Source organism: Vicia villosa, unplaced genomic scaffold, assembly GCF_029867415.1.
Source record: "Vicia villosa cultivar HV-30 ecotype Madison, WI unplaced genomic scaffold, Vvil1.0 ctg.002328F_1_1, whole genome shotgun sequence".
Classification (NCBI taxonomy): Eukaryota; Viridiplantae; Streptophyta; class Magnoliopsida; order Fabales; family Fabaceae; genus Vicia; species Vicia villosa.
This window is the reverse complement of record NW_026705898.1, coordinates 35,080-179,258: the sequence shown is the minus strand read 5'-3', so window position 1 is coordinate 179,258 and position 144,179 is coordinate 35,080. Positions and strand designations below refer to the sequence as shown.

The 144,179-nt window shown below is 32.5% G+C and overlaps 2 protein-coding genes and 1 pseudogene across 2 annotated transcripts; 1 reads left to right on the top strand and 2 right to left on the bottom strand.

The window, feature by feature from the left end:
• Positions 1-1,375: 1,375 nt before the first annotated feature.
• LOC131638587 (uncharacterized) lies at positions 1,376-9,918 on the top strand. Its single transcript, XM_058909153.1, has 3 exons — positions 1,376-1,686; positions 9,167-9,478; positions 9,603-9,918. Exons 1-3 carry the CDS (start codon positions 1,538-1,540, stop codon positions 9,670-9,672), a joined length of 531 nt encoding a protein of 176 aa, XP_058765136.1. The 5' UTR covers positions 1,376-1,537; the 3' UTR covers positions 9,673-9,918.
• Positions 9,919-56,910: 46,992 nt separating this feature from the next.
• On the bottom strand, positions 56,911-61,612 carry LOC131638586 (zinc finger CCCH domain-containing protein 53-like). The gene is made up of 10 exons (XM_058909152.1): positions 61,270-61,612; positions 59,897-60,991; positions 59,615-59,794; positions 59,319-59,498; positions 59,140-59,228; positions 58,700-58,948; positions 58,450-58,606; positions 58,004-58,216; positions 57,757-57,842; positions 56,911-57,552 (listed from the first exon to the last, which is right to left on the bottom strand). The coding sequence occupies exons 2-9, from the start codon at positions 60,832-60,834 to the stop codon at positions 57,779-57,781; spliced, it is 2,070 nt and encodes a 689-aa protein (XP_058765135.1). The 5' UTR covers positions 60,835-60,991; positions 61,270-61,612; the 3' UTR covers positions 56,911-57,552; positions 57,757-57,778.
• A 14,040-nt stretch (positions 61,613-75,652) lies between these two features.
• On the bottom strand, positions 75,653-126,216 carry LOC131638574 (protein FAR1-RELATED SEQUENCE 5-like; annotated as a pseudogene).
• Between the last annotated feature and the right edge of the window lie 17,963 nt (positions 126,217-144,179).

Here is a 144,179-nt window from a genome sequence, read left to right as displayed (position 1 = left end):
GTGAAAAGGGCCTCCAGTTATATATTTCACTGCTAATTTAGACTTAAATAGGGCCTCTTAAAAAAATTTCACGATTCAACTGAAGATAATATCAACTTCTGACACAGGGCCTCTCAAAAGTTTGAGACGGCTCTGTCAACAAGTCACCTCCCTATAAAAAAGAAGAGTAAACTACTTATCCAAAATGACTATTTCCCCGTCTACAATCATCTGGTCGAGACATACATGAGTTCGAGAAATGGGACTGGTGAGTAAAAAAGTTCAAATTTTAGAGTGCATTTTTAAATCCCTCTCTGGATACAAAGAACCTTTTCTATAAAGACTTAAACAATTATTTACAAAGAAAAAGATTTTCTTCACGTATGTTGGTAAGGCCGTCCTTGGTCTTTTAATAATCATCTTGAGATTCCTTTAAAGCCTTCTCAAACTCTTTAGTCTTATTTTGGGCAACTTCCAAGGACCAATTCACCTCAATCAATGCCTCGTCCTTATCAACTACCACTTGAACTAGTCGATTTACCTTTTTAGGCAAAGATCCAGAATACCCCAGGGGTTCTAAGGCATTTTCGATGGCAAGGAAAGAGTAAAAAATGTCTTGAACCTCCTTTAAGCACATGTCCCTCTCAGGGGTAAGGCCGCCATCCTTTTTCTTCAACCTCACCTCCCCTTCACATTTCAGTTACAAACAAATCCCTTTATAAAAGAGAGAAAAACAGAATTTTCTGGTAACTACACTTCCATTTGAAATTTCATTATTCATTTCATACGCTAACTTAAATGTGGGAGTGCTAACCTTTCCGGTTAGCTTCATCCACCATATTGAAACTAAAACTCTGGTGCGATAGAATATCCATATCATTTCGTTCGATCAACATCTTGTTCTCACGCAAAAAACCATTTTTAACACAAAATAGATTTCCTAGCATTCCAAACAATCCAACTAATTGCTATTCAAAACACATAATTGATAGCCTTCTTGAATTTGTTATTGAGCAAGTGGCCGAAAATCAATTGATGGCTTGATACTAGATCTGCTTCATATAGTTCTTATAGTCCAAGGCAATCATTAAATAGATGAATTGCATTCTCATAGAAAGAATGCATAAATATTTTAATAAGCCACACATGCAACAAACAATTTATGGGTGGTAAATACAACTTTAAAATTCACTAATTATGTGTTAAACAAGTAATCGCGTCAACATTTTCTTTTTTGATACAGAGTTTTGTTAAGACTGAATACCCAGATTTAAAAAAATAAATATTTTCTTCTTCGAAATCCATTTATTAAAATAAAAAAATTATAAATTTTATTTAAATCTTATTTAAATTTAGATGTTTGATGTGTCACAAATTTTTTTGGCGTAATTAAAAAAACTCTGATAATTAAAGAAAAAACAAAAATAACTCTTCACGGCTCTGCAATTGGGACAAAACCCAAGGAACTCACGCCTACTGTCTCGTCGACGTTACCGGCAAAGACCGCCGCCTAAACACCACCGGAGCATCTTCTCCGGCGGAAAAGAAAGAACAAGAAATGTCACTGGTCGATTACGCTTCCTCCTCAGACGAAGAAGACGATGTTCCGAAACCCACTGAAGAACAACGAAAGGAAAAAGAAGAACCCCAACCCCAACGCCATTCACCGCAACCTCTACCTCAACCTCAACCTCGTCCACAGACTCTGTAATTTCTTTATCATACTTTTTTTTTTCTTTCACCTTGATGAGTTGCATTAGGTCATGTTCTAATTTTCGTTTTTTAGGTTTTAATTTAATACTAAAGTGCAAGTTTTTGGCGAGTTAGTTTTAGGTTATTACTTAAATTCTAGTGTTGAATTTTCACTTTAAAGAATTTGAATGGATAGAAATGATAATTTGTTGCTATTATCTGAATAATGTTTATCACTTGAAAGGTTAAAATTGGTAGAAAGTAAAAAGTTTTATAGGAGAAGATAATGTTTGATTTCATAGACTTGAAAACGATTCGAAGTTACTAAGTTTGATGCTGGAAAGAATGGCTTATTGGTCATTATTATTATTTTATAGAAATATTGTTAGGAGAGGAGGAATTTGTTAGTAGTGGGTATCAATGTTGGACTTCCTACATAATACTCGTTCAATGTCCCAACCCTAAACCCTAAACCCTGGGTTACTCATTCGGGATATGGGCAATTGGATTTGGTTATGGTTAGCTTTATGGTTTAATTGGACTTTTAGTAGAGAAAAAGGACGGGGAAGGGAGCTTGGTCAACTTTAAAATTCCATATTTGAAACATTATGCAGGAAATATGAGGTGCAAGGGCAATCAATAGTATATAAGATAGGGATAGGGTTCAAGGGTCGATCCTGACAATTGAGAGTTGGGAAGGGGGGAGTTTGAGAGGTAAGGTAGGAGGAAAGGAAGGGGGAATGATTTTGGAGAGCTTTGATAGTGTATGGAACTTTTTCATAGCTTGCAGTTTGCTAGCCCACGCAAACTCATCAATCTGACATTAAAATTCTGCACGTGTTTGCCTATGGTTTCTTCCAAGGGTCTGTCTTTGATGGCTATTTGCACTTGCAGTATTGGAGATCCCTTTAGAAATCTATTAAGAGAGGAAGTTGTGTAGCATGTATTGGGAGGAAGATGATAGAATATCATTTTAGTGGTTTCGGCACGTTTGGATAAGACCTGTAGCTGCTTAATAGAAGATTAAACCAAAAGGTAGTTCCAGTGTTTAATAGTTAGCGGTATAGAGGGAATAACGAAAACCATAGACCAGATCCTTAAAAGGAGTTAGATTCAAATAATTTGTCATTAGACATGATTTACAATAAAAGGAAAGTAAGACAAATCTTAGGTCGGGCCATTAAGAAGGATTTAGATGCAAACAGTTTGTCATTAGACATTATTTTCTGTAGGACATTATGACATTGTTTGATCATCTAGGTAACCGACCCAACCTATTTGGAAAGGCTTTTCGTGGTAATTGTTGTATTTCCATGATGTTATGAAAGAATTGCTTCAAATATTGAGTGACAAAGTCACATATGATGTTATGGGCCTTGAAGATATACTTACTCATTAGCAAGCTAGGCCTAAAGTGTGGAGGGTCTATGTGAGGAGGAATAAGGAACACAAGAAAATGGGTGAGGTGGCAGTGAGAAAGGGAGTGTGTCAGAGTGTGTAAATTTATTCGGTTATAAGGGAGTAATGGAGAGTGTGGGTCGCTATCATATCAAAATTGTATTTCTGTCGAACAGAAAGTTATACTTTCTCCCCCGGAGCTTTTGTTATGTGGGCATTAGGAATTTCTCCCCTTCTGCAGTTACTATCTTTCTCAACAATAAACAATTGTCGATCTTCATTATTATCCTCTAAAGTCTGTTATTTGTCATTGTTGTTTCTGGTTTCTAATAGAGTGCATGACCTTCAAAATATGGTAACAATTAGTTATTGAATATTAGGCATATCTTAGCATTGTTTGTCCTTGTTGATGGTATTTTTGTCAGCCCATGTGGTTTTTTTTATTTTATTTTTTATGTGGTGGCTGGATGTGATTTAGGATGCTTTATATTGCAATTTAGGATTCTGGTATTTTCCTCTAGGCCATGCGTCCTAGTCTTTTTTGGTACAATTTTTGTTTGATAGGGTGCTATGTTCTCGATGCTTGTTAGTTCGGTTGAACTGACAAGCCGATGTGGCGAGGTTTGATGCTTTTCACTGTTTTCAGCCACTTTTGTTGTTGTCTGTTGTAGTCTTGTTGTTTGGCAGCTGTTCTATCTCTTCTGTTTACAGTTTTGGATTAAGTTTATACTTTATATCATATGTTTGCCAAAGGTGATTTTGTCAGTAAAATTGGCTTCATGCCTTTCTCATTAGTATTTCTTGTATAAATAGAGTTTACAGGGCTATACAAGTAATTACACTAAATAATTACATTTAACCTAATTCCTATTCACATCCCCCCTCAAATTGATGCTGCTTGTCAATGAGCATCAATTTGCTAACAAGAAACTGATGACGCGGACGCGGAACAGCCTTGGTAAGAATATCAGCAACCTGCAACTGAGTACTGACATGAGGAAGTGATATTATTCGGTCATCATACGCGTCACGGATGGAGTGACAATCAACTTCGATATGTTTGGTGCGTTCATGAAAAACAGGATTCGCAACGATTTGGATGGCACTTGTATTGTCGGCATAAAGTGAAGTTGGCTCTATTTGAGGGAATCCAAGTTCAGCCAAAAGACCACGAAGCCAAATTATTTCAGAACAAGCAGCAGACATGGCACGATACTCAGATTCAGTAGAAGATTTAGAGACTCTCGCTTGTTTCTTACTTTTCCATGAGATCAATGAAGAGCCAAGAAACATGCACCAACCAGTGACAGATCGTCGAGTATCAGGACACCTTGCCCAATCAGCATCACTATAAGCACTCAATTTAGGAGCAACTCCAGTAGGAAAGAATACACCACGATGAGAGCTTCCCTTCAAGTAACGAATTATACGACGAACCGCAGCCAAGTGAAGATGGCGAGGAGAATGCATGAATTGACTTACTTGTTGAACAGCAAAAGCTATGTCAGGGCGAGTAATAGTCAAGTAGTTTAGGCTACCCACGAGTTGTCGATACAATAAGGGATCAGGCAAAAGATCACCATCATCACGATGATATTTAACATTAACCTCAAGAGGAGTATCTACTGGATTAGCTGATTCGAGACCGGCCATAGAAATCAAATCTGTAGCATACTTGTGTTGATGGAGAAAGATGCCCTTGGATGTAGAGTGAACCTCAAGACCAAGAAAATAATGTAGATTACCCAGATCTTTCATGTGAAAGGAAGCTTGTAATTGTTGCTTAAGTCGTTGAATGGACGCATGATCAGAACCAGTAATAACCATATCATCAACATACAAAAGAAGCAGAACAATACCCGTAGATGTGCTATGAATAAATAAAGAGGAATCATACTGACTCTGAGTAAAGGAGAACCCAAGTAGAGTGGAGCGGAATTTCTCATACCATGCTCTGGGTGCTTGTTTCAGACCATATAAGGAGCGCTTAAGCTTGCAAACACCCTTGGATGAAGAGAACAAACCTTGAGGAGGTGTCATATAGATATCTTCAGTCAGGTCACCATGAAGAAAAGCATTCTTCACATCCATTTGATGAAGAGGCCATCCATTAGAAGCAGCTATAGATATTATGGTGCGGACAGTTGTCATTTTGGCAACCGGTGCAAATGTCTCATCATAATCAATTCCATATTCCTGCTTGTTTCCTAAGGCAACCAAGCGAGCCTTGAAACGGTTGAGGGACCCATCAGAATTCAATTTCACAGAATACACCCATTTGCAGCCAATGGGTTTGACATTAGGAGGACAAGAGACAATATCCCATGTGAAGTTCTCTTGAAGAGCCTGAAGTTCCTCATTCATTGCTTTTATCCAACGCACATCTTTGACAGCCTGTGAATAACAAGTAGGAATAGATATGCTAGAGAGTGTAGCAATCAGAGAAGTATGTGAGGAATCATACCTGTCTGGTGAATATCTATCTGGTGCTCGAGATATTCGACCAGAACGCCGTGGTTCAACCGGTACAGGATCAGGTGGAGGTTCAGCGTCGGGTAGGGGTGTGGGAACCTGCTTCCTGTGTTTTCTAACATATACATGACCTGGTTTATAACGTTCTATAGATTGAGGCATAATAGAAAATTTAGGAAGACTAACAATATCATTCATGGCAGGAGAAACACAAGGAAACATAAACAGATTATCAAAAAATGTCACATTCCTAGAAATGCGAAAACGATGGTTAGTGACATCATAACACACAAATCCCTTATGAGAGTGACTATATCCCATAAATGCACATTGAACGGACTGTGCTCCAAGCTTATGTCTTTCAAAAGGAGGTAAGTGAACAAAACACACACAACCAAAAGTATGTAAAGCATTATAATCAGGATGAATTTTAAAAAGACGAAAGAAAGGAGAATCAAGATCAATAACCGTAGACGGAAGACGATTGATCAAGAAGACAGCTGTGGAAAGAGCCTCCACCCAAAATCGGGATGGTACAGATGCTTGGAGAAGCAAGGTGCGTGTTACATCAAGCAAGTGACGATTCTTACGTTCTGCCATACCATTTTGTTGAGGGGTATTAGGACAAGATCGTTGAGACAAGATGCCTTTTTGTTGAAGGTATTCCTGAAACTTATGAGACATATACTCACCACCAGAGTCGGAGCGAAAAATTTTAACACTTGCTTGAAATTGAGTTTCAACATATGTCAAAAATTTCTTAAACATAGAAAACACTTCAGATTTAGATCGAAGGAAATATATCCAAACAAAACGACTATAATCATCAATAAATGTGACAAAATATTTATAGTGAGAATGCGAAACTACAGGAGACATGCCCCATACATCACTATGAATCATTTCAAAACAAGTGGAAGCACGGTGAGCACCAGACGGAAAAGGAAGTGTTTTACTCTTCGCCAATTTGCAAACAGAACATGAAATAGAGGCATTAGAAACATTTTTATTTCCCAAGAAACCATTTTTAAATAAATGGGACAAAACAACAGAGTTTGGATGACCTAATTTTCTATGCCAATCCTCATAAGAATTCAAAACATTATTACAATCAAGAGATATATGATTAGAAATAAACTGGAGTGGAAACAGTCTTCCCACTTTAGGCCCCTTCGCGATCACCTTCCCCGACACCTGCTCCTGCACAAGACAACCAACACGAGAAAAATTAACATTACAATTGTTATCCACCAATTGACCAACCGACAATAAGTTGGAAGCAAGTCCGGGTGATACAAGCACGTCACGAAAGTTAGAGTTTATGTCCCCAACATCAGTGATAGAGAGTTTATTACCATCAGCAATTTGAATTTGCTGATTACCGTTATAAGAATGTAAATTGTGCAAGTATTTAGAGGAGCCCGTCATGTGGTTGGATGCACCAGAATCAAGAAACCACGGTTGAGAAACATTAGAAGACTTACCCTGAATTCCCAAGGCTGAAAGAGCAGAAAGTACCATTTGTTGAATCATTTCAGGTTGTAGAACTCCACCACTAGATGCACCAGTACTGAGAGGACCAACTGGAGAGTTGGTAGTGGCATGGAATGCCTGGGCTGGACGTTGTGCTGGTCGGGGTGGACGCGTGCGACATTCAGAGATGATATGACCCTGTTGTTTGCAATAGTTGCAAAACTTCTTACTGCAGCTGCGAGCAAGATGTCCAAATTGTTTGCAAGAAAAACATTGAACTTGTCGCATATCACGACCCTTTCCTCTACTCTGAGCAGCATATGCAATTGCCACAGGTTCGGAACTGACAGCATCATGAGACATGGTTCCTTGAGTAAGCAGACGTTGTTCTTCCCTGAAAAGTTCACCAACACAAGTATCCAAAGAAGGAACGGGATTCCTATTTAGCAAAGCACCTCTGACAACCTCAAATTCAGGACGGAGTTTCATGAGAAATTGATCTCTCCTACTTGTGTTGTAAACCTCTTGAACAGCCGCGAGAGAGGTTTTGGGAACATTAGCATGTATAATGGTAGAGTGTTCTGTCCAGAGATTTAAGAAACCAGAATAGTATTCTTGAATAGACAAATCACCTTGTTTGTAGTTGGCTATGTCTAGCTCCAGTTGAAAACGTTTTGCCGAATTATCCTGGTTGTAAATGCGTTTCAAATAATTCCACATTTCTTGAGCAGTTGAAAAAGAGCGCAAATTATTGATCATAAGAGGATCAATACTGTTGAGAATCCATGTGATGATTTGAGCATCTTTAGTTTCCCACGCATCTAAAACAGTTTTCTCCGTCGGTACCTTAGAAACATCATCTAGATGACTCCATAATCCCTTTCCTTTAACATACATCTTGAATTGAAATTCCCATGCTGAATAATTCTTGCCCGTAAAACGGACACAAAAATTCTTTTCATTTTCCATAGCCATGAGACAGTTAATCTTTTACTCTAAAGAATAGAAAAAAATCACTGTAGCAAATAAGTTTTGTGAAACCCCAAGACTATCTTCACTCCACGGTACAGTAAGCCTTTTGAAATAGGTACAATGAAATGATCAACACTTGAATAGCATCAATCTAGTAATCACAAACACAAACAGTGAAGCGATAAAAAAACAAACCACGGCCAGTTGTGAAACCAAAACAAAACCACGAGCAATCGAACAAAGAAAATTCACCGAGAGCAGCGATCACCAAACCGAGTCGCCGAAGATGCCAGAATAGGATCGCTGATAATAGCAAAACTGATTTGCCGAGAATATCGAGACTGAATCGTAAATCACCGAACAATTAACGACGGCAACCGAAAACTTTCGATTGATAAAAGAAACGATTTTGAGACAAAGGGAACGAGGAAAACGATTTCGAGAGCGACCTAGTGAGGTGTCGCTGTTCAGCCAGAAAAAAATTCACAGGTTTGATCGAAACCTTCTGATACCATGTCAGTAAAATTGGCTTCATGCCTTTCTCATTAGTATTTCTTGTATAAATAGAGTTTACAGGGCTATACAAGTAATTACACTAAATAATTACATTTAACCTAATTCTTATTCACAGATTTTGGTAAGTCATTCATTTCTTGGTGAGCTCTGTTTCTATGGGAGACTTTGTGTTTTTCTTGTGTTGCTAGTTTTGTCTTTCTGATTTTGAGTAATGTATTGAAGGCTTTAAACCAATGGTAGAGACTGTTATGTAATTTCGGTGTTGACTTGTGTCGAAGGGTCGTGCTCTTATGTTCTCCACACTAGCGGTTGAATCTGATGCAGATTGCAATTGCTTCTTGACCATTGATAGATTCTAGATTAGCTGGTAGTTGTTTTTTTTTATTCCAAAAAAACAATGAGGTACACGTGCCGATCCAATGATCCAGGCTATCCAAGTGACAAAATGACTACAAACATCTAAATGACTAAAAACAATGAAATTTAACTAACGGGTAAAATTATCTAATGAAACGGAAACCATGTAAGATGTATTTTAACCATAAAAGGTCATCATACTTGTATCAAATCAAAATCACTATAACATAAACTATAGTATCATGAAAACATTTTTTTTATCAACATTGTATTCTGTTCTCAGTATTTGTGTACTTTCAACTTGCAGGACAAAATCTGGATCTTCAACTAACCAGAAGCTAGAAAACAGACCACATTCATCTTCCCCTACAGTTGAGAAACTTCCTGATGCTTCACTTCTTTTGAATTCACCCGCCATCTCATTGAATCTGATGAATGCTAGTGACCACTCCTCTCGAGTTGCTGCAGCTCAAGCCGAAAATGCTTCACGTAAGAGAGACTCTAATGGAAAGACCTCTTCTGCCATTCGCAGTAAAGTTCCTAGAGGAAACCCGCCTCATTCAAAGAATATACCAGAAACGGCTGGTGGTTTGTTGGTTCCACCTCAGCTCAGTGGAAGGTTAGTATCACCGTGTTGACAGATAGCTATTTGCATTCTGATTTATTTTGCATCTGAAATGGCTATTGTGTTTTATTTTCTGAAATACATAATATTAATGGATTTCCGAATTTTTATTTTTCAGGAAAAATGTTGTTACTGAAGACATAAGCAAGCTATTTGTCCGAAAACACCAAGAACATCCACCTGCTTAGAAGTTTACAAACTGAAATCAATTCTGCGTGAAAAACTTACACCTAAAGATGCAGCAGAACTTCACTCGTTGAAGATGCTTGCTTTTGTAGAACGTGTACTGGCATACACAATCTTTGAAGTTTGAAGTTTGTTTATATCCTTATGTTTATACATCAGTGTAGTTGATAATACTATTTTGTTAACTTCCAGCTTAGGAATGTAAAAGAAAAAGTGGTAGAAACCCTTTTGGGGTGATTTACTTTGCACTTTTGCAGCATCATTTAAGATTTGCAGGTATGATTTATGGTGTGTTTGGAGCCACAATGAGCTCCAATGCACAATGTGTTTGAACTTTGAAGTGAAAAATTGGAGTTTCTGGTTCAAAGCAAGATGGATGATGTGGAATCACACTTAGAATTCTGGAGAATGCTATTGATGACATTTCCTTGTACATGTTTAAAGTTTCGTAACACTTTTGTGTTTTTGGGAAAAAAAATTTATCACTTTGGTAAAACTGGAAACTAAGAAGTTTATGATATACTAACAAATGAAAAAAAGCTATTAATAGAAATTTGTTGTTTCCTTTGCTCTCTTCATTTTCAAGTCATCTCTATACCATTGAATTAAATGCTAGATGTTATTCCAATGTTGAATTTGTTTCACAAATGCATGGAAGTTGGAAGTTTGGCAAGTATATAATATTGGATTTGCAATTATTTCTAAATTTAAAGCATCACTAAAAGCATGTAAAATTAAAATTGAAAGATAAATGCTTTGTGCTAATTTGGTTATGCAAAGCTATACTTGTATGGGTTGATAATAAAAAAGAGATTTAATTTAACATTGTTAACACAATCATAGAGGGTGGCTTTATTTTATAATCAACTATTTTAACACAATCATAAGGGTGGCTTTATTTTAGGTTTTTTCTTTACCCACCTCCTTATGGGGGTCACCCCAGCGAAAACTCCACTTTACCCTGCTTCGGAAATGCATTTTCGAAATATTTTTTTTCTAAATTTTTCCAAATTTCGGAAGTGCAGTTCCGAAAAAATCTCAAAAATTGGGATTTTGATTAATTCGGAGATGCATCTCCGAAAAAACAAAAAAAAAAATTAAAAATCCCAAAAATTAAAAATTTTGGGATATTAATTAATTCACATATCATAAATTTGATATAATTTATGAGTAATGAATAATAATAATTATATATTTTGATATAATTTATGAGTTATGAATAATAATAATAATTATTATATATTTCTATTCTGATTCATATTTTAAAATTTAAAATAATTTTAATTAAAAAAATTAAAATAATTTCATCTACAAAATGAGTTATAATTTTATATTTATATATTTATAATAATTATTATATATTTATATATTTACAAAAAAATTTAAAAAAATGAGTGTTTTAATTTATATATTTATATATTTATATAATAATAATTATTATTATATATTTATAAAGATTATTATATATTTATATATTTATATAATAATAATTATTATTATATATTTATAAAGATTATTATATATTTATATATTTATATAATAATTATTATATATTAATTATAAATATAATTATATATTTATATATTAATTATAAATATATTTATATAATAATTATAAAAATTAAAAAAATTAGTGTTTTAATTTATAATAATTATTATATATTTATGTAATAATTATTATATATTTATATATTTCACTTACAAAATTAATAATTATTATTATATATTTATATATTTCTATTCTGATTCATAATTAAAAATGAGTTATAATTTTTTATTTAGTTAAAAAAAAATTAAAAAAAGATTTTGTCTTAATTTTATTTAATGAATAAATTTTATATTTATATATAATTCAAAATTTACTTATAAAATTAAAATGTTTTTGATTTATATAAGTTAGTAAAATAATTTTTAACTTTAAAATTGTTTAGGAAATTTTAATTCACCTTGATTTTATTGATTCAGATTCATTTTATTGATTCACCTTGATTTTATACCTATTAATTGTATTGATTCACCTTGATTTTAATTTTTTAATAATTATTGAATTCTTTCGGAAGTGTATATCCGAAACATTTCCAAGACCAATTTGGTCTTGGAATATTTCGGATATGCATCTCCGAAGACACCCCTCTCCCCTCCCAAAAAGGGGTGTTTTCGAAAATGCATCTCTGAAAACCCAAAAAAGGGGTATTTTCGGAAATGCATCCCCGAAAACACCTTTTTTTCGTGTTTTCGGAAGTGCATTTCCGAAATAAGATAAATTTTTTTAAAAAAAAAAATATTTCGAAAATGCATTTCCAAAGTTAGGTGTATTTTAGATTTTTACCGGAGGTGACCAAGAAAGTAGAGAGGTAGGTAAAGAAATTTCCTTATTTTATAATCAACTACTGGCACTCTATATCAAGTTTCATGATGACATTAAAAAATGAATGAAGACAAATGTCTTTTAATTTTCTAAGAAGTTTCTCTTCTCTTCATGCGCCTTAAGAATTGTTTCCCTATCCTGGAAAAAACCAAAACTAGTGAAGTGTATTTTTTGATGCACTTCAAATACACTAAATTTACGTGTAAGTGAATTTCACGTTTATTTTATAAAAAAAATAGTTCGGAAATATACTCAGCAATTATTTTTATGGTCATTCTGTTATAGATAATGTTTGATCAGCAATAAAGTACTCGATAATACATCCAAGATTCATAGTGATTTCAGGTCAAGGAGTGGTATACACCATTATCTCCATAAGAATAACTTATGACACTTGCATAACATTCTATGTTTAATTTCCATAGTGGGTCAATATATTATAAATATTACTCATAATTTTCATGCATATGTGAAGACTTGATAATTCTTTATCAATGATCAATGAGATGTGATAATCGGTTTATACACATAACTAGCGTGATACCCGTGCGTCCGCATGGGTACCCGTTGTGGCCGTGTTATTTTGTTCAATATAGATATTATTCTAGAGGTAAATGTCATAAAACCAGATGTATAAAATATAAAAATTTCTTTTTAATAGGTTGGGGCAAAGTTTGGGATATTTTCATGAATAAAAATTATTTTCCCGTTAATATTCAATATTTCGATCATTAACTTCATGTTCCCGTAAATATTTAATATGTTTATCAGTAATTCATGTTCTCGTTAATATTGAATATTTTATTCAGTAACTTCATGTTCCTGTTAATATTCAATATTTTGATCAATATCTTCATGTTCCCGCTAATATTCATTATTTTGATCAGTAACTTCGTATTCCCGTTAATGTTCCAAACTTGTTCCCGTTAATATTCATTATTTTTATCAGTAACTTCATGTTCCCGTTAATATTCTTTATTTTGATCAGTAACTCCGTGTTCCCGTTAATATTCATTATTTTGATCAATAACTTCATGTTTCCGTTAATATTCCAAATTTGTTGCCGTTAATATTGAAAATTTTTATCAGTAACTTCATATTCCGTTTATATTTAAAACAATTATCACCAACTTCGTGTTCTCGTTAATATTCAATATTTTGTTAATAACTCCGTGTTCCCGTTAATATTTATTATTTTGATCAATAACTTTGTGTTCCCGTTAATATTCAAATTTTGGATCAGTAACTTAATGTTTCCGATTATATTAAAAATTTTGATAAGTAACTTTGTCTTCCGTTAATATTCAATATTTTAATCAATAACTCCGTGCTCCCGTTAATATTCAATATTTTAAATATTAACGGGATATTCGTGCATTCGCACGGGGACCAGTGTGATACGCTCATTTGTTTTAATATTCAATATTTTGATTAGTAACTTCATGTTCCCGTTAATGTTCAATATTTCGATCAGTAGCTTCATCCGTTAATATTCAATATTTTGATCAGTAATACATGTTCTCGTTAATATTCAATATTTTATTCAGTAACTTCATGTTCCCGTTAATATTCAATATTTTGATTAATAACTTCATGTTCTTGCTTATTTTGTTCAATATTATATTTTTTTAAAAAGAAATCGATGTAATTATTATTATGATACAATTCGTTCAGCAAAGATACATAATAAAATTAAAAATGAAATTGGTAAAGAATATAATAATAAAGTGTTATTTTATTAATATGCAATAAAAATTGGAAAGATCAATAAAGAATATACAATATCGATTGTCCAATGCAATATAAAATTAGTCACATTTACTTTCAACGTATTAACATTGCTTCCCGTTAATATTTAATATTTTAATTGATAACTCCATGTTCCCGTTAATGTTCAATAGTTTGATCAATAACTTCATGCTTCCGTTAATATACAATATTTTTACCGATAACTTCATGTTTCCGCTAATATTAATATTTTGATTACTAACATCATATTCCTGTTAATATTCAATATTTTTATCAGTAACTTCATGTTCCCGTTATTAGTAAATTCATGTTTCCGTTATTATTCAATATTTTGATCAGTAACTTCATGTTCCCGTTATTAGTAAATTCATGTTCCCGTTATTATTCAATATTTTGATCAGTAACTTCATGTTTCCGTTATTATTCTCAGTATTTTTATGATTAATGATAATAAAATAATTAAAAATATTTCATATTATTATATAATTTTGATATTATTTAATTCATACATTATTTATGTATTTATTATAGATCACAATACTATACTTTATAATCATATCAAAAACTAAACGAAACAAAACAACACTATACTTTATACTCGTCACTAAACAACACTAATAAAAAACATAAGGTAAGTTGTATATGAGTTGAATAGTATTGTAGAGAAATAACTATTTACTAAAAATAAATATTTACTATAATTGTTTAAAATTAATTGAGTAATTTAATATTTTTGAAAATTGAAGATAATATTAATTCAATTTGTATATTTAGAAGATTAAAAATATATTTAATTCTATAATTTAATGTTATTAATTGATAAATGTTTTTTTTAAAGAATTATGCCAATTAGTTAATATGATTGATTAGAATTAATTATGTAAAACAACAATTGATTAAAATTAATATGATTGACTTTTCCTTTCCTCAAAATGAAATATTTATTAAAAAATATGAGGTATAACTTGATTGACTTTTAAACTTGATTTTCATTGCCAAAAAATTAAGTGGGGGTAAAAAGTCGGTGTTATGTCTAAAAAAGGGCGGGGAGAATTAAATAAATAAGTATTTATGACTCTTAATATATCATATTTATATAGTTTAAATAATATAATATAAATACATATTAAAAAATATAAAATAAAAATTAGATTAATATTTATGATAATTAATTTAAATAATTGTAACTAATTTTTTTATAACTAATACGTTAATTTTTTATTTTATAACTAATATGGTTATTTTAAAAAAAAACCAGAGTATACATAAATAAGCATTATATAGAAGTTGAAATGTTAGCTGAATAACAAAACACGTGCCTATAAGTTTTTTTTTATATAAATAATATCTGGATCACTATTTTTATAAAAACATTTGTTCCCCGTTTATAAAAATAACATTGTCTATATTTAGTTTTTTATATAAAATCATTTTTTATATAATGTTTTATAATTTATTTTTAATTGAATGTAACATTTAATATTTTTAAAATATAAAAATGAAATATATCGTAGATATTAGAAAATATTAAAAAATAAAAAATTTATTATTATTTAAAAATAAAAAGAATAAAAAAGGAAACAAATCAAATGCTGATTATATTATTGTTTCGTCGATTTTGTTATCTAATAATACTATTACATTAACAAAATGCTAAATATAGACAAATTAATAGACCTATATATAAATTAGTTTTTAGTATAAAAATAAATCTTATAACTATTAAATAATACACATAAAAATTAAAATTTTATAATTAGTTGTTCATCAAAATATAACACATCATAGCAAGTTATTTGCAATCTTATCTCCATCCACTCATAAAAATATGTTGTGTCTCCCCTTCATTGGTCCGTCCAAGATTTCATTGTATCTTTGCTCTATCGGATATCCTCACCATGACAATTTTAATATTTTTCTCGTATTTAGATAAGTAGTACATATTTATTAAATCATTATTTCAATGACATAGATTTCAATAGTAACATTTTTTTCATATTTAGATCAATAATAAACATTACATTCTATTTTTCTTTTATTTTAATCATTATTATATTTTTTTATTATATTTTTTTCCTTAAGTTATTGTAATATATATTTACTTAATTTATTTTAAATATTTTTGAAAAATCAAATTTATAAATATTTATCCATTTTAGACTTTAATGTAGCAATAATAATTATTTTACAAATAGAATTCTCAACTCAACAGAAACAAATAATTATATTTTATGTCTATCTTCTTTATAATTTAAATGACTTGAATAATAACATAAAAGTAATACCTCTTTTTCCTTTTATTTTTCTTATTTTCACTTTTCTTATTTTTGATTTGGATTTTGTAGAGAATATTTTTTATTTTATTTATTTAAAGTCCAATATAATTTATTTAGGTTAAAATTTTTATAAATAAATATTTTGAAATTAATTAAATATATAGTTTATTAATGATCAAATCGTGATTATGCTCTCTTTTTGATCTTTAACATATATAGAAATAATAAAACAAATCAAAATTCATTAGATATAATGGATTAAATTTTATTTATTCTTTTACTCTTAGTTTGTTTTTTCTTCTTTAAATTCTATTAAAAAAATATATCAACAAAAACAGACCCAAAATCACCGCAATTCGAGAAGAACGGGAATTACCGTTCAACAGTAAAGTTGAAAAGAGACTTATAGTTCCAGAATAACCGGAAGAACAGTTCAAAAGTAAAATTGGAAAGACCATATTTATAAAAGTGGAATCATTTCTAAGGTAGAAAACCAACGGAACCGTTCAACAATAAGATCAAAACAACATAAAAAATGAAAATGAAAACTCATTAAAACCAAAACAGTAACAAACAAACCACGTCAATGAAACACATACAATCATCACATTTATCACTGTATAATTTATCTATTCTCTTTTCAACCTATTACAAAAATTAATTGCACTCTGATTACAAAAATTGTACTTACATTTGTATTAACTTCTACTTCTTACGTACTCGTACTCTACCATTGTACTTACAAAAATGGCAGAAATCAAATAAAACTAATGATTTGAAAACACTGATGGCAGTTTTTCCCTTGTTCAGATGAGTTTTGATGAAAACCCTATCAAAGTACATAAATGTAGAAAATCAAACCAATATGTCAGTTGGTTTGTTCTGATGTTGCTTGATCTCATTCCACCATTGTATCTAAATAACCTAAGACCAAAATAATAGAATATAAGAAAAAAAACTCATCAAATCATCTCAAAATGCTCCCTCTTGTTCGAAACAACCTTCCATTTGTGTTGCACTCAAACAGAAACTTTCCAAAGTTCTTTGCTATCGTTGATGTCATAGATTTTCGCCAATGGTCTCGCCATATCTTACAGCCAGTTAGCACAAGCAGCAAAGTAAAAATGGTCTGATACTACAAAAAAGTGGAAGCCACAAATGATATAAATAACACAATCATTATGTATAATGTAGCAGTTACAAACTCTTCATTACATAACTGATGCAGAAGGTGAATGGACAGAAGAATATAAAGTCCTCATTATGTTAATTATGTAACACATAATTATGCAGAATGGAAGATGCATGGACAGAACCACACAAATGCTAATTATGTAACACATCCATAGTGGAAGATGGAAGAACATAACTTCATAAATGAACAGTCCACGTGGCGCATCCATAAGCAACATTTCCTACTCTCAGAATAAGCCACTTGGCAGCATGAGAGGAACTCTTCAAAAAGATAAAGTTTTCTTATATTATAGATAGTCTTTATGTTTTAATGTGATCACACTTTAAAATAAATCTCGATTACGAATATTTCAAGATTAATGGGATCTCATGGTTAAGTCACAGTTAATGTTTCAATAAAAATATTAGTTATTGCAAGAACTTTATTATTTTAGAAAAACAAACGTAACAAATAAATTTCTTTTATTATTAATAAATAATTCGATACAAGGATAGAATTCTAATAAAATTATTTACTTCTAGAACTCACGCCAACAATTTCTCACTAGCACTTGACTCAATCAGACATACACCTAATATCCATAGGTCTAGTATGGAAATCATGCTTTTGTTGCGCGAGAGGCTTTGTTAGTAGGTCAACGACATTGTCAAGGTTGGTACTCTACATATCTTCACATCTCCTCTATCTAATATCTCTAGAACGAGGTAATATCACCTAAGTATCTGTTTGGGTCATTGGGAAGATCCAGACTCCTTAACTTATGCGATGACACCATTATTATCACAATATAGATTAATGAGATCCATAATGCTAGGGATTATGCCAAGTTCACCAATGAACTTCTTGATCCAAACAACTTCCTTTGTTACATTTGAGACAACAATATACTCTACCTTGGTTTTAGAAACAACAAATGTATCTTGCTTTGAACTTTCCAGCTCACAACGCCACCATTTAAGCAAAATACATAACCAAATGGCGATCTAAAATCATCCTTATCTATTTGAAAGCTAGCATCAGTGCATCGAATTACAACGAGCTCTTCCTAACCTCCATATATCAAGAATGAGTCCTTAGTTCTTCTCAAGCACTTAAGGAATTTTTTACAACAACCCAATGAGTATCGTTTGGATTAGACTAATAACCACTCATTACCCTTAAAGCATACAAGACATTTGGTCGAGTACATAACATATGACATACATGATAGATCTTATTACAGATGCATATGAAATCTTATTCATGTGATACATTTCTTCCTTAGTTGAAGGGATTATGTTTTTGACACACACAAGCCATGTTGTATATGTATGAATCATTTCTTAGAATCATGTATATTAAAATGTCTCAACATTTTTTCTATATATGTATTCGGACTTAGGGCAAGCAATTTTTGTAATCTACCTCTGGAGATCCTAATTTATAAAATATAGACTGATTCACGTAAATCTTTTATAGAAGCATTTATGTTTCACTTGAACTGATATTAAGACTTGTGAAAGTTTATGCCACTACGAACACAAGTCTGTGTTATTTAAAAAATTATAATTTTGATGCTAAAAGTTTAATAAAAAACTTAAATTTTCAATTGATTTAAAATTTGTCTTTAACAATTCTGGGGTGTTATCAAAGTGACAATAACAAGTCATGATGTCATTTAATGCAACACATCTTCACATTATACAGAGGTAATTGAAGGAGAAATGCGATATTTTTTATATATAAAATTATAAATTGTCAATCACATGCCACACAATTTTAAGATTTAATGAAAAACAATTTGATTAATTTTTGTGTGTTAAGAAATAGCCAGTATGAAATGTCAATTCTAACATAAATATCTCTGTCATGCCCCACTTTTTGATAAATAAAATCTCCATGAGTGATAAGTGACAAGTCATTTCTATTTCTCATAATCTCCCTAAAGATAAATCTAGTGAGTCCAAATCTAAAGACTCTTATTTTTCAACAAAAACATTCTTCATTTCCACAATCAAACAGACAGAGACAAAATGTTTTTGAAAATTTTACCAAAAGCATGATAAGTACTCTTAAAAAAAGTGATTCTGTAAAATTACACAACATGAATATACCAACTATACTTGCACTACTTGTCACAAACAAACAAAAAAAACTATATGATATTTAGTTTTTTAAAAATCAGACCCAACTGCATAACTAAACTGGGTTAAATCGGATAACTCGATTGAATAGACCGTCGTTATGACAAAATTATATAGATATAAAACCAGTCGAACCGGATGATTCAGTCTCTACAAAATATAACTAACACTTAAATTTTTTGAAAATATTATATCACAAGTTCATAATTTAAATTCAAATTTTAAACATTGGATAATAAAATAGTACAAAATTACAATGTATAATTGCAAACAAAGTTTAATTGCAATATAATATAATTGAATAATTTATAACAAAATAATTTGATTGTCTACTAAATTTATTTTCAAGAAAGAAAAAATTGTTTCAATATTGGAATCTCCTTCTTCAATAGCAAAATCATCACTAACAAAACCAACTGGATATGCAATATTTTTTTAATTTTATTTTTTTATTTCTTTTATTTTATTTTATTTTATTTATTTTAATTTTTATGTTAATTTTTTATTAAAATAATTAAAATGACGTCGTTTTAATTTTTTTAAATAAAAAAATAAGAAAATGCATTTAAATCATCGGTTCAAAAAAATTGTCGTTTTTTTCGGTTTTCCAAGTTTACACTGGTTTTGACCGGTTCGCACCGATTCAAAGTCATTTCTGATCCAACTATTGAACCAGATCGATTACCTGACCGGTTTCCGATTCGATCGGTTCGATCAGTCAGTCCGGTCCGATTTTTAAAAGACGCACTACTTGAATTCACATGCAATCAAAATATCTTTATAAATTCCTTCACACAATTTTTGTACATCACCACTTTATTATACTAATACTATTTCTATTCTACAAACAAATCAAAATCATCTTATTCCACCTCAAGAACACATGCCAAAAACTATACAAGTGGGATGAAAAAACAAAATTGTCTTATCATCAAATGAATAACATGGTTATCTATTTGATCCACAAAATCTAGACTTTTGAATCCAAAGAAAATAACACATGCTAAAGAAAAGGGATAATTTCAGGAAAAATAAAATGATATAACTAAAAAAACATGTTATTTTACCATTTTTTTTTCAAAAACTCTATTTATAATTACATGTAAATTATGAGATTTTATCCGCATTTCATAAATTCCGATAAAATTATAAAGTCTTAACGAAAGAAAATAACTTACTTATAAAAATCTGATAAAAGACTAAAAAAATGTGATGAATTACACCTTTTTGTGAAAGATCCAAAAAATAATAAATGGTTTTATAATTTTGATGCTAGAAGGTTAATACATATAAAAAATATTTTTAATTAATTTAAAATTTGTCTTACCGATTGTGTTATCAAAGTGACGACACATCTTCAGATTTTTTTAGAGCTAATTCAAGTAGAAATGTGATAATTTTTTTATATAAAATTATAAACTGTCAAAACTCACTTCACAATTTTAAGATTAAATGACAAATGATTAGATTAATTTTTTTATTTGAATAAATAGCTGATATGTATAATCTATCCTAACATAATTATCTTTGTCAAACCCCACTTTTTAATAGACAAAATCCCCCATGATTAAGAATTGACTAGTCATCTCTATATTTCATAATCTCACTAACTTTTCTACTTATAAAGATAAATCTAGGTAAGACTCTTATCATTTAACAAAAACTTATTCCTCAATTCCACAATCAAACAATGATTAATAATTTGAAATTTTTACCAAAAAGCATGATAATTACTCTAAAAAAAGGTGATTTAATACAATCAAAATATTTTATAAATTCCTTCACACAATTTTTTTTACATCAACACTTTATAAAACTGTTTTTTTTATTTCATGTAATTTTTTTTCTCATTGGATTGGACCACTACCTCAAGACCACAATCTATAAAAAGGCAAAAACTATACAAGTGACATGAGAAAACAAAATTGTCTTAGTCAAAACAACAACAAGGTTATCTATTTGATCCACAAAATCTAGCTCATGAGCTTCCAAAAATCTAAACAGTCTAGGGGTCATATACTCATTCACAGTCACCACAACTAAAGAAACAATATTTTAATAATATAAGAATACCTAGTATCCTCTAAAAAAAAACATATTATTTATTTGAATTTAGAGTTATATATCTTTTTGGTTCCTATAAATATATCAAATTTTGACTTTTAGTCTCTATAAAAAAATAATGTTTTAGTTCTTATAAAATTGGTTTTGAATGACGTTTTAGTCCTTTTAGAAGGATAAAACTACATGCATAACTAATTTTATAGAAATTAAAACTACTTTTTTTAGGGATAAATAACTGTTACCCCCTGCCATTAGGGCGAGTTTTGATTTACGCCCCCTTAAAAAGATTGAGATCCCCCATCGTAACTCCCAAATTCCATTTGCAGACTCCCTTTGTCACTATTTCGCTGACTGTGTCCTACGTAGTTTTTTTAAAATATTTTTTATTTATTTTATTTCTGGTAATATCCCAAGTGGTTTTTTTATATTTTTTATTTATTTTAATTATGATTTGGCAAATTATTTATTATTATTTTAAGTTTGTAAAATTTAATAAGTTATTTTTTCCCAAAATTTTGCCAGTAGTGGGTATCGATACCCATTGCTTGCAAAATTTTAGGAAAAAAACAACTTATTAAATTTTACAAACTTATTATAATAATAAATAATTTTCCAAATCATAATTAAAATCAATAAAAAATAAAAAAAAAACCACCTGGGATATTACCAGAAATATAATAAATAAAAAATATTTTAAAAAAGCCACGTAGGACACAGTCAACAAAATAGTGACAAAGGGGGTTCTGCAAATGGAATCTGGGAGTTACGAGGGGGAATCTCAATTTTTTTTAAGGGGGCGTAAATCAAAACTCGACCTAATGGCAGGGGTAACAGTTATTTATCCCATTTCTTTATAAGGACTAAAATTCAAAATTGGTAATTTTGTAGAAACCAAAACATATTTAACCCTTAAATTTACACCTCAAACCAACATATTAAAACTAAATGTCACAATTGTTTTATTTTAAGTAGTCTCATTCCCACACAATCACTCAAATAATAACCATCGACCATCTTCTTCAAGGTGTTAGGGCCTGCAACTATTTGTCTTATCTAAAAGAGAAACCCCTTCGCACTTATTATCGGTCTTCTCTCCAATCGTAATGTTCTTAATACAAATACCATGAGCATTTGTGACAACAATATCCTTTTTGGAGAATTGTTTTTCGAGGCCTTCTTGTCTTTTTTAGAAGTATTTATTTTATAACTTGTTCCAACCATATTGTTAAAGTGATTCATAAAGTTAATAGAGGAAGGAGAAAGGGTATAGAAAGGACAAAGGTTGGAGAAAGATTTTTTAGGTGCGGAAACGGAAGATCGCAAAAATGGTCCTTTTGAATATTTATAAACAAAAGATATTGCTAATTTCTTCTCTTTTTTCACACTATAGTCGGTGATACAGGGCCTCATAAACAACGATGGTATCAGACTTCTCACGAATGAAATCACCTAAGGTGTGTTTGGAGTAATGATCAACACAGACAAAGACATATCTCTTTCTTCCAAGAGTCTCAACTTGCATGGGTGCCATGAGATCCATATGAAGTAACTCAAGCACACGTGTAGTGGTAAGATGCTGAACATTCTTATGTGTCATCTTAGTTTGCTTTTCTACCTAACAGTCACCGCATATTTAACCTTCTTCCATCTTGAGATCATGTGTACCAATAATAGCCTTTTTAGAAATAATATTTCTCATACTTCTAATATTTGAGTGTCATGGCTTAGTTTCTTAAGTTTTGTAAATTAAATAGATTGAGGTCGATTCTTATCAGAAGGTGCCCACGTGTAGCAGTGGTCTTTAGATATGGATCTCTTTATCTTTTGAGTATGTTGTTTATCTATGACAGTGCATTCAACACTCTTGAATATTATTCCTTTAATACCATCACCAAACATACTAGATATTTTGAAATAAGGTTTCATGTCTTTTAGATAGTTTTCACCTGTCATGTGTTTAAAGCAAGCACTATCAAAGTACCAGTCTTCACGAAATTAGACTTTAAGGGAGGTACAAGCAATATGAACCAAAATTTTAGACATGGCACATCAGAGTTGTTTAGGAATTAGATTAGACTTTACATTCCATTGAGGATATAGCTGTTTGTGATGCGGCTGTGTACCATACAATTTATGGCAGTAAGGCCAAATGTGACCACGTCGACCACAATAATGACATGCCTAAGTGGGTATGATAAAAGCATTAGTATATTAGTAATAATGTTTGGTAGGTTTTTGCGTCATTTTACCAGACATCTTGAATTCTGCTTTATGGATAAGAGAAACAAACATAATCTTTGGGTTGGATAACTCTCTATTTTATCCAATTCCCTTAATGTCCTTTGATGGTTTTTCCATTCCTAAAATGTGATCAAGATTCTCAGCTCCTAAATTCATCATGCAAATAGATTTGTCATTCCATCATGTTCAGAATTAAGATGTTCAACTTCTTTCTTTAACTAAAAAATAGTGAGCATGAGATGCGTTTTATTTTGAGGTAGGGCTTCAATCCTTTTTTTCTTCTTTTCAAAAACTAGTGACTCTTTATTCCATTTAAGATATAGAGTCTTATAAACTTTAGCAAGAGCATTTACAGATAGATCATCATCTCTGACATTCTCATTATTACCTGGGAAAGCATTATCACTAAGTAACTCAAAATTGGAACAAAGAAAATGAGTATGATCTGAGAAGGTAGCATTGTACCTTTTCTTTGCTTCCTTATATAATTTAGACATTCCACTCAAATGTATTCAAATCCTTCACACTCTCGGCATTGAATCATTTTACATTTGATGAAGTCTTGTCTTTCACCATCTTTTCCTTGTTGCTGAAGGTTACCATCTTTTGAATTATGACTTTGATTGTCTTTAACATTAGTAGTTAGTAGATACATTATTCTCAAATATTTTATAAGGTCTTATCATGATAGTATTAAAGTTATCAACAAGCATGGAAATATATTCAATTATATTTTCAGCAACTTCATGGTCTACTTGGTCTTCAGAGTCAACATTATCCTCTTTGAATGCTGCCCTTACTCTTTTTCTCAGATTTTTCATGAATGGACAACTTAGAGGTGACCAAAGAACCAACCAGTTTATTAAATTTCATCATGGAGACATTATGCACTTCCTTATTGGTTGTAACCTTCATGTTAAACCTCTTTGACAAAGATCTTTGAATTTTTCTCATAAGCTTCTCATCTGACATCTTTTCACCAAGAGCAAAAGAATTATTAACAATGTTACGAAGGAAAACATTGAATTTAGAAATAGTTTCATCCTCGTGTATCTTCAAAATTTCAAATTTTGTGATAAGGAGATGAAGTCTTGACATATGAACTTTAGATAAACCCTCGTGAGCAGATTCAAGAGTTTCCAAAACATCTTTAGCAATAGTGCAAGTGTTAATGGTCCAGAAAATATTTTTTTTGATATTGAAAACCTGACTCCATACACAAGAATGGGTGAATTGTGGAGGTTTTTAAAATGATATTTTAAAATAAAATAATTTTTTAAATCAGAATTTGGAACCATTTTCTATAAAAAAAATGGTATGTAGCGAAACTAAAGGAAGAAAGATAACACTAGAGATTTATAGAAGTTAGGTCTTAATGAAGAGATCTACTCCTCTCCCCAAAGGTTAAGCCCATGAACCCCGTTATACAAGGAAAATGAAGTTTCAAGCTAACTTCCAACCAAACAAGGAACAGAGGAATGAAGTAGTTAGTCTTTACTTCAAAAAATGAACAAAGCTTTGAGTTGTTAGTCTCTAAGACAAACTGAGATTTTGCACAGGATGGTCTCAAACTAAGTTATAGTTTTTAGTTGTCTATCCTCAAAAATGAACCTAGGTTTTACACAGGCTGTTCATGAACCGAACAAATAATTTTTCCAAACTGATCTCGAACCTATTGAGCTTATACACAAGCTAAACACAGAAACCGAGTTAGATTTTTCCAGGTCTTGTCTTGAACTGATAAAGCTTTTGACCAGGTTGAGCTCAAGAACCCTAATGAATAATTTTCTCTAGTTTTTCTTCACGGGCCTAAAAGGAGATTTTTTCTTCAATGGTAGAGCTCACGAATCAAACACAGACTTACACTAATCCCCAAAAGAGATTTTACACTAGCTTAGCTCTATACCAAAATAACTACTTCCTAAGAAAGAATGATTTACTCAAGAAGAAAAATAATTCTTGGTAAATTTAAAATAATACCCTTCACCCAAAACATTTTCCTCACTAAACTCAAGAATCCTCTCAAAGCAGTATGGCGAAAGATGTGAGATAAAAAGAAATATTTTTAGAATGATTGAGAGAAAGATAAAAAAGTAAGACATTCATTTTTTCCAGATGTTTTGAAATTAAGGGGAGGCCCTTTATTTATAGGTCAAGGATGTTTCATTTTAGGAAATAATCCATAGGCAGAATAAATGACCTAATCGACTAGGTACATGCAATAATCTATTATTGCTTCCCAAATTGGAAGGTTTTGATAGAGAGTCATAACCATTCATTAAGACAATGTCATAATCGATTATGGACTTGATTCTCCTTCGTCTAATCGATTAGGTTTTTTTTTTTAATTAATTAGACAATTCAAAAACCTGTCCTAATCAATTTGATAGTTTCCAAATCATTCGGCTAGGTTCAAAAAGCATTTTTGATGGTTTTAATTGAAAAAGAGAGGCTTCACAAATGTTTTTAAGTGCGTGTTTATGTTTTATCCATAATACTTTCAAAAATGCCCTTGTGTCTTTACAATACCTTGGTCACTCAAACAGACATGAGCATGTGAGCTTTCACAATTTCTCTCTTTCACACTCTAAAGCTTCAAGTCCTTTTGTCGAATATTCCAATCATATAAGAACTTCACATGAATCTTCATGTGGATGAGGCTTGAGGTATCTTCAAGCCACATAGAGTTTTAAATATATCCATGGTATTCAAAAAACCTCATTTTTTAGCTTGATTCGGAGGAATAATATGATCAACCATCTTGTGCATATTTGACCGCTTAAGATAACTTCAGCCATTCCTTAACTTAATACATTGTTAACATTAGGTGTTGTCATCATCAAAACCATGAAATCATCAGGGATAGACAGATCTTTCATATTTATGAGCTTTGATTATTTCTTAATTTCACCTGGAAGCACATAGTTCTATATTCTCTACCTTTTTGATGATTGACAATGTATCTCTCAAGGAGGTGGTAAAAGAAAAGAAAGGTGCATAAAATTTGGAGTGGTTAAACCTCCCTCATATGAGTAGAGAGTATTTTCTACTCCCCTAAGAGTATATTTCTCCTCCTTTGTCATGATTAAAAAGGTTGATAAAGAGACAAGACATATTTTTAAATATACGAACATATTGTTCACATAGTCAAACATATTACTAAGAAGGGAAAAACATTTTATTAATTCAAAAACACTGGATTTCAAATTACATAAATCAGGAAAGACGTAAATTTAAACACAATTAAAGACTGTAGTGTTATATTTGTGAGAGTTCTAAATAAGGACGGTATCTTCGACCTCGCCTAAAAGTGATGTCGCCTGGGAGGTATTCTCACAGAACATAGGGGCTCACCCTTGGAACTAATGGTGTGTATAGTTTCGTTGGTCATAGAAGAGGGAGCCCCCCATGATTTCCTGAAGAGTAGATGGTCAAGAACTTCCCTCGATCATGAAGGAGCAGTTGCCGCCCCTTAGTGTTCCCTAACCTTAGGCCCGAGAAGCCTTTAAAAATATCTCTCCCCTAATGGGAGAAATGATATATATTAACTACTACAGGTCACGCCATACGCACCATTATCCTAAAGCATCACGCTACACACAGAGTCTCTCACCTCACAACAAGTCATATAAACAACCATAAAATACTATTGTACAAGGCTTCTCGCCACGATGGGTAATCCATCACCACCATACAACTTAATGTACCTATTAAGGCCTTTGAGCATCCATGGCCTTTGCAAGGGTGACATGATGATGACAATCGTCATTACATGACTCTTACGAGTAATTTTGGATGAAATCAAAGGAAATAATGAGAAAAGTTATACGATAGCGTGAAGAAGAAAACACAAATCTATCAAGAGGAAGAAAAAGGGAATTAGTGTATTATTCAATAAATCGGGAAGAAATGAGAATTTTTAAGCACAATTTAAGTCATGACTTTTGTCTAGTAATTTGATCATATATGGAGTTTCGTAACTCGGATTGAGACGAGGAATTTTGCAAAAGAAAATTAAAATGGTGATTTAGCCACAGGAAAAAATGTGTATATGCTAATCATGAACGCACCCGCGTTTCGCTATCATTATGCAAAAGGACAAAGAGGTTCCTAACTCCAAGGTTTAAGCCTACTATCCCAAAATTATCATCCCCTGACACAAGCCAAGTTACAACCCTAAAAGTCCTCAAATATGTGTGTTTAAATATGATTAGAAGGATTTTGCAGATAACTTACAAATTCATTAATTTTTTTACTCTTGTATGTTGATTGAGTGAACACCCTTGCAATTGAGTGCATAATGGTGAATAGAGGGATAGGTTGAGTTTTGGGACTAGAAGAACTAATCTGAGTTGATTGGATCAAAACAGGAAACTGATGTCTCGATCAAAAAAAGTAAGTTACATTCATTTGGTAAGGTTTGTGATTTATTTCTGACAAAGTTTCAGTGCACATATAGGTTACTTGAGGACAAGCAATAACTCAAGTTTGGGGTTGTGATGACAATCGTCATTACTTGATTTTTACAAGTGATTTAGGATGGAATCGAAGGAATAATGAGAAAAACTCATATCAAAGTGTTAATAAGTGATCAAAATCTATCAAGAGGAAGAAATAGGGACTTAGTGAATTATTGAAGAAATCATGAAGAAATTGCGAAGAAACGAGCATTTTCGGCTCAATTTAAGTCATGACATATGTCAAGTAATATGATCATATATGGAGTTTCATAACTCGAATCGAAACGGGTTTTATTGCAAAAGAAAGCTAAAAAGCATATCTAGCCACTAGAAAAAATGCGCCCATGCTACACCAGAACGCGCCCGCATTTCACCATTATTATGCAGTGCATCCGTATTGCTACTTTGCGCGGCCAAATAGGGACTTATTTTCTGACACGCAAAATTTATATTTAAAGGGTTGTTTGGCTAATTTTCAAGGGTGATAAATTATGGAGAGAGAACAGTGGAATATTGATAAGTGTCAAATTGTAGTTATTTTTGTATATAGTTTTAAGGCACTTATCGTTTCTTTTTCCTCAACTTATGCGTGAATGCGCACGTTTTAGTTATATGTACATATTGTGTATAATTTGTGTTTTTGATTCATTTATGTACCATTTGGTAGTTTTCTATTCATTTTGTAGGTATTGATGCGTATTTGGAGCATGAGCAATAAAGTGTCAAAGACACCGCTTCAAACGCGCGATTTTGAGCGATTCATCGGCGGATAAGGCTCAAAATAAGGATGATGAAAATCATAAATTTGGTTTCCATTTATTCATTATTAGATAGATCATGTAATAAGCTTTCCAACGCTTCGGACCGGGCGCAAAATAAAATTTCATCTTTCTATTGAGGGCGCTAAGCGGGATTAGCGTACTAAGCGCGGTCTGGGCATTTTGGAAAGTAATTAAATAGGGAAAATCACATTTTTAGGTTATGTTTTGGGGTTTTGTTTGCTCCCAATCCATAAACCATCATTTTGGGATATATTAGCTTAGAGAATAACTATGGAGCTTGCATTTTGTTGATCGGAGGTGGATTGATCATCGATCGGAGCTGACAAACCGGGAGGTTTTTGGTTCATTTCTTTTCTTCTTCTTCTTTGTGTATTCTCTATTTGTTGGATCTTTTATATGTATTTACTTTGAACTCGTGTATATTTTTCGCCCATGGCCTTATATAAAGCTTGCTTTACAAATCTTTGTTGATTGTTGTCTTAGATTTTTGCTCTGTGCTAGGAATTTGGGTTGATGTAGAGATAAACTTCTTGAATCCTTATCTAGGATGATTATCTGATAGTTTTTGAACTCTAGATATAGATTTAGAGCTAATAATCTATGTGGGTGTCGAAGCTTAATGCTTTCGTGTTGGTTGTGTCGGTTGAGAGATCGTCGATATAATTGATATGGATGTCTGCTGTGTTGTTGAGGTTGACTGAGAGATCGTCGCCGAGATGATATAGTAGTTATCTCTACTTTGGGTTAGAAAAGACTTAGGGTGTGAGCGATGTTGGGTGACATTGACGAGTATTGTAGGTTGAGTGTAATTGATCGATAAGTTTAAGTTTGTGATAAGTAGATTGTATGCAATACTTGATAAGTCTTATCTTTCCGAAGAATGAATTCATTTTTTGTTAATATTTGCTTTTCCGTTTTCATATTTCAATTCATTCAAACTTAAGCTCGAATCCGTAGAAACCGTTGAACGACATTCTAACGACCATCTCTGTGGACACGATAATTCCCGGATAAATATTTCCAAAACTTTTGTTGCCTTCCCTATACAGCACCAACAAATATTGTAGTGATTTTAGAGTTTTTGGAGGCCATTGAAACCATTGAAGCGCTTTTTCTTCAAGGATTTTTCATGTTCATCGAATCTACACTACTCGTATTGATTAATTTCAAATGAGCAGCTATATTCCTCTTAGGTTAGGTTTTATTTGATGATGATATTGTTTTTACTTGATTGGGACATATGATTGAATGGTGTTAATATAATTGATTTGAATCTTTGTTATTATCCAGTTTGATTGCATTCATTGCTTATTATTTGTTACGACATTCAATTCGATATTGATAATAGTGACTACTGACCCTATGGCTATTTATCTAACATACTTTAACTGCAAAATTTGCTAATTGACTAGGAATGGTATAATTAGGATTTGTAACTTAGGGATTAACGACCTTTGTTGTCTAGTCTGACGTTACAATTGGCTAGAGGGATCAGGGAATTAACACTTAAGTTAGTGAGCTACACGCCAAGGTATTGGATGTAATGGTCGGGTTAATCTGTCATGTAACTCTATATTCACACCATCTCTGTTAATTCGTGTTTCATCAATTAAGTAAAAATAGGAGATTCTGACAATAAAATCTGGCCGCCTTTTTCATAATTGCTCTAAAAGCTTTTTCTTTTGTTTTCAACAAAAACAGCCTGAAAAACCCTTTTGTTTACTCTTTTTAATTACATTGCACAATGTACCTTGTTTTAAGTTCGTAATCCCTGTGGAGATGGATTTATTTTTACTACTTCAATAACAACACTAGTGAACGTGCTAGTAAATTATCCATCACATGCAAAATTTATACTTTTTTTTGCCAGTATAGTGGCGCCCACCGTGTGACTCTGGTAAAAATAACATGGATCACGCCTTCTTTATCACTTCTGAAGCTAGTGAGGAAAATCATGCACCAATTTGATGCCAACCGTCACAAGAAGATGCCCATAACCAGCTTCTTCAACATACGACAAGGCCCGTCAAAATCGTTAAAGGACTACCTCACCTAGTTTAACAAAGCCACCATCAGGGTCATCTCCCTAAATTAATAAATATTTTTTGGGGCATTCCAAAATAGACTTAAGGATGGACATTTCAATGAGTATCTCACCCAGAATTCGGCTCATTCATTGGCGAAGGTGGTCACAGAGGATAATGTTACATAAAGGGCAAAGAGAGCAACACGAACATGTGCCCAGCGCTGAAGGAACGTATCCCAGCACCGAAGGCTCGCACCACTAGAGGAAAAGTCATTACACATCCCCCTTCAAAGACAAGACCGCATTCAAAATGGTGGCCAAGAAGATGGAGAATTTCACGCTGAACACCCTTCGAGAACATATTTGGCGAGAGGTCATTCACTTATACAAGATCCCTATGTTTCCCGCTCCAAAGGAGGATGTAATGGGTTCCGAATTAGGAAGATGGTGCAAGTTCCATAGAGTAAAAGGTCACCATACTGAAGATTGTTACTAGCTCAAGAAAGAGATCGAAAGACTAAGATAGGAGGGACACCTTAATAAATATTTAAAGGGGTTAGACAAGCCCAACTCACGAGGGAGAGATGATGTAGGAAGCCCCATGCCTAAAAAAGTGAAGGATTTGCTGGAGGTGGGAAAACCATATCCTCCTGTAGAAGGTACACTCGTCAAATGCTGAATACAGAAGAATTTCTCAACATCAAAGGAAAAGGAGAGACCCAAGGGAAAAAAGCAACCATCACCTTCTCCGAGAAGGATGTGGCTGGAATTCAACCTTACAATGATGACCATGTGGTCATAACCCTTAGAGGTGACGAATGAGAGATCAAGAGAGTTTTTATAGATCAAGGGAGTTCGGCATACATTCTGTATTGTGAAATGTTAGAAAGAATTCGCCTCGACCCAAAGGACTTAAAGCCCTTCAAAGGTTCTCTAGTTGGATTCACTATGGAGAAAGTACAAGTAAAAGGATATATCACACTAAAGATCACTTTTTGAGAGCAGGACACAGCCAAAGAGATAAAGGTCAGGTACTTGGTTATTGACGCGCTTTCTTTTTACAACGTGATTATATGACGACCAACATTTAACCAGTTGGGTGCCACTTTGTCCAATTTGTATTTATCTATGAAATACCCTCTCCCCAATGGGCGAGTAACAGTTATTCAGAGAGATCCAGAGATATCTTGGAAATGTTAAGTAGAGAGCTTCAAGCTGAAAAAGGGGTTGAGCCCTAGGCGTGAAGACTGGGAAGGTGGGCTCAAGAATAAACCTACCATGAGGAACCTACCAAGGCGAGGAGGTTCCCCATCCAACTAGTGAGGCTATCGAAGATTGAAGGCCCATAAGGATCTCCCTATGTAGCCACCTGAGTAGCCGTCGTTTATTTGTTTTCTTTACCACTATTTGGTTATTTCGTTGCTGAGTTTTATAAGCGAGTATTACATCTCTGGAAATTGTAAGAACAATTTATTTCATGAGGTGAATTATTTTCCCTCTGCACTTTCATAGGGCGGGGTTTTTAATGAGGCACCTCCTTTTATTATCTTAGCAAACTTGTGTTTACTGGTTATTACCATTTGTAGGAAATCCACGAGCTGGAGAAAAGATTGCCCATAGAGGTGATCCAAATGCAAGATCTCTATGTGAGATCCTTATCGTCCATTGAGATAATCAAAATGTTGGATCTCTGTGTAAGATCCTTTCAATCCATAGAGACGTTCAATACGCGAGATCTCCATGTGGCGTACTTGTCGCCCATAGAGGCGATCAAGATGCTAGATATCTATGTGAGACCCATGCCGCCCATTAAGGTGATCAAAATGCTATATCTTTGGGTGAGATCCTTGCTGCCCGTTGAGGTTATCAATCGTTGGATCTCCATGTGAGATCCTTGTTGTCCATTAAGGCGATCAAAATGTTGGATATTTATGTGAGATCTTTGTCGCCCATTGAGGCGATCAATACGTTGGATCTCCATGTAAGGTCTTCGCCATCAGCAGAGGCGATCAATATGTTGGATCTTTATGTAAGATCCTTTCCTCCCATTGAGGCAATCAATACGATGGATCTCTATGTGAGGTCCTTGTCACGCACAAAGGATATCAAAATGATGGATCTCTATGTGAGATACTGGATGCCTACAGAGGCGATGAAATTGTTGGATCTCTATGTGAGATCGTTATCGCCCATATAGGAGATCAATATGCTAGATCTCTATGTGAGATCCTTGTCGCCCATAGAGGCGATCAATATGATGGATCTCTATGTGAGGTCCTTGCCGCTCACAGAGGCTATAAAAATGCTAGATCTCTATGTGAGATCTTGGACGCCCATAAAGGAAATCCAAATGTTGGATCTCTATATGATATCCAAGCAAACCACATAGGTAATCAATATGCTGGATCCCAATGTGAGATCCTTTCCGCCCATAGAAGTAAACAAAATGCTAGATCCATAAACAAGATCCTGTCGTCCACGGGGGATCATTACGTCCTGAAATACATATATAGGGCTATACCGATGGCATTAAGCAAGGAAAAACCCAATCAATATTACAAAAAGTAGCTTGTTACAAAAAAGATCAAAACACAATGAACTATTCGTCGTCCACTAGTTGACCACCCCGAACCACTTAAAATGGATCAATTGGGCTTAAGTCTAAATTGGGATAAATGAGGGAGACTTGTCCCCTTGCCCTATCAAATTGAGTGTCAGAGCTTTCCACAACTTCAGCCTTGAGTAGAAAAACTCTCTCCTCAAGGGTGTCGAGAGTCCTCTTAAGCCATTTCTCCAAACGCCCAGCCTCCTTGAATTGGGCGAGAGCTTATTTGGCCATTTGTTTCTCCCTCCATAATTTCACCGCCTTCCCACCTTCATGAGTGCACTTGTTTGTATGTTTCACCTTGGATTGTAATCCTTGGATAGTGCAAGAATGATTTTCCCTATAACTTTTCCCCACTAAAAGGCATCTCAAAAGTTAGACTTTTAATAAATTGGATAGCCTAGTGGAGAACATGGAGACGAGCAACTGATCGTCATCAGGAAAATTCTCCGGGAAGCAAAAGTGGCAATCACAAAACTCCACAATATTAAAGGAACAATTATTCCACAAAGCGAGTTCTAGAGGAACATATTCATCCCCGTCTTCTCCTCACCTTCTTCCACCTCACGGATAACTGACAGCCTAGAGGGGCAGGCCCTCCCTTTATCACGGAATCTGGGGAAGACGAGCCTGGCCAGTTGTTGCATTTAAGATATTAGACCTAATTTTCCTTGTTCTTTCCGGCACGCACATTGTATACTTTCTTGATTTTTGAAACATTTTAAGGTCTTTTCAGTTTCAAAGTTGAAAGTGTGTTTTTTGGCACCTGTTAGCTGGGAATTTCGACGGTTGAAGTGATTTGAAGATTGTTGAAAAGAGAAGTTATTTCGAAGGAACATTGCAAAATTAAGATTTTGAAGTTTATTCTAAATATAAAGTTTTTGAAGGTTTTTATCTTGCTAAGTGGTATCGAAGAGAATTCTTCTCGAAATACATATAAAGACTTAGAATATTTTTGGAGCATTTGAGAAAGATGTCTTCGATGTCACATTGGTTAGTTTAGCGCCTCAAAAGGAAGAAGATTCAAATTCAAATAATCAGTCTTATCCGAAAAGGACGCGTAGAAGACTTAGAGATCGAGGAGCATGCAAACAGCGAACGTGGCGTTTCGTAAGGAAAAGGCCGTTATGGTCGAAATAGTATAAATTAGAATCTTAGCGTTGGGATTTGGTGTGTTCAAATCTGTACAAATACTCAATAATACTCAAAGTACCAACATATATCAAGAAACGAGTTCTAAGTAATGTACGTATGATTCACCACCATTTAATTCAATTACCAGTTTTATCAATTTTGCCTTTATCAAAGTCCTTTAAATTCCTTTTCCTTTTTGAGTTGAAGTCTTTACTTTCCTGTTGTTACCCTAGGATTTCGACTTACCAATAATTGGGCAACTGGGGCTTAAAATTGGTAATTGGGCCTCAATTTGGTAAAAAGGCCCTAAATTGGTAATTGGGCCTCAATCAAATATCTACATTGCCATTTGGGTCGAAGCGGTTCGACTAAGGAATGCTTAGTAGTCGAAGCTGTTCGACTAGGAAGATTATCAGAGGCTTCAGCATTCGACCAAAAGTATGCGAAGACTTAAGAATTTTGCTGCAGAAACTGAAGTGGAAGTCGAGAGGTTTCAAAAGTTAAGAGGCAGTTTCAAGCAGTTTTCTGGCAGTTCTCACAGGACGCGTGGAGGTCTCACAATTGAAGGTCTTGCATGTCGAAGACACGTGTTGACTGATAACCAGTCGACCGTTAGTAGTAGTTATTTTATTTTTACTATTTAAGTAAGTTCCATAGGAATAGTTAAGGGTCCGCATTTTCTACATAAACACAAGTAAACTCAAATCTCTGCGCAATAATGAGTAACGAGTGCAACTTTGGAATGTACGTATGCATACCAGTTTAATTAATGCAATCATTTTACATTACATTTCATCTTTCAGTGCACATTTACTGCCTTTTTTATTGCTTTGATTTACTTTAAAGCCTTCAGTGTTTACTTTTACTTTAAAGTCACTATTTGCATTTAATACAAACCAGATACACATAATATAATAAAATAAAGCAATTAGTCCTGGAGTATTCTAGTTGACTCCGCAAAAGTAACCTTTAAAAATGAAACTAGCGCTTGTTTACCATTTTTCTGGGTAAACAAATTGGCACGCCCAGTGGGACCCGTCAATTGCTGTTTGTTTTATATTTGTTAGTATAATAGTTATGTATGATATTAAGAAGTGGTCGGAAATTAACTAACATGGCTGAAGTTAATACAAATAATTCTGATCTTTCTGGAAATCAAGGAGGTGTTCTAACCGGAGCAACACCACAAAATGCCGCAGATTCGTCCCCAGTTGGAACAACAAATACTGGTGGATCGACGGCAGCAATATTGGTATCATCACCAACAAATGTACGGTCACCGTTTAATCCATTACGACCGCCGTTTTAGGGAATGCTACCTCCACCAGGTTTTAACCCTCAGTTTGGAATGCCCACGTCTATGATGCAAGGTTTGCACACAAATCCTTCATTATATTCTGACAGCATGATGGCTACAAGCACATAAAATCCAGGGGGTCGACCTATAGGCATAGGAAATAATCACCAGACTTTGCCATCTTTAAGTACTACGTCAATGTTGTCAATTCGACAACAAATGGACGAAAGTAATCATGAAATGGTGAATGCCCTTACTCAACAAATGGGAACTGTTTTTACTCCCATGATAAATAACACGAATCAAAGTTATGAAATATTGGCTGGACAAATGGCCAGAATTGCAGATTTCTTTGGAGCGCCCCCACAACCAAACCTTTCGACTGCTCAAGGGTCGAATGTGAGAGGGGTCGAACCTATAGGACACGGAGATCAAATTGAGCAAGAGATCCCTAGAATAGTACAAAGGCATCAAGATGCTGACCAGGTTCTTAGGAACATCCAGCAAGATGTCAATGTTGGACACAATAATATCTCTAATGTAGTTGAACAAATTTTAGTTCAGAATGAAATAAATGTAGGTTTGCATAGACCAAATTTCGTTTCCCCGTTGTCAGAATATGTAAGGCAAACAGAATTGCCTAGGGGTTGGAAAGTTCCAAAATTCACTAAATTTGCTGGCGAGACTGGCGAGCTGACGGTCGAGCATATTGCTAGGTTCCAGACAGAGGCTAGAGAAATAGCAAACAATGAAAATCTAAAGATGAAGTATTTTCCAAGTTCTTTAACAAAAAATGCATTTACTTGGTTCACGACTTTATCTCCCCAATCTTTGTTCTCATGGAACCAATTGGAACGATTGTTTCATGAACAATTTTATATGGGACAGTCGAAAATTAGTTTGAAAGAATTAGCTGGAGTTAGGCCAAAGGGTACAGAACCACTCGATGATTATCTAAACCATTTTAGGTTACTGAAAGCTAGATATTTTACACAAATTCCTGAACATGAGTTAGTCGAAATGGCCGCAGGTGGGTTAGATTATTCTATAAGGAAGAAATTAGACACCCAACATTTGAGAGATATGGCACAACTGGCAGATAGAGTACGCCAGGTCGAAAGGCTAAAAGCTGAAAAAGCCAGAGCTAGTAAATATCATAAGAAAGAAAAAATAGCTTATGTTACTACAAGTGAGTTCGACTCTAATAGCGACAGTGAATACGAAGAGGGAGAGGTCAACGTGGTTGAGTTAAAGCCAGGGCCACCATATATCTGTAAATTGCTCAAGCCCTCAAAAGATAAAAATCTGATTGAAAGAAAAATGAAAATTTTTCTAGTAAAACGTATTCATTTGATATAACAAAATGTGATAAAATATTTGATTTGTTGGTTTCTGATGGACAAATCATAGTACCCCCAGGACTTAAAAATCCTCCTCTTGAACAAAAGAAAAAAAGAGGATTTTGTAAATTTCATAATTTCTTGAGTCATAAAACTTCTCAATGTGTCCTTTTCAGGGATTTGGTGCAAAAAGCTTTGAAAGAAGGAAGGTTACAGTTTGGAGAAAAGACAAAGTCATCAATGCAAGTTGATACTAATCATTTACAAGTCGAAGAGGCTCACTATACTGAGCTTGCTGATGTGATGATGGTCGAGACTACTGATGGTTTCGTTAGAAAGCAAAACGGCGCTACTGATGGCAAAGTTTTGAACATGGTTTATCCTGAACCAAAAGAAAGTCTTTTGAAATTCCTTGAGAGATGCCACAATAACAACTCTCAAGTTGGATTATGCCCAAGGTGTGATGCTGTTTTCAATGTCGATGCTGCAAACAAAGTGAGGTTCGACCCTCGTCGAGGCAAGAATCGTCAATTCATGTATACAGGAGAAAACAGTGGTCGAAGGGTTGGAGAATACAGGAAGATGTTTGAAAAACCAAGGACTTTCCGTCCCAAAACAGATGTCCCTGAAGACAAATGGGTGAAACCCATTAACTTCAGAGGTAAATGCCCAGAATGGCAGATTCAAGGCGATGGAACCAATGCTGAAGGTTCATGGACGGATAGTGGATCTAAAAGAAAGGATTACATATCTCCAAACTACAAAGGAAAGAACCCCATGACTCGAACGCAGTGGAGGCGTTACCAAAGAAGCCACAAGAATGGACAAGAAGGTTCGAAAATGGTGCAGGCAGGATTTTCTCACTATCAGTCAAAACCTTTTCACAGGAAGTTGACTGAGGAGCAGGCTAAAATAGCAAATGAAAGATTAGCTGCTGGGATGATCTTAGGAAAGAAATTGATTAAAGAATTGGTTGATGATGATGCTCCGATCCTCAATACAGAAAAAGAGCCTGAGTATTCTCCACTGTCGGACGAAGAGGTCGATGACAACTTTGATATAGAGTCAGATGAGTTGCTAATCGACTGTGGAATTGTCTCTGTACTTCCAGCGGAGTTCGATAGAGTATCTGAGGTATCTTAGAACGAAGATGATTTTCTTCCTGACGAGAATGTGGAAGAAACACCTGTTTGTTACTATGTAATGGGAAAAGGAGCGGTATAAGAGCAAAAGGCTGTGTTTGAGAGGCCAGGTCGAGGAATGATGTATCATTTGAAGCCCCTATTCATAAGGGCAAAAGTGGATGGAGTGCCTATAAACGAAGTGTTTGTTGATGGTGGGACTGCTGTAAACTTAATGCCCTATTCCTCACATCAGAAAGTAGGAAAGTCTGATAAAGACTTAAGACCCCATAATATGGTACTGTCGAATTGTGAGGGCAAGACAAGTGGAATACTTGGAGTAATTCAAGTAAAACTAGTTGTTGGTTCGTCCGTCAGGTCAACCGTCTTCAAGGTGATCGCATCTCAGGCAAATTTTAAATTGCTCCTGGGTCGGGAATGGATCCATGGTATTGGGGAAGTTCCTTCCACCTTACATCAGCGTGTGGCCATTTGGAGACCAGATGGTATAGTGGAGAATATTGAAGCTGACCAAAGTTATTACAAAACTGAAAGTGGTCGCAGACACTTCGACCAGCATTTGGAAAATGTAGCTCCTTGCTACAAAGCAGAAGATGTATATCCTTCTGATGAAAGTGTGTCTAAGTATCTAAACTTAGATCCAAATTATGGTTTCATTTGGAATAAAGAAGATCCTAATGAACCATTGAACCATGAAAGTCCTCCAGAGCAGAGGACGACAGTCAAAGACGATGACCACTAAGTCAGAATACCTGGCTCGAATAACGACCTATTTGGCCGAAAACAAAGAAAGAGAGGCTTTAGAAGCCGAATTAGAGAAAAATATGGCTATTGAGGCTATGATGATGGTAAAAAATGAAAACAATCAAGAAGTCGATCACCAAGTCGAACGACTCGACGGGATATACGATGACGAACCTTTAGGTTTCGAAATGGATCCGTCAGGATCGGTAAAAAGGATGCAAGCTCAAGATCCTCTTGAGGAAATTGATTTAGGTGATGGAGTCATTAAAAGGCCTACTTATGTAAGTACAAGGCTTACAAGTGACCTAAAGACCAAGTTAATTCGACTTTTGAAAGAATACAAAGATTGTTTTGCATGGGATTACAATGAAATGCCTGGTTTAAGTCGACATGTGGTGGAGCATCGACTACCATTAAACCCAGGGAAGAAACCTATCAAGCAGCTTCCTAGGAGATTTGCGCCAGAGGTTATGGAAAAAATCAAAATAGAAATTGAAAGGTTGCTGAAAAGCAAGTTTATTCGAACTGCGAGGTATGTCGAATGGTTAGCTAATATAGTGCCTGTCATAAAGAAGAATGGTAGCCTTCGTGTATGCATAGATTTCAGAGATTTAAATAAGGCTACTCCTAAAGATGAATATCCCATGCCGGTTGCTGAAATGTTAGTCGATTCTGCAGTCGGATTTGAATACCTCAGCTTATTGGATGGATATTCAGGTTATAACCAAATTTTTATAGCTGACGAAGATGTACCTAAGACGGCGTTTCGATGCCCAGGTGCTTTAGGAACTTATGAATGGGTAGTAATGCCTTTTGGTTTAAAAAATGCTAGAGCTACATACCAACGAGCCATGAATTCCATGTTTCATGATTTTATTGACAAGTTTATGCAGGTTTATATTGATGATATTGTAATAAAATCTAACTCTGAAAATGGTCACTTAGACCATCTTCGACAATCTTTTGAACGAATGAGGAAATATGGACTGAAAATGAATCCTTTAAAATGTGCTTTTGGTGTACATGCAGGGGATTTCCTGGGTTTCGTGGTTCATAAGAAAGGCATTGAGATAAACCAAAATAAGACGAAAGCAATCTTGGAGCTAAAGGCGCCAGAAACAAAGAAACAACTGCAATCATTGTTGGGGAAGATTAATTTCTTGAGGAGATTTATCTCAAATCTAAGTGGCAAAATGAAGATCTTTTCACCACTTGTGAAGCTCAAGAACCAAGATCAATTCAAATGGGAGCAAGAACATCAACAGGCATTCGACCAAATAAAAGCTTATTTAACTAAGCCTCCTATTTTGTTACCCCCCAATAGGACAAAAAGTATGAAATTGTACATAGCTGCATCAGGCTCGACAATTGGGAGTATGTTGGCCCAAGAAGATGATAATGGCATCGAAAGAGCTATATATTATCTAAGTCAAACCCTAGTAGATGCTGAAACTAGGTATAATGATATTGAAAAATTATGCTTATGCTTGTATTTTTCATGTAGCAAACTTAAGCAATATATAAAGCCTGTTGATGTGTATGTGTCCTCTCATTTTGATATTATTAAACATATGTTGTCTAAACCAATTTTGCATAGTCGAATTGGTAAGTGGGCCTTAGCTCTAACTGAGTTTTCCTTAACATATGTTCCTTTAAAAGCTATGAAAGGACAAGTTGTGGCTGATTTTATAGTCGACCATGGGTTAGTCGAATTGTCTGTAAATCAAGTCGAGCGAACTAACTGGAAACTGTTTTTTGACGGTTCTAGTCACAAAAATGGATCAGGCATTGGAGTCTTGATAATTTCTCCCAAAGGGCTTCCAACAAAGTTCCATTATAAAATGAAAGAAGTATGCTCTAACAATGAGGTCGAATATGAAGCCTTGATCACTGGTTTGAAGGCCCTAATAGATTTAGGGGCAACACGGGTTGAGATTCGAAGTGATTCTGAGCTAGTGATTCGACAAATCAAAAAAGAGTATAAATGCATCAAAGAAAATCTAATAATGTATTATGCAATTGTGATACGCTTATTAGAAAAATTCGAACATGTTGAGATCTTGCATGTACCAAGATCTAACAATTACATTGCCAATGAATTGGCACAAATTGCTTCTGGGTATAGAGTTTCTAAAGACAAGTTAGAAGATATGGTCGAGATCAAGAACAAAGAAACCTATGAAGTATTAGACAAATTAGGTCAATTGTCGACGTCAAAATTCGAGGGGGTAGATGATAATGTTGAAAGTAAAGATTTGTATGCCTTGGAAATTTTTGCCATCGACAATATGACTGATGCTGATTGGAGAAACCCATTGGTCCAATACCTAAATAATCCAGTCGGAGGAACTGATCGAAAGATTAAATACAGAGCTCTGAACTATGTGATATTAGGAAATGATTTATACAAGAAAACAGTTGAGGGTGTATTGTTGAAATGCTTAAGTGAAGCTGAAGCATATTTGGCTGTGTCAGAGGTTCATAGTGGTGTTTGTGGAGCTCATCAATCAGGCCATAAGATGAAATGGTTGTTGTTTAGACAAGGTTTATATTGGCCAACAATGCTAAAAGACTGTATTGAATATGCAAGAGGATGCCAAGAGTGCCAAAAATTTTCAGGCATTCAACATGTTCCAGCCAGTGAATTGCTTGCCATTGTCAAACCTTGGCCTTTTAGAGGATGGGCTTTGGATTTAATAGGAGAAATCAAACCTGCATCTTCTAAGCAACAAAGATTCATTTTAGTAGGAATAGATTATTTTACTAAATGGATAGAGGCAATCCCACTAGTTAATGCTGATCAAGAAGCAGTGATTAGTTTCATACAAAAACACATTATCTACAGATATGGGATTCCAGAAACTATTACTACTGATCAAGGATAAGTTTTTGTTGGTCGAAAAATGCAAGCTTTTGCAGCAGAAACAGGATTTAAATTGCTAACATCTACTCCATATTACGCCCAGGCAAATGGTCAGGTCGAAGCTGCTAATAAAGTTATTATAAATTTAATAAAGAAGCATGTAGGGAAAAAGCCAAGAAATTGGCATCAAACGCTCGACCAAATCCTTTGGGCTTGTCGAACGTCACCAAAGGAAGCAATAAAAACTACCCCATTTCGTTTGACATTTGGGCATGATGCTGTGTTGCCTGCAGAAATTCACCTACAGTCAACAAGAATTCAACGACAAAACAGTCTTTCGTCTGACGAATACTGGAATATGATGTTAGATGAGTTAGTAGAATTAGACGAAGAAAGGCTAATAGCGTTGGATAGATTAATAAGAAAAAAGGAAAAAGTAGCGAAGGCCTACAACAAGAAAGTCAAAGAGAAGACATTCATGGTAGGTAATTATGTATGGAAGGTTATTTTACCCATGGATCAAAGGAATAAGGTATTGGGTAAATGGTCCCCAAGTTGGGAAGGACCGTTTAAAATTTTGCAAGTGTTTTCAAACAATGCATATGAAATTGAAGAACTAAATTCAGATGGTCGAATCTTGAGGATAAATGGTAAATATTTGAAAAAATATAAACCTATACTTCAAGAAATTCACATAAGAGAATAAAAACTAAGAGATTATATTAAAATGGCTAAGAAATTGGCCAGTCATTACAAAAGGTTCCTTCATAAAATGCGCAGTCATTACAAAAAAAAAACCTAAAGCCACTAAAATACCCAATATTAGTTAACTCTTCGGTCGATGTCTTCCAAGGATAATAGAGGCATACTTTCAGCTTCGAACATATCCATACGTCCGGTCTTGCGCATTTTCCTCACCACACCTTTCCTAAGAAATAGGTAGGATAAAAATCTTCCATAAGGAAGACAAGTCACCATTCCTTGACGAGAGGCAGTCAAAGAGACAGCTTCCACAAGTTGCTTAAAAATCAATAGAGGAAAGTTGATTTTCTTCCCCTGAAGGGCACAGGAAATGAATTCCAAGTCTTCCACCATGATGCTATTTTTATCATGGTTGCGCGGACGAAAGTTGCCCACCAAAAGTTGGTGCCAAATTTTGATTACTTTGGCACAAAAGGGGTCATTATCCATGAGATCCCTTAACATATTAGAAGTGTTCATGTCAAAAATGTTGTCACCAAAAGTTTCACCGGTATTGCTGCATTTCAACAAATCAGAGATTGCTGAGGGAGTGATGATGACATGAGCCCCTCGAATGTTGGAGGTTATAGTAGTTCTCCCTTCTGGATCTATGCGCAAAGATGCAAATCGACAGAATTTAATCAGCATGCAGGGATAGATGTTACCATCTAAGATTTCAGGATAAAATTCAAGTCCTTGGCTAGCATAAAGAGCACGAACATTGATGTGGTTCGCATCAAACTCTTCCTCAGAAAGCTTAAACTCTCTCTTGATGCAGGATCTTATGTTGGCGTTTGTTAAAGGTTGTGTCATGGTTTGAAAAAGATTGAAGGATGAAAGTGTTTAAGATGTTGTGCGTAGGGAAATGTAAAAAAGGAAATGGAAGGAATGAGGCTATATATAGAGAATGTGTAGTTACTTCAGCAAGACAAACGTGGGAAAGGAAGTTAGAAAACCAAAGGTCGTATTAAATATCTTGGAAACTGACACAAGCAAGCTGGGAGCAGTTATAGCCCACTAACCTAGCGTTTAGGTAATAATTAGTGCCTGGGAAAATGAAATGTAATCATGGCGTAATGGAAATTAACAAAAGTCGAAACCCAAGAAAGAATTGAAACGCCATCTTTTCTCTTTCCTAAAGTCAGTCGAAAGAAGTCGCTTGGGGGGCAATTTGTTACCCTAGGATTTCGACTTACCAATAATTGGGCAACTGGGGCTTAAAATTGGTAATTGGGCCTCAATTTGGTAAAAAGGCCCTAAATTGGTAATTGGGCCTCAATCAAATATCTACATTGCCATTTGGGTCGAATCGGTTCGACTAAGGAATGCTTAGTAGTCGAAGCTGTTCGACTAGGAAGATTATCAGAGGCTTCAGCATTCGACCAAAAGTATGCGAAGACTTAAGAATTTTGCTGCAGAAACTGAAGTGGAAGTCGAGAGGTTTTAGAAGTTAAGAGGCAGTTTCAAGCAGTTTTCTGGCAGTTCTCATAGGACGCGTGGAGGTCTCACAATTGAAGGTCTTGCATGTCGAAGACACGTGTTGACTGATAACCAGTCGACCGTTAGTAGTAGTTATTTTATTTTTACTATTTAAGTAAGTTCCATAGGAATAGTTAAGGGTCCGCATTTTCTACATAAACACAAGTAAACTCAAATCTCTGCGCAATAATGAGTAACGAGTGCAACTTTGGAATGTACGTATGCGTACCAGTTTAATTAATGCAATCATTTTACATTACATTTCATCTTTCAGTGCATATTTACTGCCTTTTTTATTGCTTTGATTTACTTTAAAGCCTTTAATTTCAGTGTTTACTTTAAAGTCACTATTTGCATTTAATACAAACCAGATACACATAATATAACAAAATAAAGCAATTAGTCCTGGAGTATTCTAGTTGACTCCGCAAAAGTAACCTTTAAAAAGGAAACTAGCGCTTGTTTACCATTTTTCTGGGTAAACACCTGCATATACTTTATCCTTTAAACATTCCTTTTACTTATAAATTATCCATAAACAATCGAAAGAATTTACATCAAACAAACATCAAAATCTCGAAATTAGACACATGTCCTAGGATCAATCTAGTCGATTTTGCGAGTAGCCAGAGCTTAGTTGTTTTTGGACGACTAGCGCTTATTTATCATATTTTAGGGTAAACAGCGCCGCCATGTTTAATTTCATGTTCGAAACAATTTCATTCTCCTCAAGGATAAGGCGACATATATGGGAGGACCGACTATCTTATGACACAAGGCATGATTATGTATACCATAACCACATTAAATTTCCATGTATCATTCGCCTTACGATATCCGTGCAATTTAAAATTGGTGGTCATGTTTAGTGTCATCACGTTTCAACTTTCAAATAGGTGGTATGTATGTGCCACTTCTTGCGCATCTCATTGTTACAAATGCTTGCCTTCTATTATAAATTGCATCTTCAGAACACATGAAATTTAGTCTGGAGATGCATATTCGGACTCAACGTTCTTTTTTTAACTTAAAATCTATATTAATGCAAGGAATGAATGATGAAATGAATAAACTTTACCTTAAACTCCATCTTCATTTGTTTCCTTTGATGATAAAATACAAGAATGATGTTTTGGTGTTGAAAAGTTGATTGAGAATGAAAGAAATTTTTTTTAAGAGTTTTGAAAGTTAAGTTTGATCACAAGGAAAAAGAACATGAAATGTGGTGTTTTATTCAATTTCCTACTTAATATTTTCATATATTCATCTTGGGATTCGTTATTGAGTTGTTAATTAAACTAGCTCAGTAAACAAAAATATCATAAATGAGTATAAGGGATTTTTCAGAGATGCATATTTGGATTCACCCTATAGAGTACACGGAGATGCATCTCCGAAAAAGATTTTGCCAAAAACAAGGTGATTGACTTAAATATGAGGACTGGTGTGATTTTAGTGCGTCTTGAGATGCATATTCAGACACTAGTAAGGATATTTATGGATTTTCAAAAGTGTGGGACGCACTCCATGTGGTGGAATGAGCATTCCCCTAATAAAAACTATATACTTACACTTTTTAAAAGCCTATTTTATTAAATAGATCAAGTTTAGCATGTAAAAAAAAGTGTATGAACTCTTATAGATCGGCATGTATGTGTATATATGTATCAAAAAATAGGTAAAATAAACTATATTTTAATGTGAATTTTTTTTTTAAGCATATTATATCAGATCAAGTTTTTAATAAAATCAGGTCATGCCGAAAAAATCTTATGATTAATCAATGTTTGTCAAACATTAAATGAAGTCTCATAGTATTTAAAAATTTTAATTTTATATTATAGAATTCAAATTAATTAATGTTATTGTCAAACATTAATTAAATTTTTACATAAATTTAAATTTTAATGATAAATTAATTAGATGTTTTTTTATGTGAAGAAATATTCAATATAAATAGTTTATCCTAACAAATATCTTTGTAGAGTCTCACTCTTTGATAGATAAATTCCCATAATTGATAAGTCACAACTCATTTCTATTTCATAATCTCACTAACTTTTCTACTTATGAAGATAAATCTAGTGAGTCGAAATCTGAAAACTCTTATTGTTCGACAAAAACATTCCTCATTTCCACAATCAAACAAACAAAGACAAATGTTTTTGAAAATTTCACCAAAAGCATGATAAGTACTCTTCAAAAAAGTGATTCTATACAACATAAATACCAACTATACTCACACCACATAATTCTCACATGCAATCAAAATATCTAATATATTCCTTCACACAATTTAGTTTTTACACCATCACTTTATTACACTCGTAGTATTTCTATCCCACTAACAAATCAAAATCATCTTATTCCGCCTCAAGAACACATGCAAAAAAAACTACACAAGTGGCATGAAAAAACAAAATTGTCTTCATCAAATCAACAACATGATTGTCTATTTGATCCACAAAATCTAGCTCATGAATTCCAAAAGTCCAAGCAGGGTCACCTATAAGGGGTCACATACTCACTAGTCACCACCACTAAAGAAACAACATATTTAATAATATAAGAATATATATTATGCATTTCAATTTACACCTCAAACCAACGTGTCAAAACCAAATGTCACAATTGTCTTGAGTAGAATCCAATTCCACAATCACTTAAATAATAATCATTAGATCAAAATCAAACCGCTCAAACTAATTCATGTATCAACAATTCTCTGCAACAGAACAAACCAAACAAAATTAAATCGTAACAAATCATAATTAAAAAATCATAAATCTAACAAGACAATGACAAGACTGTGAAACATAACAAAATCATTGTTGTGATGGTATCAAGAGATGTTGGAATCATTCGGCCAACGGTAAGTTATTCTTAAAGTTGGCGTATGAGTTTAAGCGTAGCAAGGGTATTTGCGGATTGGTGGAAGTTGATTTTGTGTAATTTGATTCCTCTGCCAAAATCCTTTATAGTGTCTCCTTAATCATAAGTTACCAACCAACGAGCAAGGGAAAAGAAGGAGCTTATATTTCCCTTCTATTTGTGAGCTTTGCAAGTCGAAAGCGGAAACGGATAATCACTTGTTTTTTTAGTGTTGTTATGCGTTGAAGTTATGGAGATGGTTGGAAAATATGCTTAATATGTCATTTTTTATTCTTAGTTGGTTGGAAATTTGGAGGTCCCTGGATATGGATGGTGCGGTTCAATGCAAGATCATATACAATGTGGCGGTTGTTTACCTTCTCAATTTTATTTGGGAAGCTCGAAATATGGTTAGATTTAATGATACTTTAATTTCTTTTTCATCTTCGATTTCTTCTATTATGGCTATTGTCTCTTCTGTTGGAAATGCGGTGAGTATTGGCTCGCATATTGGTATTGAGGACTTCATGCTCCTCAAAATTTTAAGGTTAGTATCCGGCCTCCGAGAGCCCCCAATATCCGAGAGGTGTTATGGCAGCCCCCTCCTAGGGGTTGGTTTAAGCTAAATTGTGACGGTGCTGCAACTTCCATTTCGTTAGCTTGTGGGGGTCTGGCTAGAGATAGTGATGGTTGTTTTGTTGGCGCTTTTGCGTCTTTTTAGGTACTTCTAATTCTCTCATTGTCGAACTCTCGGGTGCTATGCAAACAATGGAGTTCGCTCATGAGAAGAATTGGCGCAAGTTTTGGTTGGAAACGGATTCGATGGCCGTGGTTAAAACATTTAACTCTTCGTATAGTGCTCCTTGGATTCTTAGGAATAGATGGATTAACTGTATACATTTAGTTTCTCATTGGAATTTTGTGGTGTCTCATATTTTTAGGGAAGGGAATAGTTGTGCAGATATTCTTATTAACTTTGGTTTATCTGTGGCTGATTCTACTCATTTTACTTTTCTTCCTTTATTTTTAAAATTTACACCGGGTTGAGCGGGTCTTGGTAGTCTCTCTCTCTTGTTAAAAAAAGGCCTTAAAATTGTATATTTCAGTAAATCTTAAAATAATAAGAGATGTGATACAAGTCACACGACAATCTTAATTAATATTTTTATTAGAAATAAAAAATAACATAATATAAAATTAAAAAATTACTGATAATATATACATAATATAATTGAATATAATTTATTTTAAGTAAAAAATTAGTTGAAAATAAAATAATTTATTGTTGAATTTTAAATTTAATTATATAATAGAATATATAACTAAAGTTATAGTTTTAAAGTTATAGTTTTAAACTATTTTTGTAAAAAGTTATTTATTTATAAATATTAATAATTTGTTTACATAAATACAAATAAATATTACCATTAGAGATTGAACTCTAAACAAAGAGATTACACCTATTTAACTTAACCGCCACGTATCAAATTGAGTTACCACATCCACCATATAATTTTAAATTTTGAAGAAAAAATACTTTAAAAAAACTAAATATGCTAATATTAACTACATTTCTTAAAAGTCTAAATTGCTATAACTTTCTCTAAACATAAAATCAATGTCTTAAAACCAATTTTATCAGCTAAATCTAGAAAGAAGATCAACAGAATTTTTAGGTTAAGAGGAGATGATAATAATTGAATTTATACACAAACATTTCTTTATCATCTAAGCCTTGATTATTTTTCTGATTTATTTACTGCTTCTAATAGTTCTTATGCCTTGGTTATCAACACCATGAGGTCATGCTTAAACGATAAAGATAATACATCTCTCAATACTTATTTTACCGGTGACGAGTTTAGACAAATCATTTTTCAAACAGGAGTGCTATCTATACACTATTATTTCTTACACATGTATATACACCGTAAAAAACAACAAAGCAAATGTTGGCTGCACAAAATCCAAGAAAATATAAATTAATAAAAAAATAGAAAGTGTAGATTTATACGGTGTAGTGTACACTTTCAGTGTACATATATCTTTCCTGTTTTTCAAATGAACTCAAATAAAAGTCCTGGTCTTGATGGTCTTGATCCATGATTCTTTAGGCATTTATGAAATCTTTGTGGACCAAATGTCACTTTGGCATGTAGGAGGTGGCTGGAATAAGGAGTTTTTCTTGATGTTTTTGGAAAGACCAATATTGTTCTCATTCCTAAATATGAAAATCCTACAATTATGAATGATATTCTCCCCATTAGATTAAACAAAGTAGTTTATAAGATTTTGGGAAAAAAAATTAGCTAACAGACTCCAACAAGTAATTTACAAAATGTGTTTCCATTGAACAATCATGTTTTGTACCAGATCGTTCTATACTAGATAATATAATAATAGCTTCAGAAATTATTCATCATCTTAAATGCAAGACTAAAAGAAATAAAGGAGAAGCAACCTTAAAGATAGATATCAGCAAGGCGTGCGGTCGAGTAAAATGGGATTATTTTCTTGCTCTTTTAGATCATATGAATTTTAGCAACAAATGGGTTATTTGGATGAGAATGTGTGTTACAACTATTAGCTCACTCTCATTATGAACGCAAACTATGTAGGCCCTGTCATTCTAGGAAAGGGGCTCAGACAAGGAGAACATTTATCTCCTTATTTGTTCATTTTAGGTGCAAAAGGTCTTAGATGTCTCCTAAAATAAGCTGAAATTTGATGTCAATTGCACGGTGTATAGGTTTGTCGACGTGCACTTATCATTAATAATTTGTTATTTGTTGATGATAGTTTTCTCTTTTCCAATACTTATGCGTGATCTTTTAGATACTTATGGTAATGCTTCGGGGCAAAGTATAAACATGTTGGAATCAGATATTTATTTCATCAGGGATGTATCAAAAGGAGATAGAATCATGATCTGAAATCATCTTAGTGTTTGATCATTTTATGGTTTCTCGAGTCTTCAAATCAAAATATTTTCTCAAGGAAACTTATTGGGCTCGACTATTTGTCATAATCCAAGCTATATATTTGGCTTAGTATTGGAACTTCCTATATAATGTTCGAGGAAGGACATCGTAGGAAGATTGGTGACGATTCTTATATTCATATTTGGTGAGATGCCTGGCTTCGTGGTGAGGGTAGTTCTCAGGTTCACATGCCCTTTCCTACCTATTCCCATTATATAACAGTAAATCAACTTATAGATCCCATTATAGGTAATTGGAACTTATTAGATCTCTCTTTGTTCGTAGAGATATGAATGAAATTTTAAAGATCCCTCTTTTGAGATCAAATAAGCCAGATGTAATCATATGGAGGTTTTCGTAGTATAGGAGAGTGTAATGTCAAAAGTGGTTATGGAGTGTGTGCAGAGAATGTTTAGTAAATAGAAATAAATTAGAAGTCTTGGATAACTGAAAACGTTTTAGGAATCTATCTATTTCATTAAAATTCAACTTTTTGTTGGAGACTAGGAAGGAATTGTCTCCCACGACGGGAGAATCTCGGGAAGAAAAGGTGTAGATTATCCCCTATCTTGTGTTCGTTATGGCCGAGGGGTGCAGTTACCGTGCATAGATAAAAATCTATGCACCGTGCATAGATTATTATGGACCCTTGGATCATTGGATCAAATTCTAAACATCAATTGTCATTACTCAATATTCAATACTCATCACTCAACAGTCAATACTCAATACTCAATACTGGATTAAAAACATGATCCAATGGCTTAGATAGGCTTATGCATGGTGCATAAGGAAAATCCTTATGCATATTAGCCAAAGCCATGGCCGAGATACTGAGAACTCTTGGCATTTTTTTCTTGTTTTCCCTAATAGTGTACGATGTGGGCAAAAAGTTTCTCTTTGGTTGCCCTTACATGATTTGATGCTCTCAGTCGATGGCTTGTATGATGTTCTTTTTGCTGGTTTTAATTTATTTTAATGATGATTAGATATCCATGTTTTCTTTGATAACATTGAGTATTTGGCAAAAGAGGAATCAAAATTTTTGGGACGACAAATATGATTAGGTTGAATGTGTGATTATTCAAGCAACATATATTCTTAGCTCATTGAAGCATGCTCAAAAGAATCAAATGACTCAAATCATGTTAAATCCCTCCTTCAAGTATTCATTATTCATCGGGAGCCTTTCTCCTCTAATTCTTTCAAATGTAATGTAGATGGTGTCACATTTTAAAACCAAGCTTGCTCTGGAATTGAAATGTGTGTGCAAGATGATAGTAGTCATTTTGTTATGACTTGAACAAATTAGTATCACATGAATCTTCAAGCAATAGAGTGTGAAGCTTGAGATTTGCAGTGGCAACAGTGTGAAGCTTGAGATTTGTATAATGCACTACAATGAATTATGACAACATATCTTATAAATATTATTTTCGAGCTAAATTGTAAAAAATATCATACATAATAATAAAGCAAAATGAAAACTTTGGCAAGTTTGCCACTTGTCAGCCTCTCATGCATGTTGTTGTTTTTATTTATGCTATAAAAGGAAAGTTTTAATTAATATAATTCTATTCATTTTATTTCATTATATCTATTTGTTTTAAATTAATTCAAAAAACTCAATAATCATTCAACTGTCTATTTAACTTTTCTATAATTAACAATTTTTAAAAAAAATATTTATACTATTATTTTCATATTGTTTAAGTCTTTATATGTGTTTTGTGGTATTTTTTATTTAACGAGTTAATTGTTTTTAAAACTTACACAAATTATTAATAAATTAGAAATGTCTAAACTATTTTATAATTTACAAAAACAATTTAGTCAAATTAAATTTTTTACGTATACTATTAATAACAATGACATTTTATCTATACAATAATAATTTTACTATAAGTAAAATTTCTAAATTACAAATATTTTTAAAATATTTTTTTTACTAAGAAAATATTTAACCCGTGTCTCGCACGGGTGTAACTACTAGTATATATATAAACAAGTTGGTGGTATTCATCATGTAACTTATAATATGTTTTGATGTGTCTTTATTATTGATGAATGTAAAAATATTCTAAAGAGACACAACAACATCAAGAACAACATCCAGGTTGGAGACCGATTGCCCTTTGTAATGTGTTGTATAAGGTGATAGCAAAAGTCCTTGCAAACCGGCTCAAGAGAATTCTAGGAAAGTGCGTCTCTGTTAATCAATCGGCTTTTGTACCTGGTAGATCTATTCTAGATAATGCTATGGTAGCTATTGAGGTGGTCTATCATATGAAGACAAAGAGAAAAGGTAGAGTTGGTGATATAGCTCTAAAGCTTGATATCAGTAAAGCTTATGATAGGATAGATTGGAACTATTTGAAGGATGTCCTCGTCACTATGGGTTTTTGTCCGAAATGGATTGGGTGGATGATGATGTGTGTTGAAACTGTGGATTATTCAGTTGTTATGAATGGCGACATGGTTGGTCCGATTATTCCTGGGCGTGGATTAAGGCAGGGAGATCCTTTATCCCCATATTTATTTATCCTTTGTACGAAAGGTCTTTCTGCGCTTATTAGACAAGCTGAAGCTAGAGGAGGTATTCACGGCACTAAAATATGTAGGACTGCTCCTATCATCTCTCACTTATTGTTTGCCGATGACTGTTTTCTTTTTTTCAGAGCTAATATTAATGAAGTTGATGTGATGAAAAATATTCTTGTCACTTATGAAGAAGCCTCAGGACAAGCTATCAATTTTCAGAAATCTGAATTCTATTGTAGCAGGAATGTTGATTCTGACACAAAATGTTTTGGCCAATACTTTAGGAGTTCAACAAGTCTTGGGTACTGGTAAATACCTTGGTGTTCCTTCTATGGTTGGTAGAAGCGGAAAAGCCGCTTTCAAGTTTGTTAAAGATAGAATTTGAAAGAAAATCAATTCTTGGAGTAGTAGAAGCCTATCTCAAGCAGGGAGGGAAACTTTGATTAAATCTGTTCTCCAATCAATCCCGCCTTATATTATGAGTTTATTTCTACTTCCTTCTACTTTAATTGATGAGATCGAGAAAATGATGAATTCCTTCTGGTGGGGTCATAAAAGAGATAGATCGAAAGGCATCCATTGGCTTTCTTGGGACCGTTTGTCTATGCCAAAAAAGTGTAGGAGGTATGGGTTTCAAAAATCTTAGTGCTTTCAATTATGCTATGCTCGGCAAACAAGCTTGGAGACTTATGATAAATCCTGATAATCTAGTTTCTCGTCTCTACAAAGCTAGGTACTTTCCAAATTGTCATTTTCTGGAATCTGCTATTGGACATAATCCCAGTTATGTGTGGAGAAGTATATGGAGTTCTAAATTTGTGGTTTGAGGAGGTTATAGATGGAGTATAGGGTCAGGAGAGAACATATCGGTTTGGGATCAGAAATGGTTATATGATAGTTCTTCTTTGGTTAATCCTTGGCCTGATAATTCATTTGTGGCAAAGCTCAGAGTCTCGGATTTGATGATTCCTAATAGTAAACATTGGAATCCGACTTTGATTTCTTCTCTCGTTGGGGGAGATATTGCGCAAAAGGTTTTCTCTACTCCCTTATTTGATTCGGTTCAGGTGGACAAAATATATTGGCAGCTTGAGAGAAATGGGAGGTTCTCCGTTCGGAGTGCTTATCGATATTGTATTAATGAAGCCATTGACACCTCTCATCTCAGGATTGAAGAAAGATGGAACCTGATATGGAATATAAAGACCTCTCCTAGGGTTAAGAATTTTTTATGGCGGCTTTGTAGGAACTGTGTGCCTACTAGAAGAAGACTTTTAGATAAAGGAGTTAATTGTTCTTCTAGCTGTGTTGGTTGTAGGGATGGTGAAGAAAATAATTATCATTTATTTTTTCAGTGCCCGAAGAGTATTGAGTGTTGGGAAAGAGTGGGCATGTGGCCTATTCTGCAACAGCTGATTAATAATGGAGTATTATTTGCTTCTGTGATTTTTTCTTTCCTGCAGGTATCAAATCAAGATAATCAGGCGGTTTTCTCAACTACTTTATGGAGTATCTGGAAAGGTCGAAATAATCATATATGGAATCAAGTTGAAGATTCACCAGTCTCCATTTGTAGTCGAGCCTCGCAGTTGTTGGCGGGATGGCGAGATGCCCAACAACTTCGAACCAATCATTCGAATTCAGATCCAGCGACAACTGTTATCAAGTGGAATAAACCTTCGGTTGGTCGTTTCAAATGCAACATTGATGCGTCTTTCTCTCATAATAAGGTAGGCATTGGTATGTGCATTCGAAATGCTGAAGGTCATTTTGTCGTTGCTTGCACATAATGGTTTTCGCCTTGTATTGAAGTTGTTATTGGAGAAGCTTTAGGTCTTTTGGCATCTATCAAATGGGTTAATGGTCTTGGTTATGATAATATGGATTTTGAGTTAGATGCCAAAAGTATGGTGGATAGTGTTATATCTCCAAAACCAAACGATTCGGACTTTGGTGTTGTTACTGGAGAATGTAATCGTTTGTTGTCTCTCTTTTATAGGAACTCATGTTAAGTTCGTTAGGAGACAAGCCAATGAGGTTGCCCATGCTTTGGCACAGGTGGCTCCATCTCTAGCTAGTTTCCACAATTTCACTGTTATACCAACATGTATTCAGAATATTATTATTAATGATATGAGTTAATCTTTTCCGTAGAAAAAAAAAAAACATCGAGGTTGTTTGTACTACACAACAAGTTAACGATAATGGTCATGTTTTGACAACAGCGTCTATCTTTTATACTCCTCAGAAGTAATTTTCATTATCCTCTTAAATATATTATGAACGTATTTGATACTAATGAGTTAATTTAATTTAAGTAAAAAATAATTTTCATTACTAATCGTCTAATCCATTCTTTTTAACAAGATATTATAATTAAATCATGACTCCGATTGACGTGGATTACATTTTTTAAACATTGATCTAAATTGTTTGACTCACTATTTCCCAATCACATGAAATCAAAATTAATAACCATAACGCCTCGTGCTTATCCACGAGGAGTCATTTTTTCTTTATCATAGTATTTTTCCTTTTTAATTCCAAAACAATTTCAACTTTCAATCTTAATATTAAATACAACTATTTTCCCCATAATTTCGCAGTTAAAAAAAGCTTTGGAAAAAGGTAAAAAAAATAAAAAATTAATAACAGTATAGTAATTCACGAGACTGTATATTTTATATGTGACAACAAGTTACAAAGTCCAAAATATTCGAAAAACTGTGAACTTTTGTCATACGTGTGGGCATCAAAATCTACTTTTCTATAGATTTTTGCATGTCCTTTCATGTCAGAGAGAGAGAAAGTAAAGGCTAGGGGAAAGAAAAGAAAAGAGTTTTTTTTAGAGAGAGAAAGTGGGCATAGCATCACTCTCTCACATGGGTGGACCCTACACACAACCTGGCATTATTTAAAATTACTATAAGGCCCACTTGCAGTGTCAGCATTACCCATGTGAAGATGTGTGTGTGCATTGTGTGGACCCCTCTTTTTTTTATCTCTCTCTTGTTTTGTTTCTCTCTCTAATAATGGCGTCTATTAAATGACTTTGTTGCCCCACCTCCACCTCCCACCAATTTTTATATTCAAAAGTTTTAAATTATTGCATGGTGAACTATCGCAAAATTCTACTTTTATATTGATTTTATATAATATAAAATAAAATAAATCATCATCATGTTTTTTATTCTTTTTAATATAATAGTTAGTTTTTTTTTTTAAATTATCATAGTTACATCAATATCAATAATACTTGTTTTACTTTAGTACATTTAAATAATAATTATTATATTTATGCACAAAGATTTGAATTCAAACCATTAAATATTCTCACATACAACTCCATGATCAAAAACTCACACTTCATCCCTCTTTAATTGATTAATTATGGATTGTACTGATTGACGTTTAACTTGATAATCAGAATTAAAACTAGATCTCATATCAAATCAAATTAAGCAGTCTAGTCTATTTAGTAGTGATTGATTAATTATAAATTGTAGTGATTGACGTTGAACTTGATAATCATAATTAAAACTAGATCTCATATTAACCCTCAAATCAAATTAAACAGTCTAGTCTATTTAGTAGTGATTGACGTTGTACTTGATAAACAAAATTATAACTACATCTCAGAAATGAACTTCGAACCAGATTAAGCAGTTGTACTTGATAAACAAAATTATGACTAGATCTCAAAAATGAACTTCGAACCAGATTAAGCAGTTCAATAGGCTGGATAAGGATGGTGAAAACAAAAACAAAAGTATAATTTTCAGAGAGACATAAATTTGAATCCACGACATCTCATTTATTCACTTTTAAAGTAAAAATTTCAACCACTAAACTAATCGACAAAAGAGTATATATTTCAGCCACTATACTATTCAACCCAAAAAAACTCACCCAAAACAACTTCAAGATCATAAACTATAAAGTATTAAATTCAAACATGCTCCCCTTAAAAATATTGAGATATGAAGTTAAATTTCTCCCTATATTTTATTTTTCTCAAATTTAGGTGAATGATTGAAATTTCGTTGGTCTTATAATTCTGCTAAAGTATAGCGTTTAACCACAAAAAAAAATTGAAAAAACATATGCTAATGTAAAATAAAAATGAAGAAACTTCATTTGTAAAATAAAGCACAAAAGAATAGAAGAGTGATAGAAAAAAAACAAAAGAGGGTGAGGGGATGAAGGGAAAGAGACCAAATAGTCATAATCACTTTTGCTTTCTGCTTTAACTTTTTCTAAAATCTTTCACTTTTGTGTCTTGGTGGTGGCCTAGGGTTGATAAATGTGTTACAACTAATTATACAAGTACAACCCATATCAATACAATAAACTAAAAATAAATCTACTACAAATTATCTTTTTCAAATCTAATTATAATAATAATAATCATAATTATAACTTTTTTACCTCTCCTTAATCACCTTTCAAGTAGTAGAGTTATACAACAATCTTTTCTTTCTCTATAATCAGCTTCTAATATAAAACTAAAACCAAGATGTTGTTGTTACTAGTACTACTATACTACTATACTACTACAGCTTCTACTATTCACTCTCTTGATTTTTTTTTTGCTACTATTGTTTTTTTTTAACATGTGGTTGAGTTCAAATTACTACAGAGAAAATGAGAAGTGAAAATAGTACAATAATAATAATGATAATTATGATATAAGGTGAAAAGAAAGTGAATGCATGTCCCACTTCCTTTACTGAACTGCTTTTGATGTATGCATTTTGTATGGAAGTAATTAGAGTATAGTATTTGATCATTGATGCTGATATGCCTTCAACGGTTGTGATTGATTCTCTACAAGATGTTTTTTTGTTTTCATTTTTCTCTCCTGTAAAAATATTCAATCAAAAAAGATATTTTGAGTTCGTCAAAAACCTCGATGGCATCATTGAATAACTGATGTATCTGATGTATCTGATTTCTGGTATATATTAAGATCAGATACTTAATTTATTTTATACTCAATGAACAAGTAAAAAGAATATTTGCTTATAATAATGACCAGAGAGTGTAAAGAAGGTGTATAAGTTACCTGGACCCGAGAAAATTAAATACTAAATGCCAATTGGTCCACCGGTGCCCGCAATCATTCCGATGGTTCCATGGCTAGAAGTGAACCTAAGTTGCAAAAACAATACCATCGGTTTAAATATGTTAATACGCTAGATCAATGTTTTAAAAATCAAACCATAAAGATTCGTGGATCATGGTATGTTAAACCAGTTGAGCCATGCGGTTTGAATTTAAAAATATCGGTTTGAATGTAATGATGGCGGTACCTAGGTATTTGGCAGTTATAGGATGTGAAAGGTCCGATGTCGAGAGGAGAAGACGGTGGAAGAACGGTGTTAGTACTAAATTTGGAGTTGGCAGATGAAGCTGAGGCATCTGAATCAATGGCCTCATTAGGTCCATTGTTGAAGGCAGCCATGTAGTCACCAATAGCTTTAGTAGGGGAAGCAAAAGGGCTATCAGGGAGATTATGCTCCAAGCTGCATTAATTTATACAACATTTTTAGATACATAACCTTTAAAAGACAGCAATCAATGTCAGAGATTTCAATGTTTGGTTAATTGGAAGTGAGGAATAAATGCATGAGACTTTTAGCATGGACTAAAAGAGGAATTTGATGCAAAAAAAAATAAAGGTGAAATGCAACTACATGATATTATTGTTCCTTTTTTTGGTTATTATTCTAAATGAGAGAGAAAAAAAGTTTTATACCATTCTTGTAAATCACTGTCTTCATGAGTTGAGGTTTGTTTGCCACTTGTGTCACTATTTCCATTCTCTCCGTCTCCGGAATTGACAGTGTTTACTTGCTGATCAACCGGAATTGATGCAGTGCTACCAGAGCCTGAGCCCGAGCCGGAACCGTTCTCTGATAATATCAAACAACATAAAATGATAAACAAGTTTATAATAGAATTGATAGAAAACGCGAAAAGGGTGGGAAAAGTTGTTAGTGTTTTACCCTCTTGGCTTTCTGAGCTGCTGTGAAAAGATGAAAATGGGAAGTTTTGATTGAACATGTTAGGAGATTGAGTTGGAGAAGGAATTGGACTTCCGGACGAAAGTGCACGATGGTGTTGCTTTTTGATGTCGAGAAGTTGAAGACTCATTAGTCGTCTGCTTTGAAGCTCGAGAGCTTGTTGAAGTTCAGCTTGTTCCTCTAACTTCCTCCTCCAAAGAATATCTTGAGTATTGTAGTACATTCTTCCACCTACAAAACTCGTAGACATCGGGCATGTTAAAGAATTGCAGCTAAAATAACTAGAGCACAACACTTCAGAGTGCATGTCTCATGTCCGGTGTCTCGTTCAAAGTGTGGCTGCTGTCTGACACGTATTTGATACCGACACAACACTCACACATGTTACACTAGTGTTTGTGCTTCATAGTTAATCAACATACCAGCTTGAAGATCGAACGGATCGCCGCCATTTAGTCCAGTGGGTGTACCACAAGGAGAAAAGTCTCCTCTATCCATCTGTAGCTGCTTTCTGCAAATTACACAAAAAATCTCAGCACAGTTTCATAGCATACATCGAATATTGATCGATAGTGTAAAAAAAAGGAAAAGGAGGTGTTACTTGTCGGGGACTTTTCCTTTCTCCTTGTAAGGCTTAACAAGTACTCTAGCATCACAAACAAAATGAGGGTTTCCTTTCGCTAAAATGAGTTTCACCGTCTCAGGATATACAAACGTAACAAATCCAAACATCCTTTTTTGCTGATACGGAATCCTCACATCTTGAACCGGTCCATAAATACTGCAACAAAAGTAACAAAAAACTAATTAACTTCCCGAAACCGTAAAACTAGTGCAACGTCAATCTAAACATGCGCATATAATTTAATTCATTATAATAAGAGATTAAAAAAGAACCTGAAGTAGTTTGAAACATCTTCCTCTCTAAAGGTGCTATCAGCTGGAAAAGTCAAGTATATCTGCCGAGAAGCCGGATTCATCATTCCGATATTGTTCAAAGAAAAATCATTTCTTTCCAATCTTGACCTTCCAAATTTCTGCATATCTTCATTCATCATAAGTGCTGCAGCTGCAGCTCTGCAATATCACACATCATTAGTATTCAACAAGTGTTAACAAAATCACAACTCCACCTCAAAATCACAAGACTTTATGATTTTAAGTTAAAGTTTATTATACCTAGTATCACTTTGTTGCTGCTGAAGAAGCAGACTCAAGCTTTTCGGTGAGTAAGGAAAAGATGAATTAGCCATCAGTTGAGAAGCGGCAGCGAATCGTTGTTGTTGAAGAGATTTAGATCTAAGAAGCTGCTCATGACACTGATCCATCATCTCAATCTTATTAGGAGAACCAACAGCACCTTCACCACCATCTCCGAAACCGCCATGAAGAAACCTACAGCTAGTTCCATTCTTACAATACCCTCTAGCATAGTAAAGACATGGCTTCCAACCTAAACCAGAATTCGGATCCTCAGAAACCAAACAAGCATCATTCACCGAACAGCTTCTTCGATGAACCGAACCTCCGTAACCATACGGAAAAAACGAAGGGTCAACACCATTACCATTACCAACACTTCCACCACCACCAGGACTAGAAGACAACTCAGACTGAGAGTAAAACAAATCCGAATTCTTAACCGAAGGCGACGATGTTCCGTCGTTAAGAAAAGAGAGCTGGTCTTGAAGCTGAAACTCATCAATAGAGTCAGAAACTCCTCCATTACCGTAAAAAGGCGAAGAACTAGAATCATCAGCCCAAGAAGATGAACTTGGATTTGGGATACTGAGATTCAAAGGAAGAGTCATGCCACTGTTCAAGACCCTTGATGAGTTTGAGTTTGAGTTTTGTCTTGAAATTGGAACAGGATTGCTTGAGGAAAAAGGTGAAGGTGATTGAGGTGTGGTTGAAGGAGAGTTCAAAGCTAATCCTAACTCATTCCTAGCTTTGAAAATCACTGAATGAAGAAGTGATTCTGGACCAAAAGCTAGCCTAATCATCTCTTTCTCACCATGGTCTTGAAGAAGAAGCAAACCCATTATTTTTGAAGCATTTTCAGGGTCCATGGTTTGGATCCTTTGAAAAACAATCCTAGTAGCTTCATAACCATCCATGATTACTTCCAAGTTCCAAAAACAAAAAACTAACCAAACCCAAAACTAAAAATTCAATTTTTTTCAAGTGTATCTCTATTTGTAACTAAGTTTTTCCTTAACCACACACAAAAACCCTACCTACCAACCAAAACCAAAGTGTTTCTTTCTCATGTTCCTGCAAAAGATTAGGCAAAAAAGCAAGTTAAAGGAGAAAGAAAACAAGAAAAGTAAAGTGCTTAAAAAGAGTATTCTCGTGTAGTAAATCAAACAAAAAACACATACAAAAAAATTGGGTTTTGAAATAAGTTCAAAAGTAGCAAAATAGTAGAGAGAGAAAAAGAGAGAAAGAGGAATAAAAATCTAATTTTTATATAGTTTTATAATGATTAAAAACAAACCCTTTTTTCCAAATCAAAATTGAAACCCAGTTCTGTTCAGAAATCACAGTCTTACCTATGAAAGCATAAATCTTTCTCTTGGTTACTTTCTGAATTCTTCTGAAACTATCTTCATACTACACACATACAATAAAGGGTCAACCTTTAGTTAGTATACAAAACTCAAAACCAAAACTAAAAACACAGTTGATTATGCTCCACTCTTTTGCTATAGTTTGTGTTTTATGGAGTTATGTTGTGAGGAAAGAGTGTGTGTAGTAGTGTGTGTATGTAGCAGTAGTGAAGTTGAAAGTTTGTCCTATTCAAAAACCTTTTCTCTTTCTCTCTCTTATTCAATTTCTCTCTCTACCCTAATTTTTCTCTCACTAGACACATAAACATAAAACGAAAAAAAAATTTAAATAACAAGGTTTAAAAAAAAAATTACCAAAAAAACAAGTTTTTCAAAAAATTTACCAAAGTGTCTAGGTTTTGAAGACCCCCTGGAGTATGCGCCAAATGAATTGGCGCATTAGTATAAAAATTAGGAGTATGCGCCAAATGGTTTGGCGTAAATGTGAAATTTTTTTTTTTTTTTTTTAACTTTTCAACATTTAAGCCAAATGAATTGGCTAACTCAAAAAATTTTATACTAATGCGCCAAATGGTTTGGCGCATACTCTAGGGGGTCCTGCAAAACCTAGACATTTTGGTAAATTTTTTGAAAACCTTGTTTTTTATGTAATTTTTTTTATAAACATTGCTATTTAAATTTTTTCATCACATAAAACACAAAACACAACAAAAACAAAGACAGTTTCTCTATCTATATAGAATATCCTAACCCTTGAATAGTTTTTTTTTTGTGTGTGTGTTTTGAAACAGTGGAAAAAAAAACAATGAGTGAGAAAATTGTGGTTTAAGGAGCAGCAACAAAAAGTGATAGTGTTTATGTGTGTTTGTATGTCTAGTTTGAATGGATCCAGATCTGTGTTTCAAATAGTGCATGTTCACTTCCCTCTATAATCTCTGACAATATTTTATTTTCATTTTTGAGAGATATATTTAATCAAATTATTAAATTCTAATATTGCTTTTTTAGGTTAGTTTGTTAAAATATATTTATAATTATGTATATGAAAATGATAATATTTGACTGCAATAAATAATATATTAATGACTTGACCACCAAAAAAAATTATACTAATGAATAAAGTGAGTCAATATTTTTATATAATAGTATAATCTTTTTTAAAAAATGGAGTACATTTAAATTTTATAATTTTTATTTTTAAATGAAAATTGTATTATAGTGTTTCAGTAAAAGAAAAAAATTTAACTAATTTTAAGTATTTCAATTTTAACAAAAAAATTTGATGAAAAATTGGAGCATATTTTAATAGACTATGTCAACTTTAAGTAAAAATAAGAATTTTTAGTTTGGTATTCTAGAATTTAATAAATTTGAGTTGATTGTATTTAATTTAATAATATAATTTTTAATTTTACGTTGACCACATAAACTAATAAATTACTATTAAAAATTATTTATTTCGAATAAATTTGAATAAAAGTAATAATTTTAAATTTGGTGGTCTAGAATTTAAATAAATTTCAATTAATTGTATTTTATTTAATGCTATAATTTTTATTTTACGTGTAGACCGCAGAAACTAATAAATCATTTGAAATCATTTATTCTTTATTAATATTTTTTATTTTAAGAATATAAATTGTAATATATATTACTAATTATTTTTATTATTTTTACCATTTACAATTTTTCTATAAAAAGATTTCCTTTTTTATATTAAGTTCCACCTTTGACTATTTTTGTGTTAAGTATTATTTATCATTTTACTAAAAGTATTAATTAATATTATTTTAATATTATCTCATTCTTTTTACTAAAAATATATCCATTCATTTTAATTTATGTAAAATATTGAAAATAGTATTGGTTAATCGATGTTAAAATTGAAAATAATGACAACGGAATCAAAATTATTGGTGAGATGGTCATCGGTGAAGTTGATCCAAGAAACAATGCTCAAGATTCCTAATGTGGTTGTGTTGGGGTTTACATATAGTTAGCATTTTAACGCTCAAGTCAGTGAAAGTATGAGAAGTGATGTGAAGTGAAAATGGATTTGAATTATTTAATAATGACGCACTTTCTCTCTTATATAATAGGGGTGGTTAAAACTACGTGTATAAAATGTGTCGTACTATGTAGTGGATTGTCCGATTAATTTGGACAGTGTAAGATGCATAAGAGTTCATAATCACCTACTCTCGTTGATAATGATGGTTCATCTGCTTCACGCGTTAGTACCTTTAGTATTCGCTTCTCGGTTTTTTGTATTAGGTCTTCTAGGTGACCTGTAATAATTGCCCCTTAAGCCTTATCGTTGCGCTAGAAGGCGAGGGTTTTTTCAGGTACACTCATAGATAGACTGTCATTGGAAATAAATAAAAAGTCTCAATGTGACATCATTCCCATTGAGAGTAAGGATGGAAATAAGTCAGGTCGGTCTAGAAGGACTTATATCATAGCCTACTTAAGGTCATGTCAGACATATGCAATAAAAATGTCAGGCTTAGACGTTTTAAAAAAGTCTATTTAATTAAATAGGTCAAACTTAAGCTCTAATATATATATATATATATATATATATATATATATATATATATATATATATATATATATATATATATATATATATATATATATATATATATATATGTGTGTATATATATATATATATATGTGTATATATACACACATATATATATATATATATATATATATATATATATATATATATATAATAATGTTTTTTTTATGCTAGTTTGCCAAAATATTTATTATCGTCTATATATTTTTTTTAATACAAGGTCAAAGCCCAAGAAAACAAACAAATTACATACTCAGTCTTATATGATGTCAACAAGATCAGCTATGAAAAACAAATTCATCTCTTAAGGGCACACGTCATAAAATTAAATTAAAAATTTGTGTCAATAAGTGCTCGGATTCCCCTTCAATTAAATTAAAATATTGATTAACTTTATAATCATCTATATGAAAATGATGATATTTGACTAGATACAAGTGTCAATAGATTTTATACCTATGACTTGGCAAAAAATTTATACTATGAATAAAGTTAATCAATATTTTAATATGATAATATTTATAATTTAGAAATTTATTTTTAAAAGAAAATTTTAATACAGTATTCTAATTAAAGTAAAAGAAAGAATATTAACAAATTTTAATTATTTCAATTTTAACAAAAAAAAAATGTGATGAAAAATTGGGGCATATTTTAATAGCTATTTGAATTTTCAGTAAAAGTGAGAATTTTGAATTTTCAGTAATAGCTATTTTTTTTTTTTTTTGGTTACACAGTAATAGCTATTTTAATAAACATGTAGGATCTTTGAGTTAATTAAGTACTTTTAAATCAAATTCGAACTTTATATCTTTTACATGTGTATTTTTTTATAATTATTGTCATTAGACTAAAAAAGCATTATATAAACTAAATAATAATACTTATTTTTAGAAATAACACATACTATATGCTTAAAAGTAATATATTCTATTTTAATTATAATTTAATTGTTATCCATATTACTAAATAATATAAAAAATTATATATTATATTCAATTATGTCTCACAAATATAAATATTATACAAATAATTTATAAATATTATTAGAAAATAATTTAATAAAAAATATATTATAAATATTTATATAATTTTCCTAGCTCCGTCACTGAATTCAATGATATAATTTTTAATTTCACGTTGACTACACTAATAAAATACCATTGTAAATTATTTATTTTGAATTAATTTCAGCTTTAAGTAAAAGTAATAATTTTAAATTTGGAAATCTAGAATTTAAATAAATTTAATTGACTGTATTTTATTTAGTAATAGAATTTTAATTTTACATGTTGACGGCAGAGACTGATAAATTATTATAAATAGTTTATTTTTTATTAATTATTTTTTATTTTAATTTATATATATATATATATATATATATATATATATATATATATATATATGTATATATATTCCAAGAGTAATTGCAAATTGATCAACGATTCAAGTGTTAAAATTGTGAATTAAGATTCTGCATAAACATCACAATTCACCACATCTTGACTCACCATCAATTTGAACATTATCACCAAGTGTTTGTCTTTTTGCTTCTTTCATTATCACTGCATTGCAAACCAAAGTTTATCAAATTAGAAGTTAATCGATTTTCTGTAGTAAAACATATTGATTCGATAACATATCATTTCATTATTAATCTCAAGTATCTTGTGGTTTTATCACATATACAACCTTTGCAATAGCGGTCCGGAATAGACGCAAGTCGATTCAGAACCGCTTTCGCTTTAGTTCGAAATAATTCCGAAAAACTCTGTGAGATCTATTCACCCCCCTCTAGATCCTTAGGCCAGCGTCTAACAAGTGGCATCAAGAGCTGGTTAATTCCGTGCTACGTGAAACACTTATTAGAAAGATGGCTTCCGGACCTAAAGGGGCTCACAATAGAGCTCCAGTTTTCAATGGTGAAAACTATGGCTATTGGAAGGATTGTATGTGTGTCCATATCAATGCCATTGATAGGAACATCTGGACAGCTATTGTCAGTGGTCCCTTTCAGATCACCATGACAAATGCAGTTGGTGCAGTTGTTCCAAAACCAGAAAATACTTGGGATGCTGAAGATGAAAAGAGATATGGATACGATTGGAAAGCGAGAAACATTCTAATCTCAGCTCTAGGAGTTGATGAATACTATCGCGTTTCCCATTGTAGATCCGCTAAAGCTATGTGGGACACATTGCAAGTTGCCCACGAGGGAATGGATGATGTCAAACTAGCTAGAATCAATACGTTAACTCAAGAGTTCAAACTCTTCCACATGGAAGATGGTGAATCCATCGAAAACATGCAGAAGAGATTTGTTCACTTGAAAAATCGTTTAAATTCTCTTGATAGACCTGTTTCCAATGCAGTTGCTACTAACAAAATCTTAATATGTTTGAACAGGGAATGGCAACCCAAGGTTACAGCAATAAAGGAAGCAAATGATCTAAACACTTTGGACATTACCACTCTCTTTGGTAAACTAGAGGAACATGAACAACACCTTAAATGCCTTGACATGTATGAGAAAAGGGCAAAGAAAGAGAAGAACATGGAGAAAGAGGTAGAGAAGAAGTCAATAGCTCTAAAAGCTTCAAGCTCCAAGACCTCAAGACAAGAGCTAGATGATAGTGATACAAGTGATGACGAAGACTCCGACGATGAGGAAATGGGACTGTTTGTGCGAAGATACAACAAATATTTAAAGAAAAATGGAGCAAAAAATTCTGACAAAGGCTTGATCAACTATAGAAAGCAATCAAACAAGTTCAAACAAGATGACAACAACAAAGGAAAAATCAAAGGTCCTTGCTTTAATTGTGGCAAAGTCGGTCACTACAAACCGGATTGTCCATATCTTAAGAAGGAAAAAGAGAAAAACTAAAGCAAAAGTCATAACAAATCTAAAAGAGCCTACATAGCATGGAAAAGTGATTCATCTAGTGAAAGCTCATCAAGCGATGAAGAAGAATCAGCAAACTTATGCCTTATGGCTCATCAACACAAGAAAAAGAAACCTGTAAGTCATCTTAAACCTGAGCTCATAGATAAGGTATCTAATTCTCAACTAAAACTTGCTTTTGAAGAATTACATAGAGATGCAATTGAAGCTTTCAAACTTTTGGCCTCAAATAAGAAAATCTTTTCATATCTTGAATCAAAAGTTGAGAAAACCGAAAAGGATATGGAAGCTTTAAAACAATCTATGGTAGACATTTAAAAGGATAAAGTTGAAATAGATCCTACATCATGGTTTGGTTGTGAGACATGTCACATTTGGCAAAAAGAAGTAAGAGATCTAAAAGCCAAACTAGACAAAGCTCTACAACCCAAAGTGACTTTTGCGGTTGATCCGAATAAGTTCAAAAGATCGTATACTCCTTTATATAGTAAATACACTTTTGTACCAAAAGTATCAACTAGCAAAACAGCATATTCTCATCATATTACCTGTCACTATTGTTGCAAAAAGGGTCATACCATTGAAAAATGCAAATTTAGGAGGATTTTGGTTCCTAAAGGAGTATTTCAATGGTTGCCTAAGTGCAACAAATTATGTACTCACTACCAAGGACCCAATGAAAATTGGGGACCTCCCTCTCTAAATTAATTTTGCAGGAAAAGTGTCTTGACATTGCCGAAAGGTTGTGGTTCCTTGATAGCGGATGTTCAAGACACATGACGGGAGACATATCACTTTTCGTTGAGTTTCACGCAAAGAAAAAGGGGTATGTCACCTATGGAGATAACAATCGGGGAGCCATACTTGGTAAAGGAAGTGTAGGTAACCCTTCTACCACAACTATAACTGATGTACTGCTAGTAGAAGGTCTTAAGCATAATCTTTTAAGTATAAGTCAATTGTGCGACAAAGATTTTAAAGTAAAGTTTACAAATTCTGGCTGCACAATAGAACATACTAAGAAAAGAGACATTATGTTTAATGGCTTAAGAGTAAACAACATCTATATGCTAAACTTAGATGAGGTATCTAAGTCTAGTACCAAGTGTCTAATTGCTCTAGGCGAAGACTCATGGCTTTGGCATAGACGTCTCGCCCACATAAACTTTGACTTACTTAACAAGGTTGTCACAAAAGACTTAGTAATCGGCTTACCTAAAATGAAGTTTTCAAAAGATCATCTATGTGATGCTTGTCAAAAGGGAAAGCAAACAAAAATCTCTTTTAAATCAAAGAACGTGGTTTCAACATCACGCCCTCTTGAACTACTTCACATGGATCTCTTTGGCCCTTCAAGGACTAAAAGCATAGGTGGAAACATCTATGGTTTTGTCATTGTCGATGATTACTCTAGATTTTGTTGGACAATCTTTCTACCTAGTAAGGATCAAACTTTTCTAGCTTTCACGCAATTTGCAAGATTATGTCAAAATAAAATGAACACCAAAATAGTTGCAATTCGAAGTGATCACGGTGGAGAGTTTGAAAACTATCTTTTTGAAAAATATTGTGATAAACATGGAATTGAGCATAACTTTTCAGCTCCTAGAACACCACAACAAAACAGAGTGGTTGAACGTAAAAATCGGGTTCTAGAGGAGTTGGCAAGAACAATGCTGAATGAGGGTAGTCTACCTAAGTATTTCTGGGCTGACGCGATTAGCACCGCGTGTTATGTTTTGAATAGGATAATAATACGTCCTATACTGAACAAAACTCCGTATGAATTACTAAAAGGTAGAAAACCAAATGTATCTCATCTCCATGTATTCGGTTGCAAGTGTTTTGTTTTGAACAATGGTAAGGATAATCTTGGAAAATTCGATGCTAAAGCTGACGAGGGTATCTTCCTTGGTTACTCACAATCTAGAAAAGCATATCGGATATACAATAAAAGATTACTTATAGTAGAAGAGTCAGTACACGTGTCTTTTGATGAATCTTATACAAAATATGTCGAGAAAGGTCTTTCGTTTAATGGTGCAGGTCCATCCACTGAAGATATTGTCAAAGATAAGGAAGACGAGAATGAAAATATTGTGAAGAAAGATGCTGAGAAAGAGAAAGATGAGTCTCATGATGAAGATGAAAAAGAAAGCATCTCAAACAATGAAGAACTTCCTAAGGCCTAGACAAATGTGAAAGACCATCCAATTGACAACATAATAGGGGACATCTCAAAGGGCGTTACAACACGCTCAAAGATAAGTAACTTCTGTCATCATTTTGCTTTCGTTTCACAAGCTGAGCCGAAAAACGCTAAGGACGCATTACTTGATGAGCATTGGCAAATCGCCATGCAAGAAGAATTAAACCAGTTTAAATGGAATGATGTTTGGGACTTAGTCCCTCATCCGGGAGATCATCAAGTAATCGGCACTAGATGGGTTTTTCGTAACAAACTTGATGAAAACGGCATTATTACTAGAAACAAAGCTAGATTAGTTGCCCAAGGTTATAATCAAGAGGAAGGTATTGATTATGAAGAGACATACGCTCCTGTAGCACGTCTCGAAGCTATTCGCCTCTTACTTGCCTATGCTTGTTCAAAAGACTTCAAACTATTTCAAATGGATGTTAAAAGTGCCTTTCTAAATGGCTATATAAATGAAGAAGTCTATGTTGCTCAGCCACCCGGCTTTGAGAATTACATGTATCCAACTCATGTTTATAAGCTGAAACGTGCTCTATACGGTCTCAAACAAGCCCCTCGGGCTTGGTACGAACGTTTGAGCAAATTTCTTCTTAGCCAAGGGTACTCTAGGGGTAAAGTTGACACTACTCTCTTTATTAAAAGAAAAGATAAAGATGTACTCTTAGTTCAAGTTTATGTAGATGATATTATATTTGGGTCGACTAATGCAAAACTTGTCAAAGAATTTTCTAAGCTTATGCAGAGTGAATTTGAGATGAGTCTCATGGGTGAGCTGGATTTCTTTCTTGCTTACAAATCAAGCAACTTAGTCATGGAACGTTTGTAAGTCAAACTAAGTACTGTACCGAGCTGCTCAAAAGATTTGGAATGAGTGAGGCAAAGGAGATTGACACACCTATGGCTACAAATACTAACCTAGACAAAGATAAGAAAGGTAAAGAGGTTGATGTGAAATTGTACCGAGGTATGATAGGTTCACTATTGTATCTTACAGCCTCAAGACCAGATATCATGTTTAGTGTATGTATGTGTGCAAGATATCAATCTTGTCCAAAGGAATCACACTTAAAAGCTGTCAAAAGAATTCTGCGATATCTACGTGGAACAACTACACATGGTCTATGGTATCCAAAAGGAAATGAGTGTTATTTGGTAGGATTCTCTGACTCAGATTTTGCTGGATGCAAATCCGACAGAAAGAGCACCAGTGGAACATGTCATCTATTCTCAAATTCATTAATAAGCTGGCATAGCAAGAAACAAGTATCAGTTGCATTATCTACTGCTGAGGCAGAATATGTAGCTGCCGGAAGCTGCTGTGCCCAGATATTATGGCTCAAGCAACAACTTCTTGACTTTGGTATTAAACTCGATCGTATACCTATCATGTGCGACAACACAAGTGCCATAAACTTGAGCAAGAATCCAGTTTTACACTCACGAACCAAGCATATTGAAATAAGGCATCACTTCCTAAGAGATCATGTAGAGAAAGGAGACGTCATATTTGAACATGTAGAGAGCAAGAAGCAACTAGCTGACATTTTCACCAAACCTCTAGCAACAGAGCAGTACTTCAACATTCGTAGGGAATTAGGGATATTAGATATCTCTAATTTGGGCTAATTACGTTTGTTTTCTTAAGATTATTTCTCTACTTTATATATATATATATATATATATATATATATATATATATATATATATTGATTATTCTCAAGCTAACATTTCTTTTAGTATAAAGGTAGTTCATCATCAAACCAGGCATCATTCCACATTGACTAGAGGATTCTACGAAATGATGACAAGACACCTACATGTTGAGAAGGCGGTAACCTGTCTGTTGTTCACTTCCAAAAATATTATTGATACTATAATATGCTGTCAATTAACATGCTTATAGTGACTTCATACATATATCTTCCTTACTTGTATATCATGTATGTGGTTCATCATTAATCATAACATATCATGTTTTAAGCATACAAGCAAGTAACTAGGCATAAACACATCATATATAAAGAATTTTCACCAATCACAGCAATTTAGGTCGACCTAATCTGCCTCCGAGTCGACCTACACAAGTTCTTTTTCAACAAAAAATAAAATGCCCAGTTACGTCGACCTACCCTCCTCTTAGGTCGACCTAATCTGCATTTTTTTACAAGCTCTTCTGTTAGGTCGACCCAGCCCTAAATTAGGTCGACCTACTGCTACGAAAATTCCCAAAATTGGGTCTGTTGGTCGACCCGACCCATCCCCATACATACATAAACATTTCTTTTTCCTCTTTTGCTCATTTTCATACCATTTGTACGGCCAACCCTAATTCCTCAAGTGCAAACTCTGTCACAAATCATCTCTCTCACTTTACTACTCAACAAACATGCCTCCAAAATCAAGAAAGGGAAAGGAAATTGCCTCTGGTTCATCTTCTCAACCGGTAAGTGCTCTTGTTCATCCTGACTGTAGGGAAAATTTTGAGAAGTGGCAGATGAAAAGAAAAATTGTTCGGAAATATATCTATAACCCAAATGTTGTCAAACGTATGCATATCCCCGATGTTGCTAATATGATTGAACACCAAAATATTCATCCATTGGTGCAATGTGATACTCCATACTGTGAAAATACTGTTAGGGCTTTCTATGCAGGATTTGAAAAAGGGGACGGTTGTAATTTCCGATTCAAAATGGGCTCTATGTTGCATGTTGTTGACAAACGGGCTTGGATAAGCATCTTTGGTCTCAAAATTGTAGGAGATGAATTCTGTATGGAAGACGGGGACGTACCGGGAAACTATGACCATGTGGTCTACATGAAATCTATTCTCAAAGACCCTTCCATCTTTGACAAACCAAATGAAGCAATAACAGCTGGTCACCTAAAGCGAGATCCTAGGCTCCTAAATTGGGTCATCTCAAGATTCATTCGACCAAGAGCAGGAGGGTACTCAAGAATTGAACGAAATGAAGTTGTGCTCATGTATCTGCTGCAAAACAGAACGCGTGTAAATTGGCCTTATTTTCTAGCAGCCAAGTTTCATGAGGTACAACAGAAAACTACAACCCTGTGTTATGGATCAATAATTCAAACAATTGTCAACCATTTCGGCACGAGGCTTGATCATTTGCCCTACATCCACATGCAACAGTCTCAAGACTTCTCACAAACAACCTTGACCCTAATGGGATACCATTGGGATCCAAATAGGAAAACCTACTATCTCATTCAAAAGGGAACCGGGAAGGTCATTTACAATTATGACGATCCCACGGAATTTGGACACATTGCAGGAAATGAAGAAGAAGGTCTTGATCAAGACAATGCAAATGATGATGATCACCCTATGGAAGATGTTCCACAAGATACGGATGAAAATTGGAGATATGTTCCTCCTCAACAAGAGGAAATCCCTTGGGGATACACAGCTCCACCTCCGCCGGATCAAACCAACATCATTTCCATGTTAGAGAATATGCAACTCCTACAACAACAACACTTCGACACATAGCAGCTCCAATTCCAACAAATGCAACAGCTTCAACAAGACCGCTATGACGAACAACAACGACAATATCAATCGTTATACGGCTTGGTTCAAGACCACAAAAGCGACTTTGAGACATTTGCATCCAACTCGACCTTAAGACAGAATCAATTTGAGGAGACTGCATTGAACCGTCATGCCAATCTAAGCCAAAGCTTCAATACTCTCAACCTTTCTGTGCTTGATCTGTTGGAACAAGTTGAAGAAGATCGTCCTCATACATTTCAAAGAGGAAGAGGAAAAAGGGGCAGGCGTTAGGATGCATTCTCTTTCATAACATCATCTCATTGCATTTCATTTCTTTATCACTATGTTCAAATTGCTATATGTTCTAGTACTTTGTCTAGTTTTCCCATTAATTACTTGGATTATTATGTATGTTCAAGTGTACCTTTAAATGTGTTTGGTTCTTATGCTATTTTTGCCTACCTTTATCTATTATACTATGCATGCTAGCGTTATATCTATCTTATCTCGTTCCTCGCTTCTACTGTCCCGTTGTTGTATTTCTTTTGATGTTGTCAAAGGGGGAGATAGGTGCTGAGAGTACGGGGGAGCTCAGTATGAAGAAGCTTAAGCTTACGCATACAAGTCCGGGGGAGCTATCACTACTTGTTGCCGAAGCTTTTACTACCTGTTTGCCATCATAAAAAATGGGGAGTATGTGAATACAAGACCACACTCACAAAGGTGTTTTTGATCCATGGCAAACTCCACAAGTAAACAAGCAACAAGGCACAAACAGAAGAACTCAAAGAAAAGCAAGTATTGGCCACTCAAGACAAAGCAGGCCGACCTACCCTGTATCTAGGTCGACTCAATACAAGTAAAACAAGAAGGATTTAGAAAAACAGCAGACAGGTCGACCTACTCACAACCCAGGTCGACCTAAATTGGAGAAATTTACACATCCTACTGTTAGGTCGACCTACACAACAACTAGGTCGACCTAAACTGAAGAAAAGTCCCCAAAACGTGTTTCAACAGGATTCTGGTCGACCTAATCCTTCAACAGGTCGACCTAACTGGGAATAATTTCATCCAAAGTAAATGCAGCTTTGTTAGGTCGACCTAAGCACTACAAGAGGTCGACCTATTTGATCAAAAGTGCCAAAATTGCTGATCTATTATGCTCCAACAGATCAGCTCTCATATATATTGTCTAAGGTTCATTATTGCAGTTTTCAACACCAACAACTGAAAGATACACAAAGGCTTCTCATCTTCGATCATCGACACAACTCCAACACAACTATACACAATCATTTTTGCGTTGAGGGTTTGCGTTCAAGATCGATAACGTCCATGCAACGGAATTGAAGATTCCCAGTGGGTGAAGATTTGTGGGGTTTTTGGTGAATAAAACCTGAGGGTTTTGTCTTCCAAGGATTGGTGAATCTTGGGAGTTTTTATCAAGAGTTTTCATCAAGGATCCATCTGAGTGTGAAGATTGAAGAACAAGGGTTCAAGGCAATTCAAGACACTGCAGAAAAGGGATCAATTGAAGCTCTTGGGATACCTTGATCTGGCTCAAGATTAAGGGGGAAGAAAATTCAAAAGGATCGACAAATTTGGTTTATTGTTTATCGCTTTGTTATTTTCTTTGTATAAACTGCTTTCAACATTAATGGAAGATTTCCCAATTTCAATTTGGAATTGGGGGCAGACGTAGTCGTAGCGAGGACGATCGACGAACTGCCTGAACAAATATCGTGTTCTTGTCGCTTTTATCTTTTCATTTCCGTTTTGTTCATATTTGGTTATAATTGCAAATTGATCAACGATTCAAGTGTTAAAATTGTGAATTAAGATTCTGCATAAACATCACAATTCACCACATCTTGAATCACCATCAATTTGAACATTATCACCAAGTGTTTGTCTTTTTGCTTCTTTCATTATCACTGCATTGCAAACCAAAGTTTATCAAATTAGAAGTTAATCGATTTTCTGTAGTAAAACATATTGATTCAATAATATATCATTTCATTATTAATCTCAAGTATCTTGTGGTTTTATCACATATACAACCTTTGCAATAGCGGTCCGGAATAGACGCAAGTCGATTCAGAACCGCTTTCGCTTTAGTTCGAAATAATTCTGAAAAACTCTGTGAGATCTATTCACCCCCTCTAGATCCTTAGGCCAGCGTCTAACAAATATGAGCAATATCTTTATGTAGATATGCATTTAAATATGAATCCACATATATTAATTATTCTCTTTTATTTAATTTTTTTTACACCTAATATTATATTTCTCTTTTATTTTGATTGTAAGAAAATTGTGATAATAATTATTGTATCTTTTAAACCCTTATTTTTTTCTTTGCCGTTCTTTCTTCTCGATAAGAACATAGTGACTATTTTTCTTTAAGAAACAAGAAAGCAAAACATCTATGGTAATTTAAAATTAATATTTTGATCATATTTTAAATAAATGAGACTAAATTAGCATATACACACGTGTATATTAATATTCAGTAGAGTGAGATCTCCTATTTTAATCTTGCTGTAAAGTCAGAAGAGAGTAAGGAGAAATTTAGTAGAACAACTCAATTAGCATATGCACACATTCATTTAAAATAATATTTATTTTCAGTTCCATCCTAATTAACTATCAATTCTCTGTTTTTATCAAAGTACCTATTAGATTTTTAATTGGTGTTGAAAGTTTAAACACTATTATTTTTTCTCTCTAATAAATTAAATAGATTAATCAAAAGTATTGATCTAACAAAACTAATGCACAAGGAAGCAATGGTACAGTATTGAATAAATTTTCATAAATGCATGTTTAAAAAAATGTATGCATAATATTATTTATTTTATCAAACTGTCAACAACTCCTTTAGTGCATGCCACCACATATGTCATGAAACTTATAAAGGGTGTACAAAGTTAAGTCAAGACTGAATATTATTCTTGCCCACATCAAAAATTTTAAGCATAAAATAGTTATAACATTTTATAAACTAAGAAGTCTATAAAAACTACCAAATAAACACTTAAACCAAAAACTCCAACCACGGTCAATTGATACATTAGAGCCATTTTAAATTCAAAAACAAATGGTTGCCTCTTTAATATCTTACATATAAAAAATTCATGATTATTGTTGGTAAGACTTTTGAGGACAGTTACGACTGTCATGATTTGAATATTGGCCACATGCTTTGCAAATTCTACTTCTTTTGTTTTGTTGTTCAATAGCTTTTTCTTTTCCTCCTTTAATCCGTTTATTGCTACCTTTTGTCTTTGAAAACTTTGGTGGATGAATTTCTACTTCTTTAGGAAGATTAACTCCAATAAAAGACTCCAATTCTTTTGTCTTGGTTTGTAAAGAATCAAGGTTAAATTCACTTACTTGTTTCTTAATACCAACCACTCCATTTATCACAAGAAGAATTTTTTACTTATTTTGTCCGGCCTCGTGCATGCACGTATAGAAGTGATTCCATGCCTCTGATATAAGTTGACTCTCTCCTTTTGATGTAGAACATGCTTCAAAGATCTCGCCATCAATGTCAAAAATAGGCTTTCTAGTTGCAATTTTAGTCCACCTATTCACAATGTAATTACTTGGTATCTCATTTATACATTTCCCCTTTAGAACAAATAGTATGTGTCTACATGGTATTCCTTGAGATTCAAACATTTTGCATGAACAAGATCCATTATAATTTAAAGCATTATAAACTACTTCACGTACCTTAGCTCCACTTTCACTATTGTCAACAATGTGAAATATTTCGGTTCCATCGATCTTTTTTTATCCTCAACTCCACAATCTAGACATGCAACCCATAACTCATTTTGATAAAGATAAAAGTTCTCACGAGTGTAAACATCTCTACCATGTCTCTCTAGACCACAATCTAACTTCAATATTGGTAAAGAATGAAGTGAATCATTGTCAGCAAGTAGCTTTTTATGCCTTTGTGCTTCTATTGCAGACTCAAATCTCATCCAAAATTCAACCAAGCTAACATTAGAATTCAAAAAATTTCCATAGAAAGAATTTTCACTTTCGAATCTTGATGTTGTTTTCAATATTCCACCTAAAAATATATCTTTAAAATAAGCTGGTATCCACATACTTCTAATTCCATACATATGTGAAAGCCAATCATTATTTTGTAACCCAAACTCAACAATAATAGATTTCCATGTTGTTTCAAACTCTTCAGGTGTCTCTGAACTCCAAACACACGACTTAAATTTATTATTGAACTCAACGTTGGTATTCAAAGAGACGCCTACCTTTTCCGATTTTTTTTCATAATATGCCACATACAAAATCTATGTGATGAAGAATACAATATCTTCTCTATTGCAATTTTCATGGCCGGATCTTGATTTGTTATTATAAGACTTGGTTTATGTCCTCCCATTGCTTCTAAAAACTTTTCAAATAACCAAATAAATGAATTAACTTTTTCATTGGCTAAAACGGCAGCTCCAAAAGTAACACTTTGTCTATGGTGGTTTACTCCAGTAAATGGTGCAAAAATCATTGAATATTTATTAGTTCCATATGTAGTATCAAACGAAACTACATCCCCAAACAAGGAGTAATTTTTTCTGCAAATGCCATCGGCCCAAAAAGCATATTTTAGACGATCTTCATCATCTACCTCATAAGCAAAATAAAAGGACATGTTTGCTTCACGCTTCCTCTTAAAGTTATCAATGAATACACATGCATCAGAATCTTTAATTAATGTCTTTAAATCTCTTAAACAATTTTGTAAATCCCTCTGCGTGCACCCAACATTTTGATAACCACCAAACTGTTCTTTTAGCAATTGATATGTTTTTGATGGCCCAATATTTGCTCTATTATATGCATATAAGAAACTCTTATGAATAGGTTTAACTTTTCTTACCGATCTAAGAAATTGTCTCTTACTTGGTGAGGCAAGAGCATGTGTATGATTTTCACAAAATCGCGTGAGCTCATATTTACCTCCTTCTACTAGTTTGAAAGCAACCTTTGCATCACACCTTCTCTTGTTAGACTTCTTCGTCTTTGTTTAGTTTCTAATTCTTATAATTTATCTGGATGGTAACCTTCTTTTGAACAAACAAAATATTTCCAAATCTTCACTCCATTTTTATTTTTTTCTGACGAGCATCGTACACTAAATCCAACACTATGAGCATATTCTTTGTAAAAATTCTCACAATCTTCTAATGTATCAAAAGGTTGTCCAATTTTAGGCTTTAATTCTTCATCACACTGGGTTGACAATCATTTATTTGTTAGAAAATATAAGACATATTTTTTATTAAAAAAATTAATTTATTGTAAAAAAATAAAATCAATTAAAATGCTCATGAGACTTATAGAGAAATACCTGTTATGATCTTAAAGTAGAATTTTCTTCCATGCTAATAGGTTCGTAAGAATCTTTTTCATGTGAACTTAAGCTTGAAAAATACAAAAATAATTATTAGAAACTCAATTGTAAAAATAATATAAAACATATATTAAGATCATACATACCTCTCTATATCATTTTCCATTATAATCTCCACAAAATCAATGTACTGAGAGACAGAGGGGATTGAAAACAAAGAAAAGAAAATTCTCTTGTCTTAAAGAAAAATAGCCATCGTCATCGTATTCTTACCGAGAAGAATGAACGGCAAAGAAAAAACAAGGGTTTAAAAGATGTAATAATTATTATCACATTTTTCTTACAATCAAAATAAAAGAGAAATATAATATTAGGTGTAAAAAAATTAAATAAAAGAGAATAATTAAGGCTAAATTACAATTTTAGTCCCCCTGTTTTGGTATTTTCACGATTTTGGTCTCCCTATTTTCTTTTTAAACAGTTTTAATCCCCCATCTCAATTTTGTTCATAAACAGTGCATGATCCGTACATGACCGTACATGAACAGTACATGACCAGTTGGTTCAAAATTGGGATGGGGGACCAAAACTGTTTAAAAAGAAAATAGGGGGACCAAAATCGTAAAAATGTCAAAACAGGGGACCAAAACTGTAATTTAGCCCATAATTAATATATGTGGATTCATATTTAAATGCATGTCTACATAAAGACATTGCTCATATTGTCCTTAAATAAACATTTTAAAATCTGAACCATTAATTTAAATCCTACGGATACTATTAAAAGTTCTCGTTTCTCATTATAGCAAAAGTTCTCATTTGATACGTCCCCTATATATATATATATATATATATATATATATATATATATATATATATATATATGGGTTTTTCTAAGTAATATTGCATAGGATAAGAGATAATTAATATATCATTGATTTAAATATAAATTACTATATTAATTATTATTTTTGTTAATCAATTAATTAGGTGGGAGAGAAAAAATAAAAAATAAAAACTTTTCAAAAAAGAATAAGTAATATGATTATTTATATTGAAGCAAATAGTGCATTAATTGTCCTTAATTGTCCTTATTATAAACAATGTAGTGTAACATCCAATAATATAAAAAGAAGGAATTTGAAGTCTGACAGTTTTTTAACCATTAGCATTTACTTGCAATTTTTATTTTTCAATTTTAAACAATTTTAGTACCCCAATTATCTCTTTTATGACCCATGTTAAAAATAAAAAAATTATGGTTTAAGGTTAATTTGAATACATTTAAAAACATGTATTTTATTATTTGTGATGATTTTGATATACATGCATAATTTTTATCAACTAAATCTATAAATTTAAATGTAAAAGTCCACTGATTTATTAATGATTAAGTTATTATACTTTTTATCCTCAACTTTGATGGAAATAGATTCCATGCAGTTAAATACTGACGACAGATAAATCCCGACCATTCATTTTAATTATTAAGTTATTATGTTTTTTTTAATTGATCCCTATAAATATCACAAATTTTATTTTTAATTTTTATTGAAAAAAATGACATATTTTGGTCCCACAAAATTATTATGCCCCTAATTTTAGTCCTTACTGTTAAATCGATGTGTATTTTTGAATGTTATAAAAAGTTCCTCGAAAAAAAAGAAACTTAAAATTTGATTTCTAAGTCGAGATTCACATTATTTTTATCATTATCTTTTGAAATTTAAAAAAATTCATATTTAATTCTTCTCATTTTAAAAAATTCTAGAATTTGGTAAACAAATATTTTATAGTATTCTAAACACGTGTGGAAAAAATTATTCAAAAATTTAAAATTTTAAGGTTAATTAAAATAGAGACTAAAATATATCATTTTTTGAATAGAGACTAAAAACGAAATTTTAGATATTTATAGGGACCAAAAACATACTTAACCCTTTTTTTATTTGTTCATCATTAAATCTGAACCTTTAAAATATGATCCAATGGCTTAAAAACAGAGAGAGAGAGAGCGTGACAATAAGATTTCCCTGACTGCAGGGAATTCGGGTCCAACTTTATATCCTCTTCAAATTTTTTTCCATCTCTTCACATGAGAGAGAATTAAATAATAATTTAATAGAAAAGTTCAATAGTCATAGACAAGTTAGTAATTCAAGATAGAAATATAGTAACATTTAACCTACCATTTTTATTAGTATTTAATTAAATTTCATTGTTACAAGTTAGTATTACACAATTCTTGTGTTGGACACTTGATCTTAGTGATTTATTATTAATAACGTTGCGCTGAACCAAAGTTGTTTCGAAGAAAAAAGACCTATAATTTTTGTTTTTATGAAACAAGACGTAAGATTAGCATATCGGCCAGAGCTGTTCATGGATGCTTAAGAAAATCATTAACAGTAGAGAAATCATTGGAAGCTTAGCATTTTGGACAGAAGTGAAAGAGAAGAAGGTTTATGTGACAAGAAGATGTATATGGAGCTTCGCAGAGACAAACATGCAGTGGCTTGACGGATTTTTTTTTTTGACAATCATGCTAGACCGCGAGCATTATTTACGCTCTGGTTGGCGTTGAGGGAAAAGCTTCCTACAAAAGACCGACTGAAACGGTTTGGATTTATTGAAGAGAATATGTGTAGTTATTGTGAGAACATTGAATCCAATGACCATTTGCTCTTTTCCTGCAAGGGAACTAATCACATATGGAAAGAGGTGCTGACGTGGATGCATATTCAAAGAGAACTTGATTGTTGGAGCCAGTAAGTGAGGTGGATGACAAATGAAGCCAACAAAAAAGGGTGGAAGACTCAAATTTTAAAGATTGCACTAGCAGAATTGTGTACGAAGTGTGAAGATTTCAAAATGAAAAGATATTTTCGGATGGGAATATAGAACAATTGGTGGGAAATAAGATTAAGGAGAGTATTTTGAGTAGATGCCTCATGAGTAGGAAACTAAAAAATCATGTTAATGTTGCCCAGAGTTGTATAGAATAGGGTGATTTGATTTCCTGGATTCATGAGATCGGTTGTATGAACTGTTTTTAGTTTATATATTGATATATAATGCAATTATTAAAAAAAAAAAGACGTAAGCTATTAATTTTATTCTCTATTACATGATGATTTTGAATGTTTTAAAATTTAATTATTGAAGTCCACAATACCATAACACCATAGAAGAAGAATTAATTCCTTTTTTTATAATCCCTTTTGTACATATACATATTAACAATTTATCTTTAATTCTTTTTAAGCCTCTTCCACAAGTATAAAATTGTGATAACATTATTCCATATTTTGTATTGTGCAATGCACTTTTGGTTGCACAAGGATTTATTTTTCAAACAAGAGCAACATGCCCAAGCTATGTGTGATGCGTCAAAGTGTGTTTTGTATCTCTCTTTAAAAGAATATACATATTTTATTGAGAGTTTCATCTTTTTAAATTTGAGAAAAAAGCTAAAACATTTTATTAGAAAATAAGGTTGAAGATTTCATATTTTGGGAAAAATGTTAGAAGATTAATCTTTTTATTTTTGGTGTGTAATTTCCAAAACTCTATTGTCATGATGATTGTACTCATTATGAGTAGTCAAACTCATTTAAATTAGGATGTATATAAACCTCTTTTAATCTATTTGAAAAATTTAACTACTGGATTTATTTATGTAATTGAAGAACCTATAGGGATATTGAATCGGTAACATGGTAAAAGTTAATGTCCATTCATGATTTTGGCAATATTACTTCACTTCAGAGTTTAGGATCCAATGTTACATAGACAAAATTATGAGCCAAATAACTAGAATTAATTCAATCACTAGTTTATATTTTTCATAGGACACTAAATTATTATAAACAATGTAGTGTAACATCTAATGGTCAAAAAAGAAGAGAAGGAATTTGAAATCTTAACAGTTTTTTAATTTGTAATTTTTATTTCAAGTTATAAACAACAATTTCAGTACCCAAATTATATCTCTTTTATGACCCATGTTAAAATAAAAAAGTTATGATTTAAGGTTAACTTCTGTTGTGAAAAACGATGTCAAGAACAAAATATAATAGGGAATTAGGGAAGATAAGAAGAACACAAGAAATTGGTTATAACTGCTATTCTTTTACTTTCTCTTAAAACAAGATTACAAGTTTACAAGAATAACAAATAACCTCTCTCACCCTAAATTAGGATTTGCAGCTTAGCAATGATGAGAGACTAGTATGCTATTTATAATAAAACCTAACATACTAACTAATGGGCTTTTTCCACAAGGCCCATTACACAAGCTAATTTAATAAACAAGCCAACTTAACAAATTAGGGTTTAAACACTAAAATCTAATTTAACATGCTAACAACCCTAGTATCTTCGACACAAGCATGTGAACAACCTTCGACTTCATGCTTAATCCTATCAAATCAAGAAGCTACCCTTCGACCATACTAGAGTTCTATCCAATATCTCACAAATCTCCACCTTGGACCTAACTCTACAACGTCAAGGGAACAAACTAGCTTTCTTCATGCAGCTTTTTCAACTGCATACAATGAAAAACTTGTAACTCAGCATTGTCTTGGTGATCATATCGGTAGCAATGTCCTCAGTCGAAACCTTCAGTACTTGGACTTCTCCACGCTCGATTACTCCTCTAACGAAATGCATCCTCACATCAATGTGCTTAGTTCGCTCATGATAGGCTGAATTCTTCGACAAGTGTATTGCACTTTGACTATCACATTTAACAGTGATACCTCGATCTTGAAGTTTCAGCTCCTTCGCAAAACCTTCAAGCCACAATGTTTCTTTCATAGCTTCAGTTAAGGCAATATACTCTGCTTCAGTGGTTGATAGAGCAACAACCTTCTGAAGTGTTGCTTTCCAACTAATTGTTGTGCCAAACATAGTGAAAACATATCCAGAAATATACTTTCTAGAATCCTTACATCCTGCATAATCAGAGTCGACACATCCTTCAATTGATGCTTTACTATCTTCACCCAAGGCTCCACCATAAATTAGGACTCTGTTCAGAGACCTATTTATGTACCTTAAAATCCACTTCAATGCTTTCCAGTGAGCCTTTCCAGGATTCGCCATGTACCTGCTTACAAGACTTACTGCATATGCTATGTCGGGTCTTGTACAAACCATAGCATACATAAAAGAACCAACTATATTAGCATATGGAATGCTATTCATATAGGCTCTTTCAACATCAGTACTGGGACACTGATCTATACTCAGCTTGAACTGATGGTTTGTTGGAGTCACAACTGGCTTTGAATTCGACATACCAAACTTTTCGAGAATCTTTCGTAGATATGCCTCTTGAGATAAGCATAACTTCGACTTCTTTCTATCTCTTCAAATGTCAATTCCAAGAATCCTGGAAGCAGCTCCCAGATCCTTCATATCGAACTCTTTATTGAGTTCAGCCTTCACCCTCATCACATCTTCGACATTGTTGCTTGCTATGAGAATATCATCCACATAAAGCAACAAAATAACAAATGAATTACCAGGTCGAAATCTGAAGTAAACGCAGTGGTCGAACTGACTTCTAATGAAACTTATGCGTGCCATAAACTTGTCGAATCTCCTATTCCACTGTTGAGGAGATTGTTTCAGCCCATACAAAGATCTCTTTAACTTGCACATATAATCTTCCTTCCCCTTTTCGACATACCCTTCAGGTTGCCTCATCAGGATCGTTTCATCTAGATCACCATACAAGAACGCAGTCTTCACATCCATCTGTTCTAGTTCAAGATCGAACTGTGCCACCATGGCAAGCAACATTCGAATGGACCTATGCTTCACAATAGGAGAAAACCCATCATTGAAGTCGACACCTTCTTTATGAGTAAAACCCCTTGCAACTAACCTTGCCTTGTATCTTTTCAACGTCACTCCTTCAATTGCTTCCTTAACTTTGAAAACCCATTTACAGCTGACTAACCTTGCCCCAACAGGTTTATTGATCAGTTCCCAAGTATGATTATCATGAAGATATTTCATCTCATCATCCATAGCCTTCAGCCATTCAGTCTTATTTCGACTCCTCATAACTTCCTTGTAGTCTCTAGGTTCTTCGTCTAGAACCTCACTTGCAGAGATTAAGGCATAAGCTATAAGATCTGCATACCCAAGTCTCTGAGGTGCCTTGATGACTCTTCTCGACCTATCTCTCGACAATAGGTAGTCATCGTCAGTTTCCTCAACTTCCTCAGCATCTTCTGCTTCTTCTTCGACTTCATCAGGGATATGCAATTCAGCATCAACATGCTCCACCTCAACAGGAATCTCTACCTGTTCCAGCTCTTCGTCAGATGTTTCTGCATTTTGACAACCATCAGTTTTCTTAAAAGCCATTTCAGCTTCATTGAAAACTACATCTCGACTAGTGATACACCTCCTGTGACCTGGATCTAGGCACCATAGCCTATTAGCTTTGAATCCTTCAGGGTATCCCATGAACATGCATTTCAAAGCTCTAGGTTCGACCTTGTCTTGCCTAATGTGAGCATAGGCTATAGAGCCAAATACTCTCAGTTTGTCGAGATCTGGTGGATGTCCCGACCAAACTTCTTCAGGTGTCTTCATATCTAACGCTGTCGAAGGACATCTATTTATCAGATATGTTGCTGTCGAAACAGCCTCAGCCCAGAACACCTTCTTTAACCCTGCACTAGTCAACATGCATCTAACTCTCTCCAAAATAGTTCGATTAAACCTTTCAGCCAAACCATTTTGCTGTGGAGTACCTGCAGTAGTTCTGTGCCTTGTAATACCAGAGGCATCACAAAAATTGTCGAATGCCTCATTGCAAAATTCAAGGCCATTGTCGGTTCTCAACCTCTTGACCTTTCTGCCAGTCTGATTTTCAACCAGAGTCTTCCAACTTTTGAAATTCTCAAAAGTTTCATCCTTAGTCTTCTGGATGAATACCCATAGTTTTCTGGAATAATCATCTACTATGGATAGAAAATACCTTGCTCCTGAATGTGATGGACACCTTGCAGGCCCCCAAAGATCAGCATGGATGTAATCAAGGGATCCATGTGTTCTTTGTTTGCCTTTGTTGAACTTCACTCTGCAAGATTTTCCAAGTACACAGGGTTCACAAAACTTCAGCTTTTCGACTTTGTCTCCACCAAGCAGATTTTATTTCTGTAATTCGACCAAACCCCTTTCACTGACATGGCCCAATCTCATGTGCCAGATTTCTGTCTTCGAGAAAGGTTTCGTGGATGCAACATTTGTCGAACCAATTACAACTTCAGCCTCAAGGGTATACAATCCTTGTTTCTTCACGCCTCTCAAGACTTCCTTCGAACCCTTCATGACTCTTAGGATACTTTTCTCTCCTTGGAAAACATATCCACTCTTGTCGAATTCACCAAGAGAAAGTAGATTTCTCTTCAAATCAGGAACATACCTGACTTCAGTCAACAACCTTATTGACTCATCATAGAGCTTGAACCTCACAGATCCAACACCTGCAATCTTGCAAGCCTTGTTGTTTCTCAGCAATACTGATCCACCATCTTGATCACATAATTCCTCGAACAAGTCTTTGTCTGGAGTCATGTGCCAAGTGCAACCTGAATCCATAATCCACTCTCTTCTCGAGTCATTGCTTGAAACCACAAGAACATCAGATGATTCGAAATCATCTTGAACAATGGCTGCATTACCATTATCCTTACCTCCATGATCTTTCAGGCGTTCAGGGCACACCTTTCTTGTGTGACCCTCCTTCTTACAATGATAGCATCGAATGCCAGATGCTTCGCCACTGTAAGACTTCGACTGGCTTTTTCCCTTCTTCTTGTGAAACTTACCATCCTTTCGTAAGAGTTTTCCTTTAACGGCCAAACCTTCGCCAACAGTCGAAGGTTTATGCTCCTTTTGTTCGTTCAGGTCCTTTGAATGTAGGGCTGATTGAACTTCTTCAAAGGTCAGGGACTCCCTTCCATATAGGAGAGTTTCTTTGAAGTGAGCATGTGATCGAGGCAAAACGCAAAATAGTAACAACGCTTGATCTTCATCATCAATCTTTACATCAATATTTTCAAGATCAAGAATCAGCTTGTTGAACATATGCAACTGCTCAGCCAACACTTTGTCTTTAACCATCTTGAATGAATACAAAGCCTGCTTTAGGTATAGTCGATTTACCAACGATTTGGTCATATACAAACTTTCAAGTTTTGCCCATAACCCTGATGCCGTCGTCTCCTTTGATACCTATCTGAGAACCTTATCACCAAGGCTCAACAAAATTGCGTTGTGTTCCTTCTCGATCATAGTCGTCTTCTCCGCTGCCGTTATTGCAACATTTGTGGCTGCCTCTCCCTTCAACGCTTCCAAACAACCCTGCTGAACTAGTCGGGCTTTCATCTTCAAGCGCCACAGACCGAAATCATTCACTCCGGTGAACTTTTCAATCTCATACTTTGTTGACGACATCTTCTCCACGCTCACCGCACCAATTTGTTGTGAAAAACGATGTCAAGAACAAAATATAATAGGGAATTAGGAAAGATAAGAAGAACACAAGAAATTGGTTATAACTGCTATTCTTTTACTTTCTCTTAAAACAAGATTACAAGTTTACAAGAATAACAAATAACCTCTCTCCCCCTAAATTAGGATTTGCAGCTTAGCAATGATGAGAGACTAGTATGCTATTTATAATAAAACCTAACATACTAACTAATGGGCTTTTTCCACAAGGCCCATTACACAAGCTAACTTAATAAACAAGCCAACTTAACAAATTAGAGTTTAAACACTAAAACCCAATTTAACATGCTAACAACCCTAGCATCTTTGACACAAGCATGTGAACAACCTTCGACTTCATGCTTAATCCTGTCAAATCAAGAAGCTACCCTTCGACCATACTAGAGTTCGATCCAATATCTCACAACTTCAATACATTTAAAAACATGTATTTTATTATTTGTGATGATTTTGGTACATATGCATAATTTCTATCAACTAAATCTATTAATTCAAATGTAAAAGTACTATATATCTATATTTTAAAAACCGGACCGAAGATCAAACCGATGAAGTTTTCGATTTAAGATTTAATTGGTTCAACCGGTTAAATCTATGGTCGAACTGTTTATGAAATAAACTAATAATATGAAACTAAATTTTGATACATATGTAACACATAATCATATATTCAAAACTTAATAAAATAAATATTTTAAAAATTCATTACAAACTTAATAAAACAATATCGAGAGTACATATAATAACATAACATAGTTGTACACTTCATTTCAACCTTTATTTAAGAATAATTTAAACAAATTAAAAATTATAGGAAAATATGTTAAACTAATTCAAACCAAAAGTAAAATAATAGAAAATAATAATTAAAATAAAGTTCAAATAATTAAGAATACAAAAATTAAAATATAGAATACAAAAAATCAACAACACAATACACTTAATTAAACAGCAAAAAGCAAATTTGAGTTGAATTACGACAAACATATGATGGAGTGTGGTTGAAAAAAAAACTATAGTAGAGTGACAAAATTTAGAAATTTGTATGGATGTAATAAAAATATGGAATTCTTTTTTGTGATTGGGAAATGTATCTTAAGTTTTGATATTTACCTATTAAACTTTAAAAAAATAAATTAAAAATGGCCAATTTGAAGCATTTTTTTGAACCGGGTGATTTTACAAAATGAGCTCCGGTTCTATGGTTCGAATGATTTTGGACGGTTCAATCTGATTTTTCCGGTTCTACTTCGATTTTGACCCACTAACAGTTTTGAAAAGTTGACCTAATCAGATTCATCTTTGATTCGCGATCCAACCTGTTGAACTGACCGTATCGATCTGGTTTTTAAAACATTGCTATATACTATGAGAACATCTTGTCAATCACTTTTTCTCTTTAACTTTGATATCTTCAATTTTTTTCCATCTCTTCACGTGAGAAATAAATTAAATAATGATTTAATAAAGAATTTTAATAGTCATAGACAAGTTAGTAATTCAAGATAGAAATATAGTGGCATTTAACCTACTATTTTTTATTAATATTAAAATTTAATTAAATTGCATTGTTACATGCAAGTTACATTTTAAGTATTACACAATCTTTGTGTTGCACACTCGATCTTTCTGATTTGTTATTAATAATGTTGTGTTGAACCAAAGTTGTTTTGAAGAAAAAATGACCTATAGTTTTTATTTTTATGATAGCAAGACGTAAGCTAACAATTTTATTCTCTAACATGTGTTACATGTTTAGGGATCTATTACAACATTATATGTAACTTATACTCTGGAAAGAGCGTAAAAATATACTTAACAAACGATCATCCAGTCTCAAGATGAATCTGGCTTGATATCAATGCTACATAATCAACATTTTGATCTTCTTCTTCCAAGAGGAAGTTTTTATGTATGGAAGAGTTTAATCCCGTGGCGAGCAGCATGGTTGTCAAACTCGCGAGTAGACTCGTAAACTCGTACGAGTTTACGAGTCTGGGAAGCAAAAACGAGTAGACTCTCATATAGAATCGTTTTTTGATATACTCGAGTAAACTCAGGTAGACTCGCAAAAACTCGTATAGACTCGCGAGTCTATGACGAGTTTACGAGTTTATAAGTTTTTTTGGATATTCCTTTTTTTGAAAAAAAAAACCCAAAAAAGGCCCAAATCCCCAAGAGAAATTATTTTTAAAAAAAGAAAAACCCTTATTTTATTGCTTGTATGACAATTAACGACATGTATCTCCTAGTCTCTTCTTACGATAAAGTTTCTTCTTCCCTTCATCGACGGTGTGGTCTCGTTTGTCCATCTCTAGTTGTGTTTGTGTTTATTGCCGTAAATGAATAATTTGTTGTGTAAGTTCTCTCTTATATGTTTCACTTAGATGGATCTCTTGTATGTTCTTTTGTGTTATGTTTTCTTCTATAAGGATGATGCACCATTTCATTTCATTTCAATTAAATTCAATGATCGCTAATCCCCGTATATCAATTTAAACATGACAAAAGTGTTTAGAAGATTTATGATTTACGACAAAACAAATTTTTATCTGTCTGACAATAATGCATTGCTCATATGAATTTTGTTCACAAATTTTACTAATTAATTAATTAATTATTAATAATAATTAGGGTTAAATAGTGTTCACCCCCCTGCCAAATAAGCGAGATTCGGTTTTCCCCCCTATTAAAAAAAAATTAGCCTTGGCCCCTTAGAAAACAAGATTCTGTTTCCAGGAACCCCCTATCACCTGTTTGGCTGACTGAGCTTTTGGAATCTTGCTGACGGAGCGCCATTATCCTTGTTTGGCTGCTGACGTGGCTTGCTTATTGAATATTATGCTTAATAACTCTAAAAAAATTGTCTCCCATGAGAATCGAACCCATGAGCACATGGACATAAACCAACCCCCAAACCACTAAGCCAATTCGTTTTAATTGAAATAACATTGTTCCTATTAAACTATATTTAAAGCTGAGTTTAATTGTATAATTTAAAGCTGTACATATATACTTAAAAAAACTGTATGTTAAATAATTATAAAAAAACGTAAATTAAATATTTTATGTTTTTTCTTATAATTATATAATATAATATATATAAATGTTAATTAAAATGTTTTTTAATAAAGTTTATAATTAACGTTTTTAATTTTTTTAATAAACGTTTTTTTAATAAATATGTACAGCTTTTTTTAAAAAAATTTAAATAAATTTAAAAAAAAACGTTAAAATTATTCAACGTAAATTAAAAAGGTTTATTACAATTATTAAAAAAAAGTTTATATAAATCATTAAAATATAAATTTATATAACGTTTATATTAAAAAAAAGTTTATATAAATTATTAAAAAAAAGTTTATAATAAACTTTTATATTTATATAATTATATAACGTTTCCAATAAAAAAATTAAAATCGTTTATTAAAATTATTAAAAAAAATGTTTATATTAATTACTAAATAATACATTTATATAATTATTAAAAAACTAAATAAAATTATTAAAAAACGTAAATTAAAAAAATTTATTAAAAAAACGTAAATTAAAAAAATTTATTAAAAAAACTTAAATTAAATAAAATTATTAAAAAAATGTAAATTGAAAAAAAGTAATATATATATGTTACATTTTTTATATATTACATTTTTTTATATTTATTATTAATATACTTTATTATTAATATATGTTTATATATATGTTTATTTAAATAAAGTAAATAAATTCAGTAATAAATAAATATTAATGAACATATTAAACAAGAAAGGTTTCATGGCCCAGTGGTTGGTGTTGTGCTATTTTACCATTAGAGGAGCGGTTCGAATCCTAGCATTTGCATCTTAATTTTTAATTTTTCTGCTATTTCTACAAGCATCCAAGCATAAGTCCAGCGTGTCAACGTCCACGTATGCAGATTCATTCCAGTCAGCAAGATTCCAAAAGCCCAGTCAGCCAAACAGGTGATAGGGGGTTCCTGGAAACAAAATCTTGTTTTCTAAGGGGTGAAGGCTAAATTTTTTTTTAATAAGGGGGAAAACCGAATCTCGCTTATTTGGCAGGGGGGTGAACACTATTTAACCCTAATAATTATAAAGAATCCGCATGTAAAGTGTTGTAAGGATGTTTGAAACCATTGGCAAATATGTTTTATATTTATTATTTTTGCTTTATGTTGTATCCAATTAAGAAGAAATTAATACTTTAAGTCTTTAACTATATATTTTTCTATTTTTTATGTTCTATTATTGAGTTTGTTTTGTTAAGAAATTTGTTAAGGAGTGTGAAATTTTAAGTTGTGATGTTAATTGATGTTCTATTATATACGTTTGAGGCATATACGAGGTATTTCCCATTTATAAATATATGTGTTTCATATATGTCACTTACAGGTTTTTGAAAGTCACTTTAAATTTTTCATAAACTCGTACGAGTTTGCGAGTCGAGTCTGCGAGTTGAGTCTATGGACCCTTTACGAGTGTGAGTAGACTCGCGAGTCTAACAACCTTGGCGAGCAGTCAATAAATATTTAGAAGATATGGTTTGAAGAATAATTTTAATGGTTTTCCTCTAAACTTAATGCATTCAATTTTGATGGATAACTAAAAATATTACACACAATATATTATAGGTTGTCTGTGACACACAAGTACAAATACTGTAAAACAATTCCTATTATGAATATAAGATTGTATGAAATTATTCTACTCAATAGTGCAATGGGCCCAAATTTTATTCCAACATTCATCATCTTTAATAATCTAATTAAGGAAGGTTTGTATACCCTCAAATTATCTAAGAATTATGTACAAAATTATACAACAATTTAATAAAACAACATATATTTTCACATGTCCACATCTCTTCCTTATATCTTTTCCTTCAATATTGAAGTTTGAATTCGTTTTTATCTTATAGCTAGTCAAATACTTGTGCGTTTGCATGGGTTTAAATCATTTTGTAGGTAGAAATATACTCAAATGCATATTGAGAGTAATATTTATGCATGCTTTGTTGCCAAGATCTAACTGATTCAGTCTCGTGCCACTGCATGAAGTATTTCATCACATTTTAAACATTACAGACAAGTGCAAATGAATAATAATCCATACATACCAAATAACAACAAATTATCTTGACAATAAGAATGAATTTGTTTTTCATCATATTACAATAAAAAGATTGAAATACATAATAATCAAGCTTTAAGACCTTTCATCATTGAGAGAAATATTTATGCATTTTTTCCTAGATCTAATTGGTTGTGTTCTGAGCCACTTCATGAAGCTTTCCTTAATCACTAGTAAAAACTTAAATTCTATGTGATCACTTATGTCACTAAAAGTGATCAACATACATAAAAACCAAATGATATATCATTTGAATTGATTGAATAATGTTCCAAGAAATCATTTGCTTATAACAAAATATAAGCTAAATCACTCACTGCATGGTCAAGATGGGATACATTGTTAAATTGAACAATTTTTTTATTTCACTGCAACATTTGGAAAAATATAGAAACCGTATGTCACATAAGGTATCACAATTATGTGATCAATGATTTATGTGATTGACTTTATAGGGTCAATAGTTATATATAAATTTCATATTAGTAAAGAGCTATTTAAACTAATGGCACACATCAAGCAATTTAAAGTCTATTTCTATGAAAAGAAAAAGATATAGTATTTTAACAAGAAATTTAGTAGTACGTAGCACATAATATTTTATTGACTAAATACTTTAAACATTATAGTATTTTAACAAGAAATTTAGTAGTACGTAGCACATAATATTTTTTCCTACATGATTGTGATTTTGAAAAAAAAATCAAAAAATTATTATTTTTGAAAATTATACAATTCGATCCGATTAAAATATTAATTTATATTTATTACGTGCTAAAAATGTAATAAGTTTTACTAATCAACAACCAAATTAATTTTTTATTTATTTTGTAAGTCAAAGATACTAATTTTATAAAATTTTAAATTTATTTGATATGACTTTAAATAATTTTAAATTTATTTGATAAGACTTTAAATAATTTTAAATGAATGTTTATTTAAAGTTTTTTTAAAACATAAGCCAATATTGATGGTTGAATTTTAGAATTATGGATTTTTATAAAAAAATTGTGATAAATAATTAATAAAATATGATAGTAATTAAATGTTTGCGAGTTGCTGCTCTAAGGTTCAATCTTAGACATCTACAATAAATTTAACTTACATTATATCTAATTTTAATACATTACAGTTATGACACCAAAACTAAACCAATAATAATTTTTTTTTATAGAAAGGCACAATTGTAGAAAATAATCCTTGGAGTGGGGGAGTACCACAATGAACGATAAAGTTCTCCCTCATGAGAAAACATCTAATTAACTTGGAAGATATCTCTTTCAATTTCGATGTCGTCAACTCTTATTTGCCTTTAGACACCAACTCTTATTCTCGTGTTGTAGACCAAAGTGAGTATAATCCAATTTGTACTACCTCGAGATACCAAAACTCCATTTATAGTGAACTAGAAATTGCTATATATAGGGAAAATCTTGGACTTTTCGCTAGGGGCACCATTGTCTTGCCTAACACGCCTACCCTGCTCTAACTCCCTCTACATATGAGAGTTAAATTACGTAACTTAAATTCTAGTACTTTACTAAAATAAATAGACTCCATTATTAGGAAATTAGTCAAATATTGTACTTTTAAAGCCTAACATGTAACACCCCAATTCTACCCGCGGAATTTAAATGAAATCAGAGTATAAAAATTCATAAATGAAACAATTGAGGTATCACATATTCATTCACAAAGACAAATCACCTCGTCGCATAAAGCGGATACATAGCATTCATAAAGTACGGAAGAACCGACAAGCATCAAATAATAGTATTTAACATAAAACAACTTCCATAGAATTGCAACGGAAACTCAAAAATTTGTTCAAAGATTCATAGCATCATAATTCAATAATTAACATAATTAAAGTGGCAATCTCCAAAGGACAACTCAAGTATTTGCCAAAACATAATAAATCAAAAGCAAGTAAATTAACACGTTCGTCCCCCCCGAGTGCTACGTATCAGAGCGACAACGACTCAAGACCAACTCGGCTAACCTCCTCTCAATGCGAATCACCTGCACGTTACCAATATAAAGGCAACGTCGAAACAAAGAAAGAGTGAGATATCACTTCATATAATCGAGCACATGATAAATTATTTATTGGAAATTAGACATATGCGGTTAATCACATTCACAAGAATTAATATCATCATACTATTCACAAAGTCATTAATTCACTATTCACATACTTCCGTTCGTCATGTTTGCCATAGTTTTCAGGCCGTCATGTTTGCCATAGTTTTCAGGCCGTCATGTTTGCCATAGTTTTCAGGCCGTCATGTTTGCCATAGTTTTCAGGCTGTCACAAAGTATATGCAAATGTATGTGACTCGATGAACCGAACATCTCACAACATCATCATCATCATTTACTTCACAAAATATTCATCACAAGGCACACGCCCACATCACAATTATCATTATTAACTCAAGTAATAACACTCACACATTTTACGACAACATCACGTAAACAACGGAACGATTCCGGCAATTCATCAAATCAACGAACGATACCATTAGAAAAGTAATCACAAAGATATTCACAACAATTCACAATTTCGGTCATCCTCAAGATACCATAATTTACTGATAAATCGAATAGTTAAACTAAGTTCAAGTTTATTCTAATTAAATAGGCTTATTGAAAAATTAATTCAACAATTAAATTAATCGACCGATCACAATTTCGACAAAATAGCACCACCACGTTAATGTACTAATTAAACTTAGTTACCACGTAAATTTTCATCAAATTCCGGACAATTAATTATACCGCTTAATTCGGCTATTTCGATCAAATGAGACAGTTTTCAACTTTACCGGTTACTCAATTCCGGTTAAGTTCACTATTTTCTACTATATAATAAATTACCTGTTATTAATAGAGTCCAATTGTCTATTACTAATCTCATTCATTACTACTATCATAAAAATCTAAACTACTACTGCTACTTTTTTTTTTAATTAAATCACCCATGAAATATATAATATTCTCATTGCTACTATCCTAATTATATATATATATATATATATATATATATATATATATATATATATATATATATATATATATATATATATATATATATATATATATATATATATATATATATATATCCCAACAATTTCATCATGGTTTAATAGTTAGAAAAGTAGTCAATTTAATTTATACTGGTTCACCTAGATTATCCCTAAGCCAAATATAGTGTCTATATGGATACATAGTCAATTTTCTTCATTTCAAAAAGCTGTGTCATTTCTATTGTATTACACTGTAATATTATTATATATATATATATATATATATATATATATATATATATATACTTAATTAATGGTTTAGAACAATCAACATAACAGGGCAATGAACTGCATAGAAAACAAACAACAAAACCAACACATATTGGGTGCCGATTAGCAACCCTCTATATGGCCAAGAAAAACACCGCCTGACAGTAACAACATCAACAAACAATGACCAACCAGCAACAAACATAAATCAAGTTTTTGGTACAAATCAACATAGTGAAATATTAACCTAAATCCCTAATCTAACACATAATTATTCATAAACTCTATTATAGGAAGAGAACCCCACCCTTATCTCTTGTTTGGATTGAAGAAACCTCTACAACTCTAACACTTGGATTGAGATTCCTCTTCTCCTCTTCAAGACATAGCTTCCCTTCTCTCCAATTGGTTTCTATTTTTTTCTTTCTGGTTTTCTACTCTTTGTTCACTCTAACACTAACACTAAAAACCTATTTTTTCTACAATATTGGGCCTAAGAGGTAACACTCCCTTTACCAATCTTTACTAAATAAAAAAATAGGCCCAATAAACTCATTAACTCAAACTAAATTAAAATACTATTTTTTTAATAATATTCCACTATCATTCCATAAAAAAAAAATATCTTATTATTTAATATACCGGGTTAATACTCAAGAACTCATATTTACGGTCTAATCTCAAATACTCAGAAAATTCCCAAAACGCTACATATTAGCTTATTAATATTTCTAATACTAAAAATATTAAAATTTCCAATTAAATGTCGATCCGCTATCCCGAACTAATACCGACTAAATCGCTTCAAAACGCAAAATTCAATAAACATCACAAACGTCTAAATTAAGCGAATAAATAAATTTCCGGGCGTTACATAACACATACTAAAAAGTTTAGATTGAAGAAATTTCTGCTCTAATTCATCACATATGTCACAAGGATACAATTCAACAATGCCATAAAGAATCTAAAAAAAGTAACTCTTTGGGTCAGAAAAATAGAATTTAATATATTTAGTCAGGAAAGTGCGCAGGAAAGTGCGCGTGAGAGCGTGCACGCACATATAAACATAATCAATCATAGTTATTAAAATTGTTTATTTTTAAAGTAATGATAATTTTTGAAATTCCTCATGATAGACCAATAGTTTGGTTCACCATATTAGCCTTCACCATATATATTTTTTTATTAAATATTCAGATTCAAGTTTAACATATTTGAAAAATAAGGTCATCTTCTATGACTTGCCGTGTCTTATATCTATAAATAGCCTTGAAATATGGTATTTATTATACCTTTTTAGCTAATGATTTGTATTTATTTTTTATTTACTATTGAAATTTTAGTTTCCATTTGAGGTATGTTGTTTAATATTTTGAATTTCTATATGTTTAAATTTATTTATTTGAAGCACACATCTATATCTTAGGTGCTCTTTTAGTATTGTTCACTTGTAATGATATTATATTATTTTAACATTTATTTTAATTTATTTTCATTATTCTTTCAAAGTTTTTCTTGTTAGACATGACTGTAATAATTAATTTTAAAGTTTATAAGATATGTCTCATTTTTTTACTTAACCTTAGACAATTATTAAAAAAAATGCTAATAATGATTTTATTTATCATATTTTATGTATTAAATATTAGCGTTCAAGAGCCAAAAATAATAATTCAATACTACAAGAAGAGTTTCAGCGGTTTTGTAGCCAACCTTACAAAAGAAGAAGCCAATAAAATGACAGGTGTGCGAAATTTTTTTCTTTCTATTAAAACATTAATCATTTCCTTTTTGAATATTAATAAAATTTGTTAACCATTAAAATATGTAATATAGGGCTTGAAGGGGTGGTGTCTATTTTTCCTAATAGAAAGAGACACATCCTTACCCCCCGGATCATTGGATTTAATTGTTCTTACACATAGAAAGACAATATTATGAAAGTGGCGTTATCATTTGGGTTATTAATAGTGGAATTTGTCCAAAATCTTCGGTTTTGGCTAATATGCATAAGAATTTCCTTATGCACCATGCATAAGCCTACATAAGTCATTGGAAATCCAGTATTGAATATTGAGTATTGAGTATTGAGTGGTGAGTATTGAGTATTGAGTAATAACAATTGATGTCTAGAATTTGATCCAAAGGTCCATAATAATCTATGCATGGTGCATAGATTTTTATTTATGCACGGTAACTGCACCCCAAAATCTTCTATCTTAAATGAAAAAGGTTTTGGTCCGCCACCAACCAAATGGAAAGACCGACGCAACGCTTCTAATTTTACTTGAAATAGGTGATTAATATTTTATGACTTTTACTAGGTAATTAATATTTTATGACAGTAAAATATCTTATTATATGGTCTTGTAGGAAAATCATTGTAGTGAATCATTATTTATCATTGTTTTAATGAACCCTTGAGCCAACAAGATTATATGTCTCAAAGAGATCAGATGGGCATGGAACTCATGCAACATTAACTGCAATTGGGAACCCAATTTCAATGGCAAGCTTGCTAGGACTTGCATAAGGAACAACAAGAGGTGCAATCCCGTCTGCATGCATTTTGGTATATGAAGAGTGTTGGTCTATTGGTTATATGAAACGAGTATTCTTGATGCATTTGATGATGCGATCCATGACGGGGTTGATATATTATCTATCTCGCCTGTATCTGAATCAAGAGACGATATTAATCATTTTAGAGGTGCAGCTTTTGTTAGAGCAGTCCATGCTATGCGCCACAGAGTGCTTACGGTAGTGGCATGAGGGAACTCAGGTCCACACCCTTCATCTCTAAATAATATTTTACTGTGCATAATTGTTGTTGGTGCTAGCACAATAGATAGAAGATTTGTTACTAAGGTTAAATTAGGAGACAATAAAATATTTGAGATAATTATTCTATCCTTTCAAGAACAATAGGATGCCTTAAACTTAGAATATAAATGTACACAATAGCCTCAGTTCTTGAAATCAATTTAAGATGATTCAGTTATTAAGTTCATGATAAAAAAATTAAATTATATATTTATTTATAATGATAATAATAGTGAAGTCAATAATAATTTAATACATTTTGTTTCATAAATTTAGGACGTCTCACTAAACACATTTGACATTGGAGAAAAAATGTACCCTATAATATACAGAGGAGATGCACCAAAGACCAAACACAATATCAAATGTTGATCAACATAAGTTTAGGTAATAGCATTTGTATCTTAGAAAATAACAAACAATTTGAACATTAACATTAGAGATTTATAAGATGAAAAAATATGTTTATCATGTTTATACATCATTACTCTTCAAATTTAGACTTACAACATTGTATATAGTTGTTGTCCTTACATTTGACAAAAAACTTTATCCCTTTACAAAGAATAAAAGTATACTTTTTTCATGTACAACAAAAATGAATAACATTTATAATTATATGAAATAAAGTTAAAAGGTGATCTAAGTTTATAAGAATATTTTCTCTAAAATATAAAATATTTTAAATAACAACATTTGCTTTTAAAATGTACGATATAGATTATAAATTTTTTCTCTCAGAAAACCAATGATCTCTTAATTGAATTTTTCTTAACTTATAGGTTTTGCTTGAACAAAACGTTAAACAAAATACTTGTGAAGGGCAACATTGTTCTCTGTGAAGGAATATATATGAGGATATGAGGAAGCCTTAAGAGCGTGTGCTATTGGTGTCTTGATGTTTATAACCACTTTACTAAATCAGACAGACTCTTACCCCTTGACAACATGCTTTCTTCAAATGAAAGATGCATCTAAAATATTTAAATACATTAGTTCCACAAGGTATATATATATATATATATATCAAGTGCAAGTTCCATATACATTAACAATAATTTTGTGAACCAGATCTATAAAAGTTTAGTTTAATAATTAATTTTCAGAAATCCAGTTGCAATAATATTCAAAACCTATGAGTTAAACAATACTTTGGCACATGTGGTTGCCTCTTTCTCATCTAGGGGGCCAAACACTGCTATATCTGTTATACTGAAGGTTTCTTTTTCAACTGCTCATGAGATATATATTTTAGCTAGTTGGCCTTCAAATAGTCATATCTTTGAAAATCCTAGTGAAATTAGAAAATTGGATTTTAATATGTTTCCTGGAACATCTATGGCATGTGCGCATGTGTCTCTGGCAACACTATACCTCAAGTCATTTCATCATGCATGATCTCCTTCTGCTATCCGTTCGACTCTAATGACTACAATTATTACAAATAAGTTATATAACACCTTAGTAAAAAAAGACCCATGGATAAAGAAAACTGAATTTACCGTATTCTTTATTTTAAATAATATTTAAAAATAAATGTTGCTTTTAAATGAAGTATTTATTATAAACAAATTAAAATATTACACTATATGAAATATACTTCTTTTTGTTTATATTTAAATATATTATCTCTTAAATTTATAATTCCCATAATATACATTCATTATTTTATGTTTTTGTCCTTTTTTTAAATTATGATATATATATATATATATATATATATATAGTACTGTATTAATGCTATTAACTATAAAATAAAAATAAAATAGAAAAATTTAATTAATTTTTTTAATTTTTAAAGATAACATTAATATGAAATATTCAAAATTAGTTATAAGTGATAAGGATAAAAGAATGAATTTTTTTAACTGATGACTAAAGTTGATATTGTTACTATTTAAAAATCATGTATAGGTTAAAATAGACAACACAAATTAACTTAAATGATGACTTAAGTTGATAGGTAAGTATAATTTACTTAATATATTTTAAGTTATTATAAATAATTTGTATATTTTTTTGTGTTGCATCTAAAAAGTTGAGCTTTATAAATAATAGAGATGCAAAGTTTGGTTATGGAGCTGGTGAAATTGATCCTATGAAAATTTTTCATCTTAGCTTAATATATGACGCTAAATAAGATAATTTTATCAAGCTTTTATATGGACACGGCTTCAATACTACCGCTCTACGATCAATCACATGAGATGATAAAAATTTCTCAAAAATAACATTTGCCCATACAAGAGATTCGAACTACCCATCGTTTACTTTAAAAGCCTCACATCCTAGACAACATGTTAGTGGGAGATTTCATAGAACTGTCACCAATGTTGGAACACCCATCTCTGCCTATGGAGCAATTGTGACCGCTCGTAAAGGATTACATATTTATGTGATTCCAAGGATTTTGTCATTCACTTCGACGGGACAAAACCACACATATTTTATCATTATTGATGGAGTATTGAATAAATCTATTGAGTTAGCTTCTATAACTTGGGATAAGTAGCCTTCCATATTAGAAAATTAGTCAAATATTGTACTCTTAAAACCTAACAAATAATAACAAGTTTAGATCGAAGAACATTCTAATATAAACTATCACATACGTCACAAGGACAATGTTTAATGGTGCAATAGAGAATCTAAAAAAACTCTTTTGGTCTGCAAAATACTGTTTAATATATTTAGTCAGAAAAACGCGTGTGAGTGCATGCACGCGCATATATACAATAAACTCACTTGTTTTTTTTTATGAAGATCTATTTTACCAACATGCATTTTAGGATGCATTTAACTACTTTTTAAGTTAAAACTTGTTAAAATACACCTTCATAAAAAATAAGCGGGTGTAATGTAGCAAATCTCATATATATATATATATATATATATATATATATATATATATATATATATATATATATATATATATATATATATATATATATATATATATATATATATATATATATATATATATAGATTTGCTACATTAACTGTAATTGGGAACCCATGGGCATGAAACTCATGCAACATTAAGTGCAATTGGGAACCCAATTTCAATAGCAAGCTTGCTAGGACTTACATAAGGAACAACAAGAGGTGCAATCCCGTCTGCGTGCATTTTGGTATATGAAGAGTGTTGGTCTATTGGTTATATGAAACGAGTATTCTTGATGCATTTGATGATGCGATCCATGACGGGGTTGATATATTATCTATCTCGCCTGCATCTGAATCATGAGACGATATTAATCATTTTAGAGGTGCAGCTTTTGTTAGAGCAGTCCATGCTATGCGCCACAGAGTGCTTACGGTAGTGGCAGGAGGGAACTCAGGTCCACACCCTTCATCTGTAAATAATATTTTATTGTGCATAATTGTTGTTGGTGCTAGCACAATAGATAGAAGATTTGTTACTAAGGTTAAATTAGGAGACAATAAAATATTTGAGATAATTATTCTATCCTTTCAAGAACAATAGGATGCCTTAAACTTAGAATATAAATGTACACAATAGCCTCAGTTCTTGAAATCAATTTAAGATGATTCAGTTATTAAGTTCATGATAAAAAAATTAAATTATATATTTATTTATAATGATAATAATAGTGAAGTCAATAATAATTTAATACATTTTGTTTCATAAATTTAGGACGTCTCACTAAACACATTTGACATTGGAGAAAAAATGTACCCTATAATATACAGAGGAGATGCACCAAAGACCAAACACAATATCAAATGTTGATCAACATAAGTTTAGGTAATAGCATTTGTATCTTAGAAAATAACAAACAATTTGAACATTAACATTAGAGATTTATAAGATGAAAAAATATGTTTATCATGTTTATACATCATTACTCTTCAAATTTAGACTTACAACATTGTATATAGTTGTTGTCCTTACATTTGACAAAAAACTTTATCCCTTTACAAAGAATAAAAGTATACTTTTTTCATGTACAACAAAAATGAATAACATTTATAATTATATGAAATAAAGTTAAAAGGTGATCTAAGTTTATAAGAATATTTTCTCTAAAATATAAAATATTTTAAATAACAACATTTGCTTTTAAAATGTACGATATAGATTATAAATTTTTTCTCTCAGAAAACCAATGATCTCTTAATTGAATTTTTCTTAACTTATAGGTTTTGCTTGAACAAAACGTTAAACAAAATACTTGTGAAGGGCAACATTGTTCTCTGTGAAGGAATATATATGAGGATATGAGGAAGCCTTAAGAGCGTGTGCTATTGGTGTCTTGATGTTTATAACCACTTTACTAAATCAGACAGACTCTTACCCCTTGACAACATGCTTTCTTCAAATGAAAGATGCCTCTAAAATATTTAAATACATTAGTTCCACAAGGTATATATATATATATCAAGTGCAAGTTCCATATACATTAACAATAATTTTGTGAACCACATCTATAATAGTTTAGTTTAATAATTAATTTTCAGAAATCCAGTTGCAATAATATTCAAAACCTATGAGTTAAACAATACTTTGGCACATGTGGTTGCCTCTTTCTCATCTAGGGGGCCAAACACTGCTATATCTGTTATACTGAAGGTTTCTTTTTCAACTGCTCATGAGATATATATTTTAGCTAGTTGGCCTTCAAATAGTCATATCTTTGAAAATCCTAGTGAAATTAGAAAATTGGATTTTAATATGTTTCCTGGAACATCTATGGCATGTGCGCATGTGTCTCTGGCAACACTATACCTCAAGTCATTTCATCATGCATGGTCTCCTTCTGCTATCCGTTCGGCTCTAATGACTACAATTATTACAAATAAGTTATATAACACCTTAGTAAAAAAAGACCCATGGATAAAGAAAACTGAATTTACCGTATTCTTTATTTTAAATAATATTTAAAAATAAATGTTGCTTTTAAATGAAGTATTTATTATAAACAAATTAAAATATTACACTATATGAAATATACTTCTTTTTGTTTATATTTAAATATATTATCTCTTAAATTTATAATTCCCATAATATACATTCATAATTTTATGTTTTTGTCCTTTTTTTAAATTATGATATATATATATATATATATATATATATATATATATATATATATATATATATATATAGTACTGTATTAATGCTATTAACTATTAACTATAAAATAAAAATAAAATATAAAAATTTAATTAATTTTTTTAATTTTTAAAGATAACATTAATATGAAATATGCAAAATTAGTTATAAGTGATAAGGATAAAAGAATGAATTTTTTTAACTGATGACTAAAGTTGATATTGTTACTATTTAAAAATCATGTATAGGTTAAAATAGACAACACAAATTAACTTAAATGATGACTTAAGTTGATAGGTAAGTATAATTTACTTAATATATTTTAAGTTATTATAAATAATTTGTATATTTTTTTGTGTTGTATCTAAAAAGTTGAGCTTTATAAATAACAGAGATGCGAAGTTTGGTTATGGAGCTGGTGAAATTGATCCTATGAAAAATTTTCATCTTAGCTTAATATATGACGCTAAATAAGATAATTTTATCAAGCTTTTAAATGGACACGGCTTCAATACAACCGCTCTACGATCAATCACATGAGATGATAAAAATTTCTCAAAAATAACATTTGCCCATGCAAGAGATTCGAACTACCCATCGTTTACTTTAAAAGCCTCACATCCTAGACAACATGTTAGTGGGAGATTTCATAGAACTGTCACCAATGTTGGAACACCCATCTCTGCCTATGGAGCAATTGTGACCGCTCGTAAAGGATTACATATTTATGTGATTCCAAGGATTTTGTCATTCACTTCGACGGGACAAAACCACACATATTTTATCATTATTGATGGAGTATTGAATAAATCTATTGAGTTAGCTTCTATAACTTGGGATAAGTAGCCTTCCTTATTATAAAATTAGTCAAATATTGTACTCTTAAAACCTAACAAATAATAACAAGTTTAGATCGAAGAACATTCTAATATAAACTATCACATACGTCACAAGGACAATGTTTAATGGTGCAATAGAGAATCTAAAAAAACTCTTTTGGTCTGCAAAATACTGTTTAATATATTTAGTCAGAAAAACGCGTGTGAGTGCATGCACGCGCATATATACAATAAACTCACTTGTTTTTTTTTATGAAGATCTATTTTACCAACATGCATTTTAGGATGCATTTAACTACTTTTTAAGTTAAAACTTGTTAAAATACACCTTCATAAAAAATAAGCGGGTGTAATGTAGCAACTCTCATATATATATATATATATATATATATATATATATATATATATATATATATATATATATATATATATATATATATATATATATATTTGCTACATTATTTGCAATTGGGTACCCATGGGCATGGAACTCATGCAACATTAAGTGCAATTGGGAACCCAATTTCAATGGCAAGCTTGCTAGGACTTACATAAGGAACAACAAGAGGTGCAATCCCGTCTGCGTGCATTTTGGTATATGAAGAGTGTTGGTCTATTGGTTATATGAAACGAGTATTCTTGATGCATTTGATGATGCGATCCATGACGGGGTTGATATATTATCTATCTCGCCTGTATCTGAATCAAGAGACGATATTAATCATTTTAGAGGTGCAGCTTTTGTTAGAGCAGTCCATGCTATGCGCCACAGAGTGCTTACGGTAATGGCAGGAGGGAACTCAGGTCCACACCCTTCATCTCTAAATAATATTTTATTGTGCATAATTGTTGTTGGTGCTAGCACAATAGATAGAAGATTTGTTACTAAGGTTAAATTAGGAGACAATAAAATATTTGAGATAATTATTCTATCCTTTCAAGAACAATAGAATGCCTTAAACTTAGAATATAAATGTACACAATAGCCTCAGTTCTTGAAATCAATTTAAGATGATTCAGTTATTAAGTTCATGATAAAAAATTTAAATTATATATTTATTTATAATGATAATAATAGCAAAGTCAATAATAATTTAATACATTTTGTTTCATAAATTTAGGACGTCTCACTAAACACATTTGACATTGGAGAAAAAATGTACCCTATAATATACAGAGGAGATGCACCAAAGACCAAACACAATATCAAACGTTGATCAACAAAAGTTTAGGTAATAGCATTTGTATCTTTGAAAATAACAAACAATTTGAACATTAACATTAGAGATTTATAAGATAAAAAATATGTTTATCATGTTTATACATCATTACTCTTCAAAATTAGACTTACAACATTGTATATAGTTGTTGTCCTTACATTTGACAAAAAACTTTATCCCTTTACAAAGAATAAAAGTATACATTTTTCATGTACAGCAAAAATGAATAACATTTATAATTATATAAAACAAAGTTAAAAGGTGATCTAAGTTTATAAGAATATTTTCTCTAAAATATAAAATATTTTAAATAACAACATTTGCTTTTAAAATGTACGATATAGATTATAAATTTTTTCTCTCAGAAAACCAATGATCTCTTAATTGAATTTTTCTTAACTTATAGGGTTTGCTTGAACAAAACGTTAAACAAAATACTTGTGAAGGGCAACATTGTTCTCTGTGAAGAAATATATATGATGATATGAAGAAGCCTTAAGAGCGTGTGCTATTGGTGTCTTGATGTTTATAATCATTTTACTAAATCAGACAGACTCTTACCCCTTGACAACATGCTTTCTCCAAATGAAAGATGCCTCTAAAATATTTAAATACATTAGTTCCACAAGGTATATATATCAAGTGCAAGTTCCATATACATTAACAATAATTTTGTGAACCACATCTATAAAAGTGTAGTTTAATAATTAATTTTCAGAAATCCAGTTGCAATAATATTCAAAACCTATGAGTTTAACAATACTTTGGCACATGTGGTTGCCTCTTTCTCATCTAGGGGGCCAAACACTGCTATATCTCTTATACTGAAGGTTTCTTTTTCAACTGCTCATGAGATATATATTTTAGCTAGTTGGCCTTCAAATAGTCATATCTTTGAAAATCCTAGTGAAATTAGAAAATTGGATTTTAATATGTTTCCTGGAACATCTATGGCATGTGCGCATGTGTCTCTGGCAACACTATACCTCAAGTCATTTTATCATGCATGATCTCCTTCTGCTATCCGTTCGGCTATAATGACTACAATTATTACAAATAAGTTATATAACACCTTAGTAAAAAAAGACCCATGGATAAAGAAAACTGAATTTACCGTATTCTTTATTTTAAATAATATTTAAAAATAAATGTTGCTTTTAAATGAAGTATTTATTATAAACAAATTAAAATATTACACTATATGAAATATACTTCCTTTTGTTTATATTTAAATATATTATCTCTTAAATTTATAATTCCCATAATATACATTCATAATTTTATGTTTTTGTCATTTTTTTAAATTATGATATATATATATATATATATATATATATATATATATATATATATATATATATAGTACTGTATTAATGCTATTAACTATAAAATAAAAATAAAATATAAAAATTTAATTAATTTTTTTAATTTCTAAAGATAACATTCATATGAAATATGCAAAATTAGTTATAAGTGATAAGGATAAAAGAATGATTTTTTTTAACTGATGACTAAAGTTGATATTGTTACTATTTAAAAATCATGTATATGTTAAAATAGACAACACAAATTAACTTAAATGATGACTTAAGTTGATAGGTAAGTATAATTTACTTAATATATTTTAAGTTATTATAAACAATTTGTATATATTTTTGTGTTGCATCTAAAAAGTTGAGCTTTATAAATAACAGAGATGCAAAGTTTGGTTATGGAGCTGGTGAAATTGATCCTATGAAAAATTTTCATCTTAGCTTAATATATGACGCTAAATAAGATAATTTTATCAAGCTTTTATATGGACACGACTTCAATACAACCGCTCTACGATCAATCAGATGAGATGATAAAAATTTCTCAAAAATAACATTTGCCCATGCAAGAGATTCGAACTACCCATCATTTACTTTAAAAGCCTCACATCCTAGACAACATGTTAGTGGGAGATTTCATAGAACTGTCACCAATGTTGGAACACCCATCTCTGCCTATGGAGCAATTGAGACCGCTCGTAAAGGATTACATATTTATGTGATTCCAAGGATTTTGTCATTCACTTCGACGGGACAAAACCACACCTATGTTATCATTATTGATGGAGTATTGAATAAATCTATTGAGTTAGCTTCTATAACTTGGGATAAGTAGACTTCCTTATTAGAAAATTAGTCAAATATTGCACTCTTAAAACCTAACAAATAATAACAAGTTTAGATCGAAGAACATTCTAATATAAACTATCACATACGTCACAAGGACAATGTTTAATGGTGCAATAGAGAATCTAAAAAAACTCTTTTGGTCTGCAAAATGCTGTTTAATATATTTAGTCAGAAAAACGCGTGTGAGTGCATGCACGCGCATATATACAATAAACTCACTTGTTTTTTTTATGAAGATCTATTTTACCAACATGCATTTTAGGATGCATTTAACTACTTTTTAAGTTAAAACTTGTTAAAATACACCTTCATAAAAAATAAGCGGGTCTAATGTAGCAAATCTCATATATATATATATATATATATATATATATATATATATATATATATATATATATATATATATATAGATTTGCTACATTAACTGCAATTGGGAACCCATGGGCATGGAACTCATGCAACATTAACTGCAATTGGGAACCCAATTTCAATGGCAAGCTTGCTAGGACTTGCATAAGGAACAACAAGAGGTGCAATCCCGTCTGCATGCATTTTGGTATATGAAGAATGTTGGTCTATTGGTTATATGAAACGAGTATTCTTGATGCATTTGATGATGCGATCCATGACAGGGTTGATATATTATCTATCTAGCCTGTATCTGAATCAAGAGACGATATTAATCATTTTAGAGGTGCAGCTTTTGTTAGAGCAGTCCATGCTGTGCGCCACAGAGTGCTTACGGTAGTGGCAGGAGGGAACTCAGGTCCACACCCTTCATCTCTAAATAATATTTTACTGTGCATAATTGTTGTTGGTGCTAGCACAATAGATAGAAGATTTGTTACTAAGGTTAAATTAGGAGACAATAAAATATTTGAGATAATTATTCTATCCTTTCAAGAACAATAGAATGACTTAAACTTAGAATATAAATGTACACAATAGCCTCATTTCTTGAAATCAATTTAAGATGATTCAGTTATTAAGTTCATGATAAAAAATTTAAATTATATATTTATTTATAATGATAATAATAGTGAAGTCAATAATAATTTAATACATTTTGTTTCATAAATTTAGGACGTCTCACTAAACACATTTGACATTGGAGAAAAAATGTACCCTATAATATACAGAGGAGATGCACCAAAGATCAAACACAATATCAAACGTTGATCAACATAAGTTTAGGTAATAGCATTTGTATCTTTGAAAATAACAAACAATGTGAACATTAACATTAGAGATTTATAAGATAAAAAATATGTTTATCATGTTTATACATCATTACTCTTCAAATTTAGACTTACAACATTGTATATAGTTGTTGTCCTTACATTTGACAAAAAACTTTATCCCTTTACAAAGAATAAAAGTATACATTTTTTATGTACAGCAAAAATGAATAACATTTATAATTATATGAAATAAAGTTAAAAGGTGATCTAAGTTTATAAGAATATTTTCTCTAAAATATAAAATATTTTAAATAACAACATTTGCTTTTAAAATGTAGGATATAGATTAAAAATTTTTTCTCTCAGAAAACCAATGATCTCTTAATTGAATTTTTCTTAACTTATAAGGTTTGCTTGAACAAAACGTTAAACAAAATACTTGTGAAGGGCAACATTGTTCTCTGTGAAGGAATATATATGATGATATGAAGAAGCCTTTAGAGCGTGTGCTATTGGTGTCTTGATGTTTATAATCATTATACTAAATCAGACAAACTCTTACCCCTTGACAACATGCTTTCTCCAAATGAAAGATGCCTCTAAAATATTTAAATACATTAGTTCCACAAGGTATATATATCAAGTGCAAGTTCCATATACATTAACAATAATTTTGTGAACCACATCTATAAAAGTTTAGTTTAATAATTAATTTTCAGAAATCCAGTTGCAATAATATTCAAAACCTATGAGTTAAACAATACTTTGGCACATGTGGTTGCCTCTTTCTCATCTAGGGGGCCAAACACTGCTATATCTGTTATACTGAAGGTTTCTTTTTCATTTGCTCATGAGATATATATTTTAGCTAGTTGGCCTTCAAATAGTCATATCTTTGAAAATCCTAGTGAAATTAGAAAATTGGATTTTAATATGTTTCCTGGAACATCTATGGCATGTGCGCATGTGTCTCTGGCAACACTATACCTCAAGTCATTTCATCATGCATGATCTCCTTCTGCTATCCGTTCGGCTCTAATGACTACAATTATTACAAATAAGTTATATAACACCTTAGTAAAAAAAGACCCATGGATAAAGAAAACTGAATTTACCGTATTCTTTATTTTAAATAATATTTAAAAATAAATGTTGCTTTTAAATGAAGTATTTATTATAAACAAATTAAAATATTACACTATATGAAATATACTTCTTTTTGTTTATATTTAAATATATTATCTCTTAAATTTATAATTCCCATAATATACATTCATAATTTTATGTTTTTGTCATTTTTTAAATTATGATATATATATATACATATATATATATATATATATATATATATATATATATATATATATATATATATATATATATATATATATATATATATACTACTGTATTAATGCTGTTAACTATAAAATTAAAATAAAATATAAAAATTTAATTAATTTTTTTAATTTCTAAAGATAACATTAATATGAAATATGCAAAATTAGTTATAAGTGATAAGGATAAAAGAATGAATTTTTTTAACGGATGACTAAAGTTGATATTGTTACTATTTAAAAATCATGTATAGGTTAAAATAGACAACACAAATTAACTCAAATGATGACTTAAGTTGATAGGTAAGTATAATTTACTTAATATATTTTAGGTTATTATAAATAATTTGTATATTTTTTTTGTATTGCATCTAAAAAGTTGAGCTTTATAAATAACAGAGATGCAAAGTTTGGTTATGGAGCTGGTGAAATTGATCCTATGAAAATTTTTCATCTTAGCTTAATATATGACGCTAAATAAGATAATTTTATCAAGCTTTTATATGGACACGGCTTCAATACAACCGCTCTACGATCAATCACATGAGATGATAAAAATTTCTCAAAAATAACATTTGCCCATGCAAGAGATTCGAACTACCCATCGTTTACTTTAAAAGCCTCACATCCTAGACAACATGTTAGTGGGAGATTTCATAGAACTGTCACCAATGTTGGAACACCCATCTCTGCCTATGGAGCAATTGTGATCGCTCGTAAAGGATTACATATTTATGTGATTCCAAGGATTTTGTCATTCACTTCGACGGGACAAAACCACACATATGTTATCATTATTGATGGAGTATTGAATAAATCTATTGAGTTAGCTTCTATAACTTGGGATAAGTAGACTTCCTTATTAGAAAATTAGTCAAATATTGTACTCTTAAAACCTAACAAATAATAACAAGTTTAGATCGAAGAACATTCTAATATAAACTATCACATACGTCACAAGGACAATGTTTAATGGTGCAATAGAGAATCTAAAAAAACTCTTTTGGTCTGCAAAATACTGTTTAATATATTTAGTCAGAAAAACGTGTGTGAGTGCATGCACGCGCATATATACAATAAACTTACTTGTTTTTTTTTATGAAGATCTATTTTACCAACATGCATTTTAGGATGCATTTAACTACTTTTTAAGTTAAAACTTGTTAAAATACACCTTCATAAAAAATAAGCCGGTGTAATGTAGCAAATCTCATATATATATATATATATATATATATATATATATATATATATATATATATATATATATATATATATATATATATATATATATATATATATATATATATACACCACTTATTTTTATGAAGGTGCATTTTAGCAACATGCACCGTAAGGTGCATTTAACCATTATTTAGTTAAAAAAACTTGCTAAAATAGACCTTCATAAAAATAATTTATGATAAATATTGGGTCTAATTTATGATAAATATTAGCGTTAGTTTAGAAATATATATTAGCGTTAATTTATGACATTATCCTATTTTTCTACAATTGTAATTTTCTTATCTTGAAAAGATCCAGAAGTTGTATCTTTTAGAAAATTTTTGACAACATTTATTTGTAAGAAAATGAAATGGTAGTCAGTCTTTACTCTATACACATTTCCCATATCAAATCAAATATATAAGAAACAGATTGATGAGTTGAACTTATAAGTGGAGACAAAAGATAGAATACACACACATAATTGTTTGTCATGTATGATGTGGAAGCAAGTTTTGTTAAAGCTATGCCTCATACAACTTTTTAGTAGAATTAACTAAAGCTATGCCTCATACAACTTTTTAGTAGAATTAACTCCAATATATATATATATATATATATATATATATATATATATATATATATATATATATATATATATATATATATATATATATATATATATATATATATATATATATATATATATATATATATATATAGTATAAGAAGATTGGTGGCTTTGGTTATGACCATCCAACCCTTGCTCCAACTTCCGCCATGTGTCTGAAACAGGGGCATTTTTTGTCCAAAATTTATTTTTTCCAACTAAATGTCATTTATAGTTCTTCCCCAAATGCTCTGTTTCTTCCGGCTGTCCAAAATTTACTTTTGCCAATTAAATGCCAGTTCTAGTTTTTGTAAGTTTCCCCTCTTTTCCCTCTCTCTTTAAAATTTGAATGTCAAATTTCAAATATTAAACTACTCACACACACTTCTTTGAATTTTTTCTCTTTTTTATTTTTTATTTTTATAAAAGCAGTCTTTCCCCTTGTCATTTCATCTCATTCACTTCTATTCTTGCATTTTCTCTTAAATAGTTTTCTCCCTTTCTCTCATTCTCATATAAGTCTACTGATCAGTGTATTTTGATGCATATTCCTCTATATTTATACTTATGCATTTCCATTCTTTACCTTGGATATTTTTCTATTTTAATGTGTTTTTATAAATCAGTTTATTTTTGCACTTATTTCATTTTCGCACTTTATTTTCAGCATTAGTAGTCTGCACTAAAACGATCATAACTGGAGCTCCGGGAATCCGATCGACACGTTCTAGTAATCGTCGGAAAGCTAAGAGAAATAGCTACAACTTTCATGTTGGAGACAAAGGTAGATTCGGAGTGCATCATTTCCAGAATTTCGTTTGAAGTTTCTGCATTAGATATATTTTTGTTTTGGGTCATTATTTTATGGGCCTGGGTTATGTTTTCGACCCGGTTTGAGTTAGTAGTGAAGAAAACCTTATTTAGTTTTATAAGGGTCGGCAGCCGCTACAATAATATAGACCTTTTTTTTTCCACAAATTTTACTTTTGCTTTTCATGATTAGAATGAAGAACTAATTCCCGAAGGCAAATCCTGCTGCTTTTGGGTTCCATTTCTTTGAGGTTATTCTAATATAATTTAAATTCGATTTCTGTTCAATTATTTTCTATGAAATCATTTGCTTAATTTGATTACAATTGTTTGCTTAATTCGATTGTTGTTCATAGGATAAAATTGATTAAATTCGATTGTATGCATGTTCCTAAATTTAACTGCGGGTTATCGTTTGCTTAATTCGTTAACTCGTCATATTCTTAACCGTTTGCTTAATTCGGTAAACAAGAACATAACTCGTATAATTTTGATAAGCGCTTGTCTGATTAATCTCATAATCGAATAGGATCGAAGCCGTTTAGGGATTGGTGTTATTATAACCGATGATAAGTCGGAACCCGGATCAGTAGGATTAGCCGTTTAGCTTATTTTGATAATCACTTAATTTACCCTATTTTATAAATTGATTCTAAAATCATAAACCCTCAATTTTATTTATATTAGTTAATAACAAAACAAGAATCCTTGTGAGAACGATATCCGAGTTGTCGTTACCGTTACACTATATTTTCAAAATACTCGTTTTTGATTCGTGCGCGACCGCAGATCATCTACCTCTCTAACATTTATATTTGGCGTATAGGAAATGTTCTTCTCTCTAACAAACAAAATATAAAAATCAATGGTAAGTAATTAAAAATATCGGATGATATTAAAAATATTTCATTTGCTCTAATCTTTCTTAAATCAACAACTTTTAAAAAACAACTACGCATATAATAATCATAAAAAAATAGATAGATAAAATATGATAGTTGTACTATAAAAAATAAGGTACAAAAAATAATACCCACTTATGATAATTTAAATTAATGGTTGAAATCTTATAGATAAGTTGAGTTTGGTTTTAGAAGATCATGTTTAAATTTTTCATTATAAAAAATACATTCAAGATGAAAGAAAATTTTTACAAAATAAAAATAATGGGAGTAAAATAAAATAAAAAATGTTGATATTGTAAAAAAGACAAATAAAAAATATATAATTTTGTATTTAAATACAAAAAAAAAAGACAATTTTTTTTCTAATAAAATTTAAGTGAAAGGACAAAAGAAGGATTTTCATTGGAATTGAGATATTATTGTGGGACAAGCCATGAGGGTTAGGGATGAGGATTAAGGTTCAAATTTTATGGGGATAGTTAGGGTTCGAAGGATGAAGAAATGAACGTGTTTGGATCTGGAATTTGTGGAAAGAGGATAAATTTATGGATGAAAAATTGGTTCGGATATGTTTGATTTAATAATTTTTGGATGAAGGTTGAAGATGGGATTCCTAAGGAGATGGAGTTTTGAATTTGATTTTCTGGATTCACAAATGTATTTCACTCACAAAGGTACTAAAGAAACTTTTAGTGAAATAAAGAATATAAGATAGAGAGGTTAAAGAGAAAAGAATGGTTGAAAATTGAATTCAGGTGTGTGAAATATTAAGGAGGCGCCTTTCTTATATATGAGAAAATCTAGCTTAAAAAGTAAAATAATCCATGGGTTTTATAATGCTCATAATCGATTAGATAGTTAAAATGGAAAATATTAAAATTGTGTTGTAATTAATCAATTAGGAGGCGTTACAATAATGATAATCAACTAGGCCATTATATAATGGATTATTTAGTGTAATTTTCGCTCGTAATTGATTATTTGAGTTTGTAAGCAACTAAATATATGGTAAAAACATTTTAAGGTGATTTTGTGAAAGAGAGGGTCCAAAAAAAAAACATTTTTGTGAGTGTATGAGATTTGGCTTAGTAACTTATGAGTTACTCCACCATTTTACAATATTTTGGCCACTCACATACAACACTAAGTGCACAACCTCTCTTTCACAAGTTTAAAGCTTTAAGATCGTTGCTACATTATATTTGACTTTAGTACTTCATTGAAATCTTGAATCTTTTATATGATGAGGCTTTAGATAACTTCAGAATGAGTAACATCATCATCATTAGAGATAGCAAGAAATATATAACCAAGAATTAACATGATCAAGAAACACATCAACCAATATGATTCCATCAAACATCAAAGTCATCATCAAATAAATCAAGACATTATAGTTGCAGTACATGCAAGCGTGTGTGTGTGCGCGCACACACACACACACATATATAACTTGAAACCTGAGCTCGCATATGCCACTTTGAGTCTTCTCCAGGTACTTAGCATGCTATAGCCCTAAAGGTCAGATGACCATCGATGTCAAGTGTATTTGGGCCATTACAAATATATCGGAACACAATGCCTCAAGCACCAAGACTATGTAAGTGAAATGATTTAGGTAGGAAACCTTGAAAGTACACATTCCCTCAAGCATGAGACATGTAGAGACGATGCTCTTAAGAGGAAGGTGTATTCACTATTTGTCTTGATATGCATGCTAAGTTCTTTACAAATATACTGTTACAGTGTCCTTCTAGCACGATGCCAGAAAGGGTGAAGTTATTCAAGGAGAGTTTGGAAGGTTTATGTTTTAAGATTAAAGATGGAATACATTTGAGTTGTTAGATTCTCGAAGGTTGTTTAATATCCTTAGCCAGTCTCTCATCCATGGCTAGGCTGGCCATATAGTTTGACTGTTATGACTCGAGATTAATCATAATGGTCTATGTGGTGAGTTTTCCTTTATGAAATAAAGAACATCTCATCTTACCACACATTTTTAAGTATTCTCTTAGTGTTTCAAGGGATCCAAAGCGAGATGATTGAGGTCTGAGCTATCTTAATCTATAACTCTCAGAGTTTTTTGTTGTAAATCATAACTTAACGAGTTCATTTAATCTCAACTTTGATTTTTTGTTGTCATGTTTAAGATTCAACTAATTTTTATCTAGTCGATCATTTTGAGGATCAAAAAGTATTTTATTCAAGACTAGCAAAAACCGTGTGCTCACCAATTTGAAGCTGCATATCCCTATGGAGAGATTATTGCATGTCCCTAATATATTTAGGGGGAGAACCCTCAATACGATTATTTTATTGCTTGTCTAATTGCTTTCATTTATTATCGTTTATTGAATCTCTCTCATGATTGCACAACTCTAAATCAAGTTTGAATTGATCCGTTATTCATTTTAGCATGCATAAATCAATAGTTATATTCAAGCTTGATCATGATGCTTTTAATCAAATGGGTGGGTCATTGGAATAAGAACCTTATGTGTTTTTTTTTCAAGTTTGGTGTAAAGAAAAATCTCAAAGTTTTTTGAAAACTATGAAAAATTGAGATTTTATGTGTTTGATTCAAATCAAGCAAATCAAACACACTTCCTGATTCAAATCAAATCCAACAGAGGAAAATCAAATCTTTTTAAAACACTTAATTTGAATTAGAATTTACACCTTTTATGTATTCTCTTATTGTTTCAAGGGATCTAAAGCGAGATGATTGAGGTCTGAGCTTCATGAATCTATAACTCTCAGAGTTTTTTTGTTGTAAATCATAACTTAACGAGTTCATTTAGCCTCAGCTTTGAATTTTTGTTGTCACATTTAAGATTAACTAATTTTTATCTAGTCGATCATTTTGAGGATCAAAAAGTATTTTATTCTGAAGACTAGGAAAAACTGTGTTATAGCTCACCCATTTGAAACTGCATATCTCTATGGAGAGATTATTGCATGTCCCTACCACATTCAGGGGGAGAACTCTCAATACGGTTATTTTATTGTTTCTCTAATTGCTTTCGTTTATTATCGTTTATTGAGTCTCCCTCATGATTGCACATCTCTGAATCAAGTTTGAATTAATTCGTTGTTCGTTTTAGCATGCATAAATCAATAGTTATATTCAAGCTTGATCACGGTGCTTTTAATCAATTGACTGAGTCATTGGAATAAGAACCTTATGTGTTTTTTATTCAAGTTAGGTGTAAATAAAAATCTCAAAGTATTTTGAAAACTATGAAATATTGAGATTTTGTGTGTTTGATTCAAATCAAACAAATCAAACACACTTCCTGATTCAAATCAAATCCAATAGGGGAAAACTAAATATTCAGCATCTTATGTTCACCTCTGATCGAATTGATTTGAATCAGACATAACACCTGCTTCGAATCAAATATTTTTTCAGCATTTTCCATTTGGGCATGTTGCAGTTGATTTGAATCAAGATTTGCACTTAATTCGAATTACAAGATCTTTGTTTAGAATGAGACGTTGTTATTGATTCGAATCAAGCATGAAATGGCTGAATAATCTGATTTCTTCTTATTCCATTTCACTTGCTAATTTGTCTCAAACCATGTGATGTTCTTGATTGGAATGTAACTACCTTTTCCACTCATTTTTGTGATTAATCTCAAGCACATATAAAATCATTTTGTCATCATTTTCCAAATACAACTTTAGTGTGATTTTCTGTCAAATCAACTTCCTCTCACTTTTGAAAATTCAAAACCCTACAATTGAAATTCATTCTTTTTCAACCTTTGTTTTGATTTCAAATCTTGATAATGAGATATTTGAAATTGATTAAGGGAAATGATGTCGTGAAACTAATCGTTCTTAAATATTGGGCAATTTTTTTTTAGGTTATTGCAAGATTGAGGATGTTGTCATTGGTGTTGGCATATTCTAGTGAAACAAAGGGGGTTCTTTTCTCCATATTCCCTTGGTAGTGAATATATGGAAGGATACGAATAAGGCGGAGTTCTTCTCAAATCTTCAGACAATTCATCGCTCAAGGAATTAGTAGGATCAAGGTGTGATTGCTACACACGAAGGCTTGGAGAAAATTGGTGATATTGGAAGATTCAAGGAGCGTTAATCGAGTGAAGATTACACATTTGAGTTTGGGATTATGCTATTTAAGTCAAAATCCAGATAGAAGAGTGCACGTAGGCAAAGCGAGGACGAATGCCAAAGCATTATAAATCTCAATGTCCCTCTCTCTCTCTCTCTCTCTCTCTCTCTCTCTCTCTCCTTACTCTTCTATTTAATTTTCTTAGTATATTGCATGCTTAGGTTTTTAATATTAGAGTAGTTTATTGTTTATTCAATTTGGTAGTGATTTATGACTTATCGTTTTAAAATTGGAACCCAAGCGAGCTTTAATGGTGATTATATGCTGAGAAACTGTTGAGTTTATAATTTCTTAAAATTGAATTGTTGTATAAACACGTCTCATGGAGTATGCAACTGAATCAATTGAATACCTTTGTGTATAACCATTATAACATCTTTGATATTTTTGAAGTGATTAAGTGCTTACGTGATCCAATTTCAATTCGAGTATAACTCTCATTTTTCACTACTAAAAGTATTAAATTTAGAGAGGGAAGTATCCCGTCACTAATAAACTAAAATTTTGTCACAAATCAATTTAGTGACATACCAATATCCATACTGAATTTCAATGTCGCAAAATTTTTACGAGAGATTTCATATTCCGTCACAAATAGGTATGGAATTAATCTGTCAGTTACAGTAATATTTCGTCACTAAATATTAAAAGAAATTTACCTTTGTGAATATATTTCCATCAATAAATAGTGAGAGATTTGTATGTATCATAAATATTCACCAAATAGATTACAACCTAAAGTGTGTTCTCAACAATTTTATAATGTATTTCAACTACATATCAGAAATAAAAGTCTTAAGTTTCTCTTTTAGAGACATATTTTTAAGTGCAGATCAGAAATGACATTCCTCATTTATTTATATTTAGATGGTGAGATACAGTTAAATGTGAAAGATTAAGATAACCTGTACTTCTAGGCCCAAACGATTCATACGACAGTTGTCCACTTTTCAAACAACATTTAAGATAACGTCTGATTGATGACTAGAACATCATCCTCATGTGTCTCCAAATGAGTCCCTCTCAACAATCCTTTGACTAGAACATCATCCTCACGTGTCTCCAATGTGTCCTTCTCAATAATCCTTTTTCATACTCATTCTACAAATAATAATTTAACATATAGAAAGAATACAGACAAACCAAAAAACAAAATAATATAACATTGATAGTTCATAAGAGCATTCCACATTCATGAAAAATGTTATTATAAAAAATTTTAATTTGTAATTCATAATAGCTTAACTAATCAAGAAGAATCTTAACAAGACAAAATTAGTATATTCATATCTCATAAACATAACTCTATATAGCAAAGTAAAATGAAAATAAGACCGCACTTAATGTCAATACCAAATTATCAACGCTTTTAAGACAAACTCATTCAACAATATATTATTACATGAAATTCAAGTGATAGAAAAAGAATACTAACAATATATTATTAAATATATTTTTATATATTTAACTATAATTTTTTATAAAAATTTAAGCAACCATGTCTTAAATTTTTTTTTAATTTTTAGTCCTTTATTATAAAACAAATATGTTAGAGATGAAATAATCTCTCATAGAATTCTATTACTAATAACATCTAAAATGTTTGTGAGGAAATTTGTAATGAAATTTATCTTAAAATTACTCTTGTTAAATTTGTGAGGGATTTTTAGTGACGAAGTAGTCCCGTCACAAATAACTTCACTAAAGTTACTCTTGTGATGTTTGAGAGGGAATTTATGAGGAATTTTTAGTGACAGAATAGTTCCGTCACAAATAACTCCACTAAAGTTACTCTTGTGATGTTTGGAATTTACGAGGGATTGTTAGTCACGGAATAGTTCCGTCATCATATTCACGATTTTCCTCACTAAATTCATCGCAATTAGTGAGGTATTTACATTCCTCATTATTTGCGTAAATTACATTTTTTTTTAGTAGTGTTTTCGTTCTAAATCTTCTGCGTGCAAACTCTGAAAAACCTCCGACAATTCATTTTAGAAAATCTGGTGAATTTTTGTTTAAGTCTATTCACCACCTCTAAACTATTTTTTTACTCCATATTCTCACCAAACACCATTAACTTCTTTGGTAAAAGGTCTTGCATGTGAGTTTAATTGGTTTGGACCATTTTGTTCACATTTTATTTTGTAGGATGATTAGATATTTGATAAGTTTGGCCTTTTCCACCAAGTTTTATTTTCACTTATTCCTCGAGTGGTGTGTTTGTACCCAACAAGGCACTCGGATACTTCGTAGGAAGCAAAGACACAACAAAAAATGTGGAAATTATGTCGGTTAAAAATGTAAAATTACGGAGGTTTCAATTGCCACAATCAACGAATATGACATTTTTCAAAAACACCATAAATTTTGATGTCGTTCGGTAGAAAATGACGGTTTACCACAATCCGCTGCACAAACCAACATAATTTAATTTGTTTTAAATTGCAGTTTTATGTTTAAAATAATGTTGGTTTGAACCGCTATAATTTTCACTTTTTTATTTTAAAAGAAAAACATTATGGTAGTTTCAACCGCCACAATATCCATTATTTATAAAAAATAAAATAAAAACACTACTAACAAACACTTGTTAATTTGACTGAATATAACTTCTTAGGGAAACTCCAATTAACCAATATATTTTTTTAGTAAGCAATGAAATATATTTAACAAAAAAAGAGTACAAGGGGTACTCACACGTTTAGAAGAAATCCATTACACCATCATTGAGTCCAAAGGATTTTGACACCAAAAATAATAATTTGTGGGACCTTTTACTTTTAGCCCAATAATCTCTCAAAACCATGAAGAATATCTAACTTGTTTGAATACATCTTCAACATCAACCTCGTCGTTTCTAAATATTACTGCGTTACGCTTGCACCAAATTGACCAACATGAAGCCAACCACCGTAACAATCTCTTCTTCATTGTAACTCTCCTTTTTAGGGACTCAATAAACATATGTGCTCAATAACAGATTCAGCTTGTAAACTTGCAATGCAAGTCCAAAAACACACAACTTTCCAAACGTTTCTTATAAATGGACATAAGACCATTTACAATGGACATGTTGAATAATTTATTAAATAGTTGAATGAGTGTAATGGGGTATTGAAAATGAGGTGGATTAATTAGTGTTGAATATATTCAACATGTTGGATAAGGAGAGAGTGGGGGCCACAAAAAACACTTGGCAAAATATTATTGGTTGTTGTAATTTTTATATGTTTATTTTATCATAATCATTTGGAGTCAATTATTTCATAGTAAATTTTTTTTATTTTCATCTAAATTCATAATTTTTTTCTCTATAAATAGAGACTAGTTTCATTAGATTTGGACACAGAAAAATTCAACTTTAAAGTGTGTTGTGTGTTTAGTGTATTGTATTGCATTTTAAGTTTTATGTAATTTTATTTGTTTTAATAATGACTATCCCTATATTTCGTATTTATTACTTGCAAGGAAGAAAATTAATTAAGAATATAAAATTAGAAAAATAAATTAAAATAAGTTATTAAATTAGAAAAAAATTAAAATAAAGTATTTAACTCTTAATTATTTTAGTTTAATTTCAATCGATAATTGTTATTAATATATAATCACAAAAATAAAAACATAAAAGAAAATAATAATATGTAATAAAAGTGGTGGGGTAGGGTGTTGAATTTTATTAAACAAAATCATTGTAGTAAGTAAAAATTGAATGGGTGTAGAATTATTAGATGAAAGAGATAGATGATGACGTGTAATGTAAAAAGTAAAAAAGCAGGGTGTTGAACTAAGAAACCATTGTTGATAGTCTAACAGAAGCAGGTGGACGAGTGATTCATCACCAGAGTTAAAAAAAACACAAACACTTAACTCACTATTTGACTGCACCCCCTTTTGACCAATTGTTCTCTTTGTACCAATTAACCAATTTTATTTCCTTTTAATGAAAGATTGCAATTAAGCGATAAAGCAATAATGTGAGGCATATCATCCGATTGTTGCTGTTAAAAACCAAAAACAAAATATAATTTGCAAAATAAAACATAAATATATGTTAACAATTGAAAGATTCGCCATTGATGAAAGAAGCTTGTTGTGTTACCTATTTGTTGTTAAATAAGCTAGTCTCTGTATAGATCAATCCTCTTTTACTTGAAATTGCTTGTTTTTCCATAGTTTTATGAATCTGCCCATATGATGTCGAGACTGGTTGAATGTGCGTCCATCTATTTGGACATCCTTGAGTTTCAGCACTAAACGATAGTATTGGCAAATTATGAGAATCTGATTGTGGTTGACATTATAGGGAAATAATCTTTTGTTAAAAAAGTAACAAAAAAACAAGATTCTACTCTCGCGGAATCATACCTGTAAAAGAAGAAAAGAAGCAAAAAAAAAATCACAATAAAACTAAAAAATTATGATTCAACTTTCAATTTTACAATAACAAAATTACAGACCTTGTAATATATTTGCAATTTTTAAGGAGAAAATTGCTAACCGTCCAAACTGCAATATTTAATGAAAAAATTGCAAACCCTCTCTTAATTTCAAAGTTTGAACGGAAACAACGAAAACCCTCTCTCAACTACAATTTTTGGACCGAAAAACTACATACCTTTTCTCTTTTGCAATTGCAAACCTTCTAGACAAACTATTTTTGAAAGGAAAAAAAAACCCTCCCGACAAACTATTTTTGAACCAAAAAAATAGAAAACCTTATCTATTTATACTATTTTTTTCCGGAAAAATAGAAAACCCTTCCGACAAACTATTTTTGAACGGAAAAATAGAAAACCTTCTCTATTTATACTATGTTTTCCTACTACCCGATGTGGGAGTTGGATGAATTATCTATTTAACCCAACATCGTTAAGTTTGTTTGCCTCATTTGCCCAAGATAAGAGTTTATCCCCAGTCTTTATCAAAACGTCCAAACTAACCTCTTTCTTTACTTATGCAAATTCTCAATTTGATAGATTTACGAAGTGGTATTAATAAGCGTGGAAAGCCAAGAACCATTGGAAGATCTTTTCTCAATGCCTCCAAAAACGAGTTTAGAGTTGTGGAGGTAAGGATGTCATTACTTTTAACTAACAAAATGAAAAGTATTCCACTCTTAATATTTGTAACCTTATCAACAAGGATCGGTATAGAGCACCCCGACAAATCCACCATTTTGTAATCTATGAAATCTGCCTTTTTGTAATCTACAGCATCTTCTATAATCATGGTATGTAAATTCTGAATCGCCAATAACTCTACCACAAGATTCGGCATGCACAGGCAAGCAGTCAAGATTGCAATTAAGCGATAAAGCAATAATGTGAGGCATATCATCCGATTGTTGCTGTTAAAAACCAAAAACAAATTATAATTTGAAACATAAAACATAAATATATGTTAACCATCGAAAGATTCGCCATTGATGAAAGAAGCTTGTTGTGTTACTTGTTTGTTGTTAAATAAGCTAGTCTCGGTATAGATCAATCCTCTTTTACTTGAAATTGCTTGTGTTAGAACAAGATTGAGAATCTATGTTCAGAATCTAGTTTTGATGATAACAAGCGTATATTTTGTAAGTAACAATTTTATTACCAATGATTTCATTTAGTGTGCAGATATTATGTTACAAGTCTTATACAGGATTCGTCAGAAAAAGAGTACAACAACTACATCCAGAAGATTGAAAAAGCTAAACATCAGTTACATCAGATGTTCTGATTAAGAACACGTCAAACAAGCCAAAGACCACAGATCAGAAGCAATAGAAGCAACAATCAGAGACAAGACCACTCTGAAGAACAAGCAATATCAATGCTTACTTACAACAAGAAAGATCATTACAAGAAGCCTTGAAAACATCACAAGATCACACAAGTATAATGATCAGAAGTTCTGAAGTTACAAGTTCTGAAGACTATGATAAAGTGACATAGAAAATACAAACATCGACAGAAGTCACGTACAAGCCAATTAAGAATCTACAACCCAGCATGCAGATTAAATAAAATACAAAGAGCTTAGAATCTAGGGAGAGCCATTAGAAACATCATCACATGCAAAACGGTTACAACATTTAAAAGGAACAACTTCCAAGGTTAAAAGTAGAAGCAAGCTACATGCAACACATTGAAGAAAGAAAAACTAGAGTAGCACGCCACAAACTGACATCAAGATAAGGTTCTGTCATGGACACATGCAGCCAATCAATACGAAGCATTCAAATCCATACTCGACCAGATTGCAACGACTACATTCCAACGGTAACCACTCATCAAGTTATAAATAGAACCAAATCTTCAAACTTGAAGTGTATGGAGTGACCACCATGTATGGAATCCATCCATCCTGTACTGAGTGAAGAATCAATCTATCCAAATGAGAGTAAGTGATCATCCATCCCTTGAATGGATCCGGAAAAGAAAAAGACAATATCCAGTAAGGATCATCTAAGGAGATAAGGAGAAAGTGTGCAATCAAAGATATATTCCGGACAAAAGAAGAAAGAATCTGCTGAGTGCATCTGTGCATTTGTAGATGAAGCTGCTGAGCATGTACATCAAACTGAAGAAATATGAATACATGCATCATAAGATACAGGAGGCAACACATACTGTGTATGTGATCAATCCATAGTGTTGTTACACACTAAACACATGTATGTATGAAGATGGAAATGAAGAGCATGAACGTGAAAGCTGACGAGCTAATCCAACTGCTCTATTAAGAGGCATCATACACTATGTGTATGATAATTTAATGTTGAAATACACATCATATGCCTACCATGAAGAATCTCTCAGAGGATGAAGAAGAAAACTGGCATGCTATGCAGAATGCTCCATTAAAGAGGAAATGAAGATGGTCTTACAAGAAGGAATTAATTTCAAGAGCTGAAGCTCTAATGTCCTTACTCTGATGAGAAAAGACCGAGCTGAAAAGAAGCAATTAGTACTAGAGCTATTGCTCTAAATCTGCTTTCAGACAATAAAGATCAAATCAGAAGTAATCAACATAAGAGCTGCTGCTCTAAATCAGCTTAAGAAGATTTGAAGATAGGGATCAAGCAAGAAGCATTTAACATATGAGCTAAGTCTCTTAATCTGCTTATGAGAAGAAGGAGAAGATCTCAATCAGAAGATAAAAGAAGAATACTACAAGTTCTACTATAACTTGTAATATAATGTAAAACACATAGAGTTGTTGCTCGTAGCGTGTAAACATCTTAGGAACTTCTGATAGATTGTTTAGGCCCCAGAAGTAACTTTCAGTCAGAGTGTCGTAAACATATGTGCTTAAGATAGGAGAGAATCTACTTGAATAAGAAGCACTATTGTAATCTCCAGTAGACTGGTGAACGTTATATCCTACTGGGATCCCTGAACGGTTCATCATCTAAGGTTAGTCACAACGTGTTGTTGTGCAGATTACTAGATTGATGAACGTTATATCCAATTGGGATCACTGAACGGTTCAGTCATCTAGGGTTTAGTCACTCGCGGGTAGCTTGTGTAGGGTGCTAGAGTCAATGGACGTTATATCTCGTGGAGATCACTGAGCGGGTCATTATCCATATGGTTAGTCACGACGGAGATTCGTGCAGGTGTAATCATGATTTAGTTATAGTGGATTAAGAGCTCTGTTGAGAGGCAAATCACCTGAAGAAGGTGGACTGGAGGTAGCCTTAGTTAGAAGGTGAACCAGGATAAAAATAAACGTGTCTTTTACTTTCTGCACATGTCATTTTAACTTAGAACTTCCAAGCCTTAATTTGCAGAACTATACTGAACAAGTCAGAAGTTCTGATATCCTTTAAGAGTTAAAATGAACATCTTATTTGGTTATGTATTCTTCATGCTTCCGCAACATTAAAGCATAATCCAAAAGATGATTAAGTGAAAGAAAATACGTTAAAGAAATGGAAAGGGAATTTTAATTGATAAAGAACACAATTCAATCCCCCCTTTCTTGTGTTTTTCTCCACCTTCCGCTTGTTTTTCATAGTTTTATGAATCTGCCCATATGACGTCGAGAGTGGTTGAATGTGCGTCCATCTATTTGGACATCCTTGAGTTTCAGCACTAAACGATAATATTGGCAAATTATGAGAATCTGATTGTGGTTGACATTATAGGGAAATAATCTTTTGTTAAAAAAATAACAAAAAAACAAGATTCTACCCTCGCGGAAGAATACCTGTAAAAAAAGAAAAGAAGCAAAAAAAACACAATAAAACTAAAAAATTATGATTCAACTTTCAATTTTACAATAACAAAATTACAGACCTTGTAATATATTTGCAATTTTTAAGGAGAAAATTGCAAACCGTCCAAACTGCAATATTTAACGAAAAAATTTCAAACCCCCTATTAATTTCAAAGTTTGAACGGAAAAAATGAAAACCCTCTCTCAACTGCAATTTTTGTCATGAAAAACTACATACCTTTTCTCTTTTGCAATTGCAAACCTTCTCGACAAACTATTTTTGAACGGAAAAAAAGAAAACCCTCCCGCCAAACTATTTTTGAACGAAAAAAATAGTAACCCTTCTCTATTTATAGTATTTTCTTGCGGAAAAAAAGAAAACCCATCTGACAAACTATTTTTGAACGGAAAATAAAAAATCTTCTCTATTTATACTATTTTTTCCTACTACCCGATGTGGGAGTTGGATTAATTTACTATTTAACCCAACATCGTTGACTTTAATTGCCTCCTTTGCCCAATATAAGAGTTTATCCCCAGTCTTTATCAAAACGTCCAAACTAACCTCTTTCTTTACTTGTGCAAATTATCAATTTGATAGATTTACGAAGGTGGTATTAATAAGCGTGGAAAACCAAGCACCATTGGAAGATCTTTTCTCAATGCCTCCAAAAAAGAGTCTAGAGTTGTGGAGGTAAGGATGTCATTACTTTTGACTAACAAAATGAAAAGTGTTCCACTCTTAATATTTGTCACCTTATCAACAAGGATCGGTATGGAGCACCCCGACAAATCCTCCATTTTGTAATCTATGAAATCCGCCTTTTTTGTAATCTATAGCATCTTCTATAATCATGGTATGTAAATTCTGAATCGCCAATAACTCTACCACAGGATTCGGCATGCACGGGAGAGTAGTCAAGATTGCAATTAAGCGATAAAGCAATAATGTGAGGCATATCATCCGATTGTTGCTGTTAAAAACCAAAAACAAATTATAATTTGAAAAATAAAACATAAATATAGGTTAACAATTGAAAGATTCGCCATTGATGAAAGAAGCTTGTTGTGTTACCTGTTTATTGTTAAATAAGCTAGTTTCGGTATAGATCAATCCTCTTTTACTTGAAATTGCTTGTTTTTCCATAGTTTTATGAATCTGCCCATATGATGTCGAGACTGGTTGAATGTGCGTCCATCTATTTGGACATCCTTGAGTTTCAGCACTAAACGATAGTATTGGCAAATTATGAGAATCTGATTGTGGTTGACATTATAGGGAAATAATCTTTTGTTAAAAAAGTAACAAAAAAACAAGATTCTACTCTCGCGGAATCATACCTATAAAAGAAGAAAAGAAGCAAAAAAAATCACAATAAAACTAAAAAATTATGATTCAACTTTCAATTTTACAATAACAAAATTACAGACCTTGTAATATATTTGCAATTTTTAAGGAGAAAATTGCTAACCGTCCAAACTGCAATATTTAATGAAAAAATTGCAAACCCTCTCTTAATTTCAAAGTTTGAACGGAAAAAATGAAAACACTCTCTCAACTGCAATTTTTGGACGAAAAAACTACATACCTTTTCTCTTTTGCAATTGCAATCCTGAAGGTTGAGAAAACACTTAGAAGGGGGGTTGAATAAGTGGGTTTTAAAAAAAACTTTATGAAAGAAAGATAATCAGAACACAGTTATTTTTATCCTGGTTCACTTTCTTATTAAGGCTACCTCCAGTCCACCCTCAACAAGGTGATTTGCCTCTCTCAACAAAGGTCTTAATCCACTATAATCAGAACCTGATTACACTTGCACGACCAACTGTCGTGACTCACAATACAATGTACGAGCTAAACTGCAAGTGACTAATGATCCTGCACAAGCCAACCGCTTGTGACTAACCAATCTTCTAATACTCAACTAGTCCTAGACTTCTTGAGACTTCTGACCCACTGGTCTCTCAAGGACTTAGTTACCACGTAACTTCTGTTGATAGTGTATGTAACACCCCATATTTTACATTTTATTAATTTAATGGGAGTTTAAATTAATTTCTTGGATTATTGGTATTTTAATTGGACTTAAGTTGGAAATTGTGTAAAATAAGCTATTGGGCCAAGTTGTGGTTAGTAATGGAGGGGGTGTGATTGGTAGGCCCTATTACTAAAGATATTTTGCTTTATTTTCATAAAATAAGAAAAAAGAAAGAAATTGGAAATTAGAAGAAGAAAACCTAAGAGGAAGAGGGAGAGAGCTCATGGAGAAAAGAGAGTTTCGTATTCATGGTGCAGCCCTCACAAAATGGGTCATAACACTCTGCTCGTAACTCCAAATCAGGTAATTCTTGAAGATTCGGATTCTACACGAAATTTCCTTCGATTTGATATATTAATTTGTGTCAGGGAGGTTCTCGATGAGGGAGATAAGCGAGTTTGAAGATGGGAGATTCTTGCTGAATTTGAGGGAAAAAGGCTTACGGGTTTGATGGAGAAGAAGGGAAAAAGTCCAGATTCTTGGCTTAGGTAAGGGGGGACTCTTCCGGTTAACATCTATTATCGGGTTATGGATAATAGGACTGATATAGATATATTATTTCATGTCAATTGAGTCGTATGATAGAGTTGGGATTTTGGGGATGTTTGTTGATAATTATCTGTTTTGATGAATTCCATGAATTTGGTGTTTTATGATGTTTGATGATGCATAATATATGTTATATCTGTGTATGATATATGTTGTGTGGCTGTTTTGTGGTGTTTGATCAACTTGAATCGATTTGGTCGAGGTTGAGGAATTTGGGGTTCAGGTTCGTATGTTGTCAATTGTGATGGGAATCTCTGATCTGGTCAGTTCGCGCCGCGTCCAATTGTTGGCGCCGCAAACTGCTTGGCAGAAAGCTTGAGGAGGATTATTTCACTCAGTTCGCGCCGCGTCCCTAGTTGGCGCCGCGAAGACGTCGTTTCCTGGCAGCGCGTCGCGAACAATGTGTGGCGCCGCGTGCTGTTAGTAATTTTTGAAAAGTTTAAAGATGCATAACTTTCGAACCGTTGGCCTATTTTAAGTGTTGTTTCGAGCAAAGTGAAGCTTATGAAATATTCTTTGTGTTATAATAATGAAATGAGCATCTTGAATTTATTTTATCATCATTTGCTTGTTTTGAGGTATGATGTGTTGTGGATATATATGATAGGATATAACGATACAAGCTATGTTTAAAACATGATTCATGTGATGATTTGTTGTTGGTATGATGAAGCTTATGAGATAGTTTTGTGATGATGTGAGTATGATGTGAATATCTTGTATGTTGGATGGATGACGTATTGTTGACATATATGATGAAATGTGACAGTATAAGATGTTGTTTTGAAAAACATTATGATGTGATGATTTGTTGAGAATTGTATGATGATGATTGCTTTGTTTGGAATGATGTGGATACATGTAGGTTCTTTCTTATTAATGATGATGATTGATGTGGATACATGTATGTTCTTTAATGATGATAATGATGATTGATTGTATTTGAGTGATGCTAATGTATATAAACATACTTTGATGATGATGATGATGATGTTGATGTTGATGATGATGATGATGATGAAATGAGTATTTGAAGATGTTACTCATTAGACTTGACGATGGTATAAGTATGTTCATGTATGTTTGCATTCATTCATATTCATTGATGATGTTGTATCCATGATGATGTGTTGGATCAGTAAAGCGCATGATTCCTATTGTGTGGAATCTGTGCTGGCAGGGCCGTATCTTGATGATGTTGGATCGGTCATGGGTTATTCCCATTTGATGATGTTGGTACCACATGCATAGTGTCAGTTGCATTCATATGCATGACTTTTATAACATGATTGGATGTATTCCAGTGTTATAAATATTGATGATGTGTTGGTTGATTGTTTTGTGATGATGAAACTTGTCTGAATGTTTGTTTATGAAACAATTGGGTGAATGATGTAACTATGATGTGTTATTATTTATGATTCAATAACATTTATTAATTTGAATGAGACTCACCCTTACTGTTGACATTTTTAGATTGGCGAGTAGCGGCTTTTGGCTTTGGTGAGGATAGCTCATAGGCCAGTTTGTTTAAGTATAGCGTCAGTGTCATGCTCTGATATTGTAACACTGGGGAACGCTAGTTTAGAGTCTATGATGTTACTCTATTATGTTGTTATTGTATTAATTTTGTGGGATATTGCATAGATGATGTTATGCTTATACGTATGATGAATATTCCGTTGTGTAAAAACATGATTTTGTTAAATTGATGATTCGTTCCTAAGTGAAGCATGACGATTGATTTATGATAAATTGTTTTAAATTGAATTGTGGCACCCTTGTTTTCATGTTTACTCTAAATTATTTTATTAATTTCCGCGGGGTTTAGAAGGGTGTTTCAGTGTATAGTTTTGCTTCTAGAAAGCTGTAATCACCACTATGATATTTCACTAAGATTAAGTGCAGAATAAAGAACTCAGAATATGAATAAGAGAATTCTGCTTCAGTGAGTTTTTCTTCACACTTGATGATTTATCAGAGTTGCAGCGTTCTTGTGTGTTCTTTCTTATTTTCTTCTTTTTCGCTCGTTGTGTTGTGTATTGTTCTTCAAATGATCATGAGTATATATAGCTTCATAATTTGTTGACCGTTATCTCCAAAGCATGCATTCAACATTAAATGGTTTGCGTGTTGTATTTGCTTTTGCTTTCTCCAAGAATTTGCATGTGGATAGCTTCTTCAATCAACCTTGGAAATTACGCTTTTGGAGTGTTGAAGCTGTTTTGCTAATGATTATGTCTTCAACGGTTTAATTTGAATCAATCTGCGTAAACTTCTGTTCAGTCTTTGCTCTTCAACTTCTGTTGTAGATATGTTTACAGCGTACGGTATGAGAAGTTCCTTTATAACTTGCATTGTTTCTTTAGCTTTAAGTTTTGATTGCTGGTACTGGTACATCTTCTGAAATTTAGAACCATATGATTAGAGTACCATGTTTGCTTTATACAAAATTTGTTTGTTATCATCAAAACACTAAAATATAATTAGAACTAACTATGTTTTAACAAAACCTTCTCGACAAACTATTTTTGAACGGAAAAAAAGAAAACCCTCCCGCCAAACTATTTTTGAACGAAAAAATAGAAAACCTTCTCTATTTATACTATTTTCTTCCGGAAAAACAGAAAACCCTTCCAACAAACTATTTTTGAACGGAAAAATAGAAATCCTTCTCTATTTATACTATTTTTTTCCTACTACCCGATGTGGGAGTTGGATAAATTTACTATTTAGCCCAACATCGTTGAGTTTGTTTGCCTCCTTTGCCCAAGATAAGGGTTTATCCCGAGTCTTTATCAAAACGTTCAAACTAACCTCTTTCTTTACTTGTGCAAATTTCCAATTTGATAGATTTACGAAGGTGGTATTAATAAGCTGTAATACGGTGAGGAAAGGAAAAAAGAACAGAAAAAAACCTTTTAAAGCACCCTTTGTATCCATGGTTATCCATGGGCTCTTAATTGCTTAGTTCACTTTGTTTTCAAAAATGTTTGCAATGAATAGAAGAAAGGATTTGAATAAGGACTTTAGCTTGTAAATAAGCGTAGCCTTTTGGAAATCGTTTGGAAAAGGAGGTTTGAAAAGAATTTTGAATTTTGAATTGAATGTGAGCAAGCATTTAAGAACTACCTACCCTAAGTTCGTCTTTCATGTTCTTTAAGTCTTTCGGGCGAAAGGGTTTATCCATACCATGAGAGAGAAGGAAGTCTTTCAATTAGATGTGCGGGTCATCGAAGGGTAATCGAGAATAATCGTTCGCCACAAAACTGTCCCTACCATAAAGAGGGCAGGTAGTCTCGGGGAAGGACATAATAGTCATTAAGGCAAAAGTAAGGATACCTTAGCATTCGAAGGGACTATCATCATTTTATCGAGGGACGAGATCATATTTATCGTAGGCAACTCGTAGAGACTATGATCTTTTATCGGACGGACATGGTGATTTTGAATCGAAGGCAGCAAACTAAGGTATCCCTACGCTCGAAGGGACTTGACTATTTGATCGAGAAGACAACATAAGAGTGATTACCTTAAAGGTGTGTGTGTGTGTGGCACAATCAGGTGATTAAATTCAGATATATTATCTTATATTGTTTAGTGAGCTAATGTTTGATTGACGATCTTGCACTCCCTAATTTACTAACCACGTAGTTAATATCATGCAGAAATTAAAGTGCGGAAAGTAAAACCCTAAGCTATTACAGTTTCAGGGATGAGGGATTTACAATAAACACTTGTAGAGGGTATGCGGAAAGTAAAGACGGAAATTAAAACGATGAAATTAAAAACTACAATTGATTATTATATTTAAATAAGCTGGAGTCGTCGTCGAATCTTTGATAATCCTGAAAATCCAGAATGAAATTAATAGAAAATTAGTGTATGAAAGATCTATTTATCATGATTTTAATTAATTATTGGATTAAATCCTAATTAATTAATTGATTAAAAGTATGTGCAAAAATAATAATATTTATGGTTAAAAACAATTATTTTTTTTATTATGAGAAAAATCGAGTTTTCGATTAAAAATAAATAATTATTCAAAAAATGGTTTTCATCTAATAAACATATTTTTTATAACAAATAATTATTAAGAAGAAAAGAAATTAAATAAAATAAAGGACTTATGCAATTAAAACTAAAAAAAATTAAAAAAACTTAGCTCTGATTAGGTGTGGCAGTCTTCTGGAGGTTCATGGTGGAACAACATCCTTGGGAGCGTCAGATTTGGCGCTGAAGAGATCAGACGGTGGCGAAAACGAGGTAGCATCCTATGGGCGTGTTAGCGCTTGCATCAGATCTGAGAATAAAACAAAGTAAAAAAAATAGATGTCCTGGGCAAGGCTCGAACCCAGGACCTGCACTTTATCAATTTCTTCCCCTTGCCACTGCTACTGTACGTTTGTTTCATTAGTATAATGGGTTCAAAAACTTAAATATAAAAAAAACATGATTAATGGAAAAAAGTCAAATGAATCAGACCCGGGCCCCACACTTTCAAGCGTAAGCCAATGAGATTGAGAGAGAGGGGGCTGACTTGTTGACCGACCATTAGGATTCTCACACGTGTGGGAAGAGAAAAGTAATTCCTTGGCCAGCAAATGAAAACGCGTCACGTAGGGGAGTGAGTCAGCTTCATCTTCTCCCTTCCTATTACATGCGAATTTATCAATGCATTTTGCTTCGAAATTTTCTGCGAAAAATCCTTCAGATTTCCTGCAACTTTGAAACTCAACATAAAAGTGTTAGAGAAACCGTACGAATGCCCAGATCATATGAATGCGGGTCCCTAATTACAAATATGGTGTTCTTTTGGGATGAGCACGCATATGAACACGAAACCGAAGAGTTCTTGGTCTTTGCCCTAATAATGGCGTTTTGGCCTTCTTGCGTGGAAGCTTCAATTTAATGGCGTTATCCTGTCCCAAACATGATCATAAACTCGTGCAAAGCATTAGATTCGATCAAAATGCACTGCAACATGATAAAGAAAAGGTTCAAAAATAAACGAGATATATGAACATGGGATATGTGCACTCACCTGGCATGGGACTGATTCCTTGGTTCTTACCTGCTATTTGACACCTTATGAGTAACTTGGGACGATTTGTTTGTTTCGATAATGGCTACAAGAGAGAATCCGAAATTTCACACTTTCTTGAATATTTTCTCTCTTGGAAACCCTTGCTCCTTGGATGCAATTTTTTCGTCCCCTTATGCCTTGAATAATATGAGTATATATAGAGAATGATTTTAGGGTTACAGGTTTGGATAGAATCAAATAAAATCATGTGTTTTGATGGTGAGAAATTTGATTGAAATTTAATTGGAATTTTGCTATTTTTGGGTCCAATCTTGTTCAATCAATCTCCCACGAATTTATACTGATTTATTATGATTTTGAGACTCAATATTAGATGCCAAAATAATCTCCTCCATCCCTTTAATATTTCTCATCATTTTATTATATTTAATTTGAATTTTAAATGAATAAAATCAAATATAAATGAAAAAAAATTCATGAAATAAATTTATATGACCAATGGGCCTCCCTCAAGCTCAAAATCACGTGGAAATTCCAAGTCTTAAGGCCCAATCCTCAAAAATATGAAATAAGCAACTTAGGGTTTCAAGCCTTTCTCAAAAATTGACCAACTTGTACCAAGCGTATCTCTCTCAATTTTTAAGGTATGGAAGTGTTCTAGGACTTTTTGGAAAGCCCAAGATGTCCTCTGCAAGCCAATTTGGAACATATTCTTCATTTGGAGATTTTATCTTGATGATATGGCCCTTGACAAAAACAGCTTTTTGCGAGCTTCTAAAAGGACCTATAATGTTTTGAGTTATATCTCATATGCGGAAGCATTTCTTGACATTGGGTCCAACATCAAATTTGTAGAGAATAAATTTCATTGAGAATAGGCTTTGGTTGGGGAGTTTCTGATAAAGTATGAAAGAGATATGGTTGGTCAAAGTTGGGTTGACTTTCTCCTATAAATCCTAATTTAGTAACTTGGACATTTGTGGATTTCTGATCTTTCTTTGATGAATCATGATCAACCCTTGACAAAATGATGACTCTAACATTAAAATTTTGATGTTGACAAAAAATTAGGAGTTTTGACTGTACTTTGACCATAGTTGACTTTTAGGTCAAATTAGTCGACTGTTGACCATTCGAGCAGTTGTTTGATCAATCTTGTGAATCAAGGCTTGAAACTTGAGGTGAGGATCCTTTGAATCATATGAGAGGCCATGGAGTCCACTTGAGGCATCAGAAGTTGATTTCTCCTTGAGAAAAGAGAAAACCCTAGTTGTAGGCTTGTTGCTTAGGAGACAGGCTGCATGCTTCCTTCTTGTGTATCTTTGAGCATTTGAATATCATATGAGTCAAAATATTTTGAAATATGAGGGGCAAATTTTTGGGTATGACATAAGTGTGGAAAACCAAGCACCATTGGAAGATCTTTCCTCAATGCCTCCAAAAAAGAGTCTAGAGTTTTGGAGGTAAGGATGTCATTACTTTTGACTAACAAAATGAAAAGTGTTCCACTCTTAATATTTGTAACCTTATCAACAAGGATCAGTATAGAGCACCCCGAAAAATCCTCCATTTTGTAATCTATTAAATCCACCTTTTTGTAATCTATATCATCTTCTATAATCATGGTATGTAAATTCTGAATCGCCAACAACTCTACCACATGATTCAGCATGCACGTGTAAGGAGTCAAGATTGAAATTAAGAGATAAAGCAATAATGTGAGGCATATTGTAATACGGTGAACTGACTTTAATGAAATGTTGCGGATAGCAAGAGCCGCCACCGACTTTTATTTTATCCAATTAGGAAAGGCTAAAAGAACAGGAAAGACCTTTGGAAAAGATTTTGAGTTCGGGGGGTAGGTTATACAAAGGGAAGGTGTAAGGCACCCTTTGCATCCATGGTTTTCCATGGGCTCTTAATTGCTTAGCTCACTTTGTTTTCAAAATGTTTGAATTGTTTGAAAAGATTTTGAATAATTTTGAATAAGAACTTTAGCTTGTAAATAAGCGTAGTCTTTTTGAATTTGATTTGAAAAGGAGGTGTGAAAAATAATTTTAATTTTAGAGCAAGCAATTAGTGGCAACTACCCTAAGTTAGAAAAATTTGTTCTTTTAGTCTTTCGGGCGAAAGAGTCTATCCATACCATGAGAGGGCAGGAATTCTTTCAATTGGATGTTTAAGGGTCATCGGGAAATTATCATTCGCCACAAGACTGTCCCTTGCCATAAAGAGGGCAGGTAGTCTAAGGGAAGGATATAATAATCATTCTGTTTAGGCATCATGCGAGGATACCTTAGTAATAGGGACAAATCATCATTTTACTGAGGCAACATCGAGGGGCAAATTTGATGATGAATGAACTGAGGGCAACATTTGCTTTAGGTATCCTCGGAATCGAGGGACTTGACTATTTAGTATAATTAGAGGCAACAGGCAACAGTAATAAGGCAACAACATAAGGCAGCAGGCAACGAGAAGGGTTACCCTAAAGGTGTGTGGGTGCATAATCACGTGGTTAACTTCGATGATATTTATCTTATAAATTAGTGATCTAGATTCAGTTAATAGTCTTGCACTCCCTAGGATTACTAACCACGCAGTTTAAAGATGCAGGAATTAAAGGCGGAAAAATAAAAGTCCTACGCTATTACAATAAACACCTGCGGGGAAGGGGAATAAAGGCAAAAAAATAAGAGAGATCGATAATTAGCATAAACATCTTCCAATGCCTTGATCTTCCTCGAACCCTCGATTGACTCTGAAAATTAAAATGAAAATAATAGGGGTGAGTGTAGGAGAGATTCATTGACTATTTGAAGTAAAACCTATTTTGGGCAAAAGGAAAAATAATAAAAAAACATTAAAATGATATTTAAACAGGAAAAGGATTATAAACTTAGCTTTTCGATTGATATGGCGCGTGGCTGAAAGATCTTGGTTAATCCTGAGAATTAGCCACGAAGAAGAAAAATGTTAGTGCATTAAAGACCTCAGCAATTATAACGTGACAGATCAAAAATTAAAATGGTAATAATTTAGGCAAACAAATGAACAGGCAAAATCCCAAATAAGGAGCAAGTTAATCATGGTTAATGGGCAACACCTACCAGTAAACCTAAAGCTATTAGGGTTTATAAAAGAATCGAGGTTAACAAACCTAAAAATTAATTATTGGTTTTCAACCTAATTAATTTTAAAATTGGCTAATAATTTTGTAAACCCTAAATTGATTAATTACTCAAAAGCAGATGTGAAAGACAATTATTGTAAAAAAATGATTATTTTTAATATTACGGAAAAAAAAACGAGCTTTTGATTAAATAAAATAAATATTTATATGAAATTATTATGAAGAGAAAGAAAAATTTAAATGAAATAAATTAGAAATAGAATTAGAAATAAGAAAAGAAGAAATAAATAACAAGGCATATATAATTAGAAATAGAAACAAAATAAATGAAAAAATAATAAGGCACTTAGCTCTGATTCCATGTGGTGAGCCTGTAAGGTCCCATGGTGTGCCTGCATGCTCAAGTGCGTTGGATCTGGGTGGATGATGAACCCAAGGCGTGGATCTGAGGCTACATCGTGAGACCCCATGGATGCTACATACTGGATCAGGAAGCAAATATTTCATAAAAATATAAGATAGAGCAAGGGATCGAACCCCCTCACTTACGCATGAAGACCTTACGTTGCCTCCATCTGCCATTCAACCAAAGCTTGTTCGCTGATATATATACACAACGAATATAATATAATTGAAAAAACAAGTTTAAGAAAATTTAAAATAAAAAATCTTCGCGCGCATGTCCTTCATCTTCCCCATTTGTTTTCTTTCCTTTTACCAAGGGTTCTACCTACGGACTTCACTGTCGGCATAGCTTATGGATACGGTTTCCGTGCGTAGCTACATGTATTGGCCATCCAAACCTGCAAATCATCATCAACACATACAAACAAAAGGTCCAGATCGAACATAAATCACCTTCCGAGTACATTGGATCCATTAATTTGACCTAAATTTGCCTTTAATTAAAATCCCTCTCTTTGAGGAACACAAACCCTTACAATGGCATATAGCCATGTCTGCATCACAACTTAAATTAAGCAATCCAGAAACACTATATGGGTCATCACGATCCTGAATATGTATTTAAAACATATTTTTGATGCACGTGTAACCAAAATCGAAGATTAAAACTGATGGACAAACCGTGAGAGGGATGAAGATGATTCTCGATGCTTTAGTCGTCTACAATGATCGTGTTTGCTTCAGGGAGTTCCGAGAAAGCCCTTTGGACGCTTAGAATGGCTCGAATCGTCCTAAAATTTCTCCTCTTATCTCACTTGATGCCACAGTTTTTGTTGAAGCTGAATAGAGTTTCTGCAGCTGCCAAATCCTTGTCCCTTAGCCCCTTTTTCTGAATTGTCCCTTGTACTTATATGGGTTGAATTTTAGGTTAACAAATCTGGACCAAATCAATGATTGAGAGGTTAAATCTTTGATTGAATATATGATTCAATTTGCCTTAAGAAATCCCCTTTTTGACTTATATCTCTCCAATTCCTTCCTCATCTAAATTTGCCACGGTTTTGATTTGATTTGGACCTATTATGGAATCAAATATTTGATGAGAAGAATAAGTCAAATCTAATCTTTCACTTTTTTTTTACTATTTATTTAATTTAGATTGAATTTTAAGTAATTAAATTCAAAATAAAATAAATAATAACAAAAAATAAAGGAAGGGGCTCTTGGATTGTGGATGATATTAGGATCGATTTTGGGTCATAAAAGATTAGGCCCATTTTGCAAAAAAATAATAGAATCAATTTTGGCCCTCATTTGCTTCATGCACCTCACTCGAAATTGACCAATTTGCGCAAGCCATAGCTCCTTCAATTTTTATGGTACGAAAGTGTTCTAGGACTTTTTTGAAAGCCCAGGATGTCTTATATAAGCCACTTTGGAACATATTTTTCATTTGGAGATTTTATCTTGATGATATAGGCTTTGACAAGAAACCGGTTTTTGCGAGCTTCTAGAAGGACCTGTAATGCTTTGATCCATATATCTCAAATGGAGCATTTTTAGACCTGGCTTATGAGAGACAAAATTGTAGAGAATTCAATTTCCTTCAAAATGAGCTTTGGATGGGAAATTTCTGATGTTCCATGTGAAAGTTATGGTTAGTCAAAGTTTAGTTGACTTTCTCCTATGAAAACCCTAACTTTGAAACTTTTAAATTTGTTGATTTCTGATCTTCCCAGGATGAACCATGATCAATACTTGATCAAATGGTGAATGATACTTCCAAATAAGGTTGTTGACAAAAATCAGGAGTTTTGACTGTACTTTGACCATAGTTGACTTTTAGGTCAAACTAGTCGACTGTTGACTATTTGAACTGTTGTTTAAGAAATCTTGTGAATCAGAGCTTGAAAGTTGGCATGAGGATACTTTAAGGTATATGAGAGTTTATGAGGTTCACTTGAATTGTTAGAACTTGATTTTTCTTGAAGAGAAGCAAAAACCCTAGTTGTGGGTTGGTTGTTTAGGAGAGTGTGCATCCACTTAGATCTTGAGCTGTTGCTACTTGGATGAGCTTGAGTATAAAATGTGATGGGAAAATTTTGGGGTATGACACATATCATCCGATTGTTGCTGTTAAAAACCAAAAACAAATTATAATTTGACAAATAAAACATTAATATATGTTAACAATTGAAAGATTCTCCATTGATGAAAGAAGCTTGTTGTGTTACATGTTTGTTGTTAAATAAGCTAGTCTCGGTATATATCAATCCTCTTTTACTTGAAATTGCTTGTTTTTCCATTGTTTTATGAATCTGCCCATATGACGTCGAGACTGGTTGAATGCGTGTCCATCTATTTGGACATCCTTGAGTTTCAGCATTAAACAATAGTATTGGCAAATTATGAGAATCTGATTGTGGTTGACATTACAGGGAAATAATCTTTTGTTAAAAAAATAACAAAAAAACAAGATTATACTCTCGCGGAAGCATACCTGTAAAAGAAGAAAAGAAGCAAAAAAATCACAATAAAACTAAAAAATTATGACTCAACTTTCAATTTTACAATAACAAAATTACAGACCTTGTCATTGTAACACGGTGGGAGAACTGACTTTTTTAAAGGTTGCGGATAGCAAGAGTCGCCACCGACTTTTATTTTATCCAATTGGAAAGGCAAAATAGAACAGGAAAGTGTCGCAGGGAAAAATCGTATCTTTTTTCGGGATGAGACACCTGATGCCTTCTTTGGGCTCGAGTGCTCAAAAAAATGATTTTTCTTTTGTTCCGACCAAACTTTTTATTGTTTCCAAAGTAGGAAAAGGAAAAAAGCTGCAATAACCTTAAAAGTGGGGGAGAGATCTTTGGGTAAGAGGGTTGGTTATACGAAGGGAAGGTATTAGCACCCAACATATCTATAGTACTCTATAGGTTTCTTTGTTATGTTTTTCATTCCATGTTATTGAGAGGTTCTGTTGTGAGATAGGTGGGACCTAAGGTGTTTGTTTGATTATGCTCGCAAAGATCATCGCGATCCTCTGCATACATATCCCTTAGAGGGAATCAGAGCATCTGTAGCTCGAGGTCTACGGGTGCTAAGGTTTGAGTGGTTTGAGGGAGAAGTTTTGCTCGCCAAGGATACGACCTTGTGCCTACGTATTCTCAAAGGGATGTTGAGAAAGTCAGAGCAATCGTAGTTCCCACTTATGCTAGTGGAAGCAAAGGAAAAGAGACAAATGTCATCTCAATGTTCGATGTATCTAATCTATATCATCACATACATCTGTTTGATTTTTGTTTAAAATCTTTTCATTATAAGCCCTGGGCTGTGCCACTTATGGTGCTTAGAATGATAAAGATGTTTTTTTTGTTTAACCAGCCTTGTGGCAAAAACTTTCAATGAAGTCAGCCTTGTGACAAAAAGTTTTGATTAATCAGCCAGCCTTGTGGCAAAAGTTTCAATGAAGTCAGCCTTGTGACAAAAACTTTGATTAACCAGCCAGTATGGTGGCAAAACGGTTTGATTGATTAGCCAGCCTTGTGGCAAAAAGAGTTATTTGATTGATTGATTGTTTGTGATGATATAGAAGAGATACTCCTATCATAGAGATGATAAATGTCTAATCTCCTAGGGTATTTGTTTTGGATATTGGGGATGCTTATAAGAAGCCCGTGGGTCCTTGTACGAAGCCCAAGAGGAGGCTATCCGAGGGTCCTTGCATTGTAAGCCCAAGAGGAGGCTATGGGAGGGACAGTCCAGGGTCCTTGCATTGTAAGCCCAAGAGGAGGCTATGGGAGGGACAAGTCGTTTGTACAAAGCCCAAGAGGAGGCATGGTATAGTTGGTTTGAGCTCTTAGAGCGATTTCACCGGGAAACCATACTCTATGTCCTAACCTAAACTAGGGAGATTCTTTGCACGAAGCCCAATAGGAGGCTATGGGGAACCTAGTGTTGTACTAAGTTGAACAAGTATATATAACACAATCACAAATATGAACAAGTATGAACAAACATGAACAGGTACATGAACAAATATGAACAGTTACATATATATGACAAAGTGTGTGTATATAATGGAGTTTATGAAGAAAATATACCTGTAAGCATGCTCCATTTGTATACACATGGGGCTCGGGACTTATACTCGGGGAGAGGCCCATTGAGTTTATTCAAAAGCTATGTAAACAAATATTTACAAGGGAAGTTTGGGACTTATACCTACATGGAGGCCCATGGTATTTTTGGGAAGATTTAAAGAAAACCTTCATTTTTGATTAGTTATTCAAGGTTAAAAATCAAATTGATCGAGGAATGTACAAAAAGGTGTACAATGAAATACCTAATTTCATGTACGGGAATGAGACTTATACCTTTGTGGAGGCCCATGTTTTATTTTATAAAACATGTCTGATTGTTTTGTTAAAAAGACGCGAGGGTCGTTGTTTGAAAACAGTTTGAAAGTTTTTGTTTTGAAAGAAGTTTTCTGTTTAAAGAAAAACTGTACAAAGAGAAAGGAAAGGGACTTACACTCTCTAATATTCGAGAGGCCCAAATTGATTGAAGAAAAACCCTAATTTTGATCTTGTTATTTGAGGGTTTAAATCAACTCGATCGAAGTATAAAAGATAGGTATATATACAATGAAAAACCTAAATTTATACAAAGGAATGGGGCTTATACCATAAGGGATGCCCATGGTTTTGAAAATCAATTGATCAATCCAAAAAGATTTAATCAAGAGTTTTTGAAAGGAGAACCAAAAAGAAATGATTTATCGTTTTGAAAAAAACTGTGATCGTTTGTTTTAAAACAGTTTGAAATTTTGAAAGAAATCAAATTAATTAAGATAAACACAAAGATTATACTTAATTAACACCTAAATGATTAGGGTTTGATCACAAAATATTTACAAATGATTAAGTTTGAAAAATCAAATGAAAAACAATATTTAAAGTATTTAAAAACACTTAAAAATATGTCATTTTAAACTTAATTAAAAATGTATTAAATAAATATTTTTTTGTGATTTTTTTTTTATATTCATAAAATACATATATAAAATAAGAAGTGTGTAAAAAATGAATTGATTTGATTGGTTAAATTAATTGATGAAGTTGTGAAGAAAAATAAGAAAAATAGTGTTAAAAAAAAGGTTTTGGTCCCTAAGGGTGTTGAACCCACGACCTTATGCTCACCACTCAAAAACATAACCAACTGGACCACGCGCGTGGTCTGATTAACAAAGGCAATGATCTGATTATATTTCAAACCCAATATTTAAATTTCCTTCGCAAAAATGGCGCCAAGAACACCATCCCCATTTGAATTTGAAAATCTTTAAAACTGAACCAAATTGATCAAAAGAAGGGTCTATCTTACTCGTTTTTTCATAAGGAACATGATGGTACCAATTAATTTCATTTATTTTTACTCTAAGATCATTAATTTTCTGGAAATCTTGAAGAACCCTAATTCTGAGATTGATCATGAAATTGTGTATGATTGATGAATTATGAAATTGATTGAGGGTTAATGATCAGTGATAGTGCAGAAACAAGATGGCAAGGCAATATTTCATTTATGATGCATGATTCATGGAGTTTGAAGTTCAAGTGCACTTACCTCAAAAACGGCCAAACTGGGAATTGAATTCTGCTCTGGAGGTGTTACAGATGCTTTGTAACGATCTGAATAGCTTCAATGATGATTATGGAAGGTGTCTGGATGCTTGGAGTGAATTGAAAATACCTGGAGCAGTTGGTGGTACTCAATTTGCAGTCACTTGGAGCATGAATCGAATTTGGTGATTTTGATGTTACAGGTCATGGATGATGATTGGGATAGCTCACATATGGTATATGGAATGTGTTTGGATGATTAGCTTGGACAGAATTGGCCTGGAATTGATTTTGGCATGATAAGGCTAGTGTTATGCATATTTGGAGGTGAGATGATGATTCTGAGTTTGAGGTGTTTTTGGGGTGGGTGAATGATTCAAACACATCCCAAATGATGTTTATGAGATGTTAGAACCATCACTTTGGCCATAACTTCAAGGATTTGGAGGTTGAGTTTTCTACCTCTTTGAAAACTATGAAACTTGCAATTCAAGAAAGAAGAGAGAAAACCTATAATTGTGAGGTTTTGGTGTGTTTTGAAGAGTGATTTGAACCTCTATTTATAGGCCAAGAGTTCTGAACTCAGACCTTTGCAAGTTGATCAAGAAGTGATGATTTGGCTTAAGAGATAAAAAGGAATCTTTTACATTTAATGCAAAATGGTTAAAGTAACTTAACCATGGTCATTCTTCCAAGCTTCTTATCCTCTTCCATTCTGATCTTCAAATCAGAAAATATCTTTCAATTATTGCTTCTATGCATCATTACTTGGATTATAGGTCATGTAGTGTAAGAACTTTGTGAAAATGGCTTGAAATTTCATGCATAATGACCTCTAATGACAAAATTCAAAACCATGGCTACACTCCATATTTTTTCATGCTCTTGGACATTTTGGAAAGCTCATATTACACACTTCAAAACCCTAGTTGAAAGTTTCTTCAAGACCTTTAAGGAAATGGGTGAAAAAGATCCATGAACTTTGAAGAAAGTGAGATTTTAAGTGAAATTTTCAAAAGATACCAACTTTGAAGCTCCATATCTCTTAAATGGTTGATCTTTTGGAAAATCATTTTATGTGACAAAGTTGTTTATTGGATCAAAATCTACAACTTTCATGTTGGAAGTTTTTTCAGTTTGTAGGTGAAATTTTGAGTTATTCCCTTCCAAAGTTTGGAAAAAATCATTGAAAAACACTTAGAAATTTTTTCTAAGTATAAAAGTCAAACTTTGACTTTTTGATTCTTGATTGATTTTCTTGATTTTTCTTGATCAAATGACTTCATATATCATATATTGATGATTTAAAACTTCAAAAGTCATGGTTGACCAAAATTCCCCAAAAGTCAATGGTGATTTTGTATAGTTGACTTTTTCAGACGAATCGCGTTTCTGGAGAATTCAAATGAACCAGGCTATCCTCACCAAATGAATGGTATGAATGGATCACATTGAGTTATTGGAGGACCTTGAGCCATGGTTTAAGTTTTGGCACCATGTGCTGATTAAAAAGTCAGTTGTTCAGGTGAATTAGGTCAAAACCCTAATTGTCGACCTGATGAAATTGATGACTGTGGATCTTGAATTGAGACACAATTTCCATTGGATGTTGTCATAGGGATTATTTTAAGATGATTGAAACCTTTGATTGACTTCCTGGGGATTTTTAGGGTTTCCCAAATGTGATCCCTGATTTCAGTCCCTGATAGTTTTAAAACCCTATTCTGATGATTTGAAATTTCACTGTTGATCAATCCTTGTGTAGGAGATGTCTTGAGTCAATAGATTAGGACAAAATGATGCACTTGGGGTCTTGAGGTCATGTCCCAAGTCATTAGGTCAAATCCTGAGCAAAAGTCAGGAGTATGCTATCTTCAGTCAAAACCCTAATCTGGTTGGTTCAGAGCCTTTGAGCTTGTTGAAATGAATCTCCAAGGACCAAATGTTGATTGTTGATGAAGATG

Excerpts from the sequence above, each read along its gene's own strand:
- LOC131638587 (XM_058909153.1), top strand. The coding sequence starts at position 1,538 with ATGTCACTGGTCGATTACGCTTCCTCCTCAGACGAAGAAGACGATGTT. Across the intron at positions 1,687-9,166 it reads CAACCTCGTCCACAGACTCT|GACAAAATCTGGATCTTCAA; the intron begins GTAATTTCTTTA and ends TTCAACTTGCAG. Across the intron at positions 9,479-9,602 it reads CCACCTCAGCTCAGTGGAAG|GAAAAATGTTGTTACTGAAG; the intron begins GTTAGTATCACC and ends TTTATTTTTCAG.
- LOC131638586 (XM_058909152.1), bottom strand. The coding sequence starts at position 60,834 with ATGGATGGTTATGAAGCTACTAGGATTGTTTTTCAAAGGATCCAAACC. Across the intron at positions 59,795-59,896 it reads CAGCAACAAAGTGATACTAG|AGCTGCAGCTGCAGCACTTA; the intron begins GTATAATAAACT and ends GTGATATTGCAG. Across the intron at positions 59,229-59,318 it reads AAAGGAAAAGTCCCCGACAA|AAAGCAGCTACAGATGGATA; the intron begins GTAACACCTCCT and ends TGTAATTTGCAG.